This window comes from Bubalus bubalis, chromosome 6 (genome assembly GCF_019923935.1).
Source record: "Bubalus bubalis isolate 160015118507 breed Murrah chromosome 6, NDDB_SH_1, whole genome shotgun sequence".
In the NCBI taxonomy this organism is placed as follows: domain Eukaryota; kingdom Metazoa; phylum Chordata; class Mammalia; order Artiodactyla; family Bovidae; genus Bubalus; species Bubalus bubalis.
The window spans coordinates 19,978,858-20,110,241 of NC_059162.1; the positions used below are offsets into that span (position 1 = coordinate 19,978,858).

Genomic DNA, 131,384 nt, shown 5'->3' on the forward strand with positions numbered 1-131,384 from the left:
GCCAGCAAATTTGGAAAACTCAGCAGTGGCCACAGGACTGGAAAAGGTCCGTTTTCATTCCAATCCCAAAGAAAGGCAATGCCAAGGAATGCTCAAACTACTGCACAATTGCACTCATCTCTGCTACTGCTGCTAAGTCATTTCAGTCGTGTCCAATTCTGTGTGACCCCATAGACGGCAGCCCACCAGGCTCCCCCGTCCCTGGGATTCTCCAGGGAAGAACACTGGAGTGGGTTGCCATTTCCTTCTCCAATGCATGAAAGTGAAAGTAAAAGTGAAGTCGCTCAGTCGTGTCTGACTCTTAGCGACCCCATGACTGCAGCCTACCAGGCTCCTCGGTCCATGGGATTTTCCAGGCCAGAGTACTGGAGTTGGGTGCCATTGCCTTCTCTGTGCACTCATCTCACATGCTAGTAAAGTAATGCTCAAAATTCTCCAAGCCAGGCTTCAGCAATATGTGAACCATGAACTTCCAGATGTTCAAGTTGGTTTTAGAAAAGGCAGAGGAACCAGAGATCAAATTGCCAACATCTGCTGGATCATGGAAAAAGCAAGAGAGTTCCAGAAAAACATCTATTTCTGCTTTATTGACTATGCCAAAGCCTTTGACTGTGTGGATCACAATAAACTGTGGGAAATTCTGAAAGAGATGGGCATACCAGACCACCTGACCTGTCTCTTGAGAAATCTGTATGCAGGTCAGGAAGCAACAGTTAGAACTGGACATGGAACAACAGACTGGTTCTAAATCGGGAAAGGAGTACGTCAAGGCTGCATATTGTCACCCTGCTTATTTAACTTATATGCAGAGTACATCATGAGAAACGCTGGACTGAAAGAAGCACAAGCTGGAATCAAGATTGCTGGGAGAAATCTCAATAACCTCAGATATGCAGATGACACCACCCTTATGGCAGAAAGTGAAGAGGAACTAAAGAGACTCTTGATGAAAGTGAAAGGGGAGAGTGAAAAAGTTGGCTTAAAGCTCAACATCCAGAAAACGAAGATCATGGTATCTGGTCCCACCACTTCATGGGAAATAGATGGGGAAACAGTGGAAACAGTGGCAGACTTTATTTTTTTGGGCTCCAAAATCACTGCAGATGGTGATTGCAGCCATAAAATTAAAAGATGCTTACTCCTTGGAAGGAAAGTTATGACTAACCTAGATAGCATATTGAAAAGCAGAGACATTACTTTGCCAACAAAGGTCCGTCTAGTCAAGGCTATGGTTTTCCCAGTGGTCGTGTGTGGATGTGAGAGTTGGACTGTGAAGAAAGCTGAGTGCGGAAGAATGAGTGCTTTTGAACTGTGGTATTGGAGAAGACTCTTGAGAGTCCCTTGGACTGCAAGGAGATCCAACCAGTCCATCCAAAGGAGATCAGTCTCGGGTGTTCATTGGAAGGACTGATGCTGAAGCTGAAATTCCAATACTTTGGCCACTTCATGCAAAGAGTTGACTCATTGGAAAAGACCCCGACGCTGGGAGGGATTGGGGGCAGGAGGAGAAGGGGACGACAGAGGATGAGGTGGCTTGATGACATCACTCACTCGATGGACGTGAGTTTGGGTAGACTTCGGGAGTTTGTTGAGGTCTGGCGTGCTGCGATTCATGGGGTCTCAAAGAGTTGGACACGACTGAGCGACTGAACTGAACTGATTACTATATGTATAGTAATAAATTTTTAGTTTTCACTGGTTTGTTTTATGTTGAATGAGCATCAGGAGAAATGCCATTTGACTACCAACCGTTCTCTGAATAAAACGCAAATTGGACTGACATTTTGCTTATTGTAGAGATAATATTCTTTGTGTACCCAGAGCTACAACTCCATCAGTTTTGATCACAACCTACATTTTACAGATTTTCTCATGCCTCACAAAATTTTTTATATTTCACTTTTTCTGTAACTTGTATTTTTAATGACATACTAAATAAGAAGTTTCTTGGCATTTTCCTTTGTGTACTGCATATATGCTGTGAAATGATTCATATTGTGTATATCATTTATGCCCACTTGTAAGATTAACATCTGTTTCCAAGTCCAGGGCAGATAGTGCCCTTTCATGTTGTATATACTATGATTTTGTATGATATTTGCTTAGGGATTTTGCAAAAAGTCCATTATACTTTCTCCCTACAAAACATTTATTAACTTTGTTGCTAGTTGCACAAGTTTGTCTGAAACAAAGTGGCATTTACCATTTTTAAAAAATGAGGGATGTAACTTGATCTTTTTTAATCCTGAAAACATCTGTGTCGTTCTGGAAAACATTACTTTGCATTTATTCCAGAAAGTTACATTTCTTGGCAATGGGGTTATGTATTTGGGTCAAAATTGACTTCAAAGCTTTGTTGGCTTTCCAAGTCACTGACAAAATTTCCTAATAGTCAGGGAGTAGTGGGGAAGGGACAAATGGGTGCTAACCCAATAAAATCCAATATTTAGATATTTGTAATTGTACTTCCTAGTCACTATTTTTTTTATTTATTGCTGCTTGGATGAACCTTACCACATTTAAAGCCACATAATAATTTATATGCTATATCTGCATTGCAGTCTTGTTTAATAGCTAGTTAGCATTACTATGCAATTTTGAAGTACTTGTTGCTTTTTTTATCACTACTTCTTACGTGTCAGTGTATTTCTTTTGAGTGATTTTTCTGTTTTTGGTGAATTGGAAATAAAACACAAGAAAGTGGTAACAAAGAAAATTTTAATTTTAACAAATGTAAACACTAATATACAAATTACGTTAAGCTATCTTGGTCGAGATAAACTATACTGATAACTAAAGGAGAGAAATGGATCTATGTAATCTTTGCAGTATATACACAACCTGTAAGAATTCAAAGATGCTCAATAGCATAATGGGATTTCTGTTAAAACTAGAATTAAATTTACACTAGACAATTTGTGAAAGCTATGTGAAATTAAATGAGTCGACACTTATAAAGCATTTTGGACCGTGTCTACCTCAAAAGTGCTCAATGCTTCCTGTCATTAGAAAATAAATCTGCGCAGTCATCAATTCTCTACTAAAAACCTTTCACTGTCCCGTTGGATCAAAGGAAATTATATGCTTCACACTGCCTCCTGTTTTGGCTGTCGGTACCAGACCATAATCGCCCAGATCGTCTCACATTACCAGTTCTATGGTGGTGGTTTAGTCGCTAAGTCGTGTCCGACTCCTTGCGACCCCATTGACAGTAGCCCACATCTCCTCTCTCGTGGGATTTCCCAGACAAGAATACTGGAGTGGGAGTACTGGAGTGCCATTTCCTTCTCCAGGGGATCTTCCTCAGCCAGGGATTGAACCTAGGTCTCCTGCAGAGACTCAAAACTTACTGAACTTTTATTGCCGGGGACAAAGGTCCTTAAAAGAGGAAAAAACTAGAAAAGAGTACAAATCACTAAGTGAACTTTACGCATTAGAGCACCTAAAAAATATTTACAAAATAAATCTTATGCAGAACGGCCAACCAGGCGAATCCGCCACCCAGGGAAGCTTTTTAGTAAAATTGTTTTTCATTGACGTCACACGATCATTGACCTCTAACTCAGAAGAGGCGGGATTAGGAAGACAGCTGGACTTCTTTCTCGCCCACCCTCCTCCACAGGACGGGCTGGAGGCTCAGTGGCCAGCCCGCCCTCTGACAGATTTTGGATTTCATTGGTCAGTTTTCCCGAGGAGGCTGGCTTGGAGGCTGACCCCGCCTCAGACGTGGGCTCTCCCCGCTGTAGGGGCTGGGGACGGTGGGGGTTGCTGCGGCCGCCATCTTGGGCTCCGCGGTAGCGGTGGCGGCAGTAAGGCGCCGCGTCTGGGGAGTGGCTCTTCCCTCCCCCTCCCCCCCGGTTCCGTGGCGGCGGCTCCTCCCACTGGGGGGGGGTGGTGCGGCGGCAGTGGCATCTACGGCCATGGCGGCGACTACTGCTAACCCCGGTGAGGAGACGGAGGACTGGGTTGCCTGTAAAGGAGGAGGGGCTGAAGGGGTTGGCAGCTGGGGAGACCCGGGCTGAGGGGCCGTAGTTGGGGCGGAGGGCGCTGGGGCGCGCGGGGGCGGCTATGGGGCGGTGGGGGAGGGGAGTAACCTGGGGGAGGGGCCGGACCCGGGGGAAAAGGGGGAGACCCGAGGTAGAGGGAGGGAGCAGGTGGGTGCTAGTTGGGGATTCCTTGCCCGGAGTTCTGGTGGAGCGCCAGTCCGCGAGGGGCTGGCCCGCCTGCACTCTTGTGGCGGCGTTCTGGTGTGCGTTGTGCTCTTTCAACACTCTGCCCAGTTGTAGACCTGCTTGATGCCGACTAACTGGGCAGAGTGGCTCGTTTTACTTTAAAAGTAGTTTGGGCTTATAAACGCTGGACCGCGTTGCCGTTTAGCTGGGATGTTACTTCCAAACGTTTAGATTTTAAAGTTTCAAAATCTTTGAATTTATACTGTTTCTTACAAACAGACAAACAAACAAACCTGTATTCCCCCCCGAGGGGGCTATCCTTTGAAACTTGCGTTTATTATTAAGAGGTGCCTCTCGTGTCATAAACTGCTGAAGGCTGAGGTTTGTGTACAGTGTTTGAGTTTCAGGATAAATCTTGCCAACAGCAAGCATCCGGGACCCCAGGTTGAAATCTTGTTAGGTGGGTCTAGGTAGTCCCCCTTCTTCAAGTTCAGTTCACGCTGTGTCTCAATGAACATCTCTTCTGTAGTGAGAGCTTGAACATTAAAAAAAAAAAATTAACCAGTCATGTCTCAGACTTAGAGTAGGGTGTAGTGCAACAGGTCTGGACAGATCAGGTTTTGAAATTTCTAGTCCCAGTCCTCTTTCCAGTACATTACAGTTATTTCTCCCTGGGAAGTATTTCATTTTAGGGATCCTAGTTTATTTTGCTGACCTTGGCCATTTCTTAGAAATCCTCATCTTTGATAGCTTCAGAAAAGAAGTAAGAGGTGGGGATGAATAATTTGAAAATATAGTAGTGGGAGGGCTTCACTGCTGTTCCCTTGTTAAAATTTAAATGGATTTTTTTCGTTCCTCTGAAAGGCAGCAGTATTTTGCAATATCCCGGTTTTGCTATTACAATTGAATCACTGTGAAATTTACTGTCTTTCCTACCATGTTTCTGGGAACAGAACTATTTAAAGAAGTTTAATTTGCCAGATGTCAATATCATATTTTTAAATCTTTTTAGTTTTTTCCTTTTAAAGGAAAAGGAGATAAAGTTAATGGCTAAAATTCCATTGCAGGAAGTGCTGAGTGATGGAATAAAATTGGAAAGATGCTATTATTATGGCAAACCTGACCTTGAAGTAAAATGACTTATCTGTTAACTAGGGAGTAAATAAACAAGATTTTAAACTAACACATTGCAAAATACTTACATAACCATAGTCAAGTTGCAAAGCATTTCTCTTATTAAGAGATGGCGAAGTAAACAAATTTAGTGCATATATCAGAAGCTTTTTTTCCAGCAGTGTGGGTGGGGTTGCTTTATTTTGTTTTGTTTTTTAAACAACAGTAACCAGAAGGACAGTCTCTTAACCACATTTTCATTAGCTGATCAATATCAGCTTAAATCTGTAAGTGGAAAATAGTATTTGTACAGAATGCTTGCTTATGATGGAACAGTTATTTTATTTCCCTTTGGCAGCCTGCTGCAATTTTTAGATTTCTTTTTGATGTTGGAGAATTCTCCCATAGCTTCCAAGTTATTGATTCCAAGTTCAACCGTGTTGTTTAAATTAGAAAGTGCATTTTCTTCCTTCAGTTCTCCTTTTGCCCCTTTGTATCAAAAGGAAGAGATCAATTGTGGACTTTTGGTAGCCTGTTGCATATGAGGGCCATAAATGTAGGGACACAGGGTGGAAATGTTCTGTGCTCAGTGAAAAGATAGTAAATGGCTTTCAGGTCTGAATTCCTTGTGCATGGTCAAACCTTTTTTTCTTAGGGTCATTTTAGGGACTAGAGACATCATACATGTTTCTTTGAGTTTTTCTACTTTGTCTTTTTCCTAGTTAAGTTTCCCTATGGTTCTTGTTTGTTCTTTTTTCACATATGTCTGCAAGATTTTTGGTAATAATTATTTAACTCTTCTAAGCTTCCTTTAAGGTAATCCTTAGCATTAATAACAATACTTGATCATTTTAGTTGTGTTTATAGAGTTTGACTTAGAGACTGTTGGTGGTCCTACAGAGACTTTCAGGAGACCTGGTTCCTTTGCATTTTTTGCTGTGTGTGTCTTAAAATGGTGCTGGATCAAAAGAAGAGTAAAATATGGTTTATACTGTGCTCTGAGTTATGTTGAAGTAATAGTTCTAATATGGTGGTGCCTTTTTTCTCTGTAATTGATAATTTTTCATACTCATTAATATTTCTGTTTACCATTGGGAAGCAGAAGTAAGTGGATAGGTGGTTCATGAAGTCTTAGGCTATATCTTTCTTGTCTGTGGGATACTAACAATTTTGAAAAACATTTTTAAAATCATGTGATTTGTAATGCATTGGCTAAGGCACTGGTTGGGAACAGATTAGTTATTTGATTTATACTTCAATATTCAGACCAGAGATGTGAATGAGTTTTTAGTAGTACAGGTTTTTCCTCCCTTGATTCTAATATTCTTTTTAACAGAGACCTCTTTTTGTGCTATTAGGTACCATTTATTGTGGGTGCAGAATGGGTAGAAGGCAAAGGAAGGAATACATGTTTGGGTTTTTAAGGCTGACATTTAGGAAGACTTTTTCTTTTCACATAGTTTTTAACCTCCTTAGATTATAATTTTAAAGTAAATTAGCTTAATTTTTATCTATTACCTTTATTTACTTTTTCAGATACCGGAAAATAGGAGTTTATGTAGTATAAAATTAAGATGCCAAGATACTTAAAAAAAAAATTATATTCTATTGCAAAAAACTTTTTCAGAAGTGTTTAAATATATTTTACTGATTCAGCAATTGAAAAACAGTTAACATTTTTGAAAAAGAACCTCAACCCATGTAGTTTTTATTTTTAAAAATATTTTTGCTTTTTGTTCAGTACGTCTTATTTAGCTGGTTATTTTCGGTTGTACCTGGTGTTTGTTACTGCATCTGAGCTTTCTCTAGTTGCAGCAGCAGAGGCTAATCTTCGTTGCGCTGGGCTGGCTTCTCACTGCAGTGGCTTCTCTTGTTGTAGAGCGTGGGCTTTAGGCACGCAGGCTCAGTAGTTGTGGCACATGGGTGTAGTTGCTCTGTGGGATCTTCCCAGACCAGGGATTGAACCAGTCTCTCCTGCATTGCTAGGCAGACTGTTAACCACTGGACCACTAGGGAAGCCTCTCCACATATTTTTTAGACTATTCGAATTGTGGCACCAAACTGAATCTTTTCTGTTTTGTTAGAAATTAAGAAGTAGATACTGCTGCATTCTTGGAACTCTAGTTTTCTTGTTTTTGAAATAGTGGTCTCTCACTTTAGTTATTTGCATTCCAGTCCTACTTCTCTACTCATCACTAACAGATGAGAATAATTTGTTGTTTTATGGATGCTTTGTAAAAGTCTTTTGTGGTTCTCTGCTATGGATGACTTTCTTCTAAGGTATTAACAATGGGGATTTCCACAGTGCCAAGTGATGGTTGATTTTCAAAAAACTAAATTGCAACACTCAAGGAAACTAAACCCCCTTTCCCTTGATTTTACTTAGGCTGTGACGTTTGGGGCATATTTAATTTCAAAACTGGTAAAATTTGAATTCTTGATTGGGGAAACTGTCTTTGAAACCATGGTGGCCCAGCTCCTAAAGAATCCGCCTGCAATGTGGGAGACCTGGGTTCAATCCCTGGATTGGGAAGATCCCCTGGAGAAGGGAATGGCAACCCACTCCAATATTCTGGACTGGAGAATTCCATGGACTTTATAGTCCATGGGGTTGCAAAGAGCCAGACAAGACTGAGTGACTTTCACTCACTCACTTTTTCTCCTTCAGGCTGTTTACAATGGTTATTTTAAATGTTAATTCCCCTGGTGGTATAGCCCTGTTATAGAGGTGAAAGGGTGACATTTCTGTCAGTGCTATCCAATGTCTCTATGGTTGTATAGCTGATTCCCTTTAAATATAACTGAAGGGATATAGTTAAAGCTCTTGTGAAATACAAGGCCTGAACTCAGTGGAATTTCTTTGGGCCCATCATTCACAGACAATGATAGGCCCTGCTTGTAGAGCTATTTGTTCTTAAGAATGCTGCTTAACATGCTATGATGATTTGAATAAGTAGACATTAACAAATGTTGAATTTGGATTCAAGATAACCTCTATCATGAAACTTCCCTGGTGGTCCAGTGGTTAAGACTCCAAGCTTCCAATGCAGGGGTCACGAGTTGGATCCTTGGTCAGGGAACTATGATCTCACTGGCTGTGTGGTATGGCCAAAAAAAAAAAAAAAAAAGATAACCCCTATCATTTTAGGCATAAGGAAACAAACCTAGAGAAAGGAATGGGCACATTTATTAAACATGTATTAAGTTCTTAGTGTATACCAGGCTGCACGTTTCCTGTTTTGTTGGCTATTATGTATGTTAGAAACCATCTCTCAGTTTCCAGATAAATTATCTCAGTTTGCATCTCTTTTCATCATTTCTTTGTTTTGTATTTGCCTCTTTACATTTTTCTGTAGTTGAGTAGACAAACTAAATTTATTACTTTAACAACTTTTTTAAAAAGATTTTTGTTGTGGACCATTTCTAAAGTCTTTATTGAATTTGTGACAGTATTGCTTCTGATTTATGTTCTGATATTTTGGCCATGAAGCATGTGGGATCTTAGCTCCCCAACCAGGGATCGAACCTACACCCCTTGCTTTGGAGGTGAAGTCTTAACCACTGGATGGCCAGGGAAGTCCCTGATTTCAACAACTTAATTACAATTTAAGTTTCATGAGAGCAGGACCTTTATCTCCCTTGTTCACCACAGTACCCTACTGCTCTCAGGGGTGTCTAGTATGCTGAGTAAATATTGAATAAGTGAATGTTATAACACCTGGCATTGGAGATTTATATCTTTATGCACTGTTAACATGAAAATACCTTTGAAAGGATAACACTAATTAAACCATAACATCATGAATTCACTTATAATAGCTAACATTATAGGTCACTTATTCTAAATATATCATCTCTTTTAATGCTCATATATATTATCTCATTTAATCTTTGTAAGAATCCTGTGAGGTATGCATTAATATTCTTGTTTTTAGATGAGGAAACTAAGGCACAGAACAAATGATTAGTTTGTCTGCAGTCTCATAGCTAGTAGGGGTAGAGACAATTTTGGGGGCGGGTAGAGACATTGTGATTGCTGGCAGTCCATCTACACAAAATTTTTTTATAGGCATTTTATATGCCATTTTAGCCACAGTGGAAAATAGTATGAAGGTTCTCATTTCTTTACATCCTCACCAACATTTATTGTTTGTGGTCTTTACACAGTCAGTATTCTTAACTGCTAAGTTACAAGACTTTCTCCATTGGACTTAAAGTCACTTTCTATAGAAGTGTAGCACAATTGATTCTTTTTAAGGAGGAGGGTGGGGTATTGTCTTTTTTTGTAGATGAAGGTGAAATACCACATTTGGCAGCCAGCATAGCACAGTTGCTTGGATGGAGAGATGAGTGCACAGTTCTGAAAAATTTGCTGGAAAAGTTTTGCAGTTCTTAAAATCTTTTCTGTAACATCCTTTATTCATAATTGTTTTTCAGCTCTTTAAAGGACTTTAAGGTTCTTACTGGAATCTTTCTCCTGGTTCTTAATAATCCATAATTGTGCCTTTTTGATTAACTTTTTGAATTTGGCTTCAGAAACAGTGCATTGCTCGCTTTTTCTCACTGACTTCCTTCTTTGTTCCTTAGGCCTGCTCATTTTCTTTCTTTTGTTCATTATGCTTCTCCAAGTCTCACTCTTAGGACTGGAACTCTTTAGTTAATAAGCCAGTCAACTTCCTTCATTTCTGTTTGCCCATCCACCTGCCTCAATTAAATGTATCTCCTTCCCTTCATTTATCTTTTATGTATTGAAGACTGTCCAAAATGTTTATTCTTGTCTTTTCACATAAGCTTATTTTCTGTATTTTCATCTGTCTAAAAAAAATCTCTTTTTGAATAATCCGAGAAGTCTCTGATGCTGCGAGGGATTGGGGGCAGGAGGAAAAGGGGACGACAGAGGATGAGATGGCTGGATGGCATCACTGACTCAATGGACGTGGGTTTGGGTGAACTCTGGGAGTTGGTGATGGACAGGGAGGCCTGGTGTGCTGCGATTCACGAGGTCGCAAAGAGTCAGACACGACTGAGCAACTGAACTGAACTGAACTAGCATATTATTTATTAAATATATACAGGTATATGGGCTTCTCTAGTGGCTCAGCAATGGCAACCCACTCCAGTACTCTTGCCTGGAAAATCCCATGGACGGAGGAGCCTGGTAGGCTGCAGTCCATGGGGTCTCTAGGAGTCAGACATGACTGAGCGACTTCACTTTCACTTTTCACTTCCATGCATTGGAGACGGAAATGGCAACCCACTCCAGTGTTCCTGCCTGGAGAATCCAGGGACGGGGGAGCCTGGTGGACTGCTGTCTATGGGGTCGCACAGAGTCGGACACGACTGAAGCGCCTTAGCAGCAGCAGCAGTGGCTCAGCAGTAAAGAATCTGCCTGCAATGCAGGAGATGCTGGAGACATGAGTTCAATCCCCGGCTCAGGAACATCCACTGGAGGAGGGTTTGGCAACCTACTCCAGTGTTCTTGCCTAGAGAATCCAACGGACAGAAGAGCCTGGAGGTCTACAGTCCATGGGGTCACAAAGAGTTGGACACGACTGAAGTGACCGAGCACTATACAAGTATATACCTACTCCAGTATTCTTGCCTGCAGAATTCCATGGACAGGGGAGCCTGCAAGGCTACAGTCCATGGGGTTGCAAAGAATTGGACTTGAATGAGTGACTAACACTTTCCCAAGTTTTATATATATGTGTGTGCGTGTGTGTGTGTGTGTTTGTATGTATATATAGATATGTAGTCACCAGTATTTCTTTCACATTTGCTGCCCTTCCTAACTTTTGTGTATCTTTCATGACTATCACAGTTTTTCCAGTTCCCCAGGCTAAGTTACTAGAAGTGTTTGGATTCTTTTATGTTTTTATCAGATTTGTTATCACATCTTGTTTTTTTTTCCATTTAAAAAAAGCGTTTTAAGCGTATAAGAATATTAAAGCATATAAAACATTTTAACTATATAAAATATATACTTAAAATAGATTTATTTTTTTTAATTAATTTTTATTGGGATATAATTGATTTACAATGTTATGTTAGTTTCTGCTGTTTACAGTAAAAGTGTATTTGTCATACATATACATATGTTCACTCTAATTTAAATTCTTCTCATATAGATCATTACAGAGTATTGAGTATAGTTCCCTGTGCTATACAGTAGGTACTTAATAGTTACCTGTTTTATATATGTTGTTTGTTTTAGTTGCTAGTTGTTTCCAGCTCTTTTGCAACCTGATGGACTCTAGCCCACCAGGCGCCTCTGTCCATAGGGTTCTCCAGGCAAGAATACTCGAGTGGATTGCAATTTCCTTCTCCAGGGGAATCTTCCTGACCAGGGATTAAAGCTGCATCTCTTGTATTGGCAGGCGGATTCTTTACCACTGAGCCACCAGGGAAGCCCCATTTATATATAGTAGTGTGTATGTGTCAATCCCAGTCTCCCAATTTATCCCTTCCCCCCCTTTCCCATTTGGTAAGCATAAGTTTGTTTTTTATATCTGTGACTCTTAAATTTATTTAAACATATATATTGAAAGTTATTTTAGTTGGTTTTACATGATTTGTTATAAAAACAGCAGTACTCTACCCCCTTCTCTGGTGACATCTGTTTTTCTTTTCTGTTAACCAAACTTTTAATTTTTTTATTAAATGTCCCGGAAATAGGAGATACAAGGTTTTTTTTTTTTTTATTCCATTGCTATTTTTATTTGAATTTCATTTTTTACAGATGTGATACAAGTTTTTAAACTGAAAAAGCCAGAACAATGAATGAAAACTCAGCTACTCAAGGCACATTATTACAAAATTTCAGCATCAGATACAGAGTATTTTATAAGCTCCAGAGAGGGGAAAATTGATCAGTGAAAAATAATAGCAGTCAGATGGTTTTGCTTCTCCGTACAGTAATCACACTGGAAGATAGATGACAGTGGAGTGATGCCTTCCAAATTCTGAGGGAAAATAATTTCCAAGTTAGAGTTCCATAGCTAGGCAGACTCTCAGTGAAGTGGAAGAAAGAAATTTTCACATACTCAAGGTCTCCTTTATACTCTTTGCCAGGAACTTCTAGAGGGTGAGCCGCAGCAGTAGTGTTAGTCGCTTGAGTCGTGTCCGATGCTGAGATCCCACGGACTGTAGCCCGCCAGGCTCCTCTGTCCATGGGACTCTCCGGGCAAGGATACTGGAGTGGATTGCCATTCCCTTCTCCAGGGGATCTTACCAACCCAGGGGTCAAACCTGGGTCTCCTGCATTGTAGGCAGATTCTTCTACCGTTTGAACTACAGAAAAGGCCTATACCAAGAAAGAGGACACGTGAAATTCAGGGAAGAAGCGGTCGATAGGGTACAGCCCTTTCACAGACACTGTTCTTAGTTTCCCTGTTTTCAGGTTGGTAACCTCACTTTCAGCTTTGCCTGGTGTTCCCCAGGCCAGGGGACCTCTGGTTTAGTTTACACTCTTCCAGAGAATAAATCAATTTTTGACTGGGTTGAGGAGGGGCATTTTCCCTTTTGGAAGAAACAGGGAGAGGATCTGGAAATTGACCTGCTGCTTAAACAGTTATTGAACTAATCCTTATTTTAGCTTTCATTTGCCCTCCCCCCCACCCTCCCCCAGAAGCGCCCAGAGTCAGAGTTCCTGAGCCTGGGGCATTCTGGTATGTAAATAGAGTTGGTTTTTTGCTTTGCTTTTTCCCTTTCTGGTTTAGAATTCGGTTCTTAGGGGTCTACCAAAGGTAATGGTCCCATTTTCCATAAATTTATTATTCTTTTCTTTCACCCATTTTTTCCCCATTTATATGGTTCTCTGTCTTGTGTAAAATTGTTTTTCTCCTTTATGTAATTTGAGGTGGTGGGGGCAGAAGAGAGTAAAAGTAGGTGTATATACATTTAAAATACTGTTCTTATTCAGAAGTTACATAGTTTAAAATTTTAGAGGTTCCTGTACTTTTTCATCCTGCTATCCTAATTTAGGCCTTTTATCACCTCCTTTTTGGTTAGTCTAATTTGTTTCTCTGCTTCTATTCAAATTTTAAGTCTGTCAGATTGATCTTTTAAGTTATATTTTCTTGTCACTCCAACTTAAAGGTATGCTTTGTCTTTCAGTTGCTATTGAATCAGATTTAAGATTTCATCTTGACCTTCAAGGCCTTCTCACAGTTGGGTAGCACTTGACATGTTATATTTTCTGCCGAATACAGATTCTGTGCTTCTTCGTAGGCCTGTTTCCCTATATCTCCTTACAGCTGTTTTCATAACCCCCCACCCCCCATTATGATTTGCTTATTTTTTCTGTATATGGCATGCCTTTCTCCTCTTCTTCACTTTTACTGAGGTTCAGCTTGACCTACCTTTCTGAAACTTCCTGGCTGGCTGGTTGGCAGTTTTGTTTCCTTTAGTTTTTCCTTCCTGTAGAGTACCTTCTCTGTGCTAGGGACTGTGTCAGACTTTAAAGAAAAGATAATTGAGGTGGTTTAAATTAAATTTCTCCAACTTTTAGATCCCAATTAAACCTATTATTGAAAGTATGGAATTTATTTTTTAAGGAAAAATTTTGTTTTTTCTTAGAAAAGTTACATATACTAACTTTAAAATTTATAGGGTGAAATAGAAAAAGTTAATAGCGATAATATATAAAATAAACTCAGCCTTACTAATAATAGAGAAATCCACATCAAACCAACAATGATAATCATTTTATACCTAGAAAATTAGTAAAACTTTGAAGGATTGCTGAGATCCAGTGCTTTTGGAGCTATGGATAATTTATACCATTGGTGAAGTTCTCAATTGGAATGACCGAAATGGCAACCCACTCCAGTGCTCTTGCCTGGAAAATTCCATGGATGGAGGAGCCTGGTAGGCTACAGTCCATGGGGTTGCAAAGAGTCGGACACGACTGAGCAATTTCACTGGTTCAGTGGTCTTGGAGAGTAATGGGCGAAGTTTTAAATGTGCTTCTTTAGATTCAGAAAGTCATTTTCAGAAATTTTTTGTTGTAGGTAATCTTGGCATATGTGTTTAAAAATGTACAAGGCTATTTGATGAAACATTATTTATGATAGTGATAGCTTGAACATCATAAATGTGTGTGTGTGTATGTGTGTTAGTCACTCAGTTGTGTCCGACTGTTTGCAACCCCAAGGATTGTAGCCCGCCAGGCTCTTCTGTTCGTGGGATTCTCCAGGCAAGAGTACTGGAGTGGGTTGCTATTTCTTTCTCCAGTCATAAATATATGTTCTGTGAAATACTGTGTAACTGTTAAAACAGAATGTATTAACAGTATTTATTGATGTGACATACCTTCTAGAATACATTGTTAATTGGAAAATAAAAGTTGCAGAATAAATATGATATGGTTCCTTTCCCTTTGTTATGTAAAAATTGCTAAGATCCTGTAATATATAGTGGAAGGATTCATAACAAAACGTTAACAGCAATTTCCCATGGCAGAAATTGGGGTATATGTACAAAAGACTTTACTTTTGACAGTTTGCTTCTGTATTGTTTGAATATTTTTGGAGACTTCTACATCTTATTTTCTGTATACCCATATTTTAATACATTACTTTTGTAATGTAAAAATTAGTAATGGCCAAATCAGTTAGCCTTTTTAGTGTTTGATGTATTTTTTACAAAGCTCCTATTTAAGGAGTACTTAGGGAGTGTGTTAGGCACTGTTCACGTTTACTATGTAATCTTCCCAGAAGGTAGGTACTGTTACAGCTGCATTTTAAAGATAAACCCTGAGAGATTAAATACTTTGCCCAAGGTCATACATGTGGTAAGTGGTAACCCTAGGATTGGAATCTAGATTTCTGTCACTTTAGAGTTTGAGGTATGTTCTGTCAGATGTTCAGTGCATGCCACACACACAGGTACATGCACATAAATTTTCTTTTTAAAAAATTGGGATCATGCATTTTCTGATTATAAAAGTAATATATGTCTAGTATAAAAGATAAAACAAAATGGATATGTAGAAAATCGAATATAGAAGTCTCTAAATGCCATTCCAGCGATAACCACTGTTAATAGGTTATTGTGTAACATTTGCTCGCTCCATTCTAGCCATGAGGTCATCCACACTATTTCTAGAATTTAACAGGCATACTCTCACCTCCAGGCATCTGCACTCTGCCTAGAATGCATTTCCCCCAGATACCTGCATGGTTTATTCCCTTACCGTCTTCTGACCTTTCCTTAAATGCTGCTTTTTCAGAGAGGTCTTCCCTATCTAAAATTGCTTGAACTTTGTATGCATCTGAGTTGACTCCCCTAGTTTATTTTTCTCTATATTTATCACTATATAACATACTGTTAGATCAAACCAAATGAAATTGCTATTTATCCATTTCGTATCTATAAAATGTCAGCCCAGTTTATATTTTGTTTTTCGATTTATCTTGCTCTTCTACTAGCATGCAGAATTCATAAGAATTAGGATTTTTGTCTCTTCTTTTTATCTCTAGGGCTTGCAACAGTGCCTGACATATAGTAGGCATGCAATAAATATTAAATGAATTCTTCCAGGCTTTTGTTATGCATATAAACTTATTGTATATAATTTTCTGTAGCTTATGTTTCCATTTTTCCATAGTCATATATGGTGAATAGCTTTCCCTTTCAGTGATGTAGATTCACCTCAAACATTTTTTTATATATTAAAATTTTTTTATTATGGGAAAGTACATGTAAAATTTGCTTCTTTAACTTTTAAAAAAAATTTATATAGTTGAAGTATAGTTAAATTACAGTGTTGTGTTAATTACTGCTGTATAGCAAAGTGACCCAGTACACACACACACACACACACACACACACACACACATATATTTGTTTTAAAATTTTTTATGTATTTATTTTCGCCATGCTGGGTCTTAGTTGCAGAACATGGAATCTTTGCTCTTTAGTTGCAGCATGTGCACTCTCAGTTGCAGCACGTGGGATCTAGTTCCCTGGCCAGGGATCAAACCCTGACCCCTTGCATTGAGAGCATGGAGTCTTAGCCACTGGACCACCAGGGAAGTCCCTCTTTTTTATATTCTTTTTAACTATTTTTCAGTGTATAGTTTAGTGGTATTAGTATAGTCATGTTGTTGTGTAGTCATTATCATTCTCCATCTCAAGAACTTTTTCATCTTACAAAATTAAAAACACTAGCTATTAAACAATAACTCCCTGTTCCACAATTCCTCCAGTCCATGCCACAATTCTACACTCTATTAATCTGATTATTCTACACAGGTACCTTATATAAAGCAGAATCCCGTAGTGCTTGTCTTTTTGTGAGTGATTTATTTCACTTAGCATAATAATTTCAAGATTCAACCATATTGTAGCATATTGTAGAATTTTCTTCTTTTCAAAGGCTGAATAGTATTCCATTGGTTATATAGGCTATATTTTTAAAAATCCATTCATCTTGATCAATATTGAGTTGCTTTTTCTTTTTGGCTATTGTGACTAATGCTGCTTTGAGCATTGGTGTTGTACAAGTGTCTCTTCAAGATCCTGCTTTCAATTCTTTTGTATACACCCAGAAGTGAAATTACTGGATTATACAGTAATTCTATTTTTAATTTTTTGAGGCATCTCTGTTTTATCCTCAATAGTGGTTGCAGGTTTTACATTCCTACAGTGTACAAGAGTTTCAATCCCACACATCCTTGTTAACACTTATTATTTTTTTCTTTTTTATGGTGGCCATTTTAATGGGTGTGAGGTGATACCTCGTAGTTTTGATTTGTGTTTCTCTAATGATTAGTGATGTTGGGCATCTTTTCATATGCTTATTGGCCATTTGTGTATTTCCTTTGGAGAAATGTCTGTTCACGTTCTTTGTCCATTTTTAAATTAGGTTGTACTTTTTTGTTGTTGAGTTGCAGGAGTTCTTTATGTATTCTGGATATTAATCCCATATCACATAAATGATTCACAAATGTTTCCTCTCATTCTGTGGGTTGTCTTTTTACTTTGTTGATAGTGTTCTTTGATGCACAGAAGTTGCTAATTTTGATGAAGTCCAGTTTATCACTTTTTACTTTCGTTGCTTGTGCTTTTTATATATCCAAGAAATTACCAAACCCAGTGTCATGATGCTTTACCCTATGTTTTCTTGTATGAATTTCATAGTTTTAGCTTACATTTAGATCTTTGATCCACTTTGAGTTAGTTTTTGTATATGAGTAATGTAAGGAAGGATACAACTTCTTTTTTTTTTTTTTTTTCAACTTCACTTTTTTAACATGTGGATGTCCAGTTTTCCAAGAACCATTTGTTGAAAAGATAGTCTTTCCCCACTGAATGGTCATGGGACCCTTGTTGAAAATCATTTGATCAAATATGTGAGGATTTATTTTGGAGCTCTGTTTTCTATTCCATTGGTCTGTATGTCTTTATATCAGTGATACACTGTTTTGATTATGATAGCTTTGTGACGTATCATCATTTTAATGGTGAGTACGAGTACTCTCTTTATCCAGTACTGAAGGCAGTTATAATCCTTGGGCTTGTAATAAAAGACGTGCAGAAAAGAGGTTTTGTGTTTTGAGTTTAGGTGCAGTTTATTATCAATACAGTTTGGAGGTAGATTTTAGATCTGATCTAAGATCAGCTCCTTTTAAATGGAAGAGGAACTTAGTGTGATGTCAAGTGTGGAGGTAGATTTTAGGAATAATAAGTAAAATTTTAAAAAACATGTCCAAAGTGGTTCATATTTATACAGTGTAGGAATATGATGAATTATTGTTACCAGTATTTTTTTTTTAACATTTGAACATCTATTCAACTTATAATGCTGCTTTTATCATTTCTGTTTTCCTCACTCATGTTTTCAGTGACTTAGTTTTATATTATTTCTTCTATTTCAGGAAAGGAAGTCACATTCAGAAGTGACTTTTCTATAAATTTGTGAGATTGTGTTGACTGATTGAAATATTTACTAGTTTGGTTTTTTTTTTTGTAATTTCTATCAAATGGTGATTTTAATAGAAGGTGCTTGAGTTCAGTACACTAAGAATACTGCTTAACTATGCCACACTTGACATCACACTAAGTTCCTCTTCCACTTAAAAGGAGCTGATCTTAGAAAATTAAATCCAGAGTATTTTGAAAGAATCATGCATCATTATTGTATTAGTTCCTCAGGCCTGTAGTGACGAATTATCACAAGAGAGGGCTTAAAACAACAGAAATTTATTCTCTCACATCTCTGGAGGCTCTAAGTCTGAAATGAAGGTATTGGTAGATTTGGTTTTCTCTTTTCTGGCTTCTAGACACATCATCCAGTCTCTGTATCTAAATGTCCCTCTCCTTGCTTTTGTAAAGATATCATTCATCGGATTTAGAAAACATCCTACTCCAATATGACCTCAATTTTCACTAATTAGACCTTCAGAGACCCTATTTCCAAATAAGATCACATTCTGAGTCTCTGTGGACATGCATTTTTTACATCCTTCCGCCCACTACAATTTATTGAGCAAGATTTATTCCAGTAATTCAAGCATCAGTCAACCTGAGAAAACCTATGTCCGTGTCATTATCAAACTAAAGGGAAAGAAAAATGATTGTATTAATAAATACTTTACAAAAACATTTGTTTCTGATTTAAAAAAATCTACTCCACTGCATTAAGCAGCCCACACACTGCAATTAGAGTAGCTTCCACTGTCCACAACTAGAGAAAAGCCCACACAGCAACGAAGACCCAGCACAGCCAAAATAAATAAATGAAGAAAGAAAAAAACTATTTTGAAAAGAAGATCCATTATTGGAGTTTCCAATAATGTTAAGATGTTAATGTTATAATGTTCAGATGTCGGTTCTAAGTTTAGTCAGTGCAATTCCAATAAAACAACCCAACTTTAAAAAAAAAAATGAAAATGAATTAAGAAAAAAGATTCTTAACTTTTTTTTTTTTTAACATGGACCTCTACGACTGGTGAAATCTGTTGAAGCCCTTCAACCTCGTTGGATCACTGTGGAAATAAACAAGAGGCACACAAGTTGCTCAGCACAGTGCCTGACACACAGTGAGGGCTTAGGAAAAATCACTGATTATCCACGCACTGACTAAAGCCAGGAGTAATACTTTTACTTTGAGTCTTCAAAAGTTCTTGTCACACTTTTGTGTTGCACCCACTCCAGAATATTAGCAAAAACCTCCCCTGGTTTGGGCCAGGTTGGAGCCCTTAGTGAGGAGTGGAAAGACACAGGCACGTGGGAGGAAACCTGGTGAGCTGGTGGTGCAGGGCCTAGGCCCCAGGCTCACCCTGCGGTGCGGCTTGCTCTCCCTATTGAACCCTTAGCGTGTTACTGCGTGAGATAACACTATACAGTGTTATGAAAAAATCAATTTTATTAAAAATACAGTTACCAAAATAGGAGAAATTACAAGTTTGTAATGCAGTAATTAATGTTTCTTTATTAACACAATAAGACGTAGTGACAAGTCTAATAATTGCTATATTCTCAAAATAGTATTGAATGTAACAATTCTGGATGTTTGTATTAACTATCATGTGATATGAAAATATCTGATTTCTGTTGATGACAAAGTCACAGATAACTGCTGAAACTGCTGTGTTTTACCTTACTTTCCTGATTGAAGGAAATGCTAAATTTCAGTTAATGATTAATGAGAATAAAACTTTTCTTCGTCCAGGTTTATGAGTAGGTTTTAGCCACTGAACCACAGATCAAGAGCCCTTGCAATAATGCAGTAAATGAAGAAAACTAAATAGTGTATAAGTGTATAAGACTAAATATTGAATAAGGAAAGGTAAAATAATCGTTCCTTACAGATGTGGTTATGTATTAAGTAAATCCAGTAAACTAAATGCTTTTAGAGAATTTAGTAAAGTTATTTGAGTACATAAACACACTGAAGTCAGTAGCTTTCTTTTATTCTAGCAGTAACCAATTAGAGGTTGTAATGGAGAAGATTTTATTCCAAGATATAATAGTATTAAGAGCTATAATACCTAAAAATAAGACTTAAGTGAGGAAAACTAAAATTTTATCAAAGGGCATTAGGAAATGTCTTAATAAATGTAAAATGTACCATATTCCTGGATGATGAAATGCAGTACCATACTACTGTTCCTTCAAAGTTCTTATATAAATTTAATGTAATTTAGTTAACCTTAAGAGTTTTTTGTTATTAGAACTTTACTTAAATTTTAAATTTCAAAAGGAAAATGAAGTATATGACATTAAAATGTTTTAAAAACTTTTAAACTTTTTTTGAGGTGATTTTAGATTCATATTCAGTTATGAGAAATAATACAGAGATCCCCCTACCCTTTAACCCAGTTTCCCCCAGTGGTTGTATCTTGCAAAACTATAGTATAATATCATGAACAGGATATTTACATTGGTAGTCAAGGTACAGAGTATTTGTGTCATCATAAGGGTCCCTTGTGGTGCCCTTTTAAAGCAACATCCGCTTTCCTCGTACTTCACCCTCTCCTTAATCCCCAGCAGCTACTAACCTGTTTTCTATTTCTGTAACTTTGCTATTTCAAGAATGTTCTATAAATGGAATTGTACAGTATGTACAATTTCTCTGGTCTTTGAGTATTACAAATAAAAGTGTATAAACATTTGGGTACAGGTTTTTCTATAAATATAAGTCTTCACTTTTCTGGGATAAATACCTGCAAGTGCAGTGCTGGAATTTATGTTGATTGCATGTTTAGTTTCTAAAGAAACTACCAAACTATTTCCCAGAGTGGCTGTACTATATTATATTCTTTCCAGCAGTATATAGTGATCTTTTTTTGTATCTTTCCTGTTTTTTATTAGTACTATTTGTAGCCATTTTAATAGGTATGTTGTACATCTCATTGTGGCTTTAGTTTGCATTTCCCTCATGTCTAATGACATTCTATACACTTATTTACCATTTGTGCATCACTGATGCAATGGACATGAACTTGCACAAACTTTGGGAGATGGTGAGGGACAGGGAGGCCTGGTGTGCCACAGTCCATGGGGTTGCAAATTTGGACACGACTGGGCAACTGAACAACAATCTTTGGTAAAATGTGTGTTTAAGACTTTTGCTTTATTACTGTTGAGTTTTGAGAGTTCTTTTTATATTCTAGTTACAAGTCCTTTGTTGCACTGTTTTCTCCCACTGTGTAACTTGTCTTTTGATCCTCTGACAGTCTTTCCCAGAGCAAAAGTTCTTAATTTCAGTGATGTCCAGTTAATCAGTTTTTCATTTCCTGGATCATGTTTTTGGTACCTAGTCTAAGAAAGAACTCTTTGTCTAGTCGCTAGATCCTGTAGATTTTCTCTGAAAGTTACATAGTTTTACATTATACATGTAAGTCCATGATTCATTTTGATTAAATTTTGTAATAAGGGGTCAAGGTTTGTTTTTTTTTTCCCTAAGGATGTCTAGTTGGTCTAGCACTATTTGTTGAAGAGACTATCTTTTCTCCTTTGAATTGCTTTTGCACTTTTGTCAAAATCATTTGGGCATATTTGTGTGAGTGTTTCTGGGTTCCATTGACCTAAGTGTCTGTGACTCTGCTAGGGTTGCACAGTCTTAATTACTGTAGCTATATTAGAGGTCTTGAACTCAAGTAGACTCTTTTCTCCCACTTTGTTTTAGCTATTATAGTTTTTTACCTTCCCATATACATTTTAGAATGGTCATGTTTATGTCTTCAAAAATATCTTGTTAGTATTTTGATAAGAATTGCATTAAACTTGTGTTATCAGTTTGAAGAAAATTTACATCTTTTGTTGAGTCTTCCAGTCCATGAATGTGATGTCTCTCCATTTGTTTAGAGCTTTCATTTCTTTCATCAGCATCAGCATACAAATCCTGTGCATTTGTTAAATTCGCATTTAATTATTTTTTGAAAGAGTTATGAATGGTTTTGTGCTTTAAAATTTTTATGTCCATATATTAATTGCTGGTATATAGAGACACAGTTGAGTTTTGTGTGCTTATCTTGTATACTGCAGCTTTGCTGAATTTACTTGTTTGTTCTAAGAGGTTTTTTTTGTTTTGGTAGGTTCCTTAGAATTTTCTACAAAGACAATCATGTAATCTGCAAATGGGGGTAGTTTTTTTTTCTTTTTTCCTTTTTCATCTATATGCCTTTTATTTCCTATTCTTGCATTTTTTGCACTGGCTAGAACTTCCCATATTGTGTTTAAATAAGTGATGAGAGTGAACATTTTTTTACCTCGTTCCCAGATCTTAGGGAGAAAGCATCGTCTTTCACTGTTAAGTAAAAGTGGCAACCTGCTCCAGTATTCTTGCCTGGAAAATTCCGTGGACAGAGGAGCCTGGCGGGCTACAGTCCCTGGGGTTGTAGAGTTGGACATGACTGAGCTAGTGAGCGCATTCACACACCCACACCCACACACTCACACACCCACACCCACACACACACACACACACACAGTGGTAGTTTTTCTTTTTTCCCTTTTTGTAGATACTTTTGTCAAGGTGAAGACATTTCACTTTAATTTTTCTGTTTTTGTCAGAATGGGTGTTGAATTTTAGGAAATACTTTTTTTTTTAATACCCCATGGGTTTTATTTTTTTTCACTTTTTAAATTCTTTTTTACCCCTCCCTGTTGCACTTCCCTCTCACCCTACAGCAAATACTTTTTATACATAGGCTGATATGATCATTATTTTTCTTCTTAGCCTAGTAATGTGTTGATTGATTTTAAGTGTTTAACCAGTTAGCTTTTCTTGAGTAAATCACATATGGTTACACTGTAAAATTCTTTTGCATATTGCCAAATTCTGTTTGCTAAATTCTATTTGCTAATATTTTGTTAAGAATTTTTGCATCTGTTTTCCTAAGGAATATTGATCTTGGGTTTTTGTTTTGTTTTTCTACTGTCTTTGTTTGGTTTTTGTATCAGATTTATAGCTTCATAAGATCAATTTGTAAATGTTCCCTTCCTCAACTAGTTTCTGGAGGAGATTATGTAAAATTGCTGTTCATTCTTTAAATGTTCAGTAAAATTCTCCAGTGAAATCATCTAGACCTAGAATTTTTTTTTTAAGAGCTCTTGAAGTATGAATTCAGTTTCCTAGTAATTATGGGACCATTCATGTCACCTGTTTTGTGTTTGGTTCGTTGTTTTAGTTTGTGTTTTTGTCTGTTTCTTTTAAAATTTAATTTTTTTATTTGTTTGGCTTTGTTGGGCCTTTGTTGCTGCATATGGGCTTTCTCTAGTTTCTCTAGGACACGGGCTCCAGAGCACAGGCTCAGTAGTTGTGGCACATGGGCTTAGTTGCCCCATGAAGTGGAGTGTTCCCAATTGAACGCGCATCCCCTGTGTTAGCAGGTGGATTCTTTACCACTGGACCACCAGGAAAGTTCAGTTTGTGTTTTTTAAGGAATTGGTCCTTTTGATCTAAGTTGTCAGATTTATTTAAGTTAGTATTCTCAGTTATCTCTTCGATTTCTTCGAGTCTGTCGTGATAATTCCTGTTTTTTCCCCTGATTTTGGTAGTTTGTATGTTTTTGGTCTGGTTTGTCAATGTTATTGATCGATTTAAAGAACTCTTTGTTTTATTTTTAAATTGTTCTTCTGTTTTACAGTTTATTATTTTATGTCTTTCATTATTGCTTTCTTTTTGCTTGTTTTGGGTTTATTTTGTTCTTTCTTTTTCCCCAAAGACAGTAATTTTAATTCAGCTTCAGAAAAAGCTGTCATAGGAATTTGGATTAGAAAACATGACAATAAGAGATTTGGTTTTTCTGGAAACACAAGGAAGAGAAATAACCCTTAATAGGTTCAATGATAATTTTCTGGATCTCCTCTTGCATCAAAAGCTATACATCTCCCCAAAGCACCTGCTCCAAGAGTTAGTTTACTCTTTTTATCTGTCTAGCTGGGACAGGCTACTTCCCTTCCACCTCCACCCCTCTTTCAGTCAGAATGTGTGAATGCTAAAGACCTTGAGCTCTGACGAGTGAAAGAACTGTTCTTTAAGCCAGCAACCCACAGGCCAAAGCCCCACTCCCAGTCCCTACAGCAGAGGCCACAAAGCTGACATTGTTTCTACTGTCTCAGTGAAAGTTGCTCAGTTGTGTCCGACTCTTTGCCACCCCATGGACTATACAGTCCATGGACTTCTCCAAGCCAGAATACTGGAGTGAGTAGCCTTTCCCTTCTCCAGGGGATCATCCCAACCCAGGGATTGAACCCAGGTCTCCCGCGTTGCAGGTGGATTCTTTACCAGCTGAGTCACAAGGGAAGCCCTCCACTGTCTCAGGAAGAAGCCAAACGCTGACCCTCATCATAAATCAAGACCTAACATGAAGAGAGAATGAAGGCTCCCAGGTCCAGAGTAGGCTGCAAGCTGGGGGCAAGAAAAGGGAACTTTTGCAGTCATTCCTTCTTTAGAAATAAGGGGAAAATTGGACCCTTTCCATTATTGTGGTTCTATAAGGCACTCTACTGCTAAGCTTCAAGAGGATCTGCAAGCACAAACCTTTTCCTAGGTCCCACATCAAGTATCGGATCCCATTCCAGGTGTGATACAGGAGAGGGAAGACGAGTGCAAATTTGGCTGTGTGATCCGTGCTGGATCCAAACACAGGGACTTCACAAATTCCAAATGAGAATCAAAGCTCACAGGGACCAAGAGGGCCAGCAGCCCAAAGAGATCCCTATACTCGAGGCAATACCAGTGCCACGGTGGCAAATGGACATCACCATGGAAAGAGGCCAGTTGTAGATACTGATACGGGGAGACAAAGGACAATTTGCAATAGTGTTCTTTTCCAGAACCTCTCAGTCTCTTCACTGGCTGTGGTTCCCAAAGGAACAACATTTCTGATACTGGACTGAGGACTGAGGTGGGCGTGGAGGCAGTGATGGCCAACATGTCTCAACAAGAGCTCAATCATCTTGGGGTTTGGCCTGGAAGGAAGTGATCTGTTTTTTCCCTATTAGTTTAGATGATTTATTTGACTTTTCCTCTTTTCTTACATAGCATTTTAGTGCTATAAGATTTCCTCTGACTGTATATCTTTTGGTGTGTTCCACAAATTTTACCGTCTTGTAATTTCAATTTTAGTTTGCTGTACTTTTTATCCATTTTGAGACCTCTTCTTAAGTTATTGAGAAATGTGTTATTTAGTGTCCAGGCGAATGGAGATTTTCCTATTATCTTTCTGTTAACTAATTTCTAGTTTGATTCCATTGTGGGTGGAGAATCCAATCTATGATTTCAGTTCTTCTTAAATTTATTGAGGTTTCCTTAATGGCACAGCATATGGTCTGTCTTGGTATCTGTTCTGGGAACACTTGAAAAGAATGTATATCTGCTGCTCTCTGGTGTGGTATTTTTATAAATGTTAACTTGCTGTTGTTCAGTTACCAAGTTGTGTCTGATTCTTTGTGACCCCATGTACTGCAGCGCGCTGGCCTCCCTGTCTTTCACCATCTCCTGGAGTTTGCTCAGACTCGTGCCCTTTGAGTCAATGATGCTATCCAACCATCTCATCCTCTGTTGTCCCCTTCTCCTGCCCTCAGTTTTTCCCAGCATCAGGGTCTTTTCCAGTGAGTCGGCTTTTCGCATCAGGTGGCCAAAGTATTGGAGCTTCAGCTCCAGCATCAGTCCTTCCAGTGAATATTCAGGGTTGATTTCCTTTAGGATTGATTGGTTTGATCTCTTTACGGTCTGAGGGACCCTGAAGAATCTTCTCCATTACTATAATAGAAAGTATCAATTCTTTGGTGCTCAGCCTTCATTATGGTCCATGTCTCACATCCGTATGTGACTACTGGAAAAAAACATAGCTTTGGCTGTATGGACCTTTGTAGGCAAAGTGATGTCTCTGCTTTTTAATGTGCTATCTAGGTTTATCATGGCTTACCTTCCAAGGACCTTTGTAGGCAAAGTGATGTCTCTGCTTTTTAATGTGCTATCTAGGTTTATCATGGCTTACCTTCCAAGGAACAAGCATCTTTTAATTTCATGGTTGCAGTCACTGTCTACAACAAGTTTGGAGCCCAAGAAAATAAAATGGCAGTGTTTCCACTTTTTCTCCTTTTATTTGCCATGAAGCGATGGGACCAGATGCCATGATCTTTGTTTTCTGAATGTTGAGTTTTAACCCACTTTTTCACTCTACTCTTTCACCCTCATCAAGAGACTCTTTAGTTCCTCTTTGCTTTCTGCTGTTAGAGTGATATCATCTGCATATCTGAGGTTGTTGCTATTTCTCCCTGCAATCTTTATTCCAGCTTTTGATTCATCCAGCCTGGCATTTTGCATGATGTACTCTGCATATAAGTTAAATAAGCAGGATGACAATATACATACAGCCTTGATGTACTCCTGTCCCAATTTTAAACCAGTCCGTTGTTCCATGTCTCGTTCTTACTGTTGCTTCTTGCATACGGGTTTCTCAAGAGACAGGTAAGGTGGTCTGGTATTCCCATCTCTTGAAGAATTTTCCACAGATTGTTGTGATCTACACAGTCAAAGGCTTTAATGTAGTCAATGAAGCAGAAGTAGATGTTTCTCTGTGATTCCCTTGGTTTCTCTAAGATCCAGCAGATGTTGGCAATTTGATCTCTGGTTCGTCTGCCTTTTCTAAACCTAGCTGGTACATCTGGAAATTCTTGGTTTTTGTACTGCTGAAGCCTAGCTTGAAGGATTTCAAGGCTTCATCTTCTGATGTCATATCTTTTTGCCTTTTCGTGCTGTTCATGGGGTTCTCAAGGCAATAATACTGGAGTGGTTTGCCATTCCCTCCTCCTGTGGACCACATTTTGTCAGAACTCTCCACTGTGACCTGTTCATCTTGGGTGGCCCTGATGGCATGGCTTGTATAGCTTCATACACAAGCCCCTTCATCATGACAAGCTGTGACCCATGAAGCGGAAATGTTGATTAGACCCTGTTGATTGAGGTGTCACTGAGGTTTTCTGTACCTTTGCTGATTTTCTTTCTAATTGTTCTGTGCATTGTTGAGAGAGGGATCTTGAAGTCTCTCAGCTATAACTTTTCTCCTTTCTGTTCTGGCAGTTTTTGTTTAACATATTTTGCAGCTTTGTTGTGCATGTACACCAAATGTACACCTTGCTGGATTGAATCTTTATTATAGAATGTTCTGCTTTGTCTCTGGTAATTTTATTTGCTTTGGAGTTTACCTTTTTGTGTTGTTCAGTCACCAAGTTGTGTCTGACTCTTTGAGAACCATGGACTGCAGCATGCCAGGCTTCTCTGTCCCTCATCATCTTCCAGAGTTTACCTTATCTGTTATTAATATAGACACTTCTACTTTTCTTTGATTAATATTTTACAAGATGTATCTTTTCCATTATTTTACTTTTGCCCCACCCCAACTGTTATATTTTAAGTGAGTTTCTTGTAGACAGCATATAGTTGTCATGTTTTTTAAGTTGCTCTGCCAATCTCTGTTAATTGGTGTATTTAGACCATTTGCATTTAATAAAATTATTGATGTGTTAGTGCTTAAGTCTGCCATTTTATTTTTTGTTTTCTGTTCGTTTTGATTTTTGTTTCTCTGTTTTCTTTTTCCTGGTTATTTGAACATTTTTAAAACTTCTAAAGAGTTGGACATGACTGAGCAACTGAACAATAACAACAAATAATGTTTATTAGTGTATCTTCTTGAATAGCTTTTCCAGTAATTGCTATAGTGCGCCTTATGTTATATATACATATACATAATTCAGCACAGTCTGTTGATGTCATTTTACCAGTTTGAGTAAAGTGTTGAAATCTTACCTCCCTTTACATTCTTTTATCCTCCCCATTTATAATTTGCCTTAAATTTCTGTATTTACATTTAGAAGCATCAGTGTTGTCATTTTTGCTTCAACCATTATATATAATTTAGAAACTTCAAAAGGAGAAGCACAGCCTATTGATTTTTATTAATACAGTGTTTTTTTCCTTCTTTCTTGGTGTTCTACTTCAAAAGGAGAAGCACAGCCTATTGATTTTTATTAATACAGTGTTTTTTTCCTTCTTTCTTGGTGTTCTAAAATTTCTTCTCTTTAACAGCCTTTCTTTTCAGAGAACTTTGTTTAGCTATTCTTTAGCATAGGGCTGCTGATGACAGATCCTCCTTAGTTCTCCATCATCAGAGAATATGTTTATTTTCTGCTCATTTTTGAATGATGTTTTCACTGGGTAAAGGATTCTGGATTGGTAGTTTCTTTCTTTCAGAACTTAAAAAATTATTGCCACTTTCTTTTGGCCTCCATGGTTTCTGATGAAAAATCTGCTATCTGAATTATTTTTCCTCTCTTAAGTGTCATTTTTCTCTAGCTTCTTTCAAAACTTTGTCTTTAATTTTTTTATGTTTAATTGTGATGTGTGCTGAAATGAGTTTCTTTAGGTTTATCCTTTAAGGGTTGCTCAACTTCTTGAATCCATAGGTTACAACTGTCACCAAATTTGGGAAGTTAGATGTTATTTTTCAGCTTTGCCTTCTTTCTCCCCTCCAGGGCTCAAATGACACAAATACTAGCTCCTTTGTTAGTTACGCAAGTCCCTGAGCATCTCTTGGTTTTTTTTTTTCTATTCATTTTATTTCCCTGTCTGTTTTCTCTTCAGTCAGTCAGTTCAGTTGCTCAGTCGTGTCCGACTCTTTGCGACCCCCATGGACTGCAGCACTCCAGGCTTCTCTGTCCATCACCAACTCCCGGAGCCTGCTCAAACTCATGTCCATCGAGTCGGTAATGCCATCCAGCCATCTCATCCTCTTTTGTCCCCTTCTCCTCCTGCCTTCAGTCTTTCCCAGCATCAGGGTCTTTTCCAGTGAGTCAGTTCTTCGCATCAGGTGGCCAAAGTATTGGAGCTTCAGCTTTAGCATAAGTCCTTCCAATGAATATTCAGGACTGATTTCCTTTAGGATGGACTGGTTTGATCTCCTTGCAGTCCAAGGGACTCTCAAGAGTCTTCTCCAACACCGTAGTTCAAAAGCGTCAGTTCTTTGGCACTCAGCTTTCTTTATGGCCCGACTCTCACATCCATACATGACTACTGTTAAAACCATAGCTTTGACTAGATGAACCTTTGTCAGCAAAGTAATGTCTCTCTACCTTTCAATATGCTGTCTAGGTTTGTCACAGCTTTTCTTCCAAGGAGCAAGCATCTTTTGATTTCATGGCTGCAGTCACCATCTACAGTGATTTTGGAGCCCAAGGAAATAAAGCCTGTCACTGTTTCCATTGTTTCCCCATCTATTTGCCATGAAATGATGGGACTGGATTACAGATGTTTTCTCTTGGGATTAGGTGATTTATAGTGTTCTTTCATTTCATGGATTCTTTCCTTTGTTCCCTCCTTTCTGCTGTTGAGCCTATCCACTTAACTCTTAATTTCAATTCATATTTTCAGTTCTAAGATTTCTATTCAATTCTTCTTTATATTTCCTACATATTTGCTGAGACTGTTTTTGCTGAGGCTATTTTTTCATTTGTTTCAACTGTGATAGTAATTGCTTATTGAAGCATTTTTACCATCCCTGGGTCAGGAAGATCCTCTGGAGAAGGGAATGGCAATCCACTCTAGTATTCTTGCCTGGAGAATCCCATGGACAGAGGAACCTGGCAGGCTATAGTCCATGGGGTCACAAAGACTCAGACATGACTGAGTGTTTATTATTATTTTTACCATACTCACTTTTAAAGTCTTTATCAGATAATTCTAACATCTGTGTCATTTCATTGTTAGTATCTAGTGATTGTTACTTTTCTCGAATTTAAAATCTTCCTGATTCTTAGTATGATGAATGATTTTTTTAAAAAATTTGAAGCCTGGACATTTTTGTATTCTGTGATATTGGCCTTTATTTAAACCTGTTTTATCTAGCTTTCACGATACCACTTTAGAAGAGTGGTATCAATGGTGCTACCTTGTTATTACTCGGTAGAGATAGAATTCCAGGTTCCTCACTAAGCCTATTTTGACACTTGAGGTAGGACTTCTTACTGCTGGATATGGATGGGAGTTACATTTCCCCACATGGTCTCCACTGACACTTGGGAGGGACAGGTCCTCATTTCTGACCACTGGAAATGAAAATTCCAAGACCCTACTTGGCCTTCTCTGACACCATCCCAGGAGGGGTTTTGAGGTACTTTGTTACAGTCTTGCAAGGACAGATGTTTAGGTTCCCCACTCAGCCTTTGCTGACAGAGTAAAGGTTGGGTCACAGTTTTCCTCTGGTATTTGGCTGAGGTAGAGTAGTAGTTGTTTAAGGATTCTCTGTCCTGATAACCTGTTCTCTTTCCTGGTCCTTTGTCTAGAGAGACTAAGCCTTTAGGAAAAGGAAACCCAGGAGAACTCATCCCCATAAATTCTTCAGATCCTGAAGTCTTTAGCTGATCCGCCTTCTTCTGTATACCTTTCAGAATGTTCTTATGTTTGTTTTATATATGATGTCTAGAACTTTTAGTTGTGCTTAGCAGGAGGAATAGGGAAAAGTACATCTATTCCATTGTCTTGGAAGCAGAAGTAGTGTATGCCATTTAATAAGAACATTTTGTAGAATAAATTAATGGAGAATGGAGGACTTTCCTATTTGATAATTAAAATGTGCTATAAAAAACACCTTTTATCAAAAGTGTTCAGTATTGACACAGGAGCTGGAAAATATATTAATATACAATAAAAGTATAGAAAGAGATCAATTGCTTGTAGACACCCAAAAATATAGTAAAGAGAGTCATTTCAGATAAGTGAGGAAAGCATGGATTAACCAGCAAATGATATTAGAATAATTAGCTAACCACTTACAAGAAGATACTCAGTGTTCTGCCTTATGCCAGGTAGGCAAAAGTAATAAATTTCAGATGGATTAAAAATCTAAATGAGAAACACAAAAGTATTATAAGGATGTAAATTCAAAGGTGGGGAGCTTTTCTAAGCAAGGCAGAAATCCAGGAATTATTTAGGAAAACATTGATAAGTTTAACAACATAAAATTGTAAAACATTATATGTTTAAAGGCTGAGGTAGGTGATGGAAAATATTTTAAATACATAATAGGCATGCATTATCCTCTATAAATTGATACACTTTTATATCTTTTCTATACCAATAGATAATATCTTTTTTATACTGATAGATCCTGTAAATTCTTTCAGTTCAGTTCAGTTCAGTCACTCAGTTGTGTCCGACTCTTTGCAACCCTGTGAATTGCAGCACTCCAGGCCTCCCTGTCCATCACCAACTCCAGAGTTCACCCAAACTCGTGTCCATCGAGTTGGTGATGCCATCCAGCCATCTCATCCTCTGTCGTCCCCTTTTCCTCCTGCCCCCAATCCCTCCCAGCATCAGAGTCTTTTCCAATGAGTCAGCTCTTTGCATGAGGTGGCCAAAGTATTGGAGTTTCAGCTTTAGCATCATTCCTTCCAAAGAACACCCAGGACTGATCTCCTTTAGAATGGATTGGTTGGATCTCCTTGCAGTCCAAGGACTCTCAAGAGTCTTCTCCAACACCACAGTTCAAAAACATCAATTCTTCGGTGCTCAGCTTTCTTCACAGTCCAACTTTCACATCCATACATGACTGCTGGAAAAACCATAGTCTTGACTAGACGAACCTTTGTTGGCAAAGTAATGTCTCTGCTTTTGAATATGCTATCTAGGTTGGTCATAACTTTTCCTTCCAAGCAGCAAGCGTCTTTTAATTTCATGGCTGCTTTACAAAGAGATATATTATTAAGTATAAAAATATCAAAGATACATCAACTCATTGATTTCAGAGGACTAATGTAAAAACACATAATAATTAAATACTGTACCATTTTTGCCTGTCAGTTTTGGTGAAATTACAAAGTATAATATCAAGTCCTGGTGAGGGAGATAGGTACTCTCATATCCTGTTAGTGGGAGCAGAAATTGTAGCAACCTTTTTGGAATGTAATTTGACAGTATCCATCATAATTTTAAGTGCTTATTTATATACCTAGATACAGTGAATTTCATCTCTAGGAATCTGTCCTAAAAAGTGGAAGAGAATTTAAAGTTGTATGTGTAAATGTTTTATGTGCTTATATTAGTAAGTATAAATACATTTGCTTATTTGTAATAGTAGATAATTAGTAATAGTAAATAGGAACAACATAAATGTTAGTCAACTTGGGGAATGGTTGAATAAGATATGATATATTCATACACTATGAGGTTATGAAAAGGGATGAGGCATCTGTCTTGAGTGTATGTGTTTGTGTGTGTGTGTATGGATATCTTTGATATGTATTTAAATGCTAAAAGCAACTTGCAGATCAGGATTCTATTTTTATTAGGAAAAATGCCTCCTCCCCCATCAGCACACATGTCATTTAATGATGGCCATATCTGTTGGTTGGCAGGAGACTCTTGCACTAAAGGCTCCCATGTTTCCATTCTATTGCATCATTTTTCTCTCCAGACTTAGATCATTTTCAGCCTGGAGAAACACCTCTTCTACTTGGCCACCCTGAAGTTGCTCTTAATTTTTTTCTTTTAATATCTGGTTTCACTTTACCCATACCCAGCTTCTTATTTGTAATCTGTTCTGTATACTTTCTGTATGCTACATGTTCAGAGATTTGTCCAAAAACATCAAGAATCTTTGTATACAACATTTTTGGCTTGTCTCGTGGACTCTCACATAAGGTTAGTCCCAAAAGGCCAGTGGTCGTCTTCAACAAACCCACTGTAATCAAATGTGCCCATTTTTGATTAGAGAGATAGTTGTATATAATCTGAGGGGAAAAATAAGAGATAAACTGAACTCAGCTGTTAAAAATGGTTGCTTCTGGGGTATGAGATTGAATTGATAGGCGAGAGGAAGGATTAAAAAGAGGAGCCATAACAAAGGACTTAGAGTTTTACTCTTAAGTATTTTTGAATATTGGACTTTAGGTGATTTTTAATTTTCAGGCTGTTCTGCATTTTCTAAATAAATCAGAGGAGCTAAGTTATATATATCTGTTGCATGAGTGAAATATGTAAACCAATTTGTGTCTTTTAGATTAATGTCACTATTACAAGCTTTTAGAAGTGGAAGCTGCAGAATATAGTGCCACCTCTTCCAAACTGTATAAAGTTGGGGAAACTGAAGTAGAGAAATCTTTTTCCAGAGTAAGAATTCAAGAAAAGCAATCTAGAATGGGCATTTGAGTTTTCTAGCAAACTACTGAGATATCATCCAAAGCTTCAACCTTTCTTCTAGCTAGTTTGATAGTGATGATGATGATAAACAAGGGCAATCTTTCTAAAATCCGTATTTCTGTTTTTGTCTGACAGAAATGACATCAGATGTACCACCTCTGGGTCCAGCCATTGCCTCTGGAAACCCTGGGCCTGGGATTCAAGGTGGAGGAGCCATCGTCCAGAGGGCTATTAAGCGGCGACCAGGGTAAGTTTGAGTGTAGTGTGTCATGAGCGCTTCTCCTTTAAGCTGCCTAATTTTGTTAGTTACTAAACCCCTTTTCCTAACCCTTTTGCTTGTTTTGGCTGCATTTTACACTCCTTTCAGATAACTTTCTTTAGTCCCTGGATTTTTCTTTGTGTGGAATTGATGTTTTTATCTAAGTTGCTTAAACGCAGTTTTATTTTTTCTTAAACCAAAACTTTGCAAGGTAAAGGACTATAGCTAAGCCCAGATATTTCACTGTTGCTGAGAAAATTTCGTTGCTTTCATTAAGCTTTGTATCTCCATTCTCAGAATCTTTTTGGTAGGGTTTTTACTTTCCTGAATTTAGAGAATGCTGAAATCTAGAATATTTTTCCTTTAAGTTATTGATATGTTGCCTCGTTGGGAATCCAGAGTCCATTTGGTTCCAGAATTATTTATTAAAGCCTAATTAGTGTAAGGCATTGTGTGATTGCTCCTAGAATACAAAGGTAAATAAGGCAAGGCCCTTGTCTCTAAGTTGCTTATGTTCTTAAAGGGATAATCATCACACACATAAATGTAATTCAAGATAGAATACACCACGTTTGCTAAGAAAAGAACAAATACAGTGCTGTGTATTTCACCGTATGGAAATATCACCATTGGTTGGTAGAGGTTGGGAAAGGCTTCAGAAAAGAGATTGTTTTAGAAAGGCCTGGGAGAATAGGTAGTATTTTACCTACTTTATATTTTCTATTTTTTTCTTTCTTTTGTTTTAAAAAATTCTGTAGGTAATGTTACACCTACCTTTTAAGTTTCCTCCTACCTGTAGTAATGCAGGAGTGTTCTCTGCCTTCAGATGGTAACAGAATAACAGAATTAAAGCTTGCTATGTCTCCAAGAAGCATTTAGTTTACTGAGGCATAGGGTGAATAAATAATTTACCTAAGGTTTTAAAGCTAGTAAGTAGAGGATCTATAGTGTAAACCTTGAGAGATTAGCTTTAGAGTCTACTCCCTGAAACACAGTATTAAGATTATATATAATCTTAACAATTAGAATCAGAATCAGTATTAATATCAAAGTTAAGAGATTGGCTGAGAAAGTTATATTGAAAGTGTACAGTTATTAGAAGTGGCAAATATGTATTAGTACAGAAAAATGTTCATAATATATTGAGAAAAGAGGTTACAGTGTATGTAATATATCAACTCCTATCAGAAATAAATATGTATATAACACATATGCATAGCCAAAAAACTGAAAGGATATTTATCAGTTAGTCTGGATGATGGGATTATGGGTGATTTATTTTTTCTAAATTTTCTGAAGTGTTTGTAATATTGGTAATGAGGAAAATATATTAAAAGAAATAATACTTTTTTTAAAAGAAATATTAGAAAATGTAGAAAGTTAGAGGACTAGTAAAGCAATCATCTTACTACCCAAATTCATCTCCCATTAGTTTTTTTGCATAATTACTTAATTCGTTATGTGTAGTTATAATCATATAATTATATTGGTTTATGTAGCCTAGTCTTTTGATCTAATTGTATAAAATAACTCTTTTTCCCATACCTGTTACATATTGTATAGAAACATAATTTAAAATAGTTACATAGAAGGATGTACTTAATTTCTATTCTGGGACATTTAAACAATTTTGAAGATATACTATTATATTGTAATGCTTAATGAGTATCTTTGTACATAAATTTTTTCTGAGTTGTTTCTTTAGGATAGAGTCTTAGAAATGAAGTTATTGGGTCAGTAGGCTGATTTTGACATGTAAGAAAAATGGACACTTTCAGGATTGATGCTATGTACTTCATAATCCATTTAGAGGTCTATAATATCAGGTTATCACTCTAATGGAGATGCCAAGATCACTGGGTTATGGTGGTAACATGAGTTACATTTTAGTTTAGTATAGAGATTAATAGGAGATTGCCTATCTCATTACCTATAATCTTGCCTAATACCTTGAAATGAAAGTCACCTCTTTTTTCCCTACGCATCTATAGCTTATTGATTGTGCTCCTCATATGATGCTTTCTTATTTTCACTTGTGTATTTATATTTGTCTAGGAGAAGAAGCCTTTGAGGGCAAATCTTTTGTTTTCAACTCATCTAATACAGTATCTGGAATGTAGCATGTATTACATGTTCATTGGATGAATGAAGGAAAGAAACATTATTTAACAACCTTCAGGGAATTCTCTGGTGGTTCATTGGTTAAAACTCTGCGCTTTCACAGCTGCTGCTGCTGCTGCTAAATCACTTAGCAGTCGTGTCTGACTCTGTGTGACCCCATAGATGGCAGCCCACCAGGCTCCCCCGTCCCTGGGATGCTCCAGGCAAGAACAGTGGAGTGGGTTGCCATTTCCTTCTCCAGTGCATGAAAGTGAAAAGTGAAAGTGAAGTTGCTCAGTCGTCTCCGACTCTTAGCGGCCCCATGGACTGCAGCCCACCAGGCTCCTCTGCCCATGGGATTTTCCAGGCAAGAGTACTGGAGTGGGGTGCCATTGCCTTCTCCGTTTCACAACTGAAGGCTCATATTTGGTTCTACCTGGGAACTAAGATTCCACAAGCTGCGCAGTGTGGCCAAACAAAAACCCAACCTTCAGAGGTGTTAAATCACTTCCCTGTTTTGAGAGATATTTCAGAGAGCTGGTAACATAGCCTAGAATAGACTATAGAAATGAAAATTAAAGACATGAATTACTCATACTAATGTTTTCCTTGTCCTTTTTGAGTAGATTCCTGCTCCTTTTGTGAGGTTGTACTCTGATGTAAAACTTTGACAAAGGTGGATTGCTACCCTAGGAAAATAAAGGTAGCAGTAGGCACACTCTTTTTAAAGAAAAAAATTATTTATTTACTTATTTATCATTTATTTTTGGCTGTGCTGGGTTTTTGTTGCTGTGCACGGGCTTTCTCTAGCTGTGGAGAGCAGGGGCTACTCTCTAGTTGCGATTTCTGGGCTTCTCATTGTGGTGGCTTCTCTTGTTGCGGGGCTTGGGCTTTATGTGCACGGGCTCAGTAGTTGTGGCACATGAGCTTAGTTGCCCTGCGGCATGTGGGATTTTCCCAGACCAAAGATCGAACTTGTGTCCCCTGCATTGGCAGGCAGATTCTTAACCACTGGACCACTAGGGAAGTCTGGTACTCATTTTTGATTGACCAATTTCTTTGCCCAGTTTGGTTCAACAGGAAGAAGTAGTAAGTATATCTTTGCTTATGTCCACTTCCTCTTTTCCTTCTTCCTTTTGAGTGGGTGTTCAGATAGATTGTGGGTTTAGAATTTTAATTTTTTAAATATTCTGCATTATCAGTAGGCTTATAATATTTTTTGTTGACTTTCCTCAGATTGGATTTTGATGATGATGGAGAAGGGAACAGTAAATTTTTGAGGTAAGATCGTAAAACTTTATCTAGATTTCTGATATTAAAATTAGTTAATTATCTTTATGACTCATATTTTTGTCTTTAGACCTAAGGAGAGTCCTTCATCCTAAAACTAAAATTTCCTGTTATACCCCATGCAATTTCCAAGCATTCTGGTAATAACTCCAGAGGAAAGCGCTCAATGAGAAGAGGCTATAGAATTTACAAGACCCTCTGTATCAGTTACCTATAGTTGTGTGGCTTAATAACAATGATATATTATTTCTTAAAATTCTGTCGATTGGTTTTTCTGCTGATCTTGCCTAGGCTCATTCTTAAGACTGCATTCAGTTGCCTTGTCATCTGGGAACTGGACTCACATGATAATGCTGGGTATCTCTCTCTCCTTTTTTTTGGTGGTCATTTGTCCTTAAAGAGGGCAGATTTGAGTTTCTTTACATGGTGATGGCTGTAATACAAAGGGCAAGTCTCAGTCCAGGTGCTTATTATCAAGCATCTGCTTTGTATTGACATTTGCTGTTGTCCCATTGGCCAAAGCAAGTCATATGTCCAAGTTCTGACTCAGTATGGGAGTGGGCTGCACCAGATGGTGAATACTGCAAGGAGTAATTAGTTGGGAGGTCATTAATGTTCTAATGTTGCCCTGTGATACACATTGATTTCTCCTACAGAGCAGGAATTGGAATTTGTATCCTTGTAGTACTGAACCTTCTAGAGAACTGAAAATGAACTTTTCAATATATTGATGAAGGAGTACTTTCAGAGAAAGGAAATTTCTATTCTTGTTTAAGACCAGTTACTTGGCTTTGTGGGGTTTTTTTTGGGCGGTGGGGTTGGTGCTGTGTTGGGTTTTAGTTGCAGCATGCAGGATCTTCGTTGTTACATGTTGATCTTTAGTTCATCATGTGGGACCTAGTTGCCTAACCAGGGATCGAACTCAGGCCGCTTGCATTGGGAGCATGGCGTCTTAACCATTGGACCACCAGGGAAGTCCTTACTTCGCTTTGTTTTTAAGTCAGGAAAGCAATAAGAGTCAAAGAATGGAAGATAACCTTGACTGCACCCTGCCTTTTTTTTCTTTTCAAAGTTGAAAATGCTACCTAGGTAATGCCTACATTGCAGAGTAACACATATTTGAAAAATAAAAAAAGGAGCCCTGTTCTTTAAAAAATTTATTTTACTATGTGAGTTTCTGGATTTTATTATTTGAACTAAGTTCTTAAAAGAAATATGAACATGCTGCTGGTAAGTCGCTTCAGTCGTGTCCGACTCTATGCGACCCCATAGACAGCAGCCCACCAGGTTCCGCCGTCCCCGGGATTCTCCAGGCAAGAACACTGGAGTGGGTTGCCATTTCCTTCTCCAGTGCATGAAAGTGAAAAGTAAAGTGAAGTTGCTCAGTCGTATTTGACTCTTAGTGACCCCATAGACTGCAGCCCACCAGGCTCCTCCGTCCATGGGATTTTCCGGGCAAGAGTACTGGAGTGGGGTGCCATTGCATTCTCCGAAATATGGACATACTTAATCACAAAATTGTTAAAACAGTGCAAGGTTATATGTAATGAAAGTATATCTTCATTTCACTTTATACCTTCAGAATCCTTCTCCTGAGACTATAGTTTCCAGTTTATTAAGTATCCTTCCACGAATATTTGGTGCATATGTAAGTGTATTTAAATGCACGAATATGTGTGCATATACAGTCATTGTCGCCTCATTTTTTGTTTTTATACAGAAGATGCCCATATTGTAAATTGCTTGCCATTGTTTAGTTTTATAGTGCTTAGTTGAGTCAGTGACATCTGTCTATCTATTATTATTGTTTTTGCAGTATTTAAAGCTCATGTGTTTAGCTTCTGCCCAGCTGTGGAACACTGCCAGGTATTCTCGAAAACAATAACTGTGACTTGGCTATCATAAAGAAATAGTTGTAAAATATTGGAGAAAACCATTTTCCTAGAGAGGTCTTGAGCGTTAATGAGTGTCAGCAAATGTAAAGAGGGGAAAAGATTTCAGTTTCTATGCAAGAATAGACTTTTTCCACACAGTTCCAGTGCACATTCCTCCAATTAGAAGTTCCTAATTATAATAAATAAATATAATAGTAGTAGTAGATGTGCATATGAATGGGATAGAGGTAATCACCAGTCTTATTTATTACTGTCATTTAGCTCTGGCCCTGAGTCATTGCTTCCATTCCACAAAATCTGGTAGTCACAAACCACACACAAATTTTAAAAGGTTTATTTGTCCTTTCCCCAACCTTAAAGAAAAGTACATAATTGATCTTACCAAATAGGTCATTATGCATGCCCAGGAGAGTCATCACCAAATTTTTTTTACTTGATCATCACAACTTTTTTTTTTCTGGCCTCATGGCTTGCAGGTTCTTAGTTCCTCAACCAGGGATTGAACCATGCCCCAGGCAGTGGGAATATGGAGTCCTAAACAGGAATTCCCAGTACATTTTTTTAATTGGAATTTTCCACTTTGGTCTGGGAGTGAAAGTCTTACTTGCATTGTATCTGTAAATCTGTAAATCATCTTAATACTTGGTGAATACTTGGTGGATTAAATCAGTCTCCTTGGTGGATCCAAGTTGTAATTTATTACCTCTTTTCATCACTTTGTTCAAGTGTCATTTTCTTATATTCTCCAGACAACACTATGAAATAATTTTTAAGAATATGAAGGATTTGAAATTCTGTATACAATATCAGAGTTGCTAGTACTAAAATAATGCTTCTCAAACTCAAAGAAATGCAGGTACAAATCCATCAGCGGGTTCTTGACAAGATGAAGATTATAATTTGTTAGGTCTCGGATAGTGCCCAAGATTCTGCATTTTTACAGATTCCTAAGTGATGCTGCTGCTTCGGGTCCACTAACCACACTTTGAGTAGCAAGGACCTGGAAGATGCATTCTTGAGATTCAAAGTTAATATGTAAATTATAGGTCTCTTTTTTCATTAAGAGTTTGTAGCGTGTGATTTATAGTATATTTTGTATCTTAGAAACAACAATTTGTCCTTGAGCTGAAATTCCACTACACCTCTATGTCTACTCTCCAGTTATTTTCAAAGAAAAATTTTGGGGTCAAATTAGTTGAGGATTTATATAGCCTGTGAAGTATAAATTTTGGCTGTAATACAAATAACTGGTTTAACTGAAAATTTTGTGAGTCTTACCTGTCTCACAAAGGCTCTTTCTGCCCAAAGCTGATGGATTTTTGTTATGTCCTGTGGCAGCGAGAAGAGGAAAATTTAGACCATCCAGAGAAGAGAGTGGTGTTTTCATAGTTAGGTTTACCTCCTTCAACACATCCTCCTTTGTGGTTTATGTAGTAGCAAACAGGATTCATCAGCTTGTTAAGTAGACGTTCTTGGGATGAATGGATTGTGTTTTCTTAATCAAAGAGATATCGTTCATTGTTTAAATCAAAATTTAAGACTTTTAGAAACTTTTGCACATCAAAGAAAGCACAGTGGAAAGGTAACAGATGGAATGAAAGAAAATATTTGCCAATCGTGTATCTGATGTGATACCTGCAGAACTCCTGTAACAAAAAACAACCTGCTTAAATGAGCAAAGGATTTGAATAGGCATTTCTCCAAAGAACATACACAAATGGCCAAAAATCATATGGAGAGACACTCAACATTACTAATCATTTAGAGAAATGCAAATCAAAACTACAATGAGTAGGCCATTAGAATGCTACCATCAAAAAATCCAGAAAATAGCAAGCACTGGTAAGGATATGGAGGAATTGGAACTCTTGGGCGCTGTTGGTAGGAATGTAAAATGGTACGGCCACTTTGGAAAACAGTACAGAGGTTCCTTGAAATGTTAAAAACAGAAATATTATATGATCCAGCAGTGCCACTTCTGGTTATATATCCAAAAGAATTGAAAGCAAGATCTTAGAGATATTTGTATACTCATGTTCACTGCTCCATTTTTCACAGTAACTGAGAGGTGGAAGCACCCCAGATATCCACTCACAAATGGAATATTACTCAGCCTTAAAAAAGAAGGAAATTCTGTCACATACTACCTAACATGGGTGAACCTTGAAGGCATTATACTAAATGAAATAAGCCTGTCAAAAAAAGATCAATACTGTATGATTTCACTTATGTGAGGCTGTAAAGTAGTCAAAATCAGAGAGACCAAGTAGAGTGGTGGTTGTCAAGAGCTGGGGGTGGGATGGGGACAGAGAGAATGAGAAGATGGTGTTCAGTAGCTATAGAGTTTGTTTTTCAGTGTGAAAAAGTTCTAGAGATACTTTGTACACCAGTGTGAATATAATTAGTGCTACGTAGCCATACACTTAAACATGGTTAAGATGGCAAATTTGATGTGACATGGTTTTTGACGTAATTAAAGAAAAACAAAACTATCTCTAACCTCAGGGAGGTATTGACAGGGCAGTCAGCTGTGCCCTCATGAGCTCAACATCTTTTTTTGGAATGTTTGGTAAGTAAGAGTAAAGGAGACATTAGAAAACAGACAAATAATAATCATGGATTTTTAAGTTCTGTGAGATGATATTATCTCTATTGCTTTGTGCTGCCTTTTCAGTTGGCTTTTTTTGCTGAATATTTTTACCCCTTTCTGGTTCTCCTTTCAGAATGAAATAGATATAACAAGTGTAATGCCTTGGATTAATCTTTTTTTTTCTCCTTCAGGTGTGATGATGATCAGATGTCTAATGATAAGGAGCGGTTTGCCAGGTAATGTAGTAGAGCATCTTGGTCCTTGTTGTGGGACCAGGCAATTTAAAAATTCTCAGTTTTAATTTTTTCTCAATGAGAGTTAATTTCTCTGCCCAGTCTCAACTGGTGAAAATTAGTATTACAGTTGTTTATGGTCAGGTAACATGGCTTCAGACTTATGGCACCAAACTAATGGTATACTTAAACAGTGTTTTTATATATGTGATAAATAGCTATACATTGTACTTGCTGGGTGTCCACAGAAACACAAACAATACGAATTTCTTGGTTGCATTTAGTATTAAGTGGATCTACAAAATCTCTACAGATGATTTTATTCTTTTAAAGATGACAGCAAAGAAACAGTTTACACAAAGAGTGCAGTTTGTATTGAAATACATTTAAGTTACCTGTCTAGAGCATGAAAAACACTTTGGTTTATATTAAACAAATCCTCTCAACTCAGATATTGGTTTATTCTTAGAACATTTATTCTGTATATTGTTAAGCAGTAAATTATTTGTTTTTAAAAAATTGAATTTGCAACCACATCAGAAAAGTGAATCATGCAAAATCCAATGCTTAACTAAGCAATTACTACTTATTCATTGCTGATGCTGCTGGTCTGGGGCCCATACGTTGAGAACCATTGATGTCAAGGGCTAAGCAATATCAATCAGAGTAGTTTTAAACTACTCTGAAGCAGTGAGATGCCATCATAAGCTTTGAATGAAATGATAATGTATTAATATAAAATGCATATGAGTTTTTCTCTTGTAGCTTTATATAGGACTCATTAGAGAGAAGCACTGTAGTCAAGAAGGTAAATGGGAGACCGTGGAAACAATGAGACAGTGATAAAATCATGAGGGCCTGGGCTAGAGTGGTGGCAGTGGCAATAGAAAAGGAGCAGATTTAAAGGTTTCTGAAGAATTTGTAGTTACTTCAAATCTGAAGTGGATACTTACGAACACTTTAGGATGTGAATCATCTTTCAAATGTGAAGTTAATAGTAGATTTTGGGCAGTAGTTTTTAAAAAACTGCATTAGAAAGTGAAGCCGTCAAATAATAGTGGTGGTATGGGTTTCACAGTCTCTTGACTGAAATTCCAGAAAGCTATGAAAACATGACCTGAACTGTTTTAGTCTTCATTTGCCTTGCGCAATGTGAATATTTATACATTCTGTATTTTATTTGGAAATATTGAAGTAAATAAGGGATTATGGATCTGTATTGGTAGGAGTAGTAATAGTAATTTTAGATATTTAACTTGCAAACAACAGAGCTCATTTCTTTGTGTGATCTTAGTTCCATGACCAGGGATTGAACTGGTACCTTCAGCAGTGAACATGTGGCATGCTAACTGCTGGACTGCCAGGGAATTCCCAGAACTCATTTCTTTAAGATTTGTTAAGCTAGTTCACCTCAAATATTCTTGTTTGGGATTCAGTGGAGTGTCTTCAAAAGATGAAGTGAATTTTCCCAACTTTTTGAAAAAATATTTGTAGTTTGTTAAGGAATTACAATAACCCAGTGAATATGAAACTTTACTTAATATCACCTTTTTTTTCTTTCTCTTGTCAATATGCATAAGTTTTCAGGTGATTCTTGTCATTACTGTGTTATTTTTTTGTCTCTTTTTTCCCCCCTGCTGACCATTTCCTAGAAATTTCCCTTTGTATTGATAAAATCATTGTGGTTGTCATTTTTTAATAGCTGGTTTTTCAGCCTGTCAATATATCATACTTAGATATTTTTTCTTAATCTATTCTTAATATCTTTATATACATATACTTATGTATATATTTAAGATGGAATTGATTACGGATAAACTGAACTACCAATACCAACTACCAACTTGCCACAAACCTTTATAGTATTTCAGTTATTCAGAGAAATTTAGTGGTAATCCTTTGTAGCCCCCTCCAGGGAAGAGGGAGTTGATCTAGGATCCAGCAACGTTACGGCTTTATTGCAGAGAAATGGGAAAGCGACAGAAGAGAAATGTACGACTTCAAGATCAAATCATTGATAGGGGCTATACTAGATACCTAGCTCTTAGTTTTATTTATATAATTCTCCAGGGAAACCTGGTTGGTTATTTTGTCTGTGAGCACATGTGTGCTGTATGTGTGTTATTGAGATTGTGTTTGTGATCACTTGTTTGACTTCCTTAACATGATTTACTGCTTGATTTTTTTATTTTTCAGTGTAGAAATAGCATTTGTGAATATTACTTTCTTTCCAGATTGGAAGCAGTATGTGAAAATGGTACCCCTTGTTTCATTCTTATTCAGATAGTATGTCTGCTTGGTTTCTAAAGAGATAATTGGCTTTCTGTGCTCAGATTATGTTCATTTATAATGAATATTGGGCTTGCTTTTATGTTGACCTTTGTCCTGTAAGTTACTTTTCCTTTTTTCTGACAGATGGTTTTGTCGAGTACAGGCAAGGTTCTTGTATATATTTCCATTTCCCCCTCTTCTCTGCATCTGTTTTTTTCTGTTATTTTCTTCCCTTCCTTTCCCCCCTTTCTCTTCCCTCTTTCCTCTCCCTTTCTCCCCTTCCTTCTTCCCCCCCCTTTTCTTCCTTCCTCCCTTCTTCCCCTCTTCCTTCCTTCTCCCCACCCCCTTCCTTCCTTCTTTTTATTTTACGTTTAGCTTAGTTCATTAATTCTGTTTTTAGGTCGGATGATGAGCAGAGCTCTGCGGATAAGGAGAGACTCGCCAGGTAGGAAAATGGTATCTTTTAGCACGATGAAGTGGATGCTGCTGCTTTTTCTATCCTTTTTCTTATTTCTGCTCTTTTCTTCCCCTTTCTCTTCATGTTTTTCTTTTTCTGTGTCAAGAGAGGACAAGATTTTTAGAAGTTTGTATATAATAGGAACTTTGGCTTCCCCCACCAGAAAGTGGGTGAGTTGAGGGAAGTTAAGAATTTAAGAAATTGCTATTAGTTTTGTAGATTTCTCTTTTTATCTTTATCTTAGCACACTAAATTTCGCAGAATAAAAAGCTTTTAGAAACAGTGCAGCTGTGCCAGTCGATACTTTAGCAGGAAAATGCTCTTTTATCAGAAAGCCAATAAATATATCTGTGTTTGCAATGAGTTCCTAGTCTTTAGGCCTCAGTATTTACTCCACACCCTTCTAGAAAGCTCACCCTTATTTTCCTGGGTACACTCACAGCCTAGATTACTTTGTCACAGCAGTACTGGTGTGGCTTTGGTGAGTGAATCTTGTGGTTTCTTAGAAAAGCTTAGCAGCCTTGATGTGGCTATTTAAAAGATCAGTCTTCTGGATTTCAGTGTCAGAAACCTGTCAGATACAAGGAAATGGCTGCTTTATGTTTAAGAGTAGAATTTTATGTTTCTCAGGCAGAGTAACTAAATATGGACCTACGCTGTGAGACCTGTTGTTACCTCTTTCAGCTGGGTCACAGTCTCATTTTGCTGCTAGTTTAACTTATGCCTGCTAACGCTTTCACGTTTCAGAAAACGTGTGGTATGGTGGGAAGAACATTGCATTCATTGGGAATGGGGGCCGCCCTTGGAAAAGTCAGTTAACTATTGGACATTAGTTTGTTCTAATCATAAAAAAGAGATTTAAGTTAGATTCATTGTTTTCTTTTTTGTTTGTTTGTTTTGGCAGAGAACTTTTGTTCAGATAGAATCTTTAGTGGTAATAGAAGTCCGTAAAAAAGATAAAGCAAAGCTGCTCAAAATAGAAATAGGAATGCAGCATGTTGTTTGAGTCTCTCCTTGAAGCATTCCTATGAAAGATACTGAGGAACTGTTAGGCTTTTCAGAAATCCAATTTGAAAAATACTGAATTATACTTTTAGCAGTAATTTTACCCTGATTGTGGAGAAGGCAATGGCAACCCACTCCAGTACTCTTGCCTGGAAAATCCCATGAACGGAGGAGCTTGGTAGGCTGCAGTCCATGGGGTCGTGAAGAGTCGGACACTACTGAGTGACTTCACTTTTCACTTTCATGCATTGGAGAAGGAAATGGCAACCCACTCCAGTGTTCTTGCCTGGAGAATCCCAGGGACGGGGGAGCCTGGTGGGCTGCCGTCTATGGGGTCGCACAGAGTCAGACACAACTGAAGTGACTTAGCAGTAGCAGTTACCCTGATTTTGAGAAAGTCAGTATTGGAGATGTGTTCTGCTCTCCCTGGTGAGATCCAGATTGTCTGTTCTTAAGCATCCTGTTCTCCAGTTCACTTTGTCTCAAATTGGGCATCATAAGGGACTTCTAGTAAATGGCATCTTATAAATCTCTTGAGCTCAGTGTACTGGCACCACACCCAGATAGAGAAGCTAGGGCCTTGTCCATTAGGGGGACAAGTAGAACTTCCAATTCTGCCTCCTAGTGTTGAGAATAAGAGAGATACTTAGAACAAACAATATTTTATAGACCAAGGGAGTCTATACTAATCAATTCTCGTATCAACTGTTGAGCAGCATACTTCTGTTGGAAAAAATTGGTCATTTTATGTTTTCAGCCTTTAAAAAGTTGAATTGGTAAATAAGAAATCAGCCAAGCTGAGGAACCTAAGTGAATAAAATCAACATTTTTTAAGACACTTTTTGTTCTGAGGGAGTGGTAATTTACACAGGAAGGGAAGTTTCCAGGAGTTAGAGAGATTTGCTGGTATCTGCTTGTACTCTTGTCTACCTCGTTAGTTTCTATTCCATGCTTGCTCTGCATGAGAAGCTTGGCAGACTTTAACATCAGAGACTTAAGCACTACTAAATCTAAGTACCGCATTTCTTCAGCAGCTCACTTGGTATCCATATCACTCTCTCTGCTCCCAAGTGGCCAGGTATGACCACCTGGATGGGGCTTCTCCTCTCTCTCTCCATGCAGGGAAAACCACAGTGAGATTGAACGGCGACGACGGAACAAGATGACAGCCTACATAACAGAACTGTCAGACATGGTACCCACCTGTAGCGCCCTGGCTCGGAAACCAGACAAGCTAACCATCTTACGCATGGCAGTTTCTCACATGAAGTCCTTGAGAGGAACTGGCAACACATCCACCGACGGCACCTACAAGCCGTCTTTCCTCACTGATCAGGTCTCTGGGAAGCACACATGAGGGGGTCTAGAATTTTTTGAAAGTTTTGATCTTTTGGGGATGGATGCCCATAATCCTGAAGTGTGTGTTATATTGGGAGTCAGAGCAGAGCTGAATCTGTAGATTCTTTAAAGGATAGGAATTCAGCTCTGAAGGAAATATTCAGGTCATAGGAAAGTGAGTTTTGATCCCTGACTATACCATTTATTAGCTTTGAAACGGAAGTAGAGAAGAATTGTGAAAACTATTTAGCAAGCTTACAGGTATTTTAGAACTTTACTCATGAATCCAGTCTTCAGGATAGAAGAACAGTGGAATCTTGGGGAGAACCAGTCCTTTTCCTTGGCTTTAGGGTTATAGAAGATGAAAGTAATATATTTCTTTTTCTTCAAGCAGCTTCCAGTTTTAGTGATGAAAGGAATCTAACAGGCAGTTGTTGTTGCTTAGAGATACGCTCTGTTACATTCGATGCACTATGAGAGAAATAGAAGGTAGAAACATTTCCAGCTTTTCAGAAACTCAGTTTGAATATGAATATGTGAGTAGCAGGATACACACATAAGTGAAAAATGAGTATGGGAAGAAATGCCTTTAAAGAACTTATTAACAATTTATATAGGATTAAATATATGTGTTGGCTTCCCCCATGGCTCAGCGGTAAAGAATCCGCCTGCAATGCAGAAGACATGGGTTCCCTCCCTGGGTCGGGAAGATCCCCTGGAGGAGAAATGGTAACCTTCTCTAGTATTTTTGCCTGGGAAGTCCCATGAACAGAGGAGCTGGCAGGCTACAGTTCATAGGGTTGCAAAGAGTCTGACACAACTGATAGACTGAGCACACAGACACACACAAATACATATGTACTAGCTGGATGGCTAAAGTAAATAGAGTGGCTAGGCCTGAGTGAGAACAGTCAGCAGAGACTTCAAAGAGTATAAGGTAGCCATGTTCTGTTTTGATTGTTAAAAGTATCACTTATTTATTGCAGAAAAATTCAGAAAATACAGGAAGTACAAGGAAGAAAAAATTGACCTGTAATGCCATCCTTTTTCCAGTACTCTTGCCTGGAAAATCCCATGGACAGAGGAGCCTGGTGGGCTGCAGTCCATGGGGTCTCGAAGACTCGGACATGACTGAGAGGCTTCACTTTCACTTTTCACTTGCATGCATTGGAGAGGGAAATGGCAACCCACTCCAGTGTTCTTGCCTGGAGAATCCCAGGGACGGGGGAGCCTGGTGGGCTGCCGTCTCTGGGGTCGCACAGAGTCGGACACGACTGAAGCGACTTAGCAGCAGCAGCAGCAGCCATCCTTTTATTCAGAGGATCAGAAGGAAGGAAGGAATGTGGTTTGGAAGAAAGCAGTAAAATTTTTCCAAATAGGATGGTCTATATGAAAGCACATATAGCACAGATTATATATATATGTACATTGAAATAGCTAATCAGTTGGTACTAACAGAATACATATAGATATTGATTCAACAGTTTCCAGTTAGGCACTTTTTGTGAGCTAACCAGGTACTTTGTGCTGTTAGAAATGTAAAGAATGGTAAGAGGTTGCTGCTGCTGCTAAGTCGCTTCAGTTGTGTCCGACTCTGTGCGACCCCATAGACGGCAGCCCACCAGGCTCCCCCATCCCTGGGATTCTCCAGGCAAGAACACTGGAGTGGGTTGCCATTTCCTTCTCCAATGCATGAAAGTGAAAAGTGAAAGTAAAGTCGCTCAGTCGTGTCTGATCCTCAGCGACCCCATGGACTGCAGCCTTCCAGGCTCCTCTATCCATGGGATTTTCCAGGCAGGAGTACTGGAGTGGGGTGCCATTGCCTTCTCCGTGGTAAGAGGTAGTCACAGGTAAAAAACATGTGTAAATAAATAAATCATGATACAAACACAGAATCCAATCCATATCAGAGGTGCCATAATAAGTCTTGTAGAAATGTAAATATGGAAAACGAAGAATAGGGGAATAGTGTTGTAAATATTGGAAATAGCTTGATTAAAAGCCCTGTGAGAATAATCAGGTTATTCAAGGAAAATCAGTTTACCATGCCCTGGGAGATGATAATGGGAAGATAGGATGGTACCTGATGAAGGAATATTTAAGTGTTATGTTAAATAACTTAGATTTTAATTTTTAGGCAATGGGTAGCTATAAGAAATGTGGTAGCATTTTGAGGATGGACTGAAAAGAGTGAAAGCAGGGAGACCATTAGTCTTGGCATGAGATAACTAAGACAGTGACATTGCATTCAAAAATAGAATTGATAAGCTGGGTTATCACTGGAGTGTGAGAGATTAGTTAGATTTTTTAGACCTATACCCTGAGAGGAAGGGGATATTGTTAATCAAGAAAGAGAGTGCTGGAAGAGCACAGAGGATAGTTTTTGAAGAGGGAAATAATGCTGGGTTTCGAGATGTTGAAATTGAATTGCTGATAGAATGTCTATTTGGAGATGCTTAGTAGATTTTAGGCAAGTCTAGAAATGTAGACTTGGGTATCATTTCGTAGTGGAGAAGTGGATATGATTTCTCTGAGAGAGAGTATGGAATAAATAGAGGAGAGAACTTAACATAGAATGTTGGAAATGCCCGCACTTGAACAGAGGAAAAGGAGCTTGAAGCAGACAACAGACATTTGAAAAGGAAGTAAAAGTTCGAGAATGGTGTCATAGAAGCTAGGCAGAAATAAATTTTAAAGGATAGAATGAACAACACTGTCAGATCTGTAGTGACATTGTGTCCAGACTCGGGAAAGAGCACTTGAGTTGGCAGTTAGGAATACATGATTAATAGTAACCTGCTGAAAAAAGATGTAGTGGTTGAGAGTGAAGATTGCAGATGGGCTGAGAAATACATGAAAAGTAAGACAGTAGAGCCGGTGAGTATAACATTACTCTTAATTTAAGCTTGGCCCTGGAAGATGAGTTGGGCAGAGTTGAGGGAAGTTTTGTATAGAATTAAGAAAACTTGATCATGTTTAAGATTTGAGGGGAAAGAGAATATGAATATTTGTAGAGCTTCCTAAGAGACCAGAGAGGGTGAGATCAAGAACTTAATTTTTGTTAATGGTAAGCATTTTTATTATCTGTTTTGAGATCTGAGGTAAAGAGGAGGGAGGTGGATAGTGACATAGACACATTGATGAGCTACCTGTTGGAAGAAGCTACCTTGTCAGTGAAGGTGATTATATTTAAGGTACAAAGCTGTGCCTGTGGGTCAAACAGAAGGTCACCGTTGTTTATGGAAAGATATATATGGTCTGAAGGGTCTTCCTTCTTTCCATAGTAACATTTGTTTTTTTCAAAAGAGTTCAGTATTAACTTGTATTTCTCTTCCTTGGGCAGGAACTGAAACATTTGATCCTGGAGGCAGCAGATGGCTTTCTGTTTATTGTCTCATGTGAGACAGGCCGGGTGGTATACGTCTCTGACTCAGTGACCCCAGTTTTGAACCAACCACAGTCTGAGTGGTTTGGTAGCACGCTGTATGATCAGGTGCACCCAGATGATGTGGACAAACTTCGTGAGCAGCTTTCCACTTCAGAAAATGCGCTGACAGGTATGAGTTACATAGATGGGAAATGAATAGCAAGTCCTTTCTTCATTTTTTCTGAGATAGAAGAGGTATTTTGACGCTTAAATTTTCTCATTGTATCTGGCAAAACTTTTAGAATTTTCTTCTTTCATGAATATAATCTGTTCTTTTTATCCACATGCAAGTAATACATTTTGTAACTCATCCCTAGAAAGTGTTTCATTAGTGACAGTGTTTATATAAAAGTTTACTTTAATCTTAATATTAGTGTAAATACACCATAAAGGCCAAACCTACAATACCACCACGTTCCTTGTCATTTTAAAAGAATTAAATTACCCATGTTTATGTCTCATTTGTATGGGTAATTACTGGGTATTTTTTCTACCAAGTTGTGCTTGGCTTTGACTTTGTACTTGGTTCTGTGATGATAGATTTTTATTTTAGAGGGGAATGGTTATCGTTCAGTATATCAGGTGTTTTTTGTTTATTTGTATCTGCACTATTTTTCTGTCTTGTTTTTGTCCCCCCCCTCCCAGCTGCCTCTGTTTAATGTTATTCAGTCCTTTTGCCAGAGTTTGGCTGAAGGAAATAAGTCACATCTGCTCCTAAGCAATCTGGAAAAAATTTTAATGTGGAAGCAGATTAAAGCTGGTAATTGAAATCAAATCCGTTATGGTCATATTAATGTTGGTATTTAGCTTTCCCTTCTTTTATGTTTTTATGGATTTCATTTTTCTAGTTCTTCTCAAACGTTCCCATTTGGTTTCTATATAATGTAGGAGGGACAATTTTAGCATGAGACAGATGCGTTTTTCTATAGCATATAAAATTATTTGTTTTTAAACCAATGACATTCACTCTGTGTGTGTGTGTGTGTGTGTGTGTGTGTGTGTGCGCACGTACATGCATGCATGTGTATAAAAATAATCAGTCCCAAGAATATAACCTTGCTCTTGTTTGCCAGCTCTACCTACTTCTGCTCCTGTCCTCCCTTGCACAAAGTTATTTCCAGTGCTGCCTTTGAACTAAAGCGTAAGATTCATTGATGGGAATCGAGGTGTTTTAGACTTGGAAAAAATCCATCTCATACTTGGCTTATTCTGTTATAAGCAAGGAGATTGAAGAGTGTGGATAGGCTATTTACTTAGCTTTGCCTCCAGTATCTCTCCCCCTCTTCCCTGCACACAAGAAAGTACTCCAGACTCTCCTTCACATCCTTTACAGGGCGTATCCTGGATCTGAAGACTGGAACAGTGAAAAAGGAAGGTCAGCAGTCTTCCATGAGGATGTGTATGGGCTCAAGGAGATCATTTATTTGCCGTATGAGGTGAGTGTCAGGATGAGGATTGTGACTTGTCATAGGAAGAATTCAGAGCTGAGAGTTTAATTTCTGGTCAGAGGAGTTAAACTTTTAAGTCTAAGCTCCAGGTAGATTAAATTTAACTCTCAAGACCCTATTGAGTCATAACACAAAATAACGTGATAAGCAAACTAGGATTTCCTGAACTCTTCTTATAGGTAGGTGCTTTACGTGTCATCTCATTTTCCACAACTGCCCCGTAGAGTAGAATTCAAGGTTACTATTTTGCTGATTTAAAAAAAAAAAACACAAAGAAATTGACTTCCCATGTTTGATTCAGGATTTTATTTTAATCCATACTAGTTGGATGCCAGTGTCTATATTTTTTTCCTGGTGTATTCCAAGACAACTTCCATGTACTCAGGCTACTTCTTCCCCCCTCTCTTCCCTTCAGTAGACTTTCTGATTCCTTTCACTTAATATTTAACATTTATAAATTATATACTGTACATTTTAGGATTCTGAAGAAAGGATGGTGGTAGTTTTCATCACAGGTAGAGAAAACATCTCTTCGTGTCACAAAATAAATTCAGATTGTGTAATGGAAATTGACTGTTGAGAGGATGCTTATTAGAAGTGATGAATAGGACATTAAGAAAGGTTTCCTGGGGGTGTTACAAAATTCAATATTATTTGGCTTAGTTATTTGGAGTAGCTTCTAGACCCAGACTACTGGATTTATCACTTATCTTCTGACCTTGAATGGATTAAATGACTGCCTTGTGTTTTTACTTCTTCACCTAATATTGGGAGTTATATCAGCCTCATAAAGTTGTTATGAAGATTAGATGAATAAATATATATAAAGATGCTTAGGACTTCTCTGGTGGTCCAGTGGTTAAGAATCCACCTGCCAGTGCAGGGGACACAGGTTCGATCCCCGGTCTGGGAAGATCCCACAGGCCTCAGAGTAACTAAGCCTTCGTGCCACAACTACTGCCTAGAACCCATGCTCCTCAACAAGAGAAGCCGCTGTAATGAAAAGCCCACTTGCTGCAACTAGAGAAAAAGCCCACGTGTAGCAATGAAGACCCAGCACACCAAAATAAATAAATTTTTAAAAGATGCTTAGAATAGTGCATGACTCATAAAATTCTGTGTATGTTTTATTTATTATTAAAGAAAGTAGTGAGAATGGGAGAGAGTGTCCCAATATGTGGACATGGCTATTGCAATGACATACGGAGGAGCAAGGTAAATAATAACGTGATTGTGTGCGTGCTAAGTCACTTTAGTCGTGTCTGACTCTATGATCCTATGGACTGTAGCCCTCCAGGCGCCTCTCCTCCAGGGGTCTTCTGAACCCAGAGATCGGACCAGCATCTCTTTAAGTCTCCTGCATTAGTAGGCAGGTTCTTTACCACTCATGCCATCTGGCAAGTCCTAGATAATAACAAAATACAGCAAATAGATTTTGTTGCAGCATAGTGCTGGAGTCTACAAACTGCAACTCTCTTTGTAAATAAAGCTTTATTGGAACATAGCCATGCCCATTTATTGACATACTGTCTGGCTGCTTTCATACTGTTAATAGCAGAGTCGACTAGTTGTAACAAATTGTTTGGCCCACAGAGCTGAAAATATTTACTGTCTGGTTATTTACAGAAAAAGTGTACTAACTCCTGATGTAGAGAATATCTCCATTTGTAGAGCATATAGAACATTTTGACTTAAAAACTCTGAGACAGTTAACAAGTTTTAGAAATACCAAACCTGACTTCTTTATCTTTCATTGTTAGGAGCATTGTTGCCAATTTTCTGTGTCAAGTTGTATCCAGAGCCTATTATCTGGCTGTTAAATGATGAAAACTTCTTTGATAGTACAGCTTTTTTTCCTTAATTTATTTTTTTATTGAAACATGGTTGAATTACAGTATTGTAGTAATTACTGCTGAACAGCAAAGGGACTCAGCTATATATATATTTATGTATACATTCTTTTTCATATTCTTTTCCATTATGGTTTATCACAGAATATTGAATATAGTTCCCTGTGTCATTCAGTAGGACCTTTTGTTTATCCATTCTATATATTCCAGTTTGCATCAGCTTATCTCAGACTCCCAATCCAAACCTCTCCCACCTTTGCCCCCCTTGCAGCCCGCTGTCTACTCTCTGTTTCCCTGATTCTGTTTCATAGATAGGTCACTTGGATCCTATTTTAGATTCCACATAGAAGTGATATCATATGTTATTTGCCTTTCTTTTTCTTACTTCACTTGGTATGATAATATCTAGATTCATCCATGTTGCTGCAGATGGGATTCTTTTTTTTTGGCTGAACAGTATTCCATTTTATATATGTACCACATCTTGTTTACCCACTCATCTGTAGATGGACATTTAGGTTGCTCCCATGTCTTGGCTATTGTGAGTAGTGCTGCTATGAACATAGGAATACATTTATCTTTTTTAATTACAATTTTGCTGGATCATATGGTAATTCTGTTTTTAGTATTCTGAGGAACCTCCATACTGTTTTCCACAGTGGCTACATCAACTTGAATTCCTCCCATCAGTGGAGGGGGGTTCCCCTTTCTCCACATCCTCTCCAGCATTTATTTGTAGACTTTTTAATTATGGCCATTCTGACCAGTTTGAGGTGGTACCTCATTATAGTTTTGATTTGCATTTCTCTATTAATTAGCAATATTGAGCCACTTTTCACATACCTGTTGGCCATCTGTATTTCTTCTTTGAAGAGATGTCTCTTTAGATCTGCCCATTTTTCGATTGGGTTTTTTTTTTTTTTTTGTCGAGTTGTGTGAATGATAGTGCATCTTAATTGCTTTTAACCTCTCTGTTTATTGAAACAGGTGTGGCAATAGCTCTGTGGATTCAGTCTCCATGAATAGGCTGAGCTTTGTGAGAAACAGATGCAGGTGAGATCTTAAGCAGTAAAAAAAAAAAAAAAAAAAAAAAACACACAAAGGGATGGTCAAGTACCTGTAGAGATCATCACATTTTCAACTGTCTTACTATAGTACTTCCTTCAGCAGCCCTTACCCTCATCCCTCACTTCTCAGTTACATTTTTATTTTTCCTGAACTTCTAAAGCATCTTTTGCTCATCCTGTTTAAGGAAGTTACACTCCCACTTTACCTGCTTTCTTCCTGCTGCAGTACCTTTCAGTTGCTTTACTTTGGCAAAGGTAAACAATATGGTGGTCACTTTTGGGTGGGAAAGGTCCAAGTATATTCATCCTGTTATTTAAACACCCAATAGCCTAAAGTTAAAGGTACTAAGCCAGCATTGCTTTTTAAATGATACTGAGTAAAGTTTTTTCCTCACACCTGTAATTTTTCTAGGAATGGACTTGGCTCTGCGAAGGATGGGGAACCTCATTTCGTGGTGGTCCACTGCACAGGCTATATCAAGGCCTGGCCCCCAGCAGGTAGGAAAGTTGAATAGTGATTTCTTTCTGGGTGCAGCTAGTTCCTCAGAGTCCAAGAAAGTTAGCTAACATTTATCATATACCTGTTGCATATGAAATGTGCTTTGGTACAAACTGTAAGAAGATAGGAGAGAAAAAGTGGACTCTCTTCTTCCATTATGGATTTTCTATTCCAGTTAGGGAGATGGATTTCTCATACTTGAAAATGACTCAGTATTGGCTGTGTCTTTTACTGGAACTAAAGGTCAAAAGGGAATGTGAGAAAAGTGGTTGGGGTACAAGGATCAGCTTTTTAACCTGGCTGGTCAGAATTTCCAAATCTTAGCAACTTTATTACCTCCCTGCTAGATAGGTATGACTGGAAATTGGGGGGTTCTAGAGGGATAGCAGCTAAGAGAGGCAAGGTAGTGTATTTTGGTAAGAGGTTAAACTTTGAATTTGTAAAAACCTAGGTTTGTTTCTGATGTTATTTACTAGAGGTGTATCTTAGGAAGTTACTTGACTTAAAAAACCCTCAATTTCCTCATCTATAATCTGGAGATAATGTAACCCATAGAAAGTTATTATGAGGATTAGGTTTAATGTAGGAAAAGAACTTAGCCTAGTGCCTGGCATATGGTAGGCACCCCCAAAATGGTAGTTAAATGTAATTAAGATAAATTAATTTTAAGTTGTAATGATGTTTGAACTTTTTAGATTATATACTGTATAAACGATACATTTGCAATATATATGGTCTTTTATATGTCTATGTAGCTTTCAAAGAAATACTATTTTTCTTGGTAAAAAGAAGATAAATATGCAAAGAGCAGCGGGAAAATGCAACCGTCTTCCCTTTCCACATAAAACATTAAAGTCCTGGCTTCTCTCGTTTCCAAAGAAGATAACTGTTGGTGTTTGGTTTAATTTCATTTTTGGTTGTTTGCTTAATTTGAAAGTCACAGGTTAGGCAAGACATTTATTCTCTTAACGATGATATGGTCACAGAGTGACCAAATACAATGTCTTCATATGTATTTGGTTTGGCCATCTTAATCTTTTGGAATATTTTGTGTAGGACCTGTGCTCTGTAATTTTTTATAGTTAATGTGAGTATAATACATGAATTAACATATATAAAAATACTTAAAACAGTACCTGATATATATGGTAAGTTCTTTTGGTTATTTACCTTTATTCTTATCTTTTAGCACTCTTTGTTGTTTTATACCTAGTTTCATCATATCTGTGTGTGTTTTAAATCTTTACACATCTAATTTTTGAAGGCAATTGTGTTTGAGATACATGTTAAACCTTCTAACTTCAACTTCTTGAAGGTGTCTCACTTCCAGATGATGACCCAGAAGCTGGCCAGGGGAGCAAGTTTTGCCTAGTGGCCATTGGCAGACTGCAGGCAAGTATGAATTTTCTGCATCGGTTAATATATCACCCCCTTTCAGTGGGAGAAAATCTTCAGGATGTGTTCATGTTATTTTTTTCTTTTACTCTCTGAATACAAATGAAGCATTCTGAAAATCTCCAAATATTTGGAGGAATATGGCATTCACACTTAACATTGCTTCTGTTAGATTTAGCAGAAACTGAAGACAGTGAAAGATCTTTTAGAGAGAGAAGTCTTTTTCTCTTTCATACTTTTAGCTTTGCAGTGCTAAATTTTCTATTTCCAACTAATTTCTTTTGCTCCTATACAATATAAGAGAGTTCTTCTCATTTTTCATTTCATGACTGACAGTAGGGAAGTGGAATTATTTTGATTCTCCTTACAAAAACAGATGTTTTTTGATTACTTGGGAGAATAATTTTCCAATATGAATAATGAATACAACTTAGCTAAATGAAAGTAGGTGGGTTTGGGGTTGAATGAATTTTTATCTTTCTTCACAGTTAGTGAAGAGTACATGTATGGGAGTGGAGCTAGGCCTCATGCCCTATCTGATTATCGTTTTCTCCTTTCTGGATAAGTTGTGACAGTTCAGAATCCTAAAATTGGGAACCTGATGGAAAGTACATCTGTAAAGAATAGTGTCCCTCTTTATCTCATTTTTATCTCAAATTTTATCCCATTTTTATCTCTTTACTTTCAGGTAACTAGTTCTCCCAATTGTACAGACATGAGTAATGTTTGTCAACCAACAGAGTTCATCTCTCGACACAATATTGAGGGAATCTTCACTTTTGTGGATCATCGCTGTGTGGCTACTGTTGGCTACCAGCCACAGGTGAGGAGCTGGAGTAGTTACACCACTGATATTTAGGCCTCTGTTTTCCCTTGGATGTGCTAAGATTATTCATTCATGTAATTCCTGAGATAGTCAAAACATAGCAGCCCCAGCTCAGAAAATGAGATGACCCTATTCTATTGATAGCTAAGTATAATCTCAACTTCCTACCAAGGTTAGCATCTGAGCTAGAAAAATACGACTTGTGAAGTGGGAGCAGCAGGTATGAATATGTATTTCTTTGTTATTAATGATATTAATACAGATAATGATGCACTTTAGCTATAATGATATGGCCACCTTTAGATAATTCATATAATCAATCTAGGTGCATAGTAACCCATTAAATATGTAACTTTCAGATCACATCAGATCAGTCGCTCAGTCATGTCCGACTCTTTGTGACCCCATGAATCGCAGCATGCCAGGCCTCCCTGTCCATCACCAACTCCCGGAGTTCACTCAGACTCACGTCCATCGAGTCAGTGATGCCATCCAGCCATCTCATCCTCTGTCGTCCCCTTCTCCTCCTGCCCCCAATCCCTCCCAGCATCAGAGTCTTTTCCAGTGAGTCAACTCTTCACATGAGGTGGCCAAAGTACTGGAGTTTCAGCTTTAGCATCATTCCTTCCAAAGAAATCCCAGGGCTGATCTCCTTCAGAATGGACTGGTTGGATCTCCTGTAACTTTAGAACTAGTTATTATGATTTATTTAGATATCTCATTCTGCAGACCAGATATAACTATATCTGAATTGAGAAATAGGTCGTTATATAAACTTCAAAATTCTAGTCACCAGGAGGGACTTGTGGCTGTGGCTGTGTAAAGAAGCTGGTGAAAAAGAGATCTTGAAAAAGAAGAACAAAGTCATTTACACTTCCTAATGCAGCACCTGTTGTAAAACTGTTGTTACCAAGACAGTGTGGTGTTGGTGTAGGGATTAGATCAGTAGATCAGAATGGAGTCTATTCTCACATTTATGGTCAACTGATCAGCTAATTTTCAACAAAGATATCAAGATAATTCAAGGAGAAAAGAAGCTTTTCCAGTAGATGGGGATGGGACAATTGGATATTCACATGCAAAACAGAATAAAACAAAAAGAACTTAGACTGTTACTTCATAGCATACACAGAAATCAACTCCAAGATGTAAAGGTGTAAGAACCAAAGTTATAAAACTTCTGGAAGAAAATAGGAGAAAATCTTTGTGATCTTGGGTTAGGCAAAGACTTTTTTGTTGTTGTTGCACTGTGCAGCCTGTTGGACCTTAGTGCTCCCCACCAAGAATTGAACCTGGGCCATGGCAGTGAAAACACCAAGTCCTACCCACCAGACTGCCAGGGAATTCCCTAGACAAAGATTTTTTTTTATGACACTAAAAACGTGGTTCACAAAATAAATTTGATAAGTTGGGTTTCATAAAAGTTAAAATTTGCCCTCCTAAAAGGATATCATTAAGAAAATGAAAAGACTAGCTACAAATTGGGAGAAAATATTTATAAATCATTTATCTGAAAAAAGACTTGTATCCAAAATATATGAAGAACTCTTAAAGCTCATTAAGATAACCAGCCGGTAAAAAAAAGAGCACAAGATTTGAATAGACATTTCATCAAAGAAGAAATATGAATAGCACATAAAAAGTTGCTCGTCATTAGGAAAATACACATTAAAATCACAATGAGATTCCATTGTATCCCATTAGAAAGGGTATAATCAAAAAATATTGGCAAGACCATGGAGAAACAGAACCTTCATACATTGTTGGTAGGTAAGTAAAATGGTAAACTACTTTGGAAAAACATTTTAGCAGTTTCTTAAAAAGTTAAACACACACTTACCCTACAAATTAGCAGGTCCACTCCTAAGTATTTACCCAAGAGAAAGAAAGCATATGTTCACAGAAAGTCTTATACACAGATGTTCATGACTGTTTTATTTATAATAGCCAAAAAGTGAAAACAGCCTAAATGTCCTTTAACTAATGAATGGGTACACACTGTGATATATCCATGTGAGAATACTTATAAGCAATAAAAAGGATATACTATTGATACTTGGAACAACACTGATGAACTTCATTAAAATATTAGGTTAAATGAAAGAAGCCAAACCCAAAAGACTGCCTGTTCTATGATTTCATTTGTACAGAGAAGCTAAACTAAAGAAGCAGAAAGCAGATCAGTGGATGGCACAGGGATTGACCTCAGACTGGCAGAAAGGAAATTTTAGGGGCAGTGGACATGTTCTAAAACTGAATTGGGGATAATGGTTATATAACTATATAAATTTATTATAGATCATTAAATTAAAATTATAAAATTCACTTGGAATGAGTGTAAATTATACCTCAAATCTGTAAAAAGTATAGTTAAAATAAATGTGCAATATCCTGAAAAAGAAAATTGCTCTAGAGGTCAGTTATTTAGCAGATTCCATTTTTTTGTGTGTTTTTTTCCCCTCTAATCTATAATCCTAGGATAAAAGCAAGAGAAATTAAATCCAGTTCCTCTCCTAGTGGGCCAGGGAAGTTAAGTGATTATAAAAGTGTTGATCTTACTTTTCTTTTCCTCTTTTAGGAACTCTTAGGAAAGAATATTGTAGAATTCTGTCATCCTGAAGACCAGCAGCTTCTAAGAGACAGCTTCCAACAGGTAGCTTTTTTTCCTGGTTTGAATTGGAATAATATTTTTGTCTAATATATATTATTACATTCATCCAACAAATATTTATTGAGTACTGATTAATCGAGCAGTATGGCAGGCCTTGCAGTTTTACACTAATACTTAACTTGTATTTTTAAGAAACAGAAAGGACCAGTACTTGGAAATTATGGATAATGTAATGTTCAAGGTACATTGGCTTTGGCTACTCAACATTAAAGTGGCCATCTTTAAAGTATTTAAAATATTCTGCACTTAATTGAACAGTGGGTAGTAGTTGAATAATTCATTTCACAGTTCTTCTATAGATAAGTAAGAGTTAACTCTTAATTGTAAGCTAACTCTTAATTGTACTTTTTAGGCCCTAGATTCTGAAAACATCTGGTGAATTCTAATTTCAGGACAGACTTGGCTTTAGATGTACTCTTACTTTATATTAGATGGGTTAATTTCCCTCTTTAAGCCCCACTAGTGTTTTTACTGGGTTTCCCTGGTAGCTCAGCAGGTAAAGAATCCACCTGCAATGCAGGAGACCTCAGTTCGATTCCTGGGTCAGAAAGATCCCCTGGAGAAGGGATAAACTACTCACTCCAGTATTCTTGGGCTTCCTTTGTGGTTCAGTCATTAAAGAATCCACCTGCAATGCGGGAGACCTGGGTTTGTCCCCTGGAAGAGGGCATGGCAACCCACTCTAGTATTCTTGCCTGGAGAATTCCCATAGACAGGTGCCTGGCGGGCTGTAGTCCATGAGGTTGCAAAGAGTCGGATGCGACTAAGCACAGCACAGCATAGTATTTTTACTGATACAGTAGGCAAATAAGATAAAGCATTTAAAACACATAGCCCAACTTCTAGAGGAAATCAGACAATGGCAGTAAAAAGTGTCTTCTGATTTTTCAGCATCACTTTTATCCATGCATTTTTTATCCATGCAAAAGGATCACATTGCCTTATATGTGCAGTCTTAGAAAAGCTATTCTGACTTCTGTTAAAACTGTTCAAAGCTAAGGACATGGACTTCTGGCAGTGTGAGAAGATATTGTACAGTATATTTTAAATCTATGAAATTCATAATTCTGACACATTTGGCCACAGAGTTCCTACCATTTTATCACTTGTAGAAAAGTGTTTTATTCCAAAGCAATGGGTGATTCAGACACACTGCGATCTCAAGGTTTTTATTCTGACATCAGTTGCTGCTGTGATACTAGAGTACTAAGCAAAGGTACTTTTTACTGTGCAGACTAGTTGGTGCTTAATAGTTGCTGATTTCTAGATTTTGATATTTCTTAAGTCTAGATGGATTTATATTTCTTTTTGCTTCTCAGTACATAAATTTAGTTACTATTTCTAATGAAACTTGTTTTCCTTGTTTTCTTCCCATTTTGGTTCTTGCTGTACTTTGTTTCACATTTGATTTTTTAAAGTTTTATTTATGTATTTAAAATGTACCATTTTATTATTGTTAAGTGAAATATATCCCATTTTCTGTTATAATTATTTCTTAAACTGTAATATCAGCAGTAACTGCCACTATTCTGTCAACTTAAACACAAATGTTATCACTTAACTTTTGGTTAAAAAGCAATTTAGAGTGTAGGTATTTTGAAGTACTGAACTTATAATCTGTTGGTGTAGATACGTACAGCCATAATCAGGTTTCAAATCCAGTACTTGATTTGTATACAAATGTAATATTCATTGTGTATGTATTATTCAGTGAGCACATGAAAGTGTTAAAGATTACTTAACAGTTGTTCATATCACATTTTTTTAGATGTTAAGTAAATTTGTTCTTAAAAAAAGAAAAAACACATAGCCTAGGGCTTGGCATATAGTAAATACAAAACAAATATTAGCTTCTAATATTTTTATTATAAAGGAGGAGGATTCAAAAGATTATTTTCTATTCTGTGAGATCAGAAATGAAAATAATTAAAAAATTACTTTCTTTTAAAAAGCAAAATAAAACTAAAGCCATTTTGGTTTTATTTATAGAAACCTTCATGTGTGCTGTGAAAACAGAAATTCTCAGGCATAGTGGTAGAAACTGGGATTGAGGGGCAGCATGTAGGCTATGTTCACTGTAATTAAACTTCTAAATTTTTAGTAAATTTGCTAGATCAGTGTATCTTTAAGGGACTTTCCAAAGGAAGTGGGGAAACATAGTCTTTTCTCTCCTGGAAATAATTGTTATTCTTGTTTGACATTGGTGAAAGTGGTCAGATAGCTTGGCACTCTAAAAAGAAACATGATAAATATACCTCCTTATTATTTAGTCGCTTAATAATGTTTCACTCCCCATGTTGTTTTGTTAGTAACATTGCAAAATATTGTTATTTCAAGGACAGTGACACAAGAATCCTAGGATTGTACATGTCTAAAGAAAATTTTTTTGCGAGTTTCAACTGATAGCATGAAAACTTTTTCAGGTCGTGAAGTTAAAAGGCCAGGTGCTGTCTGTCATGTTCCGGTTTCGGTCTAAGAACCGAGAATGGCTCTGGATGAGAACCAGCTCTTTTACTTTCCAGAACCCTTACTCAGATGAAATTGAGTACATCATCTGTACCAACACCAATGTGAAGTATGTACCTTAAAGAACTTTTCCAGTGTTGGAATTTCTCATGGGCCAAGTCTGCTTGGTTACCTACCTCTTCCTTCTACTTTTGTAGTAATAAATACCATTAGTTGCGCATCTGCCAACTGCTTAGAATTTGGGGTAGTTCATCCAGGTAGAATTAAAAAAATTTTAATTTTTTGTAGGAATATAGTTGATTTACACTAGTAGAGTAGAATTTTAGCAAACAATAACTTAGAGACTAGATTCTGACATGTGAAGAGTTTGGTCAGTTGACCTTTGAACATGAGTTTGAACTGCAATGGTCCACTTATACACAGAATTTTTTCAGTAGTAAATAATATAGTACTACATGAACCCCATATGGAGGGCTGACTATATAAGTTATACTCGGATTTTTGACTACTTGGAGAGTCAGTGCCCCTAACCCTGAATTGTTCAAAGGTCAACTGTATTTCAATTTTGTTTTATACATCAGTTTATTGTTCTAGTCTGGCAAATTTTTTTTTTTCTAGAACGGGTGTCTGCAAACTTTCCTAAGAGAACAGATAGTAAATATTTCAGCATTGTGGGACATACAGTCTCTATTGCAGCTTCTCAACTCTGCTCTTGTAGTACAAAAACAGTTCTAGACAAATGAAATGAATAAAGATGGCTGTTTTCCAGTAAACTTTTATTTACAGAAACGGGCAGTGGACTGGATTTGGCCTGTGGACCATAGTTTGCTTTAGAGCATAGCTATATTGACTATTAGTTTCTCTTTCTCTAGTCTTTCATTGTTTTCTGTTTGAACTTTTTCTCAGCTTTGTAAGAATTTTTTAAAATAGATTTCATATACCATAAAGTTTACTCATTTAAAGGGTATAATTTTTTTAGTATGTCACAGGGCTGTGTGGGTATTAGCACACACAAAATAGCTATTACCCCCAAAGAAATCCTATACTAATTAACAGTATCTTCCTCAAGCCCTGTGTAACTTAATCTATTCTGCGTCTCTCTAAATTTGCCTGATCTAGACATTTCTTATACATGGAAACACATTTTTGTTTATCCGTTCATTGGTTGGTGGATATTGAGTTGTTTACATTTTTTGGATACTAAGAACGCTGCTGTAAACATCTGTGTACAACTTTTTGTGTGGATATGTTATTCTCTTGGGTATATACTGGCTCAGCTGGTAAAGAATCTGCCTACAATGCAGGAAACCCCGGTTTGATTCCTGGGTTGGGAAGATCCCCTGGAGAAGGAATATTCTACCCACTCCAGTATTCTTGGCCTTCCCTGGTGGTTCAGATGGTAAACAATCCACCTGCAATGCAGGAGACTTGGGTTTGATCCCTGGGCTGGGAAGATCCCCTGGAGGAGGGCATGGCAACTCACTCCAGTATTCTTGCCTGGAGAATCCCCATGCACAAAGGAGCCTGGCGGACTATAATCCATGGGATCGCAAAGAGTTGAACATGACTGAGTGACTAAGCACAGCCCAGAATTGCTGGGTCACATGGTAACTCTATGCTTAATCTTTTGAGAAACTCCCAAATTGTTTTCCAAAGCTGCTGTACCAGTTTGCATTCTGAGCAGCAGTGCTGTACTTTTCTCATCAGCAGTGTATGCGAGTTCAGCCTCTCCACATTCTTGCTGTCTTTTTTTATTGTACCTAGTGGGTGTCAGTTGTCAAGGTACTTCTTTTCCATTTAATCTTTCTGTGTAGAATTGGCCTTGAACCCACTTCTGAAGATCTGATTAGAAATAATTATCAAGTGTGAATAATACTTGGTGACAACATTGAGTCTCTGTATCCTCTAATTCAATTTTTAGGGCTCATGAAGTTTAATTTTTTGTTAATTAATTTAGTATAACAGTAGATTCAGTTATAAATTTTCATTAACTTAGGACTCAGGTCATTATAGTTTGTTTTTTTTTTACATCTTTATATTTCTGAACAGCTGTTTTGTGTTTCTCTTTTGCTTAAATTTTGAAATGTTTAAGTCTTTTTAAGAAGTTGTTTCTGGAAATAATGGCTTTTCCCATTTTTGCATACTACAGTTCTTCCTACTATAGTTAGTTTTAATTAATTCTTAATATTTTATTTTGTAATTAATATTCTTTGTAGAAAATTTGGAAAGTATTGAAAATAGTAAAGAAAAGGAAAAAAATTCTCACCATCAAGAAATAGTCTTTGTTAATGTTTCAGTGTGTACTTTCATCAGTTTTTTTACTTATGCTTTTTTTAAACACAATATATGGATATGCAACATACACATACACACATCCACAACTACTAGGTATTGAATACCTGGAAGGAGTTAGAGCCCAAACAGGATGAACTCTTGGCTGTAGGACATAGTTTCTATTTGTATCATGTTGTTTATAGTGCGAATTATTTGCTGAATCTGAGGTTACAGGTATCATAGGGATTGGGCTTTAAAGGGGAATTTATCAGTGATTACCCCATGTATCAGTGAATCTGTAGTATCTTTTGTACAGAGTCAGATGCTTTTTTTTTTCTTTGTTGTCTCTACTCTTCATTTTCCCAGGAACTCTAGCCAGGAACCACGGCCTTCACTGTCAAACACAATCCAGAGGCCACAGCTAGGTCCCACAGCTAATTTATCCCTGGAGATGGGCTCAGGGCAGCTGGCACCCAGGTGAGAAATGGTGGAACAATTCTTTATTGAGCAGTGACTAGCCTGGGGAGTGGCAGTCTGCAGTCACACTTTTTTGTTTGTTTTAAGCCCTTTCCCCAGATCCTTTTTAAAATAACTTTTTTTCCCCCTATTTTTCTTTTTACTTGCCTTTAACATGTAGGCAGCAGCAGCAGCAAACAGAATTGGATGTGGTACCAGGAAGAGATGGACTAACCAGCTACAATCATTCCCAGGTTAGTATGTCGTCTTTAAAGGATGGTGAACATTTCTTTAAGAAGTGTCCCCTAGAGCCAGTTAAAGTGTATGTGTATCTTTATATGAATTTTCGAATTATTGAATTGTCATGTTAAACTTTCATGGTTATTTTTATCATTACATTCCACAGGTTTCTGTTCAGCCTGTGACAACCACAGGGCCAGAACACAGCAAGCCCCTTGAGAAGTCAGAGAGTCTGTTTGCCCAAGATAGAGATCCAAGATTTTCAGAAATCTACTCCAACATCAGTACGGGTATGTTTTTTCCTTATTCTCATTTTAAATTCTTATTTTGATCATTTATTGATGGGCCTGCAGCTGCCCAGTCAGTAGTCTCCCAGCGTATTTCCACTTAACCCTAATACCTCGTGAATAAATAGGAACTTGCTGAACTAATATACTACAGCCCCTTGACTGGCCCTCCCCCAACTCCTTTTGGTCCACAGATCAGAGTAAAGGCATCTCCTCCAGCACTGTCCCTGCCACCCAACAGCTATTCTCCCAGGGCAACACATTCCCTCCTACCCCCCGGCCGGCAGAGAATTTCAGGTGAGCCCCGTATGTGTGTGCTGCTTTACAGGGCAACTGAGGGATTCAGTTACTGAATCCAGGTTTTATTCTTGCCTAGCTTTCTCTGGTTATCTCACACAAAGCAGTGGAACTTGTTGGCCTCAGATGAGACGAGCTTGCTTTTCTTCCTCTGTTTTCTTTGCACCTGTCCTGCTGCCGTGTTCCAGGTTCCATCTCTGTGTGTCCTGATCAGTGTGTGACTGTCAGTCTTCTTCGTCTTTTCCAGATTCTGTTATCAAGTTTTCCTTAACCCCCAGGGAGTCGAGGGAATCTAGAGATAGCACTAGATTGTCCTGTGATTCCTAGATTCTGTGATAAATGCACCTTTTTCATCCTTACCTCACTATTTGTTCACTCCTAGAAATAGTGGTCTGGCCCCTCCTGTAACCATTGTCCAGCCATCAACTTCCGCAGGGCAGATGTTGGCCCAGATTTCCCGCCACTCCAATCCTACCCAGGGAGCAGCCCCAGCTTGGACCCCTAGCACCCGCCCAGGCTTCTCTGCCCAGGTAAACCTTCTCATCTGTCTGTCCCTTGTATTTATTGTTTGTTTGGTTGGTTAGGCTTTTTCCATATGTAAAATTATTGTCTATCTTAAACGTCTTTTCTTGACCGCCCTGCCATCCTCTGTCTTCCAATTTTTATCTTATTGGGAGCAGGAATTGTGTTGAAAAATCCTCATAGAATATATATGTGTATATATATGTTAAGGCTAAAGCTAATATCCTTTTATATGTTGCTGTATACTTATTTTGCATAAGTAATATTTTAAATAAAAAGCCAAAATCAGAAATAAAACTCTAGAATTATTATACATGATATAACCTCATTTTATAAAAAAATACATAAATGAAAACTGGAAGAAATTATCCAAAAATGTTAACCATGTGTCTTTGGTGGTAGGATTATGGATGATTATTTCCTTTTTATTTTCCTTCATTTTGAAGATATCCCATGATGCGTATGCATTACTATTATAGTGAGGAAAATGTTTAGTTACCAAAAAAAAAAAAAGATATCATTAGGAACAAACAAATGTGGTGCAGATTGAATAATAAAATGATACAAAGTGTGTTTTTCTCTTTATATAATGCTATACTATTATTAATGCCTCTAGTTTTTGTATAGATTTACAGTTTATAAAATGCTTTCATTTATGTCATTTTCGTTTTAATTCTCAACTCTAAATGTGTATACTTTTACTAATCGCATAGTTCTTTGCTTTTTACACTTCATCACAAGTGCCTAAAATTAGTGTCAAAGGAAACTGGGAGTTAATTGGAAGAAATGTGCAATGGGAAATAAGTAATGAGGTTGGCTCCGAAGAATCCAATGATTGACAGAGGGTTAACTCCCATAGGAATGGTCTGTGCAATAATGTTAATGTTCTGTTTGCTCTCTACCCCTTTCTTTCTTTTAGCAAGTGGTTACCCAGGCTACAGCTAAGACTCGTTCTTCCCAATTTGGTGTAGGCAGCTTTCAGACTCCATCTTCTTTCAGCCCCATGTCCCTTCCTGGTGCTTCCACTGCATCACCTGGTGCAGCTGCCTATCCTAGTCTCACCAATCGTGGATCCAACTTTGGTGAGTTCACACCAGAGTCAGGGTAACAGGAAAATCACATCACAAAGGAGAAAGGATTTAGTGGTTAAAATAGTTTGCTTTTGTCCTGGCTGTACTGACCTAATTATAGGGAAATGCATGGTGACAGTCCATTTGGAATTGAAAACCTACCCGCGTGAAAAGGACTTTATTAGCATGTGTAACAAAAAGCATGTAAAGTATTATAAATGTAATAATATGCACATTTAGTCTGAATGAGCAAAGGATCCTGTAGAAAAGACTCTACCTAGAGAAGAAAAATAAATTCGGGACTAGGGTTTGAAATAGAAAGGACAGAGGGTATCTAGGTAAAATTAATGATTTGCATGCAGTTATGTGCTCGTTTCTCCTCTCTAGTGGAGTTGGCAGATTGAAGTTGTTTATTTTTCCTTGCTATATTTCTAGCTCCTGAGACTGGACAAACTGCAGGACAATTCCAGACACGGACAGCAGAGGGTGTGGGTGTCTGGCCACAGTGGCAGGGCCAGCAGTCGCATCATCGTTCAAGTTCTAATGAGCAACATGTTCAACAGCCATCAGCACAGCAACCTGGCCAGCCTGAGGTCTTCCAGGTGAGAGGGTCTAAAGACTTCAGAAGACCAGAAACTGGGAGGAAAGAGTCAGGGAGGAGAGACAGAGAAGAAAGCATGCATGGATTGAGGTTAGTAAGTGGGAGAAGAGAAGAGTCAGGACACGTAAAAACAGATGTCATTAATTGAAAAGATTGTGAACTTAGTGTGCTGCACTAGACCGTCATTAGTGACGTGAAGCATCACGCGAAGACGTAAAAGAAAGTAATTTTGGTCCATTCACGGAGAACCATATGCCCATTTGATGATAGCAGTTTAGGTATAAAAATACTGAATACAGCTATAAGGGTCTGTTTACATAAATCCTGAGGGGACTGCAGTAGTTAGTAATCTCAGGTGGGATAAAGGAGGAGCTTAGTTTAAAACACAGATGGGAAGAAGGCAAAACAAGGTTTTGGTGGAAAACAAATAGGATAAGAGATACGCCATAAATATCCAGAGGGGATTTTATGAACTATGACGAGATTTTTCTCCCATTGAGAATAGTGAGGACTAGAAAAGGGGGAGAATGTAGAACTGTAGGGGGAAGGCAGAGAGAGAAGTAGGAAAATAGGTTGTCATCTGAAGAATTTAGAGTCGCTGGGAGTAAAGACGGCTAAAAGAACTCAGCACAGCAGAAACTCTGGGGCCAGGGTTGATAGTTCAGGGGGATGTTGGGAAGGAGCTCAATAAATGGAAGGATCAAGATGTGTGACCCAAGCTTATTCTTTTTCTCTTATTAGGAGATGCTGTCCATGCTGGGAGACCAGAGCAACAGTTACAACAATGAAGAATTTCCTGACTTAACTATGTTTCCCTCCTTTTCAGAATAGAACTATTGGGGTGAGGATAAAGGGTGGGGGAGAAAAAAAAATCACCATTTGTTTTTAAAAAAGCAAATATTTCTGTAAACAGAATAAAAGTTCCTCTCCCTTCCCTTCCCTCACCCCTGATGTATACCCCCTTTCCCTTCTGACCTTTCCCTTGTCTTCCTGCATCTCTGAGATAACATTTATAGAAGAAATGGAGTGACTCCTCAACACTTTGGGGACCCTTTGAAAAATTGAGGCTGGGTTAGGTTAAGAATGTCTTTCCTTATGTCTCCTGACCAGAAATTTATGCAGAAACGATTTGTGCTGGGTCAAGGAGCAGGTTAGAAAACATTCACTATTTCCTTTGGATACTATGGCTTATTTTTGGGAAGAAATTCTGAATAAGGTGAGAGAGAGGAGAAATGTCCTCAATGTTTGAGGACCATGAAACATGGCAGGTGTACATGGGGTTTTCGGAAGTGAGTACAGGCGCTTTCTGCTGCCTGTGAGCAGTTCCTCTGGAATGAAATATGAGTAAGGAAATGAGAGAGAGAGAGAGAGTGTGTGTGTGTGTGTGTGTGTGTGTGCGCGCGCGCGCGCGCGTGTGAGTGTGCACATGTGTTCTGTGTTTGTTTCTTTCTCCCTATTAGGGAGTTATGCAAAATTTGTCCCAGATTTTATCTTTGTCTTTTTCTGTGTTTTCAAAGAGTCCTAAAGAGTTGAATCTTCCAATTAGTTTCCACTTAGTAATGCAGCCAAAGAGTATTTAAGTAAATGTCTTTGCTGCGCTTATTATATCTGTGCCCAGCCACTATGCAACTGTAAGCAAGTATATGAAGTCTTCTATTGATATGTTTGATCTCTCATTGAACATAGATAGTGATAAAGCTGGGTCATTCCTGCTTTTGGTGCTGTCACCTTGTATGGAGCATCTGCATTACAGAAATAGGCTGGCAAGGTAAACACGTTCAGAACCCCCTACTTGTCCATAAGGATGATGCTGCATTTTTCTGTCAGAATCACATATGATGTGTGTTCTCTAGAGGTTATGTCTGCATGGAAACTCAACTTCTTGGATTAGCAGTCCCAGTGAAAATTCTCACTGCTGGAATTTAAACCAAATACCAAGCCTTCTTGCAAAGTAACCTCTTTCATCCCATACTCAAAGTATCCAGTCTGCAAGAACTGAAATTTAGGTCTCTTCTGGACCTATATTTCTTTCCTCTTTGCTCCCTCTCCAATCTTGAGACTGGAGTTTGCTTTATAGTACAAGGGTAATAAATCCATGTGATAGATGGGACCTGGACTCCCATCCCGACAGGGTCACTTAATAATTAACTATAGCCATATAAATGCGGATACAGGTTACTACTCTCACTCTTTACCTTCCTCAGGTAACAGTCATGTGTATCAGCCTTTTTGTTGTTGTTCACTTGTTTGGCTCAGGCCAGTATCTTAAGTGCAAGACTGAATTGACAAGGAGAAGACATACTAAATGTAGCCATAGGGGACTGAGGAGCATAGTGGCCTTGGGGAGGGCTGAGAGAATGTCGTTAGGTTTCCCTCCCTTTTGTCTCCAGTCTGGTGCCAGGTAGTGAAGTGGAAAAGGAGACAGTTTATTTTTTTATTCTATGTGCACACATACAATATACATATATATTTATATCACACTTTAAGAAACCAAAAAGTTGAGTTTCCAATGAAATCCTTGTTTTTTTAATAATCAACTGTTTTTAAATGTGATCAGGACTATAATATTGTACAGTTATTATTGGGCTTTGGGAGAAGGGGAGGGGTGGAGAAGATGCTCTGGGGGTTTTGTTTCTGCTTTTCCTTCAGGGTTTTATTTTTGATTTTTTTTTTTTTCTTGTTGGCCATTTCTGTACTGCTGGCATCTGTGCTGAGCCTTACAGTGGCAAAAATAAGGACATGAAGCAAAGATTTTAAAACAAAATATTTTTTCCTTTTGTAAACTTCCTTGTGTTGTGTGATCTTAATTGCGGCCTTATTATTCCATCCCAGCTCAAAAACAACAAACACCCACAACCAGTTGAATCCATAACTTGTGCTTCAAATACACAAACATGAAGCACAGTGTGTCTGTAATTTCAGGAGTCAGAAATCATAGGGCTCTGATTAGTCAGCATTCCTTAGTTGTCCTCCTGATCCTGACTCACTTGGAGTAAAATCATGAGGGACGTCTGACCATGGGATGGAGGGTAGGGGATTGCCCAAGTCCTTGGGAGAGGGGGATAAATTGGGACTTGAGACCAATAGGGCACTTCTGGTTTTAAAGGAATCAAGGATAGGGAAATTTAAACTATTTAGGTCTAGACATCGTTTCCCTCTAGGATAATGTATTTCATTAAGAAATTAAACCCATGAGCATAAACCTGTTTTCTTGAGGGTCTGTGTATGTAACCCAGCTAGAAACAAGCTGGATACCATGTATTATTATTTTTGTTCCAAGGACCCTCTTTTCCTCTTCCCCCCACATCTGTTTATGGAAGAAAATGTTTGGGGATGTGGTTTAGGGACTGAACTAGATTCTCATGATCTGTCACATGCCTGGATATTGAGGGAAGCATTTGGAGAAGCTCATATGACTGGCCCTGGATTGGGGATTTTAATAATTGAGACAGATAATGTTCATCAGGCTTTGGCAGTGAAGAAGTCACAAGTGAATTTGTCAGTGCTTATGGCATTGATTCAAGCGCTGTCATAACCAGGAGTACTGTTTCTGGTTACTTTAGAACTGGTTTCATATGGATTTTTTGGGCATATCCTTCCTCAGCAAAATCATGTCAGTCTGGAAAAGCTATTACCCTGCCTGAAAGCAGTGACAGCTTTTAGGCAACAGGTCTATAAAACACAAATGATTTTGGAGCCTGTGACTTCCCTAAGATACTTTTTTCTAGTTTTTTGTCTTCATTTCCTCATCCGTGATGTGAGGGTCAGACACAAATTTTAAAACAAGTTTCAGAGTTGGAGAAATGAATAATAACAGGAAAAGGGCCAGAAAAGAGATAATCCCTTAGTGTAACACATAATATATGCTTGTCTATCAACCAAAGAGAAGGTAAGCCCCAACTTGGGTAATAATGTATTGAGGTCTTTTTTGTCTGTCTCAAAGGCAGGCAGCCATGTGAAACTAAATACCTAACTCTCCGCCCTGCCACACATGCTCCACATGCGCACAGAGGAAGGATACAAATCTGCCTCCTTCCCTCCTCCCTAATCCCCCTCTCTCAGCATTTCTATCTCCACTGCCCTCCCCATCCAAATTTTCCAGCCAGCAGCCAGAGCTGACTTCCGCAATCCTGGTGGAATAAATCCAGCACCCCTAGTCATCCGGCCACATTATCCACACTTCTCTGCTGAGACGAGCCCAGAGAACAGATGCCCATCAACAGGTAACATTTTCAGCTTCCTGGATCTTTTAACCTCTCATTCCTGTCAGTTCTCCATTTTTAGGAATATTAGGAACGTAGTGACTTGTTTATCAAAATGAACTTTATAGGCTTTCTGGAGGAAAACAGTGATGTCCTCTTTGGTTATTTCCTGGCTAAGTAAAATCTGCCTGGAAATCTTTAGGACTCCTTTTATGGTTTATATGTATGTATACGTGGTTGATAGTGAAAGCAAAGAATATAAGGCCTTTACCCATCCCTCAAAGAGTGGCCTCAGGGTTGGTTTTTTTTTTTTTTTGGTTGGTGGGGAGGCAAAGGTACTAAAAGGGTTAAGTTACTAGCAGGGAGGAGGAGAATGCAGAGGGGTGGTAGCTCAAGGTCTTCCTACTCTTGAGAATCTCAAAAGCCCTAACACTCCAGATATTAAATGTCCTGCTGGACATTTTTCCAATGTGCAAAGATTACACAAAAAATTGACAAGTTTAAAAATCATGCAAGCTGTACGACTTGCCGCAGACTGAACTTTTTCTTAAAATGGAGGACATGTGATTAGCAAGACACTACAAGACGTGAACGAAGCTAAAGTAAATTTCTGAAAAGCTGTGCGACTAATGATCACACAACATTGCTTTTCTGTCTTACGTTCTTCTAACAAACTTTGATTCTGAGGCTTTTTTGTCCTGTGAGGCAGTCCCAGAGGTATTTGTGGGTTTTTTGGTCAGAAAAAGAAAAGCTTTCCTCCCACAGCAGCTGGTTGAGATTAGGACAGTTTCCTGCCTAAGAAAGGAGCAGGAAGAGAAAGGAGGAAGTGCATAAGAACACTGAGGGGATATCTCAGAATAGGAGATGCTGTCAACTTTTCCCTTGTTCCCTGCTGGCAAGATTAGGAGCAGAATCAAAATTTAGGCAAGGAACAGAAGAATACCTTGAAGAAATGATCAGGAAGGAAAGACTTAGCTTTCCTTTGTGTATTCTCCAATCCCATTCATCTTAACCCTATACCTGTCCATCTCCTCCGAGTCTGCTGGGGACAGTGGAGCAGACAGGTGTTGCTCCCATCCTGATTGTCCATTTTCTTTCCCATTTCTGGTTATCTGTCCAAGTTTGTGTGTGTGTGTGTGTGTGTGTGTGATCTCCCAGAATACTTGGGACCAGGTGTATCAGCATCACATCCAAACCCAGACCCCCCTTCCCCTACCTATCATTTTATCATATGGAAATCACCCTGAATCTTTGTCTGCCTTCCTCATAGAGCCTAGTTTTCCTCTGCTTCATGGTCCAGAAGAAGGGGCTCCTAACTTTGGGTTCAGGAACTCCCCAGAATTATTGTATGTGTATTCATTTTTCTGGCAAGAGGAATTAATAGTGGGTTGCAATTTTTTATTAGCTTGTCATGTGAGTCTATGCTTACCAAAGATTAAGAACCATCTGTCTGAGCATATGGTTCCAGCTGTTTCCTCATCCCAAGTCAGGTTAGGAACCTCTGGACAAACAGAAGAGTCTCCCCCAATTATGGCTTCCCAGGTGGTGTTAGTGGTAAAGAACCTGCTTGCCAATGCAAGAGGCATAAGAGACTTGAGTTCCATCCCTGATTTAGGAAGATCCCATGGAGGAGGAAATGTCAACCCACTCCAGTGTTCTTGCCTAGAGAATCCATAGACAGAGTCTGGTGGGCTATAGTCCATAGGGCCGGCAAGAGTTGGACACGACTGGAACTACCACGCATGCCCCTAATTATCCTATTCTCCAGGATGTGGGGGCTCACGGTTCTACTACTGCTGCCTGTGGTGAGCTTTGCTCTATACCCCGAGGAGATACTGGACACCCAGTGGGAGCTATGGAAGAAGACCTACAGAAAGCAGTATAACAGCAAGGTGCCTGGGAACCTGGAGGAGAATCTGGGAGGGCTGGAACCCAAGACATCCAACCCTAGCTTCCAAATTCCCTTCTTCAAATTCAGTATTATAATAACAACCAAGCAAACCTGTCCCTGTTTGCTGTTAACATATACTCTCTATTCCTACTCCTCAAGTCATCCTCAATCAAGTCCTATCTTTTCTTTATAACTGTCATATAGGTCTCTTTTGGGAAGCCTTCTCAAATAATGCTATTAATCCATAAGCAATTTTCCCCTATAAATAAGAGCTTTGAGTTTTTTTATTTGCAGTTGTTTATATATTGATCTTTGCATGCTCTTTACAATGCCATGGTCAGTTCCTCAACTAGATGGTAGATCCTCTATGATTATAAATTTAATCTCTTCTGAAAACCTCCACAGTACTATGTAAGTAACTTTATACACAGGACACAGTCTATGCAAATACTAATTATGCTCCGTTTAGGTGGATGAGATCTCTCGGCGTTTAATTTGGGAAAAAAACCTGAAGCATATTTCCATCCATAATCTTGAGGCCTCACTTGGTGTCCATACATATGAACTGGCCATGAACCACTTGGGGGACATGGTGAGTTGAACCTCAGTTCCTGGTCTATCTGCCTGTTTTGTCTTGGTTCCCTGCTTATGCCTGGTCTCTCTCTTCTTTGTCCCAGACCAGTGAAGAAGTGGTTCAGAAGATGACTGGACTCAAAGTACCCGCTTCTCGTTCCCGCAGTAATGACACCCTCTATATCCCAGACTGGGAAGGCAGAGCCCCAGACTCTATTGATTATCGGAAGAAGGGATACGTTACTCCTGTCAAAAACCAGGTATCCTCCTTTCTGTTGGGTGTGGGTATGTAAGCTAGCATGATCTCTCCCTTTTTCTGCTTCTTTGTTCTAAGGTATGAGGGCACCAGAAAGAGAGGGGAAAGAATTAAGTTACACCTCCCACTGCCAAGAGAATAAAGCCTATTCTGTTGTTTAACTCATCATCTGTTTTTGTAGATTTAGGTTGTTTTTTTTTCTTTTTTCTTTTCTACAATAGTATTGCTATAAGCACCTGTGTGCATATATACAAATATTTATGCAAAATAAATCTTAAAGTTGGAGTCAGTAGGTCACAGAACCCTTTCCACAAAAGTTTTTACAATCTTACATTCTTACCAGCCTGAGAATGTAAGTTTTTCCACAACCTTAACAATGCTGATTATATCTGCCAGATGATCTAACATTCATTCAACAACTACAGTTTTTGCAGAACCTACCAGGTATAGTGCTAGACAGTAGAGAGGACTAAGACATAACCTGTGTTCTCAGGAAATCCCCAATCTTAAAAAATAGAACTAGCAGGAAAGAAAAAAATGTATCATCTAGCTGAACACACACCAATAATAATAGCTAGCACTGTTGGGGAGATTATTATTATTGCACATAATAATTCATCCTTTATATGAATTAACTTTTTAAATTCTCATAATCTCATTATATTATTATTATTCACAATTTATACATAAAGACAGTGTGGTACAGAGAAGTTTAGTAATTTACCCAAGGTCATTGATCTCTTGTGTTACAAAGCCAGTACAGATGGTCCCTGACGTTTTTTTTTAGCAAGATAATAAATCCTTAATTATTCTTCTACATTGTTTTTACAGCAAGTATCTTATGCAGATATACACAATTAGTATCATTGTTTCCAACACAATAGTTATATTTTTATAAGTCTTCCACATTTCTATTCCCTATGTGCCCAAGACCTACCTTTAAAGAGTATTTCTTTTATCTGCAGTATTTCTTCATTTGTAAAAGTATTAAAGAACATGGAAAACTTTTCCTATCCTAGAGTAGTTCTCTGACTTTCTAATGGTTCACCTTATGATATTTTTGACTTCATGATGGTGTAAAAGTGATAGGCATTCCGTAGAAACTGTACTTCAAATTTTAAATTTTGATCTTTTCCCAGGCTAGCAATATGTAGTATGATACCTTCTCCTGATGTTAGGCTGTGGTAGCAGGCCATGGCTCCCAGCCAGGCACATGGTCCTGAGGGTGAACACAACTACAGCCATTCTGTTTTTCACTTTCAGTACAATTATAATTCAATAAATTTCATAAGATATTCAATATAATTATAATTCAGTAAATTACAGGAGATATTCAACACTAATAGGCTTTGTGTGAGATTATTTTGCCTGACTGTAGGCTAACGTAAGTGTTCTGAGTACATGTAAGTCAGGCTGGGCTAACTTACTAACATTCAGTAAGTTAGGGGTATTGCATTTTCACCTTACTGTTTTTCAATTCATGATGGATTCATTGATTTATTGAAGTGCTGTACTCTGCTTTACTACAACAGTTATTAATAGCAACAATAGCAGTAGAACACTGCAACAAAGGTTAAGTGAAGGGAATAGCAAAGGGAATGGGTGCTGGAATTTATAAAATGTATGAAATTTTATCGGGCAGGTAGAAGAGAGAAACAGAAAGTGTGAACAGCAATTACTAATGATTTCTCTGTTATGCCTCTCAGGGTCAGTGTGGTTCCTGTTGGGCTTTTAGCTCTGTGGGTGCCCTGGAGGGCCAACTCAAGAAGAAAACCGGCAAACTCTTGAATCTGAGTCCTCAGAACCTGGTGGATTGTGTGTCTGAGAATGATGGCTGTGGAGGGGGCTATATGACCAATGCCTTCCAGTATGTGCAGAAAAACCGAGGCATTGACTCTGAAGATGCCTACCCGTATGTTGGACAGGTGAGACTGTCCCACATAGCCATATAATTCTGTAATGGCTTCTCCTTCTCCAGCATGACACTTTGTTCTGGAAACAGTTCCAGAGATCTTGTTTTCTGTTACCCTATCCAGCTTTCTTGATGAAATGATTTCCCACAAAAGGTGAAGAAGATTCCCATAGTTTGGGAGAATTTGTGTGTGTGTTTTAAAATTAATTAATTTGTTGCTTGACGTGGTCTTTCTCTAGTTGTGGTGAGTGAGGCCTACTCTCCAGTTGGTGGCTTCTCATTGTGGTTGCTTCTCATTGCAAAACTTAGGCTCTAAGACATGTGGGCTTAGTAGTTGTGGAGCACAGGTTTTAGTTGCCCCACAGCATGTGGGATTTTCCCAAGTCAGGAATCGAACATGTGTCTCCTGCATTGGTAAGTAGATTCTTACCCAGTGGACCACCAGGGAAGTCCAGTCTGGGAAAATTTGGGGAGCTTTAGGCTACCATGGCTCCTAGCTGTCTCTCTGCCCTAGAGAAAGACAGGCTATCCCATAGATCTCTGAGTAGGTCTCTATAACTCTCTATTCAACTCTTCCACTCCCATCAGAAATCTCTAAGCCCACCATACTAATTTCATGAATCATGTGGCTTTATTTTGTATGATCTCAATGTGGATTTGGGGAACATTTAAGCAAATTATGTAAGTTAACATGTTAACATGTTTAAAATGAGAGAAAAAAGCAAGTTGCTTCATATTGCAATTTTAGATATGAACTCACTTCCTCCCATAAGGTCCTTTAGTAATAGGAAGATCTTTCTTATCTAAAAGGAAGAAGATCTGAGGACATTTTTATATACATGGAGTTGATAGGTAATATGGGGCCTTTGCAGCAGGAGCCTTTAAAGTAGGGATTGCAAGTCTGAGTAATACAAATGAGGCTACCGTGTGCTAAGCCGTGTACTTAGTGCATGTTCTCATTTAATCCTTATAAAAGCCCAGTCAGTCAGTCAGTCAGTTCAGTCGCTCAGTCATGTCCGACTCTTTGCGACCCCATGAATTGCAGCACGCCAGGCCTCCCTGTCCATCACCAACTCCCGGAGTTCACTCAGACTCACGTCCATCGAGTCAGTGATGCCATCCAGCCATCTCAGCCTCTGTCGTCCCCTTCTCCTCCTGCCCCCACTCCCTCCCAGCATCAGAGTCTTTTCCAATGAGTCAACTCTTCGCATGAGGTGGCCAAAGTACTGGAGTTTCAGCTTCAGCATCATTCCCTCCAAAGAAATCCCAGGGCTGATCTCCTTCAGAATGGACTGGTTGGATCTCCTTGCAGTCCAAGGGACTCTCAAGAGTCTTCTCCAACACCACAGTTCAAAAGCATCAATAGGTGAGGACTTAGAAGGACATAGACACTTAAGGGGATAAAATGGCATATTCAAATTCACACCTCTAGTTATGTAACAGAGCCAAGATCTACCCGTCAGATCTGTTTATCTGCTGCAAATATCCCCAGTCTTGTCTTCTATTCACACATTCAAGAATTTCTTTACTAGAATATAATATCTAGGAACAGAATTGTCTGAGTCTTTGGATCTGTGCATCTTCAACTATACTAGATGATGTCAAATTTTTTACCAAGGTATTTGAAAAATTTATATTCCCATCTGCATAGTATAAGAAATCCGGTTGGTTCACAGCTTCGTCAATATCTGCATTTCTTTATGAATTGACTGCTTATATCTTTTGTGTGTGATTGTGTGTGTGCTCAGTCATGTCTGTCTCTTAGCAACCCTGTAGACTGTAGCTCACCAGGCTCCTCTATCCATGGAATTTTATAGGCAAGAATACTGGAGCAGGTTGCTATTTCCTACTCCAGGGGATCTTCCCAACCCAGAGATTGAACCCGTGTCTCTTGGGTTTCCTGCACTGACAGGTGGATTCTTTACCACTCTGCTACCATGGAGGCATTTATATCGTTTGCCCATTTTAAATTAGATTTTATTCTCTTTCTTACTAATATTTAAAAAATGTAAAAAGATATTTGGATACTAATACTATGTGTATTGGGCTTCCCTGGTGGCCCAGTGGTAAAGAATCTGCCTGCCAATGCAGGAGATGTGGGTTCAGTCCCTGGGTCAGGAAGATCACCTGGAGAAGAAAATGGCAACCCACTTCAGTATTCTTGCCTGGGAAATCCCATGGACAGAGGAGCCTGGCAGACTACAGTCCATGGGATTGCAAAAGAGTCAGACATGACTTTGCGACTAAACAACTATAACTATGTGTTAACTATGTGTTTTCTTTTCTTTCTGTTTATGATGTCTTTCAATCCAGAAAATTTCTTAATTTTAGAAAAATTATTTTTTTCCTTTGCAATTTGAGCCTTTAAAAACCCAGTAACAGTGAGTTTTATTTATTTATATTTAGTCATCTGAAGTGATATCTGATGCAATAAAATGCTCATTAATATAAATGACTGAACAGATCCATTTCACTGGATACTCAACAATCTACATAGTAAAGTCACTTCAACACATCCTCATGAAATTTCATGCCATTATTATTTCATGGTTTGTTTTTTTTTTTTTTTTAGTTGTCAGGTATACACATCAGGAAAGTTGGAGGTTGTGTGTGGAAAGATTTTTCTTTAATCTGTATACAGTTTTCATAGGGCTTCTAGTGTAAGGTGCAGCATACTAAAGCTGCCCTAACAGATTAGCTTTTTAATTCTGAGTACATCAGGCCATTAGTGACATAACCCAAATGTGACAAAATATTGTTTTAAATTGTTAAATATTTTTTTGACAACTTTTTGTTGTCACTTGATATCAAAAAAATTAAATCCTAATAGTATATACAAAAAAACAGATTCATAGTTATAACTTTTTTTTCCATGTTGCTTTATCCAGGCAGCCAATTTAAAGGTTTGTCTAACTATATTAAAAAAATAAATATTATTAGAAGTATTATTAGTGTTGATCACTTATCCATTGACAGCTTACATCGTTTATTCAGTACTGTATTAACCAGTTTGTTGAGGGATAGTTTAATAACTCGGAAACTCTGAATAAAAATTATATAACATTTGAATCCCTGTTTTGAAATAGAAGGAGCAATTGACTTACAATCTTTGTTCCTTTACCCCCTCAAATGATCTCTTCAGCATTTTAGAGGAATATGTAATAATTTTGGTTTTATAATCAGTCAAAATGAAGAGTTGGCCATTATAAGACATGTGTTCCATTTTTAATATTTTGAATCTTGGACAACTGTTCTCATTATTTTTATTGTATAAAACTGAAAGAACTTCTTATATGAACATGTAAATGAATGGAAAGAGGTTGCGAAAAAACAAAGCTTAAAAAAGAAGGCAGCAGGCAGATAATACAGTAATTTAAGTTCATTCCAGCCACAATACAAGTTATTTTTACTTTAAAATATCATTACATGGTATCCTTCCAAATCCATCCCCTAGATATTTTATTGTACTTGTACATCTATGCAAGTTTTGGTACTAGGAGGCACCAAGGGTTTGGATTATATGGCAAAGGAATCTAGAGAAATTATTAATACAGGATGTTCCTATAATCTTAGACTATCAGGTCAAATACTACCATTATTGTTAGTGTTTAGATAATTTTTTAAAGTATTTATTTATTTATTTTTGGCTGGATCGGGTCTTGGTTGCTATGCAGAGGCTTTCTCTAGTTGTGGCAAGCAGGAGCTAATCTTTGTTTCAGTGTGCAGGCTTCTCATTCCAGTGACTTCTCTTGTTGCAGAGCACGGTCTCTAGGCATGGAGGCTTCAGTAGTTTTGACACACAGGCTTAACTGTTCCATGGCATAAGGGATCTTCCCAGACCAGGGATCGAGCCATGCCGATCTTAACCAGGTGAATTCTTAACCACTGGACCAGCAGGGAAGCCCTATGTAATATATTCTTGTAGATGCAACATTAGGGTTTTTGAGGGGAAAATGAACTGACAAAAAGAATACACCCCTTTGACGTGGGTTGCCATTAGATTCCATGATTCTGGCTTGACAATGAAACACATCATTGTTAACTAGACCTGCAAAACATAATGTTGGAAATTCACAGGCTAAATTACTGAGTTCTTTATTAATTTGTTTCAGTGTCATGTTATGTGATTTTGCCTCTCTCTCCCATGAGGGCACAAGGTCAGCCAGAACGCTGCCTGATACAAGTGCATGGGGCCAACCAAGGTCTTCTGTCTAGCGGGGGCTGGGCCTCCTCCCAACACAGGAGCTGCTGCCTCCTTGCCTACCGAGGATCACACATACTACATTGCCAAAGTTGATTTGTGGGTTGTTTGTTTTTTTTTTTAATCTAATTTCAGAAATCTTTATCTTCTCTGAGGTAATAAAAATATTCCTTTTTTCAAGTTTTATAGTGTTTTCTTTCACATTTATGTTTTAAAACCACTTGGAGCTGATTTTTGGGCATGGTACAAGGTATACAATTTTCATGTTCTTTAAAAAATTTTTAATTTAATTTTAATTGGAGAATAATTGCTTTACAATATTGTGTTGTTTTCTACCATATATCAGCATGAATCAGCCGCAGGTATATGTATGTCCCCTCCCTCTTGAACCTCCCTCCCACCTCCCACCCCATATTCTTTTCTTACAGTTTCTAAGATGGTGAGGAGAGAACAGACCCTTGGTGGAGACTCAGGTCTGCTGCCGTGCACTGATGTCACCCAAAACTTTAACAGACTTTCTCACCAGTTCCTATTTTAACCTTGTTTTTCCAGGATGAAAATTGTATGTACAATCCAACAGGCAAGGCAGCTAAGTGCAGAGGGTACAGAGAGATCCCCGAAGGAAATGAAAAAGCCCTGAAGAGGGCAGTAGCCCGAGTGGGACCCATCTCTGTGGCCATTGATGCAAGCCTGACCTCCTTCCAGTTTTACAGAAAAGGTAAGGTGCTGTTCTTATAGAGCACAATCAACCTTCTCTCCTGATGTGGACTGGGCAGCTTCCCTAAGGGTACCAGGCATTTTCAGTACTTGTTTCCATAATCAGACTGAGTGTACCAGAGAGAAACAGCTGCCACAGCACAGACCATCTCTTTTGTAAGTCCTCTTACAAAAGACTGGGACAGGATTCTACAGAGGGTCTCCTAGAGTGGGAGACCCCACAGACCTAGCTAATGCAACCCTTGGATTGCAGAAAGCTTCACCCTGGTAATTTGTTTCCTAGGTGTGTATTATGATGAAAACTGCAATAGCGATAATCTGAACCATGCGGTTTTGGCAGTGGGATATGGGATCCAGAAGGGGAACAAGCACTGGATAATTAAAAACAGGTAAGTATGGGAACCCTGTATTTGTCACCCCCTCACTCTCTTAACATTCAACCTCAATTTCCCAATATTCCTTTTTTTCCCTCAAAGAAAATTTTCTCAAATGTTTCAATTCTACCTTCCCAATCTGAGGCTATTCATTCTAACATAATGGCCAGACAAGAGTACTAAAGGTATGTGTTGGACAGCTAATCCGTGTTCAAGGTACTTAGTCATGCACACAAACATGTCTGTCTTCAGTGATCTCACAGCCCCTAAAAAAGACAGACCTAGCTAATGTGAGAACGTAAAGGAGCACCAAGAGCCAGCAGGAACTGTGGAATTATATGTATTTTTTCTTTTTTCTCTAATGTGATTGGTTTTTTAGGGAGGTTTCCATCATGAGTCTGATGGTAAGCATTAGGGAACAATATAAACAATGTAAAAGTTTAATATCCCCTTGTGTAGCTTTTTGCTCTTAGGATAGACATATATCAGAGTTGGGCAGAAATTTTGAAGTCTGTGAAGATAATGCATTTCAAAAAGTAGATATGAGCACCAAAAACAAAATTAGTATTTCCTTCTCTATTATTGGGAACAAATAAAACTATAGGGCCCGTTGGCTCCCTATTTCTCTTTAGCTCCTTATGACTTTATGGATGGGGTGCAGATTTATAGGAATTATTCTTTTCCTTTCCTCATTGATCAGTACCAGCCTGGCAGTAGCACTGATTAAACTTTCTGTCCTTGATGCCCTCCAAAGGAGCAGGCATCCTAGACTCTGGGGAGTTCTCAAGCTCGGTATGCTGCCTGGAGGGCTGGCAGGATGGAATGTGAGGCTGGGAATAACTTTTTAAATCACAGTCTGAACTAAGGGTGAGCCTGTGCATCTTCCTAAGAGGGTATTCCTTCTCCCACAGCTTCTGTCTTGTGTTCTTCCTTTCTCCTTTCTCAGCCCAGGCACTTACCCTGTCCTTTCTTTTCGATCAAGTGGTAAGTTCTACATCCAAGAGAGCTGGGAAGAATAAAGGACATACCCAGGCAGGATCAGGGTCATTGGGAACCCCTGGATAAGGGAACAGGGGTAGGGTAAATTGCTTAAGTAAATGTACCAGGTGATTGGTGAATTTTCTGGTTGGGAAAAAAGGAGAGTAAACTTATGAAAATAATTTAGGAAGATATATGGACCAATCTCTCCCCATTCCCCTGTCTTTGTGTCTGCCTCTGTCTTTATCTGTATCTAATCTTCCAACCTTTCCACTTGTCTCCTTAGCAGTCTCATCTGTTCTTATGGCTTCATTCATCTCTCCTATGATTGTTGTTCAGGTGCTCAGTTTGTCTGACTCTTTGTGAGCCCATGGACTGCAGCACACCAGACTTCCCTGTCCTTCACTATCTCCTGGAGTTTGCACAAACTCATGTCCACTGAGTCGATGATGCCATCTAACCATCTCATCCTCTGTCGCCACTTCTTCTATGGGTTCACTCCCAAACCAAAATCACCAGCTTCAGCCTCTCTTGCCTCTTTCTTATGCTCTAGACTCATGTTTTCAAGATAATTCATCACAAAACTCAAGTTGAATGACTTCACTCTCCTAATCAGAAAACTTCAGTGTCTCCTCCACTATCATGGGCCAGAGAGTCAAAATCTTTAGCTTGGTGAGAAAGATCCCTTTAACCTAATCTCCCACTATACCCTGTCAGGCACCCTGTTCTTCAGATATATAATTTTTTTTTTTTTGGAGTATACTTGATCCACGATTCTGTGATAGCTCTGGGTGTATGGCAGTTAGCTACATGATCTTAACACATATCCCATGCTTTCCTGCCTCTATTACTCATTTCACTCTCACCCGCTGGCTTCCCGTTTCCACAGGTCCAAATTCTATCAGCCTTTGGGCTCAGCTCAAATGCCACCTCTTTAGTTAAGCCCTTTTTGATCCCCTTGAGCAGAAGCAATCTCTCTTGTAACACTATGTCTTCTCTCCATTTCTTGACTTTAAAGTCTTTAAAGGTAAAACTGATTTATTTATTTTGGTAAGCCATAAAAACCTAGCACAATACTCAGTAAATGTTTTGTTGAATAAACTGAGGGTACTAAGTATTTTCCTTGCTTGATCCTACAGCTGGGGAGAAAACTGGGGAAACAAAGGCTATATCCTCATGGCCCGGAATAAGAACAACGCTTGTGGCATTGCCAACCTGGCCAGCTTCCCCAAGATGTGAATTCCACCAGCCAACCCTGTCCTGCTCTTCCATTCCTTCCACAATGGTGCAACATGCTTATGTACCTTGAAGGAAACTGGCGTGCCTTTTTTGACACAGATGTGGTGACACAGAGATGGTCCGTTCAGTCTCCCTGTTTGTGTTTCAAGTGACACTCCTACTGCTTTCTTCTCTTCACCCAAGGTCTTTAATTTTTCATTGTTGCCACAGTAGAATTTCCCTAATAGGCATGTACTCTTAGGCTAAGAGATGTGACCAGCACCTGCCCTGACTGTGTTGTTCTGAGGCCAATGCTGTATAGAGGCTAGAGACCCTCAGAGAGGCTGGATTCTCATTCACAGGGACTAGTTAGCTTTAACCACTTGATAGGACTAAGGTGACCTGACTTCTCAGTCTCCATGTTTACCTCTCTATCTTCCAGGTAGAAATTCCACCCCATTAATAAATCTATCCACAATCTTTGGTACAAGTTTACATGATACAACAAATGTGTTTTCTTTTTCCTTCTTTGCATTTTTAAAGTAAACTGTGTTTATCGCTTATCTATAATTTAATAAATAGCTGTTTAGTAAACATTCATTTTGTGTCAGATATTGGACGAGGTGCTGGAGACAAAAAAATGAACAAAACATATTCCTTATATATGATGTGTTCACAGTTTGGAGATTCTGTTGCATAAACAATTTATCCTAATTCATTTATTTGTTTATTCCTTTGTTTATTATTATTCATTTATTTGTTTATTCCTTCCACTAACATTTTTTAGTGCTTACTTGGTATTAAGAATTGTACTAAGTTTCAGGGATTAAATGGATATAAAAAGATTTCAATATTTAATTCTATCTGTATGGAGACCAGATTAAGTGATACATGAACCTAGGTCTTGAAAAATATCTTTCTGTGGTTTGAGAACCTGAACTTTTGCTTTTACCAAAAGAGGAAATTGAAACTCTTTATAATAATTCCTAAGCAGTATCAATTTTAAAAGAGCTTAGCTGGCTAATAGTAAATCAGCACAACGAGCTTTTGCCATTTTTCACAAAATATTCTTTGAGCATCTGTTATTACTACTAGAAAGAGTTCACATTTATTGAACACTGACCATGTGTCAGGCACTACTTTATTTCATGCTGTGCAAAAACCATTTATTTTGTGTGTCAATATTAATTACCATGTCATTTGCAATGTATTCAAAGCTACCAGGATAAAACAAATTAGTAAGATGCGGCCCTGACTTCTGTGAAAGTTATAGACTAGTGACAGACATAAAAACAACTAATAATATCAACCATAATTAAATAAATATGAACTGTGGAAGCTCAGGATTGAGTCATTCATTCTTAAAATATTTTAGATGCAGTTTCATTGAAAACAAAGCTTTGAAATGTCTGAATGTGCAGAGAAGACTGGGGATTGAGGGGGATGAGGGAATGGAGAGATTGGGCGTGATGTGAAGAGTTGGATGAGGTGAGGCTGAAGGTTCTGGGTGAACAAAGCACCAGGAGAGATGTATGTGTGTGAATGATAAGGGCTGCAGTGGCTGCAAGTATGGGGTGCAAACACATATACATGGTAGAGCCGAGGAGAGAAAGTAGTTTGGAGGTGAGTCCAAGAAGGCCTTGAAAGCATTTGGTGTGCCAAGAAGTTCATACTTTATTCTAGAAACATTCAGGCATTTAATTGGCATCAAATATTTTTGAGTAGGAGAAGGACTGGAGAAGGCAATGGCAACCCACTCCAGTGTTCTTGCCTGGAGAATCCCAGGGACGGTGGAGCCTGATGGGCTGCCGTCTATGGGGTTGCACAGAGTCGGACACAACTGAAGCGACTTAGCAGCAGCAGCAGCAGGAGAAGGACACAATCAGGTTTTTGTTTTTGTTTTTTTTAATGTTAGCAGTGATCCTCTGGCAGTGCTGTAAAGAACAAATAACAGATGAGGAACAAAATGGAGATGCAAGAAAATGGAAAGTCAACATTTAGGAGACACTGCACATACTCTAGGGCTTCCCAGGTGGCACAGTGGTAAAGAATCCACCTGCCAGTGCAGGAGACATAAGAGATGCTGGTTTGATCCCTGGGTCAGGAAGATTCCCTGGAGTGGGAAATAGCAACCCACTCCAGTATTCTTGCCTGGAAAATTTCATGGTCAGAGGGACCTGATGGCTACAGTCCTTGGGGTAGCAAAGAGTCGGAGATGACTGAGCACACACACACATACTCTGCTGCTAAGTTGCTTCAGTCGTGTCTAACTCTGTGCGACCCCAGAGACAGCAGCCCACCAGGCTCCCCCGTCCCTGGGATTCTCCAGGCAAGAACACTGGAGTGGGTTGCCATTTCCTTCTCCAATGCATGAAAGTGAAAGTGAAGTCACTCAGTTGTGTCCGACTTCTCGCGACCCCATGGACTGCAGCCTACCAGGCTCCTCCGTCCATGGGATTTTCCAGGCAAGAGTACTGGAGTGGGGTGCCATTGCCTTCTCTGCATACATACTCTATTTCTTCTCAAAAAAGAATATTTAATGGAAGCATAACTCCTACTCCTGAACTTTTCTGAAGCACAGGTATTAATTTAGCAGATTGGGAATGTAAAACGGCATTCAGACCCCAAGAATAGTATATTGAAATGTGTAGGTATGAGTGAGCACATACAGTAACCTGCAGGTAGTCTCTGTGATGTTTGTAAAGACAAGCTTGAGAGAGGTCTGACTCCTCACTATGCAAATCTACACACTTCTAGTATTTTGATTTTTTTTTTCTTTCTGCCTGAAGAACATCCCTTAAAATTTCCTTTTGTATGGCTATGTGAGCAAAGATTTGTTTTATTCCTTTATGTATTTGGGTTTATTTCTAGATTTTCTATTCTGATACCTTAATATATATATATATCTGTACTTAACTGGTTTCATACATTTAATAATGTTTTAATATCTAGTCACATTAGTCTTCCCCTTATTACTCTCCTTTTCTAGATTTTTTTTCCTGAAAAGTCTTGTTTTCTATTTTTTCCATGTGATCTTTAGAATTAGCTTGCCACGTTGTCTAAAATTCTGGTATTTTTATTTGGATGACATTAAATTTATATCTTTAATTAGGGAAAACTGACTTCTTTATGGTATTGAATCTTCCTATCTAAGAGTAAGAGGTGCCTTTATATTTTGTCAAATGTTCTTTTGTGCCCTTCTTACAGATATTACCCATTTCTCGCTAACTTCTTTTCTAGTGAGTTTACCTTTTATTATTATTTTGCACTTTAAATGTGGTCTTTTCCAATATAATTTCTGATTGGATGTGTATTTGAAAGCTGTTGATTTCTCTTATATTCGTTTTGTACTCAGCTGCCTTACCTTAAGTAGACTTGTGGAGCCAGCATTTCACATTCCTGCCCGAGTGCTGAGTGTTCACTTCTTCACTTCCTCATCCTCTCTGTATTGTCTGATGCCAGCTGTCCTGGTGGGCATGAGGTGGGTCTCAGGTGTGGGTTTGGTCTGAGTTGCCTTGGTGACTGATGCTGTTGAGCATCTTTGCATGGGCTAAAGAGCCATTCAAATGTCTTTCTTGGTGAACTTATAAACTTTTGCCCATTTTTAATTGGGTTGTCTTTTATTTAGTCCAAAGAATTCTTTATATATTTTGCATACAACTCCTTTATCAGATGTATGATTTTCAGATATTTTTTCCCAGTCTGCAAATTTTCTTTCCATTTTTAAATTTTTTTAGGCCATGCTGTGTGGCGTATGGGATTTGGGATCTTAGTTCCCCAACCAGGGGTCAAACCCGTGCCCCCTGCATTGGGAGTCTTAACCACTGGACCACCAGGGAAGTCCCTTCTTTTCAATTTCTTAAGAGAGTCTTTTGAAATGCAAAGATTTTTATTGCTGATAAAATGCAGTTCAGCAGTTTTCCCGTGTATAGACTATGCTTTTAGTGTCGTGTAACCTTCAGCAAATTAGTAATAGGGGGAAACACATTCAGTTTGATAAAGAACATCCACAAAATACTTACAGGTAACATTATACTTTGGAGAAGGGAATGGCAACCTACTGCGGTATTCTTGCCTGGAGAATTCCATGAACAGAGGAGCCTGGTGGGCTACAATCCCATGGGGTTGCAAAGGGTAAGACACGACTGAGCGACTAACACAACCACCACCACCTTACCTTGAATTCTTTTTTGGTTTGTACTTTTTGCAGTTGATTCTTCTGATTTTGGGGAGAGGTTTTTGAGTATGTGAGCATATCATCCACAGAAGTCAGTATTACTGTTTTCTTTGTGATTTTTGCCTCTAATTTCTTTTTTGTCTGTTTACATTAGATAGTATCTCCAAAATGATGCTGAGCAATAGAATTGATAGGTCTCAACTTAGCACGTGATTATTTTTATAGATGTGTGAGAAATTCCCTTATAAAAATGTATATAATTCATGTAAGTAAACTTCAGTAAATGAACATCTATATTGTTTCCAGAGTTCTGTTACAAATCATACAGTAATTATTAATATTTTGACACAAGTTTTTAAATTACTGTAAATCAAGTCTGTAATTATATTTTTTGTTTCTTTCATAATAACAATATTAGCTAACATTTATTGAGCTTTACTATGCAGACCATAATGTGTTAAATGTTTTACCTACCCTTATTATTGCCATTTTACAGATTTCAAATAGCTTCTGCAAGGTAACCTAGCAAGTAAGTGGTTGAACCAGGATGCAGACCAGGTCTGTTTTGTTTTTCTTTCTCCTTTTACATATTTTATTATTTATTTTTATTTTTAAATTTGTTATAGAACACTTTAAACATATATATGAAAGGAGAAAGAGTGGTAGAGTGAATCCCTGTATACATCACCATTGTCAACAATTACCAACATTTTCCAATCTTCTTTCGTCTATTTCTTCTCATTTTTTTCAGTGTTTTAAAGCAAATCCCAGATATCACTTCATAAATATTTCATTATACATCTCTGAGTGAGAAATTTTTTAATATAACCACCATGCCATTAGTACATCCAACAAAATTAATAGTTATTTCTTAGTATCATTTAATATTTAGCCCATTTTAAAACCTCTCCAATCATTTAATGGTGTTTTTTTACTGTTAGTTTTCTCAAATTAGTATCCAAACAGTTTTATGCATTGCATTTATTTCCTAAGTCTCCTGTATTCATTGACAGTCACCTCCTCACCCTGCCCTCTCCCCACACACACCTACTTTTTTTTCTTGTAATTGATTCCATGGAGAAGCCAGATCATTTGTCCGATAGAATGTCTCATACTCTGCATTTGGCTGACTGCTTGCTCTTTTGGAATCCAAGGTCCTAGTGCTCTTAGCTATAATATACTCTATCTCTCATTATCTTTCATAGATGTTGTGAGGAGGATATGAAAATTTACAAGAGACAGCCCATTAACTTTCAGTGGCACAGATATTATAATACTACTGGGCAGTTTTATTCTTTTATAGTACACATCCTTCTTGCTGAATTTTCAGGCTCTAATACTCTTGAAAAACCTTCAAAATAACAGCTTAGTTTGTCCATGGACTTCAGGAATTTGATTCTTCACTTCTGGGCATTTATAGCCTAAAGTCTGCTTTCCTGCGACAACTTAAGGAAAAACATACAAGGTGAAAGTTGTGAGTTACGTTTTATTCAGGGAGCTTACTGAGTACTATAGCCTGGGAAACAGCCTCTCAGTTGCTGTAAGGGGACTGCTCCAAAGAGTTAGGGGGAGGAGCAAATATGTATATGAATTTTCTTAGCTGGGAAATACACATAGTCAAGCATACATCTTGTCAAAAGATTACTGCTAACTACAAAGAACAGGTATCTCAAGTTAATAATTTCAGTGCTTTTCTATATATGGAAAAATCAATCAATCAGTCAGTCAATCTTCCTGACCTTTTCTTAGACATGACACAGACACAACTGAGCGACTTACAGCCTTTAGAGAAGTACACATCAAATAATGAGATACCACTTCATGCTTATTATGGTGGCTATTACAAAAAAGCAAAAAATAGCAAGTGTGGGAACAATGTAGAAAAATTGGTACATTTACATTATATACAAATATAAGCAACAACAATGAAATAAATTTGACTTCATCAAAAAAAAAAAAATTTGACTTCATCAAAATTTAGAACTTTTGTACCTCAAAGTATTACTCAAGAGAGCCAAAAGACAACCCACAAAGTAGGAGAAAATGTCTGCAAATCACATAATCTGACTAAAAAAATTATATCCAGAATATATAAAGAGCTGCAACTCAAAAATAGAAAACAACCCAATGCAAAGGATTTGAATTAGCTTTTCTCCAAAGATGTACAAATGGTCAATAAACACATGAAAATATGCTCATCATCAGACTTAAGAGAGGGCTTCCCTCATAGCTCAGTTGGTAGAGTCTGCCTGCAATGCAGGAGACCCTGGTTGGATTCCTGGGTTGGGAACATCCCCTGGAGAAGGGATAGGCTACCCACTCCAGTACTCTTGGGCTTCCCTTACAACTCAGCTGGTAAAGAATCCACCTGCAATGTGGGAGACCTGGGTTTGATCCCTGGGTTAGGAAGATCCTCTGGAGAAGGGAAAGGCTATCCATTCCAGTATTCTGGCCTGGAAAATTCCATGGACTTGTATAGTCCATAGGGCTGTAAAGAGTCAGACACAACTGAGCGACTTACAGCCTTTAGAGAAGTACACATCAAATAATGAGATACCACTTCACGCTTATTATGGTGGCTATTACAAAAAAGCAAAAAATAGCAAGTGTGGGAACAATGTAGAAAAATTGGTACATTGTTGGTGGAAACATAAAGTGCACCTGTTGTAAAAAGTAAAATATAGAATTACCATATTGCTCTACTCTAGGAATTTTACTGTGAGATACACATCAAAAAAATTGAAAACATGGACTCAGATACTTGTGTACTAATGTTCTTAGCAGCATTATTCACAATAGCAAAAGGTAGAAATAAAGTATGCATCAACAGACGAATAGGCAGACAAAATGTGGTATATATATATACACAATGGAATATTATTCAGCCTTAAAAAGAAATGAACTGTTGATACATACTACAACATGGAAGAACAGTGCAAACATGATAAGTGAAATATGCCAAATACAAAAGGACAAATGATTCATTAAATGCCTTATATGAGGCATTTAAAAATAGACTAATTCATAGAAACAGAAAATAGAATAGACTAGAAGTATAGGCAGGGGCTGGCTGTGTTCAGTCTCTCAGTCATGTCTGACTCTGTGACTTTGCCTGCCATGCTCCTCTATCCATGGAATTTTTCAAGCAAGAATACTGGAGTGGGTTGCCATTTCCTCCTCCAGAGATTCTCCCTGACCCAGGGATCGAATCAGTGTCTCTTACGTCTCCTGCATTGGCAGGTGGATTCTTTACCACTGTGCCATCAGGGAGTAGGGAGCAAAATCCTAAGTTATTGTTTAAAGAGTACAAGTTTTCTGTTTGAAATGATGAACAGTTTCTAAGTAGGGGAGGTTATGAGTATGTTGGTAAAAGGAAAATACTGGAACTCTTTGTACTTTTAGCTCAATTTTGCTGTGACCCTAAAACTGCTCTAAAAAATTAAGTCTATGTTTTAAAAAAATTTCTGGAAATAGATGGCGATAATTACAGAACATTGTTAATTTACTTAAGGCCACTTAATTGTATACTTAAAAATAGCTAAAATGGTAAATTTTATGTTATGTATTGTTTACTAGAATTTAAAAAAAGAACCAAGGAGAGAAGTTCTGGCAACTATTTAAAGCTTTATTATCTAGCCATGTGATTTTGAATCAAACATTGCTCCATGTTTAGTAATAACTGTTTTGTTGTTATTCCTGTCTTCTCTGTTTCTCTTACAATCCATATTAGAAAATTCTGTGTCTCTGTCTTCAAAATGTGCTTTGGCCACTTCTCTACCTCAACCATAACCCCTGCCCACAGTTTGAATCCCTGTCACTTCTCGTCTGGATTCTGTGGTAGACTTACTAACCTCCCTACTTCCATGCTACACGCTCTGTACTGTAGCTACCCTGTAGTCTCTTCTCTGGGCAGCAGGTCCTATCACTGCCCTGCACAAAGCCCTCTGGTTAAACTATCGTGTATTTAACATACCAGACACTGTTCTAGGACAGTGACAAAAATCTGTGACCTCATGGAGCTTATATTTTTAGTGAATTTAGAATACAGTGCAAATTCTTAAGTGACCTACAAGCATGATATGGTCCCAGGTTACCTCTCTGACTTCATTTTAGGCCATGGCCTTGTGGAAAACAGTTCTGTAAACAAGATTAGAATTCTGTTAGAAAGGAAGTAAGGGGTGAGTAGTTGTGGTTAAAAAATATTCATGCTTGTATTGAAAAAATGCTTACCAAATTTCCCTCCCCAGTGAGACAACCTATGATGTTATCTGGATCCTGTGTTCAGGTTCAAGATCAAGAGTTTTGACTGATGTATGTTGTCTTCCTCATCAAGTTTGGATATGGCCCGTTGAGGTCTGGCAACCAAAACTTGTCTATATCTAACATATCTAAAAAATGGTGGAGAAAAATAGAATAACTACAATGGAAGTCTAATCCTGGAAAGGAGAGAATGGATGAAAAATAGAACAGTTATCGTTGATCCATAGCATACATTATACCCAGCGGGGCTAGAATAAGGAAGACTCCCCCTTCCCTGGTGGTGAAGTGAGTTTCTTGGCCAGCCAATTGGCAACCACCAAATTTGTTCTCTCTAGGGATCTTCTTTATTGCCACCATGGCCCCTGGTTCTTCCTGCTAGATAATCTTGCTTGTTCTTATTCTTCATGGCTATACCAGAGGTGGTGGTGGTGAATGTTTAGTTGCTAAGTCATGTCTGACTCTTTTGTAACCTCGTGAACTATAGCCCACCAGGCTCCTCTTTCCATGGGATTCTCCAGGCAAGAATACTGAAGTGGGTATTTCCTTCTCCAGGGGATCTTCCTGACCCAGGGATTGAACCTGTGTCTCCTGCAATGCAGGCAGATTGTTTACCACTGAGCCCCCTGTAGGTATGGGGTAAATGCCCTTTCTTGAGACTGACTACTCAGCTTTAGCTGTGGTACAAGTTGGGAGCCTAGAAGGGCAATATACTGATAGGCCTGGGGATTCTTTGTCAAGTTTCTATAGCAGTTCAGTAGCCCTTGGTTCAATTCCTCCTGCTAGTTCCTGCAGCCAAATTTTTTTTCCTAGTCACTATAGCCAGAGGATGCAAAGTTCTGATAGGCTAGCCTTGGGTCCTACACCCACCTCTGGAGCTGGTGGGGGAGTTGCTTTTCTCTTAACCCAATGTGTATGGGGGGGGAGGGGAAGGGGTGGGTCTCCGTTTTATCTTATTTAAAAAAAAATTTTTTTTTAGTCCATAGGGTCACAAAGAGTTGGACACGACTGAGCGACTAAGCATGTGAGCTAGTATGACTAGGCAGCCTATCTATTGATGGGTGGGGCTGTATTCCAGTCTATGGGGTGGCAAAGAGCCAGATATGACTTAGACAACAGCAAGACTCTTGAGAGTCCCTTGGACTGCATGGAGATCAAACCAGTCAATCCTAAAGGAAATCAACCCTGAATATTCATTAGAATACTGTTGCTGAAGCTGAAGCTCCAATACTTTGGCCACGTGATGCAAAAAGCCACGTCACTGGAAAAGACCCTCATGCTAGGAAAGATTGCAGGCAAAAGGAGAAGAGGGCGACAGTAGATGAGATGGTTAGATAGCATCACCCACTCAATGGACATGAATTTGAGCAAACTCCGGGAGATAGTAAAGGACAGGGAAGCCAGGCATACTGCAGTCCATGGGGTTCCAAAGAGTTGTACATGCTTTAGCAACTGAACAACAATACATACAATCATTTTCAAGCAGATTATATTGCACACTAACATGTTCTTTTCATCAGTGCATTGTTAAACTAAAAGTGGAGAAGAAACATATTAAGGAGAAATAATGGGAGACCTATGTTTCTGAATAGATTGAACAGCACAGAAATAAAGGAAATTAGAAGATTCATGCAGTTCAGCTCTTTTAATCAGCCAGTCAGCTTGCTGGCAACAAGGCAAGACTTCCCTTGAGAAAGATCCTGTGGAGTAGGCTTGTGGTTGCCAGTGACCTCTGTCTTATCTGGAACTGCAGTAGGAAGTTGCTTGTTCTTCATTTTCGCTTTAGCCATGTTGTAATCCCCAGAATTGAAGTATTTTTGCCCTTTCTGCAAACATTTTCTTAAAAAATCTGAACCTCTAGGCTTTTGTCCCAGATGAGGATCCCTTGCTATTAATTTTACTTTTTCAGCTTTCTCTGGACTGGTCACTTTATCTTCCAATTCCTTCTGCTCCTCTGTGGAGGCTGCCTCAGAGACTTCCTTGAACATATTGCTCCCTCCCCTTGTCCTGCTCTGCCCGATTTCAAATAAAGATGATATTACCACAAGAAGGGGCAATGATGGCTAGGTGAAATAGACAAATAATGTACACTGTAAGACATGCTTTAGCTCTAACATTCTCCACTCCTGTGGAGAAGACAGATGTTGCTCACATCTATTGCTTGTGACACATTTCCATGGGTGCACTCACAAAATAATGTCAGTCTCTGGTAGCTAGCCATAAACTTCCCTTTCCTCCCCTAGAAAGCATATTGGAATGTACATATATTCTTTCAAAGTGATGCTATTACAGGGATAATCTGAATCTAATTAATTTTAAATGTATCACTTGTAAATTTTGGTACTTTATTGTTACCGACAAATTTCTGAGACTTAAGTTGGAACTGATTATAACTCCTCAAGTGTCACAATTGTTATACATTTGTTGGGGGAAGGGTCTCATTTTTGGTACCCCAGTACTCCTGAGTAATGTTTTGATATCTTAGTAAAATTAACCTTCTTTCTTTGAGCACACATTGCCAAGTGACCAAGGTGGGCACCCAAGACAGTGGGGGATGTCTACCGGATCAAATATTTTCAGAATAATGCACCAAGCAGATAATTATATAGGAAGTATTAGGAATACTGGAGATTTTCAATATAAAATGTCTATTTTCCTCAGTGATTCAAGAATCCTGTTTTCTTTCTTCAGAAAATGTAAACTGGATAATTTTGACATAGAGTTAATTAATTTTCTAGTCTCCCATACTGTACTAAGTATAAGAGTATATTGGACCATGTTCCCATGGCATGTGGGATCTTAGTTCCCCAACTAAGGATCAAACCCATGCCCCTGCAGTGAAAGCCTGGAATTTTACCCACTGGACCTCCAGGGAAGTCCCTATTAAGTGTATTCTTCTTACCTTTGTGTACTTCTGGGACAGAAGGGTCAGGAACAACTGAACTATTTTAACTATGGAAATAATGTCTGTTATTAAGTTCCCAGCACAAAATTAATCACTTGGGTAAATTAACAGAGAGTAAAACTAGCACCGGTATCATCCTAAAAATCAGAGTCTTTTTCTGTAAAACCACGTAAGATAGTTCCTCAGAGAAACTTGAAGCAGCTGACTTTCAGGGTGCATAAGCCTATGGGGTGGTGACTTAAAACCTGGAGAAAGCATTAGGCTTCCTTATTCTGCTTTCATTTCCCTTTTTGACATCATTCTGGAGCTGTTTCTTCATCTGTGATGGAAGGGAAGCAGCAGGCTAGAGATTTAATAATGTACTATTGCAGATTTCCTCTCTAAAAAACAAAACTGTAGTTAAATGTGCAACAAGAAGTATGCCCCATTTCAAGGGAGACTACCATGCAAAAATCCGGTGTACAGGTTTGGAAGGTTGCAGGGTGAGCTTCATTTTATAACATGCAGCAAGTGTACACGAGGGTAGACTTACATAATAATGTACTCCCCTAATGTTTTTAAATAGTATGTTTGTTTATAGACTTTTATATACCAGGAGGGGAGCAAAAGAAGCGGACAAACCTGAGGCTGGCTAAAAAGCCTCAGAAGACACGGCCAAATGGGTGATGTATCAGAAGTGAAAATAAAACATGTAGAAGATAATAATTAGAAAATTAATCCAATAAATATTTATTAGTTTTTGCTTAAACATGTATTAAACAAAACAATACAAAATAAGACAGGATTCTGTATTCCCAAGGCAGCATCACGATCTTATGTGATGGAAATAGAGAATAAGTTCAGAATTGCATGGAACAATTTGTTTCTTAAAAGTATATAGAATATATGTATAACTGAATCATTTTGCTGTACATCTGAAACTAAAACAACATTGTAAATCAACTTGTCTCTAATATACAATAAAAATTAAATTTAAAAAGTATATAGAAATGGAAGATGGTGAAGTAGCCAGAGAAGACTGGGAAAGGCAATATTTGGGAAGTAGAACTTGCAAGGTAGAGAGGCCAAGGGGTGGAGAGAGCCATTTCAGGAAGACACAAATGACTGTGTAATGTGGGGGCTCACAAGAGCAACTTGACTACAGCAGAGGGTGAACATTTCTAAAAATCTACTCTTAGTTGAGTAAAATGCTTAAGAATGGATCAGATTGTTAGACAATGCAGCAGGCTACAGAAAGCATTTGTAAAAAAGGTGTGATAAAAATGCATTTTAGGACTTCCCTGGTGGTCCAGTGGTGAAGAATCTGTCTGCCAATACAGGAGACACAGATTCCAATCCCTGATCCATGAAGACCCCACATGCTGCAGGGCAATTAAACCTGTGCACCATGGCTTCTGAAGACTGCTTGCCCTAGAGCCCATGCTCTGCAACAAGAGAGGCCACTGCCATAAGAAGCCTAAGCATCACATCTAGAGAATAGCCCCCTCTTGCCACAACCAGAGAAAGACTGCATGCAGCAACAAAGACCCAACACAGCCAAAAAAGAAATAATAAATAAACTTTTAAAAAATGTGTCTTAAGAGAACAACTTGGTAGTGATGTACAGGATGAAATTGCAAGGTAGATTGGGTTGAAGGCTGTTGAAATAATTTAAATCATGTCAGTACATATTTATTGAGTTCCTACTGTATCATTGCATTCTATACTATGGAGGATACAAAAATGAGTAAGGTACACCTAATTTCTGTACTTAAGGGACCAACTGGTACATGTGTATGGCCCAACTGGTATATTTGTATGGCCAATACACAAATAATTGTGAGATTAGATAGAGAATTAAGAGAATGATGAATGATTTTTCTGGTCTCAGAATCTATGAGTTTGCCACAACAGAGCCTCCAAGTACTGTAGAGGCTCAAAAAGAGACATTAAGCTAGGGATAAAGAAAGGTTTTTTTTTGGAGAGAGATGGGCCATGAAAGAGAAACAGGATTTCAAGAGGCAGTGATGGGGAAGGAAATTCCAGACAGTGGGAAGCAAAATGATTTGTTGGAGAAGTACTACTTTAAACTTCAATCCCAGGTCAGCAATACCAGGTTTTGAAAGGCAAAATATACAGCCTCTCAGAACTTGAATTTCCCCTCTGTTGAGTGACAGTGAAGTGAAAGTCACTCAGTCGTGTCCAGCTCTTTGCAACTCCATGGACTATACAGTTTATGGAATTCTCCAGGCCAGAGTACTGGAGTGGGTCATCTTTCCCTTCTCCAGGGGATCTTTCCAACCCAGGTCTCCCACATTGCAGGTGGATTCTTTACCAGCTGAGCCACAAGGAAAGCCCAAGAATACTGGAGTGGGTAGCCTATCCCTTCTCCAGGGGACCTTCCCGACCCAGGAATCCCGACCCAGGAAACAGGGTCTCCTGCACTGCAGGCAGATTCTTTACCAACTGAGCTATAAATGAGGATAATAATCATCCTACCTCACAGCAGTGAGAAGATTAAATAATAATACACAAAGACTATAGCACATTGGAGAAGAAGTGGCAACCCACTCCAGTTTTCTTTCCTGGAGAATCCCATGGACAGAGGAGCCTGGTGGGCTAAGATCCATGGGGTTGCAAAGAGTTGGACACGACTGAAGTGACTTAGCACGCACGCATGCACATAGAACATTCACTGGCATATAATTGGTGCATCCAACAAATGTTAGCTAGGACTGTTATAATAATAAAGTGTGGAAAAAGTGCAGAGAATAATAAGCATAAAAGTCCTTGAAGCATGAAGAAAGCTAGCTGCTTTGAATGTACGATTTATGTATGAGAAGAGCTGCCTTAGTCTGACTGCTTTAATAAAATACCATAAACTGAGTGGCTTATAAATGTGTGTATGTGCGCTCCGTCATGTCCAACTCTTTGCCACCCCATGGGATTGTAGCCCACCAGGCTCTGTCCATGGGATTTTCCAGACAAGAATACTGGAGTGGGTTGCCATGCCCTCCTCCAGGGGATCTTCCTGACCCAGGAAATGAACCCATGTCTCCTGCATCTCCAGCATTGGCAGGCAGATTCTTTACCGCTGAGCCGCTTGGGAAGCTTATAAACAACCGAAATTTATTTCCTCACAGTTCTGGAGGCTGGAAAGTCCAAGATCAAGATGCTGGCAGATTCATTGTCTGGTGAGGCTCCCTTCCTGGTTCATATATGGCTGTCAGTGAACACATGGTGAGCTGTGTCCTCCAAGATGAAAGGGGTAAGAAAGCTCTCTGGGCTGGGAGTGTTCAACATAAACCTGCCATGGTCTGTCATATTAGAAAAGAGTCCATTAAAGAGCACTAATGTCATGCCAAATATAGGGACTCAGGACTCAGAAGCCATTTTGAATGTTTCCACTGACCGAAGATGGGACAATACGAGAAACATTAACTGTAAAGCTGCATTGAATTGAAGCACATAAAATATGGTTAAACCCATGAATTCATAATGATACAAAAATAACTCAAAGGTTTCCAATGTTCAGACTGTATTTGGAACTCAGAGCAAACTATTTTTTTTAATGTTTAAGATAGGGAAATATAAATACTGACATGTTTGAGAACATTAGATGTAATAATGGTATTGGAATTTTATTTATTTCAGAGTCTTTATCTTTTAGAGATACACATGGATATATTTACATGTGAAATAATCTGATGTCTAGTATTTGGTTCAAAATAATCTGGGTAAGTGGGAAGGTAAATAAAGCAAGATTGGCCACATATTGATAATTGTTAAAGCAGGATAATGGTTACCTGGGGCTCACTTTACCATATCTCTATGTTTATTTATGTCTAATTATCCACAGTAGAAGTGTTTTTTTTAAACAAAAGCTACGTGCATATAGCTGATTTTGCTGTACAGCAGAAAGTAACAACATTGTGAAGCAATTATACTCCAATAAAACTTTTTAATAAAAAAAAGCTAAATGACCATAAGCATGAAAATGTCTACTACAGATAAGAATATTCAACATTGTAATGATCTTGAGTCTCCACAAATTTATAATATGTGTATTGAACATATTTATGATACATATGTCTTCTCTAGTGGCTCAGATGGTAACGAGTCTACTTGCAATGTGGGAGACCCAGGTTTGATACCTGGGTGGGGAAGATCCCCTGGAGAAGGGAATGGCAACCCACTGCAGTATTCTTGCCTGGAAAATCCCACGGACAGAGGAGCCTGGTGGGCCCCCATCCTTGGGGTCACAAAGAGTCGGACAAGACTGAGCAACTCATTCACTCACTCACTCACTTATGATATATATACTAATTCAATATAAATATCAATTTAAATAAACTGACAGAAGTTTTCAGAAAGCTTGATAAACTGATTTTTAAAACTCATGTGGAAAAGTTAACAGGCACAAAACATTAAGACAACTTCGATAAGGAAGAATAAACATAAGAGTGATCTACCCTGTTAGACATCAAAACATATTCAAAGCTATTTTAATTAAAACCCTGTGTTATTGAAGGGGCAATAGGAAAGAGAACGCATTAGTGAACTCAGAAACTCACCCATGGGTAAACGGGAATTCTCATCTGGGTGAGAGTTAGACAACAGTAGATCATGGATGAGTTGTGTTAAAAACAATAAAGCAGTTTTTCCTAGGAAATCATGGAGGAAACCCGGAATTCAGGAACTTACTCCTAATCTCTTCATAACTAAAATTTTCCATCTGAAAGTTGCTGTTTTTAGATAAATTGAATAATCAAAATGATGAGAGTTTAAAGAGTAAACTTGTACTCATGTTATTTTGCTGAGTTTGTTCTATTGATCCCTTTTGCTGGGGGCTCTTTTTTGTTGATTTACTGTACCCACTTTGTCTCCAAAACCATAGTGAGAGAGCTGGAGGTGGCACACTTACTTAGATTTTAAATGAAACTGAAATGAAAGTTCACTTCCTCATTGTGGACGCCTCATGTGACAAGTTCCAATTTCTTTTTAAAGTCACTTTAGCTGAAGTCTCACTGCTGCCTTTGAAAACTTTGGAGAGAGCCCACCGTCAACATTCTTAGTCTGGGAGGACCTGCTTGTTCTATCACGTATGTACGGTCTGTCCTTTTTCTCCTACTTGGTCCTTAAACCTTTCACTGGTGTTTTTAGCTTGCTCTGCCTGCCAGGTTTTACATCGTTTCTTTCAGGAAGTAAACTAAACAATCATTGTTGCTCAATTTGCCTCTTATTTTTTTGACTAAAAAGAATCCATTTTTGAAAAGCTTAATGTCGGCTTGACATAACACATAGCTTTCTTTGGACTATAATTTGAAGATTTATATGGTTAAAAATACAGCTGTTTTGAATTAAAAAGAAGTGGAAAAGAAAGTAGAATCCAGTTTGAGGTAGTTAGTCACTGAACAGTCGCTTTGTATTAAATATAGAAGTGATGTTTTCAAAAGTAGTTAACACTTCTTTTGAAGCAGATATTTTGATTTTTAGGGATAAAAAGGTAAAATGATCCAAGGATGTGAAAGTAGTACATAGGAGTTGTCTTTTAACTACCTCTGAAGGTTGTGGATATTTGAATAGACCAGTTAAGAAGAGCTTGTGTATTAAATAATTATCAGGATAAACTGATTTTTCAAAGGTTTGCCTTCTTCTTAAATATTATTAATATTTTGGAACAGAGAAAAGAGGATTTCCCGTGGATTAGATTTGTTGTCAAATCCTGTAAAGTCCCTGCTTCTCTCATCTCCACATCCTCCCAAATTCGGATGTAAATTTGGTTTACCAGATATCAGGAAATTTTTTGAAAATCAAAATGGTATTTAGAATTGGAAGTGGCATTTCAGACAAAGATCTGCAGTTACTCCCTGTCAGTATATAATCCAAAAAGTTTCCTGCATGATTCTGATTTGTAACATTCTGTCTCTTTGACAGGCTCTGCATTGCTTCTTGTTGAGAAAAAAGTATGGTCACATTAGGTGCAGCTAATATTGAGTCTTCCTGTGTCATCTTTCCTTTAACAGAATGAACTGGCTGGTGTGGGCACTCCTGCTGTGCTCCTCTGCAGTGGCACAAGTGCACAGAGACCCCACTCTGGATCATCACTGGGATCTCTGGAAGAAAACCTATGGGAAACAATACAAAGAAAAGGTAGATTGACTGCCGTTTGAGCAATTTGCTTTTACTCAAGTACCCTACCTGTTCTTTTAAAAAAAATATTTGTTTGACTGCACCAGACTTTGGGGCTTCCCAGGTGGCTCAGATGGTAAAGAATGCACCTACAAAGCAGAAGACCTGGGTTCAATCCCTGGGTTAGGAAGATTCCCTTGGAGAAGGGAATGGCAACTCATTCCAGTATTCTTGCCTGGAAAATTCCACGGAAGTATAGGAGCCTGGCAGGCTACAGTTAATGGGGTCACAAAGAGTCGGACACAACTGAATGACTATCACCAGGCCTTACTTGCAGAATGCGAACTTAGTTGCGGCATATGTGATCTAGTTCTCTAACTAGGGATCGAACTCTGCACCCTGACCCTGCGCTGGGAGCATGGAATCTTCACCACTGGACCACCAGGGAAGTACCCCCCCCCCCCCTACATATTTTGACAAGCAGTGTCTTCAGTAAATGTTACACACTCATTTTCTTACCAGATTCTCTTCTTGGCCCTAGAATTTCATCAAGAAACAAAAATTTCCTGTTTTTAGGGCACTTATATTCTGAAAGGAGAGATAGGAAAGAAGCAAATAAATAAGCATATATATAATGGAGATGCGTTTGAGCAAACTCAGGGAGATAGTGAAGGACAGGGAAGCCTGGCGTGCTGCCGTACGTGGGATCACACAGAGCTGGACATGACTTAGCCACTGAACAACAATATGATGCAAACAGTGGAACAAAATAAAGCAAGACCTAGGGGGTTGGAGGAGGGTCTTCGGTGAAGGCTGTGAGGGGTTGGGAGTGATTATCTTCCACATGTGACAGTATGGTCAGGGAAGGCCTCACATGGGAAGGTACCAGGCCAAGAGGGAAAGAGTGCACGTTTGAGGAACAAAAAGACCTGTCCTCAGTCCCTGGCACAGAGAAGCACTGGCAGATGTTTTTTCTTGACTCTCACTTCCCACTTTGTACTTTTGTTTTTATTTCTAAACATACTTCTTGATTGAGTTTAATACTTAACCCTGGTGCTTCAAATAACTAAGTCCTAAAACTATGATGTTCTAGTCACTAAGTCATATCTGACTCTTGCGACCTGCCAGGGTCCTCTGTCCATGGGATTCTCCAGGCAAGAATACTGGAGTGGGTTGCCGTTTCGTTCTCCATCTAAAACTATAATATATGAATTTGTAAGCAAAGATTATAGATAAATTTATTTATTTGATGTGATTTTTATATAAAAATGCCCTGAGTTGTTTTCTTAGTAGTGATGAATTTCACCCTCACCCATTCCCCTTTATGGGTGAGGGTGAAAATTTCAGGCCTCTAATTTCCATGTTAACCAAAGTTAGATGTGCAATTAGCACCACTATCTGGTTAAATGAATGTTATCTTACTTTTTAATGATTCTAGTCCATTAGGAGGAGTGCAAGAGACTTTTGATTAGTACCCCACTATTAAAATCTATCTCACAGTTCTCCTCTTTTTTTTTCCTTTCCTATACTTCATTAGATTTGTCTTTATTTTATTTTTCACTCTAGTGGTTTGGCAGTATATCTGTATATGTCTTTTACTAGGATAACAGTAAAGTCTTGCTTGAAGGCAGAGGGACTGCTTAGACTTACTACCTAGACTTACTTACTACCTAGAACCAGCACTTAGGCCTGGGTTCTAACACTCAATGAAATTAGACAGAAAAGAGTTGTTGCTGACTGCTCACTGGGCTGTGGCTTGTTGTAAACTATGGCCTTATGGGTGGAGGTGAGGGTCAGCAATTCTAAGAGGCACCATGTATATTGCATTCTATGTAAATTAAGCTCCTGGAGGCCAAGAAAATCAGTAGCCTGAATATGAATTTATGCTGGATAAAATTAAGATAATAGGACCAAAGGTATTCTTTAAAGTATGAATAATGGAATGACATCTACATGAATGAAAAAGAAATTGTGAAATGCATTAGAAATCCAATTAGAAACCTCAGAAATGAAAAAATAGAGTCATTAAAATAAGAACTCAACAAAAGCGATGAACTCCAAACTGGAAAGAGCTGGATAGAATCAGATCTGGAAGATAGTACTGAGGCATTCACCAAGAAGGCAGCACACAAAAATAAAATGGAAAAACTATGAAAATGCAGGTAAAAGAGATGAAAGAAAGTTTGAGGCTCCAAATACATCTGATGGAATGATGATGCAGAAGCAATATTTGAAGGGATACTGGTTGAGAATTTTCCAGATATGGAAAAAAGAATGTTCCTGAATCCTCTAGTCGAAAGTGCTTTCCAGTCAAAAATACTACACAGAGGAAAATAAAGAAACCCATACCCACAAACATGTAGTGAAGCTGCAAAATATCAAAGAGAAAAAGAAAATCATATAAGTTACTGAAGTTAGAAACATTACAACAATTAGACTGACAACAGACCTCTAATCTACAATAATAGATACTAGAAGGCAATTCAGAAATACCTTCAAATAACTGAAGAAAAACAGCTATAAATTTATAATCAGACTAAACTATTTTTCAAGAGTGAGGGTAGGGACTTCCCTGGTAGTCCGGTGGCTAAGACTCCCTGCTCCCAATGCAGGGGGCTCCGGTTCAGTCCCTGCTCAGGGATCCCACATGCCACATGCCACATCCCACATGCCACAACTAAAGTTCCCGCATGCTCTAACAAAGATCCTGCAGGATTTTTTCTAAGACCTAAGACAGAGTGCAGCTAAATAAATAAATAATTATATATATATATATATTTTTAAAAAGATGTTTTAAAAGGCCTATAATGATTAAGTGAGTTTACCACTTACAAAGAATATACTTCCAACAAATTGCAATTTCTAAAAAAAACCTTTCTAGCATATTGAGGAAGTTCATTGTACATATCTAAAATGATATTAATCACCAAGAGAACAATTAAGAGGAAGAGTTAAGATTGGTGTGCAGTTTTTCCCAGTTACGCTTATTTATTCATATCCATTTATTTGCATGCTCCCAGACAGATCCACATTTAATGGAATGCTTCATAATACGTATATTTTCATTATTGAACACATTTGTGCAGGATTCAGTATAATGATGTTTCTTTTTATTTTAGAATGAGGAAGTAGCACGGCGTCTCATCTGGGAAAAGAATCTAAAAACTGTTACGCTTCACAATCTGGAGCATTCAATGGGAATGCATTCATATGAGCTAGGCATGAACCACCTAGGAGACATGGTAGGTAAATTATAAATAATCCTACATTCATCTTTGGGTAGACTGGATTTCTGTCTCCCCAAAGGCAATTTGAAGGTAAACAACAAAGGAGTGTTTTATATGTATATGAACATAAAATTAGAAAATAGAATTTAGGGACATAAGAATTTGCAGATTCCTTATTGATTTACACTGTGACCACTTTCCTTAATAAATCCCTCTTTAGGGGAATATTTTAAACTCACAGACCACAGTTAATTTTACTTTTATTAATTTTAGAAAATATTGCCTAAAGACTACTCACAACATTTTAGAATACGTTACCATACTTATGTAAATCTAAACTGATAATGTAATATGGTCCACCTGCTTTCTTAATGGGGGAGTGTGGGTATTAATATAAAGTAACCTTTCATTAGTTATTAGATTCTGCTCTATCTTACAAAAAATTTTCACTGTGGCCAAAATTAAGAATAATAGTACCCTTTGGAAGGGAACACCCTAAGTGGATTAAATGCAGGAATCTTTTACAGTTCTTTCTCATAAGCAAAATCAGTTTAGTCCACTTTTTAGAGAACCCTTCTTATAAAATTCTGCCTTGCTTTGAAAGAAAAATATGCCTCTCTGTAACTTTTAGTTTTTTATCTTTTCTTCTTCTCCTTCCCAATGTCTGACTGGGATGCTAACGGCAAAGTGTAGGACTAAAGAGACCTGGATAATTCACCTACCAGATAGTTATCTATGTTAGTCACAACTCCACTGGTTTTTCTCAGTTGTTAAATATATTCATAGTTGTAATTTTCAAGATATTGACCATAAGGATATAAGTGAAAGGACATATGTGTATATCTCTGTAGACCAGTGAAGAAGTGATATCTTTGATGAGTTCCTTGAGAGTTCCCAGCCAATGGCCAAGAAATGTCACTTACAAGTCAGACCCTAATCAGAAATTGCCTGATTCTATGGACTGGAGAGAGAAGGGGTGTGTTACTGAAGTGAAATACCAGGTGAGTATTATCATCTTAGGCCTCTGTACCTCAGGTAGAGGTCTCTCTTCCTTAAATACTTAGTCTAGCTGTATCATTCAGCAGTGAATCTTATAGTCCCTTTTAGGTTACTTTCTAAATATGTTTGCTATTCTTATCTTCCCACCTACACTGTGACCTTCTGAAGGGCCTGGACCACATATCATACTTTTCTTATTTCCCATAGTGCTGAGAATACCAACAGTTAGCATCATATTTGACTAAGCAAAAAACTGTAAACTTAGCAAATAGGTCTTTAAGAAAGACTTTTAGTGTTCATACTATCCATCAACTGCACTGGACCCTCCACCAGTCAGTTATTTGAGAAATAGTATCATATGTGTGAGAAAATTTCAATCAAAAAGTTTATTCCTCCATCTCACTTAGGAATTTCAGGATTGATAGAGAGGAAATAACTAAAGCTAAATGTGACCTGTAAGTTGTACCCATCAAGTTAGTTCTTGACTAAGGCTTACATTGCTAAGAAATATGGGCTTTATAAATGTGTTCCTATATTTTTATATTTCCTTTAATTTTCTTGTAAAAAAAAAAAAGCTACAAAAATCCTAAATTAATTAGGGATAACTAAGGATAAAAGGCTTCTTAGGTGGCGGTGCTAGTGGTAAAGAACCTGCCTGCCATTGCAGGAGACACAAGAGACGCGGGTTCAATCCCTAGGTTGTAAAGATCCCCTGGAGATGAGCATGGCAATCTACTTCAGTATTCTTGCCTGGAGAATCCCATGGACAGAGGAGCCTTGCAGGCTCCAGTCCATAGGGTTGCAAAGAGTCAGACATGACTGAAGCAACTTAGCACGCAAGGATAAAACATATATATCACCTTGGAGGTCAGGATAAGGGAGAAGAATCAATGTCCTTCGAAGCTGCCCCAAGCCTGTGACCAAAGAAAAATATAAAAATTAAGAAACGAATGATACTGCTAATCTCGTAATTCTTTTCCATCTAGATATTTGTCTTTCAACTAGTTTTGAGTTTCTCAGTGGAATTCTGTTAAAGTTTGAGAAGACCCTATAACTACCCATCTAAGTGTTCACTATAAATATTAATAATTTAATGAGCTCCTTCTCTGAGTGCTTGCATTTCAATGGGTGATTTTACTTTAACCAAAAGCAGACTGAACTTGCTTCCTTCCAATAGGCAGCCAAGTGAAATGAGAGGAGGAGGGAGTGCAGTTATGATGTGGCTCGGACCCCTCTGCACCTTTTTAAACTAAAGCAGCTTTGTGTTTTTCTATTTATGCTTCCCAGTAAAATAACTTATGATCAAAAAATTCTAAAGCTAAAAATGTCCAAAAAATGCTAGTCTTATCTTTCAGGCAACATTTGGCAGGAGGAAGGGTGTTTTAGGTCAAGGAATCATCCTAGTTCCTCTCAAAAATCCCTTTCCTGTTGGCATCTATCTCCCCTATTATGGGGTGAAAACAGCTGGTATTTGGTACATTCTCAGTAAATACTGTTTCTTAACATATTTGAATATGGCAATTATGCCATGAAGTCAGCCATTCATAAATATTCATTAAAGTTAGACTTGTTCGGAGAACAATCATTGCCATGGTCTAAGGGGAGGGGAAATGGTAGAGGGGGAGCTCTTCCTGAACTGATGCAAGTGCTGACATGTTGGGAGTTGCCCAGTTTGCATTATGGAAGCCATCCTTGCTAACTATGATTGCCCTTGTGATTTTGTCTCTGTTGTAGGGTGCTTGTGGTTCTTGCTGGGCTTTCAGTGCTGTGGGAGCCCTGGAAGCACAAGTGAAGCTGAAAACAGGAAAGCTGGTGTCTCTGAGTGCACAGAACCTGGTGGATTGCTCAACTGCAAAATATAGGAATAAAGGCTGCAATGGAGGCTTCATGACAGAGGCTTTCCAATATATCATTGACAACAATGGCATCGATTCAGAAGCTTCCTATCCCTACAAAGCCATGGTGTGCCTGCAAGTTAACTTTTTGTACTGCCCCTTATAAGGAGGGATAACCTTATGTTATCCCTCCAACTCACTGTACTAAACTTATCACCAAGCCAAGTGCTTGAGAAGCAGTGCTGCGTGGTGTGTGTGTGTGTGTGTGTGTGTGTGTGTGTGTGTGTGTGTGAAACAGAGAGAGAGAAGGAGAACAAAACTCAATCAAGAATTCTTAAATTCTTAAGAGTTCTCTTTCTTATGCAGCAGCCTTCTTAATTTATCAGTGGCACAATAATTTAAAACAAGCAGGTGGAGTTCATGCTTAAAAATGAATTTTCAGCAAACCTTCCTTAAAATTCTTTGTATATCTGCCTGGTATTTAAACTTTTTTGTCTTGCAAACTCCTGTGCTCAACCTTATTCTCAGATCATCAACCACACAATTCTTCTACCTTACTAAAGAGTTAAATAATGCTCTCCTCCTCCTCCAAGTCTCACCACACGTTTTGTTAAATGATAGGACAGAAAATTTAAAAAAGATAAAAATATCACTCAAACCCTCCTGCCTTAACCACTATTATTTTGGTTTATTTCTTTCAAGTTCTTTTTCCTATAAGGCATTTTTTAAAACCTAGTTATATACACAACAAACATGAATTTGCAACTTTCCCTTTCTCACTTGAGATATGGTATTTTTAAACCAATATTTGGGCTTCCCTTGTGGCTTAGAGGTAAAGAATCTGCCTGTCAATGCAGGAGACATGGGTTCAGGAAGATCCCCTGGAGGAGGGAAAGGCAACCCACTCCAGTATTCTTGCCTGGGAAATCCCGTGGACAGAGGAGCCTGGCTACCTATAGTCCATGGGGTCACAAAAGAGTCAGCCACGACTTAGCAACTGAACAATCAAACCAATATTTAATCTTCAGATCATCTTGCAGGCATTATACCATCAAAAAGATTTTAAAGCTCTAGTCTAGTCTTAATGTAGTGTTTCCCTAACAATCCACCTAGAGTCTGAGAGACTTTACCCTGGCACCTTTTGTACACATGAAGATGTTCACAATTTAAAGCAATAGAAGAGTTCTATATTTCCTCTGTTAGTGGTGAAACGTAGAGCTATTAGGATTTGGAAGATTTAATATTTCTTTTTTTAAAAATAAGAAAGAGCCTTAGATACTTGAAAGGATGAATGAGAAAAGAAAACATATTTGCAATCCAGACTTAGGATACTGTCAATTTATAAAGGAAGTTGAAGTCCACTTCTTTTTCTGACTTATCCTTTCCCCACAGGATGGAAGGTGCCAGTATGATGTAAAAAATCGAGCTGCCACATGTTCAAGGTATATTGAACTTCCCTTCGGCAGCGAAGAGGCCTTAAAAGAAGCCGTGGCCAATAAAGGACCTGTGTCTGTTGGTATAGACGCGAGCCATTCTTCTTTCTTCCTCTACAAAACTGGTAAAAACCTAGACACATTACCCTCATGCTTTATACTGCCCTCTCACTGGAGGAAAGAATGTCCTCCTTCCCCATCACTCTGCCTCTGAAAGCTTAGATTAGGTTAAATGGAATCCTCCATCTCATTTCACTTCATACATGTATTTTTACACCCAGTTCTCATTAGTGAAGTAAGACTTGAAAAAATTTACTAAGACTGCATGCCAGGTTCGATGCTAAATTCTTTCTACACACTATCTCATTTAATCTCCATGTGTGCTTGTTGCTCAGTCGTGTCCAACTCTGCGATCCCATGAACTATAGCCTGCCAGACTCCTCTGTCCTTGGAATTTTCCAGGCCAGAATGCTGGAGTAAGGTGCCATTTCCTCCAACAGGGGATCTTCCTGACCCAGGGATCAAACTTATATCTCTTGCGTCTCCTGCATTGGCAGGCAGATTCTTTACCACTAGTACCACTTGGGAAGCCCCTTAATCTTTATAATAACCCTATTTTACAGATGAAAAAAAACATGTCTTAGGTTAACCTACCTAAAGTCATACAGTCTGCAGGTGGTCAGCTGGGATGAGAAACCGTGCTGCCTGAGTCCAGAGCCTGAGCGCCTAGCCTCCGGGTCCACAGTGGGGTGTAGGTGCAGCGCAGCAGAGTACCTGGAGGCCGCCCACTAAGCACAGAACATCATGCTAAACAGACTAGAAGGTTATCATCTTGTTTTAAAGCCTCACCTTAAAGATCATTTCATTCAGCAAAGGATGAAGATGCATAACAATTTAGGAATATATACAAAGAAATACAACAATATAAATTAAAAAAAAATTAGGGATCTTCCCCAGTGGTCCAGTGGTTAAGAATCTTCCTTGCCATGCAGAAGACATGGGTTTGAGACCTGGCGGGGGAATTAAGATCACACATGCTGTGAAGCAACTATGCCCGTGCACCACAATTAGAGAGTCTGCGCACCCCAACAAAAGATCCCATGGGCTACAACTGGGACACAGCACAGCCAAATAGATAATTTTTGTTTAAGTGGAAAAGGTGGCAGTTCATCAAAGGAGCTTTCTGAGGGAACTGTGATTAACTTGATGCCAAACTTTGTGAAACCAAAAAGCAAACAATAGAAAAACCCAGTTGTGACAAGTATGACATGGATGGCAAAGAATCATGCAGCCTAAGTAGTTTACATGAGAGTATGTGTCCCTCACATACGTCCAAACAGGCTAATCAGATAGTGGCACACACCACTTGCTCTTTTTCCTTACCGTGTGTTGTTCTCAGGTGTCTACTATGACCCCTCCTGTACTCAGAATGTGAACCATGGTGTACTCGTGGTTGGCTATGGCAACCTTGACGGGAAGGACTACTGGCTTGTGAAAAACAGGTAATGTGCTCATACTTTCATGTATATTTAATGAAAATTGGTATCTGGACACAGGCGCTTCTCTGTATCTTAATTTCTCCAAATTTCATATGTCCAGGGAACCTAGTGCCCTCCCCACCATTTGGTTCCTTCTCAGAACTTCCCATCTCACTCAAAGGCAACACAACACAACATAGTTACCCCGTTAGATACTATGAATTTGTCTTAGATCCTCCAGAACTAATCAAGCAATAAGTCAGATTAGTTTTATGTCATGTCTGTTCTTGATCCTGCTCCCTCTCCACTTCTATTTATTGCTCTAGTTCAGACATCTCTTGCCTGGACTATCCCTGTAGCTTTCTAGCTGGTCTCCTTTATTTAAAAAACTTTTTTTTTTAATTAAAAATTATTTTGTATAATTTTTAGAAGTTACTTTCCATTTATAGTTTTTACAAACTATCAGCTACCTTCCCCAGTTGGGGTAATACATCCTTGAGTCTGTCTTACACCCACTAGTTAGTACCACCCACTCCCCCGCACCCCCACAGGAAGCCACTGCTTTGTTCTCAGTATCTGTGAATCTTCTTCTTTTATGTTATACTCATTTGTTTACTGTATTTTTTTAGATTACACATATAAGTGATATCATATAGTATTTATTTTTCTCTGTCTAACTCATTTCATTCAGCATAATGTCCTCCAAGTCTACCCATGTTGCTGCAAATGATAAAATTTCATTCTTTTTTGTGGTTAAGTAGTATTCCGTTAAATGGACTTCCCTGGTGGCTCAGATGGTAAAGCGTCTGTCTACAATGCGGGAGACCTAAGTTTGATCCCTGGGTCAGGAAGATCCCCTGGAAAAGGAAATGGCAATCCACTCCAGTACTATTGCCTGGAAAATCCCATGGATGGAGGAGCCTGGTAGGCTACAGTCCATGGGGTCGCAAAGAGTCGGACACATATATTCTTGATTGCTGAGTTGCTTCAGTCGTGTCCCACTCCTTGAGACCCTATGGACTGTAGCCTGCCCAGCTTCTCTGTCCATGGAATTCTCCAGGCAAGAAAAGTGGAGTGGGTTACCATTTCCTCCTCCAAGGGATCTTTCCAACCCATGGATCAAACCCACATCTCTTTGGTCTCCTGCATTGGCAAGACAGGTTATTTACTACTAGCACCACATGGGAATCATCTGTTGATGGGCATTTAGGTGGTTTCCATGTCTTGGCAACTGAAAATATGCTGCTATGAATATTGGTGTGCATGTATCTTTTTGAATTAGTGTTTTTGCTTTTTCAGGATTTATACCCAGGTCTCCTTTACTCTTAAATCTGTCCTTTATACTACTTTCAATCTGGTTTGTCTAGACTATAAGTTTAGAATTTTATCTCCTAGAACCAGTCAGTGTGAGATGAGTGTTCCTGAGTAGAAAAGACAAGTCACCTATGTTTGGTCCCTACCTGTCTGTCAGACTCAGTTCCTGGCACTTTGTCTCACACTTTTCATTCTCGGTTATTGAAGCATACACAGTTACAGTTCCTATCCATATCATTTTATCTTCAATGTCTTCATATCTTGCTTGTTTTGGTCCCTCTGCCTGGAACATCCCTTTTCCTCACTTGGTTTATTCCTTCTTTTCCTTCAAAACCAGCTTAGTCATTATCTATACCGAAAAGTTTTCCCTAAATCCTTGGGCTTGGCAAAATGTCTTTTTTTTTTCCTATGCAAATAAAATGTCCTTTGCATTCTAGAGTATTTTACACAATATATGTAAATTGTTCATTCACCTAACTATCACCCAAGTATTCTGTATATGCCTCTGGGGCAGAGATTATGTTGTGTCTTTGAATCCTTAGCACAGTATGTGGCACCCAACAGCCCCTCAATACATGCATTAGCAGTCTTCTCCAACACCACAGTTTAAAAGCATAAATTCTTTAGCGCTCAGCTTTCTTTATGGTCCAACTTTCACATCCATACATGACTACTGGAAAAACCATGGCTTTGACTAGACAGACCTTTGTTGGCAAAGTAATATCTCTGCTTTTTAATATGCTGTCTAAGTTTGTCATCGTTTTTCTTTCAAGGAGCAAGTGTCTTTTAATTTCATGGCTGCAATCACCATCTGCACTGATTTTGGAGCCCCCCAAAATAAAGTCTGACACTGTTTCCATTGTTTCCCCATCTATTTGCCATGAAGTAATGGGACCAGATGCCATTATCTTAGTTTTTTGAATGTTGAGTTTTAAGCCAGATTTTTCACTCTCCTCTTTCCCTTTCATCAAGAGGCTCTTTAGTTCCTCTTCACTATCTACCATAAGGGTGGTGTCATCTGCATATCTGAGGTTATTGATATTTCTCCTGGCAATCATGATTCCAACTTGTGCTTCATCCAGCCCAGCATTTTGCATGATGTACTCTGCATTTAAATTAAATAATTCTACCCCTAGCAGCCCTGAGATCTTTATGGAAAATACATAGTCTATAAATCATAAATAAACAAAAAGGTACTGTTCTACCTTTTCCACCTTGTGGCTCACAAAGAAGATGGTAGTCTTTGGATGGCCCTTTGGGAAACAGTTGAAGTGATTAATGTCTTGGTTCATTTAAAACCTATTCACAGCACTAATCAGCTTGGGTCCAAACCAGTGATAGCTTTTTAAAATGGAGCAATACTTTAGCTTCTATATATCTTATTTACTCCCTACAGTAGGTATGCTAAATTCTCTTCTCTACTGAAGTTTCTTTTCGAAGATCATACATCTTTTAGAGTTTTAATTCAAAAGCTCTTCTCAGCACTTGCTAATTTAATAAGCATTTACTAGGCATCTTACAATGAGATAGACAGTATCTAGGCCATGGAAATACAAAAATTAGTAAGAAGTTATCCTATTCTGTAAGGATAGGCTGTAGGGGCTCACAGCCCACTCAAGAATTAGAACAACAAAATACAATACATCATGATATAATATGTCTAGATTTTAGAATAAGCTTGAAGGAAAATTATTCTCTATTTTTAGTAATACATTACCATTTTCAGATTATCAAAGCCTTGGTATCATCTTGTGCTTTTCCTTCTCTCCCTAAACCCACACAGCCCTGTCCTTCAAGCCTCTGATCACACTTTATATGGGTTTTCTCTTTTCCTTTGCTAATGACATTATCTAATTCAGATTCAATTCTCACTCAGCTGTGGAAATATCTTCTTAAAATATGTATCATCTAAACCTATGGTCAAAATTCTAAATAGTCTACCATTTTCATCAAAGTAAAGTCTAAACTTCTGGCCATTCAAGGGTCTCTACTAAGTGCCTTCAAACATAGCCTTCTAGACGTTTCTTCCACTATATTTTCATGTACCTATACTCACACTTTGGCCACAGTGAACCACTTTCTCATCATTCCCTAAATGTAGAGACACTTAGCTATTTCTAATTTGTTACCTATGCCATTTCATCTTTCTGAAATGCCCTTAAAGCCCATTGCTATCTATAGAAACCCCACTGTCTGTGGTCAAATGGGCACCCTCCTACATTCTGGTGGAAGGATTGTAAAATTTTTACAATCCTTCTTGAAAGCAATTTGATAATATGAATCAAGAACTTTCTAACTGTTCGTATTCTTCATCCAATTATTTCCATTTCTTGGAATGTATATGAAGAAAATAATCCTGAATTTTGGGAAAACTTCATACCTGATTTGTATGTATGTATGTAAATGTAGCACTTTTTTCTTTAATAATGAAAACTAGTATGCAGCCAGAAATACCTAAAAATAGGTAGTATTAGATAAATTATGATATAATCAGCCCATGTATTAGAAATTATATTTATTGAGATCATTATCAATAACTGAATACAATACTTGGAATATGTGTTTAAGTGGAAAAATACATTTAATAAATACAATATTTATATTCAGTATAAGTATAAAGTTTATAGCTCATTTCTCTAGATAAAGAAAAAAAGTCTTTCAAAGAGAAAAATATATATATAGCTCATTTCTCTGATATATATTATACTAAAGGACCAGAAAGAATTATACCAAATGTTAATGATGGTTGTCTTGGGGACTTCCCTGGCAGTCCAGTGAGTCAAGACCCCATGCTTCCCCTACAGGGGATGTTGGTTTCAACCCTGGTCAGGGAACTAAGATCCCACATGCCATGCACAGCCAAGAAAAAAACTGGGATCCCAAATGCCTTGTGGCACAGCAAAAAATGAAAAGGTTGTCTTTGTCTCCCTTTATGTATTTTTGAAATCACCTTTAACAAACCACTTATTATTTTTAAAATTAAAAAAAAATTATTAAAATTTTATTTATTCTTCAAAACCTACCCTGAGTGCTATCTTCTCCATACCCAATTCATTAACTCAGAATTGTTTCTCTAACTTCTAAACTCTAGCAATGCTTTATGAATTCTATTATAGCATTTAGCAAATTGTAGCTTCTGTTATAGCTATTTCTAAAAATCATGCTCCATTCACTAAAATATAAACTCCTTAGTGGTAGAATAGTCTCTTGCTCCTGTTTACATCTTCACTGCATACATTGATTCAACAAACATATATTGAGCACCTACCATGCAGCAAGTATAGTGTTAGACAATGAAAAATACAGCCTTTCTCTATCATCCTTCAAGATTTTTTTTTTTGGGAGGGGGGGCTTCCCTGATAGTTCAGTTGGTAAAGAATCCCCCTGCATTGCAGGAGACATCAGTTCGATTCCTGGATTGGGAAGAGTCCCCTGGAGAAGAGAAAGGCTATCCACTCCAATATTCTGGCCTGGAAAATTCCATGGACTCTAGAGTCAATGGGGTTGCAAAGAGTCAGACATGACTGAGTGACTTTAAAAAATTTAAAAAAAAAAATCCTTCAAGATACTCATGTCTAAAACGTAGAGTCAAGGAAACAGGCAGATACAGGTGACCATCCCAATAGAATGTAATAAATGCTAAGATGGGGGTATGCATCCATTGCAGTGGAAGCACAAAACAGTACCTGGCCTAGCCTGGGGAGTCTGGGAAGGCCTTTTAGCCAGATTATTTGACTGAATCTTGAAGGAGGAGAAAGAAATAGCCAGATGAAGAAGGGTAATCAGAACAGAGGAAGGTAAATGTGCCAAAGTCCAGAACTGAGAGAAAGTAAATGAGTTGAGAGAACTGCAGCCTGTTAGAAAGAGATGTGAGATAGGAAGGGAAAAAGTTATGAACAACCACAATTGCTGGCCCAACAAAGACAGATTGGACATAATCATGAATTCCAGGCTCCACAGAGGTTTACTCAAACAAAGCCCTCTTAATATCATCAAACTTGTTCTTAATGCTCTCCTGAAAGGTTAGATTCTATGTGACTTCCAATGATACCAAGTTAACCTTCAGTAAAACAATGTGCGGTCTTTCTCTAATTGGCCTCTTGGTTTTTTTTATTTTCCTTTTGTTTCTACTTAATCTTTTTGGTATGTATATAACACTGTTCTATGTCCCTGAATTTTTCTCCCTTTCTGGATATGAGTATTTAGCTCCTTTTTATAATACAGTGTAGCATAATAACGGAGAAGGCAATGGCACCCCACTCCAATACTGTTGCCTGGAAAATCCCATGGACGGAGGAGCCTGGAAGGCTACAGTCCATGGGGTTGCTAAGAGTTGGACACGACTGAGTGACTTCACTTTCACTTTTCACTTTCATGCATTGGAGAAGGAAATGGCAACCCACTCCAGTGTTCTTGCCTGGAGAACCCCAGGGATGGGGGAGCCTGGTAGGCTGCCATCTATGGGGTCGCACAGAGTCGGACACGACTGAAGCGACTTAGCAGTAGCAGCAGCAGCATAGCATAATAAATAAAAGCATTAACTTTGAAGTCAGGGAGATCTTACTTAGAATCCTAGCTCCTTTACTGTCTGTGTGACCTTAGGCAGGTTATTTAACATCTTATTTAATATCTTGAATAAATTTCAGTTTTCCCATTTGTAAAATGGGAATAATAGTCTCAAGATTACTATAAGGATTAAACAAGATAATGTATGTAAAACATTTATCACATAGTATCTGGCACAGATTATGTATAATAAATCATAGTTATTATTTTTTATTATTCCTCCTTTAAATTTCTATTAAGAGAATATGATCTGATATAGAAAACTATGCCCTCAGCAATATCCCAATGTAAATGCAGTTATGAGTTTTACAGAATGCTTTCATAATGTCTAGCAATATACATAAATGACTTAATACCAAAACATACTTGAGTAAAAATTATTTTATGGGAGCCAAAATAATGCAAAATACCTGATTATAAACCCTCTGATGGTTTGACTGAATCCAGGAATAAAACTAGAGCATATAAGTGAAGAATGATGAACTACATATTTCTTCAGGGACATCTCCCTAAATATTAGGCACTGGAGATTTTTGAGGTTAAACTACTTAAGAAGATCCTTAGTTATTTGGATAGTCTATGTTGCCAATAATGGGCAGATCTATAAATTTAGAAAGCTAGCTGAACTAGAGATACAACTGCTATGGACTTAGAAAAATTTAGGAGCCTGACAAGGACACATTTGGTCAGACTGCCCTCAAAATGGACCAAGATTGTCTTTGCAAAAAAAAGGGAGGAGTTTTATTTAATATGCAGATCAATGAGAAATGGAGGCTCCACAGTTATAGGGGCATAAGACAACTTTGACCTGAGGCAGAAATTAAAGGTATTAACTATGTGCCCAATAGATCTTTAAACTGTGAAGTAGAGTAGGAGGAAAGCCAGAAGAATGCAGTCCTCTGGAAGTTAAATTAAGTGTTTCAGAATGGAGAGAGAAATTGTACATCAAACATTAAGAGGGCAGGTAAGATGAGACTTGAAAACTGTTTAATGAGGCAAGATGGAGGTGAGTGGCAATCTGGGCAAGAGAGATTTCAGTGAAGTGGTGTAATAAATACCTGTCTTGAGTTATAAATCAATAAGCAACATTAGACCTCAGTTCCCCATCTCTCTCAGCTCACTCCTTAGATGATCTCATTTAGTCTCATGGTTTTAAACATCATGTACGTGCTGAGGACTCTTACCTTTATAACTTGAGTGTTAGACTCCATGTCTAACTGTCTACCATTTGACCTCTCCACCTGTGTGTCTCTAGGCCTCTTTAATTTAACACGTTCAAAATAGAACTCTTGACTCCCTGCTGCTGCTGCTGCTAAGTCGCTTCAGTCATGTCCGACTCTGTGCGACCCCATAGACGGCAGCCCACCAGGCTCCCCCGTCCCTGGGATTCTCCAGGCAAGAACACTGGAGTGGGTTGCCATTTCCTTCTCCAATGTATGAAAGTGAAAGATGAAAGTGAAGTCGCTCAGTCGTGTCCGACTCTTTGTGACCCCATGGACTGCAGCCCACCAGGCTCCTCCGTCCATGGGATTTTCCAGGCAAATTTCCTCCATCTTGGTAAATGCCAACAGCATTTACTCCAGACCAAAACATTAGAGCCATCTTCTCTTTCTTCATATGATATCCTACATCTAATCTGTCAGCAAATCCTGTCATTTCTACCATCACTAAATTACCCCAAATGTTATTACTTCTCAGTACCTCTACTGTTACCACTCTAGTTCAAGCCACTGTGCATCTCTCTTGGTCTATTGCAATAATCTCCCAACTGATAGTCACTTTCCCTCTCTTTTGCCTATAGTCAATCGTCTACATAGTAGCCAGAATGATCTTTTTTAAATCAAAAAACAAATTTTATTACTCTTCTACTCTAACCCCTCTCATGGCTTCCTTTACACTCAGAATAAAACCCATGATAAGTAAAGCATGACATTTTCTGGTCTCAACCTGCCTCTCCAACCACCTCTCCAACTCCTTTCTCCTCTCTCACTCAGCTTTGGGTACATTAGACTTGTTGCTGTTTCTCAGACATACCAAGATTATTCCCAGCTCTTTCCCCAGGTCTTTGCATCACTTGTACCTTCACTTTACTTAGGTCTTTGCTCAAATATTTCCTCAGATAAGCATCCTCTGACTATATTATCTAAAATGTAGCCCTGGGGAATTCCACGGCAGCCCAGTGGTTAGGACTCGGTGCTTTCACTGCTTGTCGATGTTTGATACCTAGCCAGGGAACTAAGGTCCTGCAAGCTATATGGCACAGCCAAAGAATAAAATAAAATATAGCCATGACTCCCAACACTCTGCATCCCCTTACCATTTATTTTTATTTATACCGAAAGAAGGTGACAGTTTTAGTTGCTCAGTCATGTCTAACTCTTTGGAACCCTATGGACTATAGCCCACCAGGCTTCTCTGTTGATGGAATTCTCTAGGCAAGAATACTGGAGGAGGTAGCCATTCCCTTCTCCAGGTTCTTTATAGTACTTATATTACATATTTCTTTGGTTATTGTATGTTTGCCCTGTAGAATGTATATAGGCTTTAAAAAGACTTTGTCTACCTTGTTTACCTCCATAATCCTAATGCCTAGAGTAGTGTCTGGCACAGCCTAGAAAGTTCAAAGCTGTAATTTGTTAGAAAGGAAATCAGCATGTATTTTAGAAGGAATTTCTGATAAGTTAGTGTCTATAGTATGCAGGGAGAAAGTAGAGGGACCAAACACCCTGTTTTGTTACCAACTAAGACGTTTCCCAGGCCACAAGACTTTATTATTTTTTAAGTGCTATTTCTTTATTATTACTTATTTATTTTATTTTTGGCTGTGCTGGGTCTTCGTTGCTTTACACGGGCTCTCTCTACTTGCAGTGAGCAGGGGCTACTCTTGCTTGCGGTGTGCAGGGTTCTCACTGAGGTGGCTTCTCGTGTGGAGCACAGCCTCTAGGGCACCTGAGCTTCAGTATTGCAGCACACAGGCTTAGTTGCTGTGCAGCATGTGGAATATTCCAAGACTAGGGATCAAACCCATGACCCTGCATTGGTCAGTGGATTCTTATCCACTGCACCACCAGGGAAGTCCATAGGATTTTATTTTTAAAACCAGGACAATCCTAGGCAAAATGGAACTGTTAGTCACCCTAGGAAAAGCACTACATATTTTTAAAGGGGATGGACTCCCCTTTGAGTCCAATCAGATGGACTTATACTTGGATAAAAACAAAAATAGCCATCTCTACTTGTCGAGCATTTACTACAGACACTGTGCAAGCACTTTAAATACATTTTCTCATTTAATTTCTAAGGTAACTATGAGATAGGCATTTTATCCCCATAACACAGAATAGGAAGCTCCTGATACTGAGAGAATTAAGAAACTTTCCCAAAGTTGAACAGTTTGAGTGAAAGGTCTATAGAGTTAATAAAAGTAAACAACTTGGTAAAGACTGGAATGAACATTTGGAACTGATCTTGCATAGTTCTGAAGACAAAAATTTGTCCTCAAATATTTATCTAGCTTGAGGTTTTTAATCAGTTGTATTTTTAAAAGCAGAGTTAGCAATACTCAGCCAAAAAGAGGTCTGGGATGTTCTACAAAGTTGGGCCAGTTGACCTTCTCTGGGACTGGGACTGAATTGAATTGGATATTGAATGGGGTCTGGGACTGCTCGATCTCACTAAGTTCATATTACTAGTCATAAGAGCCTCCACTCAACTTTCGTTACCAGAACTTAAGTCTAAACTCAGTTTATCTAAAATTTTTACCTATTTTTTAGGCAGTAAAAAGATCCTGGATGTTCTGGTTTGAATTTCATTCCCTATACTACCTCACTCACAGGAAGAACGTAGAAAAAAGGATAGTTTAAAAGTTAGTGTAGGCTTTGGCATAAAAGCCTAGATTTGAACCCTTGCTTTGCAGTTAACCACCTGCATGACTTTGGGCAAGCCACTTTACCTCTGCCTGTATTTTTCTTTAGTAAAAAGAAGATAATACCTACCTCACAGGATGATGATTAAATGAGATAATATATGTTAAGCTACTTAGCACAGAGTAAGTGCTGAATAAGTGGTGGCTATTGATACTAGTAATAGCTTAGCCTTAGTTTATTATGGCTTTTGCTTATCAAACTGGATACTGAAAAACCTGCATCCATTGATGAGAGGTGACAGTGGAGTTTGGATTTTATTCTCAAGGTATTAGGGAGTCATTCAAGAATTTTAAACGGGAATGGCAATAAATGAAAGGAATCAAAAAAGGAGCCCAGTGAGTTAGTTCTCTGGAGGTCCAGTGGTTAGGACTTGGTGTTTTCACTGCAGGGCCCTGGTTGAATCCATGATCAGAGAACTAAGATCCTCCAAGCCATGTGTATGATGTGGGTGCTCAGTCGCTTAGACATGTCCAACTCTTTGGGACCATTTGGACTGTAGCCCTCCAGGCTCCTCTGTCCATGGGATTTCACAGGCAAGAATACTGGAGTGGGTTGCCATTTCCTACTCCAGAGGATCTTCCTGACCCAGGGATCAAACCTTTGTCTCCTGCATCTTCTGCTTTGGCAGGCAGATTCTTTACCACTGAGCCACCAGAGAAGCCTGTGGTGAGGCAAAAAAAAAAAAAAAAAGCCCATAAGAGAGTTTAAGAAAGAGTGATCAGAGAGAGAAGAGAACATCAGGATACAGTAGTATTTTAAAGCCAAGAGGAAAGTGAGGTGAGACTAGTGAAAGTGAAAATCACAGTTGTGTCCTACTCTTTGTGACCCCATAGACGATACAGTCCATGGAGTTCTCCAGGCCAGAATAGTGGAGTGGGTAGCCTTTCCCTTCTCCAGGGGTTCTTCCCAACCCAGGAATCGAACCCAGGTCTGCATTGCAGGCGGATTCTGTACCAGCTGAGCCACAAGGGAAGCCTGAGGTGAGAGTAGACAGCTGTGTTAAATGGTACGAGAGAGAAATAACACCTGAAGGTTGTCCAGTGAATGGCTGATACATAGAACATTTAAGGCCTATTGAAGAACACCTACTTTAAATTATGCCACTTGTCTTTTTCCAATAAGCCAGCATGTCTTAGTTTCTCCACTGCAGGCAAAAATACAACCTTCCTTTGAGTCCTGAGCAAAAATTCGCAACAACTTCTCTTTGGCTAGGGAGTTAAACAAGTTCCTCAGTCTGCTGTTCAATGATCTGTACAACGTGGCCCCAAACCAACCTTCTATCTTCTTTTCCCACTGGTTTCCTAAAGACATTTAATTTTCCTTCCAACTGAATTTCTTGCTGCTCTTTAAATAAAATCACAGTATTCTATGCTTTTATTTGTATGCTAGTTATAGTACAGTTCATACAGAGTACGAATCCTGCCTCATAATTATCTGTATAATTATATAATTATAAAATCTCAGAATAATAAAGAACCCTCACAAGTCATTTCTCTTGCAAGGATTTTGTCCATTTTTTCACTAGTATATGAAAAAGGGAGAAAAAAGTATTTTGGTGAATCTTTCATAAATCTAAATTTATTTGATTCAAAGGACTATCCTTACATTAGAGATTATGTCCCCTTAAGTTTTGTTTTTGGTGTTAAAATTTCCTGTCTTTTACAATATGATGGTGATAATAAAGAGTTTTTCTTTTTAATGTCTAGTACTTGCTAATTTAAAAACTGGTAACTTTATGTCAATCTGCAAAAGTTTTTGAAATTCTTAAAGTCAGTGAAATGTTAAAGTCATGAACCTTTGATCTCCTCTAACCCTTATCTGACCCAGAAATTCACCCTCTAGCAACATTTCTAACAAGTTATGTAAACCTCTGATTGAACATTTCCAGTGCCAGGGAGCTCATCTCCTCCCAAGGTAGCATATTCCATTTTTTTTTACAGCTTTAACTGTGAAAAAGTCCGAGCTCCACTTCAAAAACATGTTTGAGAGCTGCTCTTTTAGAAAACCCCTGTCCTATGCCTTTTCCCTAGTGATCTCTCAAAATATTTCTACATGACACTCTGAAGAAATTGAAGTTTGATAGGAAATCATCGCCTGTGATCCTATTATACAAAAATACTTCAAGATTGGGGCCTTGGAAAATATAATAAAACTCATTCTCTGCAGAAGCAGGAGGATTTATAGGTTTGTGATGAAACATATTATTTTCCTAGGTATTAAATTAGGTATTAATCTGTTCATCAATATTACATTAAAACCTATCAAACCATCCTTTGAAAATTGCCTGAAAGCACTGGGGAAATTATTATATATTATGTTGTTCTACTTTTGCTTTATAGGTTCTCTTATATAATCACTTTAGGAGAAAACCAATCTAAGATTGAAAATTGATAATGCGATTTGATTATATTCGTTTGTAATTTTGTGTTACTTCTTTTTCTAAAGCTGGGGCCTCCACTTTGGTGACCAAGGATATATACGGATGGCAAGAAATAGTGGAAATCACTGTGGGATTGCTAGTTATCCTTCTTACCCAGAAATCTAGAGGACTTCTTTGTTTTATAACAATTCAAGAAAAAAGAACCTCTTTCTCACAATTTAATTTTACCTGCTGTAACAGTAGAAATAAGTATGATATGATCAATATATATTTACTGTACTAACAGAAAATATAGTTTGATTCATCTACTTTTTTTAGCTTTGCAGATCTTGGGGAAAAGTTTGCTAAGTAAATTAATAATGTACAATAGATATAACTGTATGAAAGTTAGTCAGCTGAGACCATCTGTCATGTTTATCACTCTCTTATTTGTCCTTTTAAGTTCCCTAATATGCTGTTGAAACTTGATGGCATATAGATGCTTAATAAATATATATCTTTTCAACTCTGTATCATTACCACATACAATTCTCTTTTACTCTTAAGTAACTATTATAATCTGTTATAAGAATATAAATTGTAATATGCTGGTGATGTGCTATGGCAACTTTATGGAAGAAACTATTAGGTTATTAATGTCCTGAGATTGTATCTTTGCACATAAAAGGATTCAATAAATATTTTAAAATCAGTGATGTCAAAGAAGACAAATGCTAAGGAGACAATCTATTTTCAAGCACTTTGTAAGAATTATTTTATTGATCAACAATAAATATACTAATTCAAATTATTTTTACCTAGTTATTAGCAATTTGGCCAGTACCTTTTGGGGGCAAAAAGTCAACCTGAATAAATAAACAAACTGCATTTCTTTAAAATAATGCATTGTTCATATTTTATCTAATTCAGAGTGATATTCCTCACACCTGCTGTAGATTAAGAGACAGTTCCTGAAGAGGTAGCAGGAACTTTAAATTGTCTAAGTTTATGTCTATGACATGAAAAATGGATGGGATGATGTCATCAGTATATCATAAACTGAACTTAAACTAATTTCACTATCTTTGGTTCCCTTGTCACTTTAAAAAACAAGAATTGCTCACTATAAAAAAACATGGTAGTAACTAAAGCTGAAACTCCAGTACTTTGACCACCTAATGCGAAGAGTTGACTCATTGGAAAAGACTGTGATGCTGGGAGGGATTGGGGGCAGGAGGAGAAGGGGACAACAGAGGATGAGATGGCTGGATGGCATCACTGACTCGATGGGTGTGAGTCTAAGTGAACTCCGGGAGTTGGTGATGGACAGGGAGGCCTGGCGTGCTGCGATTCACGGGGTCGCAAAGAGTCGGACATGACTGAGCGACTGAACAGAACTGAACTGAACTGAACATATGACTATCATCAAAACCATAGAAAAACATTGTAGTTAAAAAGTATTTAGTTGATAGCACTTCCCTGGTAATCCAGTGGCTAAGACTCTGAGCTCCCAATGTAGGGGCCCTGGGTTCGATTTCTGGTCGGAAAACTAGATCCCACATGCCACAAGTAAGACCCTGCCCAGACAAATAAATAAATAAATATTTTCTTTAAGTATTTTTAAATTTTTATTTTGCCCACAATTTTTCAAGCACTGTAAATGGAACAAAAACATAGGTTCTTAATCTTTGTCATTTGATTAAATCTATGGGTACCTTCTCAAAAAAATGTTTTTAAATCCTTAAAATAAAATTCATAGGATTACAAAGGATACTGATTATATTAAAATATAGTTCTTAAAATTTTTGAATATAAATTTGTGCTATAGAAATAAACATGCTTCTTTTAAAATGCATTAAATAACAAGAGCCCATGACTACCTTAATTTTGAAATAATGACAAATGTAAATGATATTTGAAGGTATCTGAAAAAAACTGTAATGTGGTATAGAAATACCTGAGTTTACTTTTGGTGACAGAATTACAAGTATTATTATTACTGTGGTTTATGGACTATGTTCAGAATTGAAGGAAATGTTTCAATTAGAGATTACTGAAAATAAAGGTATCATTTTTTTCCCCATAAAAATCCACAAATTTTCTGAATTCTATCGATAGATCTTTTAGGAATCTGTGGATCCCAGGTGAAGAACCTCTGAACTAGTAAGTAGAATAATGAAATATATAACAAAAATCTTTATTGTATGTCTAACACAAAGGGTAATTTTCAGCCATAAGTAATTTTAAACTTACAGAAATAAAGAGCCTTTTTTAAAAAATAAAAAGTTTACACAAAAGAAAGTTTAAATCAAAAAAGAAATTAAAAATATTCTGGAAGCTGTATATAGGGTGATGTGAAGAAAATAAAAAGGATAGTAGCTAGAAAATACCTTAGTAAGTATACACGTGTGGTGATAAAAGTGAAAGTGAAAGTTGCTCAGTCATGTCCAACTGTTTGTGAGTCTATGGATTGTCCTTGGAATTCTCCATCCCAGAATACTGCATTGGGCAGCCTTTCCCTTCTCCAGGGGATCTTCCCAACCCAGGGATCAAACCCAGGTCTCCTACATTGCAAGTGGATCCTTTACCAGCTGAGCCACAAGGGAAACCATAAGGAAAGCCCAAGAAGACTGTAGTGGGTAGCCTATCCCTTCTCCAGGGGATCTTCCCAACCCAGGAATCAAACCAGGGTCTCCCGCGTTGCAGGTGGATTCTTTATCAACTGAATTATGAAGGAAGCCTGTGGTGATAAAACCCTGGACAAATTTAGTAACTGTGAAAAAAGGAAAAAATTAGAAACAAATCGAGAACAAAGAGCACATCTAGGATTTAAATGGATAATAAAGGTAAAGAAACAAGAGGATTTAAACATTCCAGAACTAGGAATCCACTGAATAATGCCGTTAATATAAGAAAGGGGCTCCCCAGTGGCTCAGTGGTAAAGAATCTACCTGCCAATGCAAGAGACATGAGTTTGATCCCTGGTCCAGGACTATCCCACATGCCACAGAGCAAGAAACCCTGTGTGCCATAACTACTGAGCTGCATTGTAGAGCCCGGAAATCAGAACTACTGAGCCCATGTGCTACAACCACTGAATCCCTGCAAAGAGCCATGCTCGGCAACAAGAGAAGCCACCACAATAAGAAGCTGGCACACCACAAGGAAGAGTAGCCCCACTCATGCAACTAGAGAAAAGCCCGTATGGCAACGAAGATTCAGCACAGCCAAGAATCAACAAATAAAAATTATTTGTAAAAATATGACAAAAATATAAAGACAGACATTATTTCTTTGAACAGAATTATCCTTTTCTTACTCTTCTCTAGATGAGAATCTTGTTGATGCTTCATATACACGTTTACACTCTAACTTACATGTCTATCTTTAAAAACAAATATAAAAGCAGCCCTTAAGCTATACAATTATTCAAGATGAATCAATGTATCTTTGCTGATGCCTCCCACCCCACTACCAATCTTTAATTCATCCTCCTACTAGCCAGAGTGAGCCTTTGAACATGCAAATTAGATAATATCGTTTCCAATTGTAATCATTTATATCTCCCATTACACCTGAAAGGAGGCACAAATTTCTTAATACGGACTATTCAATTCTGCATATCCTGGCTTACTTTTCTCATCTGGAGACAGTTTTATATATTTGCTATGCTTTTATCATAGTGGCCTTCCTTCAGTTTCTGAAGCACTTTCTGCTTTAGGGCCTTTGCAAGTATTATTTTCTCTGCCCAAAATACTTCTCCATACCCCTTTTCTGGTTGTAACTCAAAAGACATGTCCTCAGAGAGATCTTCCATGACCCTCCTTCCTATCTAAATTAAGCTTCTCTACTCTTGACTTTCTCCTTGAATTCAGTGCTTTTCTGACATAACACTTACATCAAATTGTAATTATGTATATATTGATGTATGTTTCTCAAGAGGCAGGTCAGGTGGTCTTATATTCCCATCTCTTTCAGAATTTTCCACAGTTTATTGTGATCCACACAGTCAAAGGCTTTGGCATAATCAATAAAGCAGAAATAGATGTTTTTCTGGAACTCTCTTGCTTTTTTCATGATCCAGCGGATGTTGGCAATTTGATCTCTGGTTCCTCTGCCTTTTCTAAAACCAGCTTGAACATCTGGAAGTTCATGGTTCACGTATTGCTGAAGCCTGGCTTGGAGAATTTTGAGCATTACTTTACTAGCATGTGAGATGAGTGGAATTGTGCGGCAGTTTGAGCATTCTTTGGCATTGCCTTTCTTTGGGATTGGAATGAAAACGGACCTTTTCCAGTCCTGTGGCCACTGCTGAGTTTTCCAAATTTGCTGGCATCTTGAGTGGAGCACTTTCACAGCATCATCTTTCAGGATTTGAAATAGCTCAACTGGAATTCCATCACCTCCACTAGCTTTGTTCGTAGTGATGCTTCCTAAGGCCCACTTGACTTCACATTCCAGGATGTCTGGCTCTAGGGGAGAGATCACACCATTGTGATTATCTGGGTTGTGAAGATCTTTTTTGTACAGTTCTTCTGTGTATTCTTGCCACCTCTTCTTAATATCTTCTGCTTCTGTTAGGTCCCTACCATTTCTGTTGTTTATTGAGCCCATCTTTGCATGAAATTTTCCCTTGCTATCTCTAATTTTCTTGAAGAGATCTCTGCTGCTAAGTCACTTCAGTCGTGTCCGACTCTGTGCCACCCCATAGACAGCAGCCCACCAGGCTCCCCCATCCCTGGGATTCTCTAGGCAAGAACACTGGAGTGGGTTGCCATTTCCTTCACCAGTGCCTCTAGTCTTTCCCATTCTGCTGTTTTCCTCTATTTCCTTTCATTGATCGCTGAGGAAGGCTTTCTTATCTCTCCTTGCTATTCTTTGGAACTCTGCATTCAATGCTTCTATCTTTCCTTTTCTGCTTTGGTTTTCACTTCTCTTCTTTTCACAGCTATTTGTAAGGCCTCCTCAGACAGCCATTGTGCTTTTTTGCATTTCTTTTTCTTGGGGATGGTCTTGATCCCTGTCTCCTGTACAATGTCATGAACCTCCGTCCATAGTTCATCAGGCACTCTGTCTATCAGATCTAGTCCCTTAAATCTATTTCTCACATCCACTGTATAATCATAAGGGCAGGTCAGGAAGCAACAGTTAGAACTGGATATGGAACAACAGACTGGTTCCAAATAGGAAAAGGAATATGTCTAGGCTGTATATTGTCACCCTGCTTATTTAACTTATATGCAGAGTGCATCATGAGAAATGCTGGGCTGGAAAAAGCACAAGCTGGAATCAAGATTGCCGGGAGAAATATCAATAACCTCAGATACGCAGATGACACCACCCTTATGGAAGAAAGTGAAGAGGAACTAAAAAGCCTCTTGATGAAAGTGAAAGTGGAGAGTGAAAAAGTTGGCTTAAAGCTCAACATCCAGAAAACGAAGATCATGGCATCTGGTCCAATCACTTGATGGGAAATAGATGGGGAAACAGTGGAAACAGTGTCATACTTTATTTTTGGGGGCTCCAAAATCACTGCAGATGGTGATTGCAGCCATGAAATCAAAAGACGCTTACTCCTTGGAAGGAAAGTTACGACCAACCTAGAGAGCATATTCAGAAGCAGACACATTAGGCTATGGTTTTTCCAGTGGTCATGTATGGATGTGAGAGTTGGACTGTGAAGGAAGCTGAGCGCCGAAGAATTGATGCTTTTGAACTGTGGTGTTGGAGAAGACTCTTGAGAGTCCCTTGGACTGCAAGGAGATCCAACCAGTCCATTCTGAAGGAGATCAGCCCTGGGATTTCTTTGGAAGGATTGATGCTGGAGCTGAAACTCCAGTACTTTGGCCACCTCATTCGAAGAGTTGACTCATTGGAAAAGACCCTGATGCTGGGAGGCACTGGGAGCAGGAAGAGAAGGGGGCGACAGAGGATGAGATGGCTGGATGGCGTCACCAACTCAATGGACATGAGTTTGGGTAAACTCTGGGAGTTGGTGATAGACAGGGAGGCCTGGTGTGCTGTGATTCATGGCGTCACAGAGTCGGACATGACTGAGCGACTGAACTGAACTGAACTGATATATGTTTATTCATATAACATCTCTCTCCTTCATTAGATTGTAAGGTCAAGGAGGGCAGAAATCATGACACTTTGTACCTAGACCCTAGCATAGTACCTGCCTTGATGTAGTCAGTCACTGTTTGTTGAAAGAAAGAATGAATGAATGATGAATGAATACAAAAGAATGACTGGCACATTGTAAGTGTTAGAAGTAAAAATATGCCCTAGTTCCTTCACAATAATGAACTCCAACACTTTGAGAAACTATTTTAGAACTCTTGTTAAAAATTTAAAGAATCCACTATTCAAAACTTAATGTTCAGTAGAGCTAATACACGGAGAAGGCAATGGCACCCCACTCCAGTACTCTTCCCTGGAAAATCCCATGGGCGGAGGAGCCTGGTAGGCTGCAGTTCATGGGGTCGCTAAGAGTTGCTAAGACTGAGCGACTTCACTTTCACTTTTCACTTTCATGCATTGGAGAAGGAAATGGCAACCCACTCCAGTGTTCTTGCCTGGAGAATCCCAGGGATGGGGGAGCCTGGTGGGCTGCTGTCTATGGGGTCACACAGAGTTGGACACGACTGAAGCAACTTAGCAGCAGCAGCAGCAGCAGAGCTAATACATTCACATGGGGCTTCCCTGGTGGCTCAGATGGTAAAGAATCTGCCAGTAATGCAGGAGACCCAGGTTCTATCCCTGGGTCAGGAAGATTCCTTGAAGAAGGGCATAACTACCTACTCCAGTATTCTTGCCTGGAGAATCCCATGGACAGAGGGTAGAGCCTAGTGGGTACAGTCCACAGGGTCACAAAAAGCCCGTCACAAAGAGTGACTAACACACACTATATATTCACATGTCTCAAAAATCAGCAAGTATTGTGGGATGGGGGAATATTTTCCCTACTATCTTTCTAGTTTCTCCAGCCAGAGCCCTGTAAATTGGATTGACAAAAGGCAGATAAACAAGAAAAAGCATACAAATTTAAGTTTATTTGACATGGGAGCCTTCAAAAGGATTTAAAGACTGGAAGAAACAGTTAAACTTGGGTGTTTTTATACTAGGTTTGATGAAGAGTGGGAAGTCCTGGAAAAATGTGGTAGGACAAAAAAGAATGAGCTAAGGGGTGGTAAACTGGGGGAAACTCAGCAAGTTCTGCGAAGTTCAGAAACATTCAGGAGCATCCCTTGTCTTGAAGATAAGGCTGCTCCTTTCTTCCAGGTATAGAGAGGGCACCACTCACATGAGGGTCTTATGATCTGCTTCAGAATGGGGAGGGGGCGACACAGAATCCTTCCAGCACCTGCTGTTTCTATGAATTGTTTGAGGGGGAAAGGGACAGGAATTCCACACTTGCCATTCTTTGAATTCCTTCAGCTTAAAATACTCCCTGGTGGCTGAGACGACAGTAAAGCATCTGCCCACAATGTGGGAGAACTGGGTTCGATCCCTGGGTTGGGAAGATCCCCTGGAGAAGGAAATGGCAACCCACTCCAGTACTCTTGCCTAGAAAATTCCATGGATGGAGGAGCCTGGTGGGCTACAGTCCATGGGGTCGCAAAGAATTGGACACGACTGAGCAACTTCACTTCACTTCAAAATATTCAATATATCAAAGTGCCATATTTTGGGTAATGTGTTCTGAACCCTATAAGTGTATAACAGTCAATTCTCATTATTTTTTAGTAGTGACCAGCAAATAATGTCATGAACAAGGAATTATCAAATACTGAACTACTGTTTTAAGGGAAATGCAGGGTTAGTTTTGGAGAAGGCAATGACAACCCACTCCAGTACTCTTGCCTGGAAAATCCAATGGATGGAGGAGTCTGGTAGGCTGCATTCCATGGGGTGACGAAGAGTCGGGCATAACTGAGTGACTTCACTTTCACTTTTCACTTTCATGCATTGGAGAAGGAAATGGCAACCCACTCCAGTATTCTTGCCTGGAGAATCCCAGGGACAGAGGAGCCTAGTGGGCTGCCGTCTATGGGGTTGCACAGAGTCAGACATGACTGAAGCGACTTAGCAGCAGCAGCAGCAGGGTTAGTTTCCTATAAGACCCTGGTCACAGCATTTTAATCAACTGATTGATACATAACCTTCTTCTATGTATGATTCTGCTTAAAGACATCTTATT

The 131,384-nt window shown here is 38.4% G+C and overlaps 4 protein-coding genes and 1 pseudogene across 6 annotated transcripts; 3 read left to right on the plus strand and 2 right to left on the minus strand.

Moving 5' to 3' along the window:
- Nucleotides 1–3,746: 3,746 nt before the first annotated feature.
- ARNT (aryl hydrocarbon receptor nuclear translocator) lies at nt 3,747–71,055 on the plus strand. 2 transcript variants are annotated; one of them, XM_006058124.4, is made up of 22 exons: nt 3,747–3,945; nt 33,574–33,685; nt 37,034–37,078; nt 41,764–41,808; nt 44,477–44,521; nt 46,661–46,874; nt 50,220–50,433; nt 51,637–51,739; nt 54,589–54,654; nt 55,081–55,166; nt 56,483–56,559; nt 57,251–57,385; nt 59,967–60,041; nt 62,483–62,634; nt 65,166–65,276; nt 65,437–65,509; nt 65,662–65,785; nt 65,977–66,079; nt 66,462–66,609; nt 67,521–67,683; nt 68,107–68,273; nt 69,014–71,055. In XM_006058124.4, exons 1-22 carry the CDS (start codon nt 3,921–3,923, stop codon nt 69,101–69,103), a joined length of 2,373 nt encoding a protein of 790 aa, XP_006058186.1. In that variant the 5' UTR covers nt 3,747–3,920; the 3' UTR covers nt 69,104–71,055. The 2 variants fall into 2 exon arrangements, with proteins under 2 accessions (XP_006058186.1, XP_006058187.1); XM_006058125.4 differs by lacking the exon at nt 3,747–3,945 and adding an exon at nt 28,967–29,009.
- LOC102390194 lies at nt 31,098–33,219 on the minus strand (annotated as a pseudogene).
- A 1,248-nt stretch (nt 71,056–72,303) lies between the features above and the next one.
- Nucleotides 72,304–85,937, plus strand: CTSK (cathepsin K). The gene is made up of 8 exons (XM_006058126.3): nt 72,304–72,495; nt 74,243–74,366; nt 74,835–74,957; nt 75,043–75,198; nt 76,901–77,119; nt 81,860–82,025; nt 82,308–82,413; nt 84,516–85,937. Exons 1-8 carry the CDS (start codon nt 72,482–72,484, stop codon nt 84,613–84,615), a joined length of 1,008 nt encoding a protein of 335 aa, XP_006058188.1. The 5' UTR covers nt 72,304–72,481; the 3' UTR covers nt 84,616–85,937.
- An 8,740-nt stretch (nt 85,938–94,677) lies between these two features.
- On the minus strand, nt 94,678–95,016 carry LOC102407994 (cAMP-regulated phosphoprotein 19-like). The gene has a single exon (XM_044944399.1). The coding sequence runs from the start codon at nt 95,014–95,016 to the stop codon at nt 94,678–94,680; it is 339 nt and encodes a 112-aa protein (XP_044800334.1).
- A 5,873-nt stretch (nt 95,017–100,889) lies between these two features.
- On the plus strand, nt 100,890–123,992 carry CTSS (cathepsin S). Of its 2 annotated transcripts, none has more exons than XM_006058128.3 (8): nt 100,890–101,014; nt 101,939–102,065; nt 105,164–105,286; nt 106,123–106,272; nt 108,005–108,232; nt 109,498–109,663; nt 110,938–111,040; nt 123,268–123,992. In XM_006058128.3, the coding sequence occupies exons 2-8, from the start codon at nt 101,940–101,942 to the stop codon at nt 123,365–123,367; spliced, it is 996 nt and encodes a 331-aa protein (XP_006058190.2). In that variant the 5' UTR covers nt 100,890–101,014; nt 101,939; the 3' UTR covers nt 123,368–123,992. The 2 variants fall into 2 exon arrangements, with proteins under 2 accessions (XP_006058190.2, XP_044800335.1); XM_044944400.1 differs by having other exon boundaries at nt 100,922–101,023.
- The last annotated feature ends 7,392 nt before the right edge of the window (nt 123,993–131,384 follow it).

Bases quoted from the DNA above. Each gene is read 5' to 3' on its own strand.
- CTSS (XM_006058128.3), top strand. From the start codon at position 101,940: ATGAACTGGCTGGTGTGGGCACTCCTGCTGTGCTCCTCTGCAGTGGCA. The intron at 102,066-105,163 runs GTAGATTGACTG...TTTTTATTTTAG, and splicing joins GGAAACAATACAAAGAAAAG to AATGAGGAAGTAGCACGGCG. The intron at 105,287-106,122 runs GTAGGTAAATTA...ATATCTCTGTAG, and splicing joins TGAACCACCTAGGAGACATG to ACCAGTGAAGAAGTGATATC.
- CTSK (XM_006058126.3), top strand. The intron at 82,026-82,307 runs GTAAGGTGCTGT...TTTGTTTCCTAG, and splicing joins CTTCCAGTTTTACAGAAAAG to GTGTGTATTATGATGAAAAC. The intron at 82,414-84,515 runs GTAAGTATGGGA...TTGATCCTACAG, and splicing joins CACTGGATAATTAAAAACAG to CTGGGGAGAAAACTGGGGAA.
- LOC102407994 (XM_044944399.1), bottom strand. From the start codon at position 95,016: ATGTTCAAGGAAGTCTCTGAGGCAGCCTCCACAGAGGAGCAGAAGGAA.
- ARNT (XM_006058124.4), top strand. From the start codon at position 3,921: ATGGCGGCGACTACTGCTAACCCCG. The intron at 55,167-56,482 runs GTAGGAAAGTTG...AACTTCTTGAAG, and splicing joins CAAGGCCTGGCCCCCAGCAG to GTGTCTCACTTCCAGATGAT. The intron at 56,560-57,250 runs GCAAGTATGAAT...CTTTACTTTCAG, and splicing joins TGGCCATTGGCAGACTGCAG to GTAACTAGTTCTCCCAATTG.